Source organism: Marmota monax, unplaced genomic scaffold (genome assembly GCF_021218885.2).
Source record: "Marmota monax isolate L192 unplaced genomic scaffold, Marmota_monax_Labrador192_F-V1.1 WCK01_AAM20220418_F8-fsc00017, whole genome shotgun sequence".
Taxonomy (NCBI): domain Eukaryota; kingdom Metazoa; phylum Chordata; class Mammalia; order Rodentia; family Sciuridae; genus Marmota; species Marmota monax.
In genome coordinates this window covers 4,915,167-5,050,754 of record NW_026695241.1, presented here as the reverse complement: position 1 = coordinate 5,050,754, position 135,588 = coordinate 4,915,167, and the positions used below count along the sequence as shown (strand labels likewise).

Below are 135,588 nucleotides of genomic sequence, written 5' to 3'. Positions count from 1 at the left end.
AAAATAAAAATTTTGAAAAGTTCTTGCTTGTATGTATACAGAAAAGATATCTCCAGATATCACCTGAAAGGTGCATGAGAAACTGTTGCATGGTTTCACTCAGTTATCTCAAGTTACTATAATTATTACCACAGACTAGGTGTCTAAAGGACAAACGTATTTCTCACAGTTGTGGAAGCTGAAGTCCAAGATCAGCGTGCCAGCATGGTCTGGCTCTGGTGAGGGCCTTCTTCCAGGTTGCAGATGGCCTTCTCTGTGCCTTCACATAGTAAAAAGAGGGAAACTGGAGGGAGGAGGGGTCTTTGATCCCACTCATGAGAGCTGCACCTTCATGATGTAAGTACCTTCCAAAGGCCCCACCTGCTGATACCATCATATTGGGAGTTAGGATTTCAACAGGTTCATTCTGGAGGAATATAAAAATTCAATCTACAGCAGAGTCCTAGGAAGGAATTTGGGTAGAGAGTGGGAGAAGAGATGTGAGAGGCAAATTATCTTCATTGCTCATCTTTTGGTATAATTTGAATTTTGTACATGTACACACATTTCCTAGTCAAAATATGAGATTAACTTATTTTATGCAGATATTGTGTTTATGTAGGACTATTTGTAGAGGCAGGGAATTTTAAATCACTTGGTACCCCACAGACACTACCAACTTTCCTATAGGTTCAGGAAGTGGAGGAAATCCATATACCTGTTTTCTACATGAGCAAATGGAAGACCCCCAAATCAAAAATGTCTAGGGACCTTTCTTGGACCAGAGATTATTTCCATGTTAAAATTGTAGGGCTAGAATAAATGCATAAATGTAAAGGGCTATCATCCACGTACCAATGAAACCCAATTTCCTCACCATAACAGGGCAGAGAGACGATCAAGTGATTTTTTTTTTCAAAAAGGTTTGATATGGGAAGCTGGGTTGGGGCCTTGTAAAATTAGGCATTTAATTATATACTTTATTAATATTAAGTAGAGAGAGAATGAGGGCTGTCATAAAAGACGTTGACCTTGACCTGAGTCTTGCATTTATCACTTACCAGATGGGCACTTTGGACAGGTCAGTTCACCCCTCCACTTTGTGGTTTCCTCATCTGCAAAATGGAGATAATGTTTCTAACTCGCAGGATGACTGTGGGAAAGAAATAAAAGTTAGTTATCCTCATGATGGTTACTGTGTCCAAACTTCCACCCCTACACAACCTCCTCCAAAATATCTTTGCTAAATAGTAACTTAGCCATTTCTAAAGCCAAAAAAAAAAAAAAAAAAAAAATCAGTCTCACTATTGAACAGCTCAAATTTTAGTGCTGTCATGAGTTGAACACAAGTTGGGTTCCCTGGTTTCATTCCATCGGTCCTAATTCTCCCCTCTGCAGCCATAGGCCAAGCTCTCTTCTGCCTAACAAGCTTCCCATTCATGAACGCAGTTCATGCTATTACAAGAATCCCCCCTTATCCATTAAAAGTTGGCTGCAGTCAACCATAGTACAAAAATATTAAGTGGAAAATTCAAAAAATGATTCAGAAGTTTTAAATTGCATGCTGTTCTGAATAGTATGATGAAATCCTGCCCTGTCCCACTCCATCTGCTCAAGATGTGAAACATCCCTTTGTCCTGCTGGGTTACTCAGTTTTTCACCACTTGACAAAATACCTGAGAAAATGACCTAAAGGAAGAATGGTTGTTTTCGCTCAGGGTTTCAGTTCACATTCAGTTAACTCCATTGTTTCTGAGCCTGGTGAGACAGAATACCAGGGCAGAGGGAATGGGGGCACAGGGCTCTTAACTCCTGGTAGACGGAAAGGAGAGAGAAAGAGAAATTCAGGGGACAAGATATAGTCCCCAAGGACCCCCTCCTTTCAACTCCTACAGTTCTCCCCGCCAATAGTCCATTCAGCTACGAATCCATCAATGGATTAGGTTTTAGCCCTTGTGATCTGATCAGTTCCCAAAAGCCCCACCTCTGAACATTGCTTTATTGGGATCCCTACTTTGCAACCAAAAAAATTTTAAAAACACCTGGAAAAGGAAGTGGTGATCTCTAGGAGCCAGCAAGGGTCATTCAGCAGGTCCTGCCAAAGGACACTCTCTCTTTTTCTTTTCAAAAAGAGCCTTCAACACATGACCCTTTAGAGAATGTTTCAGATCCAAACCATAACACCAGCACACCTAGCCACATGTATACACCACCTGCCCCTTGGTTACAGAGCCACCTTGGTTGTCAGAGTCACTGTCATAGTATTACAAGTCCTTGTGGGAAAGTAGCATTATTTTACTTCAAATGTCTCCAAAGCACAAGAATAATGACAATGTCAATTTTATTATGGTATATTGTTATAAATGTTCTATTTATTATTTATTGTTGTTAATCTCTTAATGTGTCTAACGCATAGATTAAACCCTATCATAGGTAGGTATAGGAAAAAGCATTGTATCTACAGGGTTCGGTACTGCCTGTGGATCCAGGCATCTATGGGCCTTAGGATGTATCCCCTATGGATAAATGAGGGCTACTGTATTCTATTCTCCAGGTCCTGCAGTGTCCTATGACCCCTTTGGCAGGGGCATTGGCCTCGTGGTTCCCAGGGAGCCATGTGGAGTACACAGGCTGCTAGCACCACCTCCTCCATCCTGTTGGGCTGTTAATTCTTTTTAGCCAAGAACAAAGTTTTACGTGTATCCTTACTGGAGTTTTATCCATTGTTCAAGCCCTCTTTCATCATGAGTTCTATCATCTAATGTGTCACGTGTCATTTCCAGCTTTGACCACCAGGGATCTGCCAAATGTGACTTGGACTTTCTGAGTTATGCACAACACTGTTACCAAGACAGGTGCAGGAGTGGAGCGGTTCATCCAGGTTGGCACTGAGCTCTTCTCTTTCCTTAACAGTTTGGGCCACTGCTGATTGTCCAGGTCTGGGTGCCACCAACCTCTCTCACAAAACAGGCAGTCCCACTGCTAGATTGTTACAAGGGCTGCCATGAGTGGAACTGTGTGACCTGCCCCCACAGGTCCTAATCCTCCTCTCTGCAGCCACAGGCCCTACTCTCTGTTACCTAACAAACTTCCTGTCCCTGAATGGTTCCCTTGTGCAAAAGAACTTTGTGAGAGACTTTGTCACATGTCCTGCAAGCATCAAAACACACGCTACCCATCACATCTCGTGATCTAGCAGGCCTCTTTTTGAAAAGAAAAGGAGGGTCCTTTGGCAGGACCTGCTGAATGAACTTTGCTGGCTCCTGGAGATCACCACTTCCCTTTCTGTGTGTTTTTTTTTTTTGGGGGGGGGTGCAAATAGGGATCCCAATATCTGCCCTGCCTCCCTCCAACAGAATCAAATGGATGTCACAAAATGTAAATTGTTGCATAAATGTAACAGGGGTATCATCCACATACCAATGAAGCCCAATTTCCTCACCATGCCAGGGCAGGGAGAGGATCAAGTGATTTTTTTTTTTCAAAAAGGTTTGACATGGGAAGCTGGGTTGGGGCCTCGTAAAATTAGGCATTTCGTTATATACTTTATTAAGTCGTTAATTTTTTTCACTGTCCAAAAAGAATTACATCACAATGTTTTTCTAGGAGCAAATTTGAAACCCGGAAAAGGATGTTATTAAATGTCTATTATGGGGCTAGACTCCAGATTCCCACAATAGCTCTGTGAAATAGGAAATCCTCCCCTCTGCCCATGAAGAAGAGTTTAGGCTGCACAGGTAATAAACCGTCCAAAGTCCAGCCCCAACCAGGCCTACTTGGTTTTGGACCCTTACTCCTCCCAATTTATCCGATTTTGCTTTCTCTGACTTAACTATTTACATGGTTCTTTCCCTCCATTATCCCTAACTCCCCAGGAACATTCCAGAACTCCATGGGCCCTTCTGTCATTACCTTCTCTTTTTCTTAAATAACTTTCAATTTTTTATTATAATTATTCAAAAGTGGCCCTTAAAATAGCAGACAACACCCAAGTTCTGTGGGGGCAGTGGCTCCACTTCACACATGTCCCCCTCCCCCAGAGGCTCTCTCACTCCTGTCCCTGGTCAGACTTCTCAATGAAGTGTCAATGTCTCAGTGTCTCAGTGTCTCTGTCACCTCCTCACCTAGTCCCACTTCCACAGTCCAGCTAGCTCCTCATGATTTACCCAAACTGATGTCCTCTAAGAGTCCCAGTGATCTCCTCATGGCCAAGCCCATGCCCTCTTCTCCATCCCTGTGTGTTCCTGAGCCTCTGGAGCATTTGATGCTGAGGTCAACTTGAAGTCGACCTGGCAGCCCCCCCCTTCTATAAATGGGACTGCACTTTCTTCAGTCTCTTTTGTTTCTCCTTCTTCCTAAGCAAAGAGTTCCATGCAGCCTCTCTACTCTCCTGTCCTGAGAATAGTCACTGGTCCCTTAGTTTCAGCTGTCACCATGTCATAGATAACTCCTGAATAAATCACTCTCACCTTCCTTGACTTCCACCTTGCTCTGGAGACCCGAGTGTTTAACTCCTTGTGGAAAGTGATCTCCAATTCACTTCCTCTGCACACTTGGACACCAAGCCAAGGTAATTAGTTCACTCCCTGTGAGCCAATAAAAAGGTCAGAATCCTTCCACTTCAATGCTGGGTTTTGTGTGAGGTTCTTAATAGGGTTGGTTTGGGTGTTTGAATTTTTTTTTTCAAACTAGAAATAGCTCAATTGTTATATTTGATTGGGATAAAGTGATCTGTGGTCTCACATTGTGGTTCGAAGTCTAGGTGGTCTGGGGCCAGTGGGGTCAGCATAGCATGGTCCCTTGAGGGTATTTGCAGTATTGACCTTCTCCACAATGGTTCAAAATGCCTCAAACTGCCTGCCCACCTTCAGGAGGTGGGACAGAAGAGTTTGATGGCCACACCCAGCAGCAAGGGATGCTGGGAGATCTATTTTGTGTTCTGAGAGGTCAAGTGCCTTCTTACCTCAAAATCTGGTGTTCCCTTACTGTGCAAACAGAGTTTGGACATCAGAGGGCAAGCAGCAACTCTGCCAGAAATTCTAGGGGACATCAGTTGTCTCTCTCTCTCTTCTTTGCCCATAAGTATGTCTATAGTGGAGATATTACCTTTATTGTCATTTATGTTGCAATGTCTTCCTCAGTTTGTATTTTGCCTTTTAGTCTTGTTCGTGGCATTTTGGGAAATACATACACTTTACATTTTTTACTTATTTAGATGTCTTAATCCCACCTTCATGGTTTCTACCCGTCATTAATTAAAGAACACAAATGGCCTTCCACGTTCATGGTGAGCAGAAGTGACCTTTAAAAATAGACCCACAAAATCCCTTTTCCCCCAGGGTATTTCCAATAAATGGTATGCAAGGAACATCTGATCTCCCCAAAAGCCTAGTTAGTTGGTAACAAGATAAATGGTAGGATAAAAACTCATGGGCTGTATCTCAGGAGGTGGTTTTAGTCCCACAGAGAAGTCCCATGAATAAGCTGGATAATCTTCAACAAAATAGTTTCTTTTTTACCTTTAAATGTCAGCTCCTCTGGAATGTATGTTGGTATAGGACATATGGAGCGCATCTACTTAATTTTTCTCCATAGTTAATCATCTGAAATACTATCACTAATAAACGATGCCCATTTCTCTCTGAATTGAAAGGTAGATTTTATATGAACTGTGGATATACTTAGATCTCTTCCTCATTACTCTGTCAACTTGCCTGTGCCAGGTCCAGTTTTATTTACTTTTATTTTAAATTAATATGTTGACATCTGGTAGGGTACATACATATTCCCTGTTACTTACTCTTTTTAAAGAATATATTGACTTGTCTACAGTTACTTATTCTTCAAAATGAAGTTTAGAATTATTTCACCAAGTTCCAAACTAACACTATTAGAAATTGGAATCTTATTAATTTTTTAGTCTTTTGGAGAAGATTATCATTTCATTCATGTTGAAGTCTCCATCCAGGAACGTGACATATCTCTACACTTATCTGAGCTTTTGAATGTCCCACATAAAGCTTCATGAATTCTCATACATAGGCATCCATTCATTCTTCCATTCATTCAAGTATTTCAAGTGCTAAGTACAGCTACCCATGAGCATATGGGCTTTTGAAGTCAGGTCAACTTGGGTTTGATTCTCCCTAGTATTTACTACCTGTGAGACTGTAAGACAACTCTCTAATCTCATTGAGCTTCAATTTCCAGCTGTTAAATGAAACAAAAATAGATCATGCTATTCAAAAAGAGATAGTGCTTATATAGTACCTAGCAGGTGCCCATGCACAGTAGGTCTTCAGTAAAGGCTAGGTCCTTTTCTCTCTTTTTAACCACAAGACATTGATTAGTCAGTAATTCTGGTGGATCTGGGTGTGATGGCACATGCCTGTAATCCCAGTGATTGTGGAGGCTGAGGCAGGAGGATCACAAGTTTAAGGCCAGCAATTTAGTGAAACTCTGTCTCAAAGTAAAAAAAAATGATTAGGAATGTAGTTCAGTGGTAATGAGCCCCTGGTTTGATCCAGAGTACCAAAAAAAAAAGGAAGAAAGAAGAAAAAGAAAGAAAGAAAGAAAAATTGGTGCTAATGAGTATGCACACAGGCCAAGAGGGCACACAAAGGGGTGCCTCACCAGTCTTGAAAATGTTAAAAAAAATAAAAGGATATTACCTGGGGGAAAAGACTGGGTCCTGAAACCCACGTGAAAACTATGTCCCAGGGAGACAGAGGATCATACAATTAGAGGCAGAACCAGAATTAGAGCCTAGGTTTCTTAATTTTTGATCCAGGATTTTTACCCCCACCCTTACTTTTGGTCTTTAACTGTAGTTTTTATTTGTATTTATTTATTTGTCTGATGCTCGGGATAGAACCTGAAGCCTCACGTGTGCTAAGCATGTATTCTACTACTGAGTAACACCCAGCCCTTTAATTGTACTTTAATATCACCAGTTTGTTTCAGGGCACCACAATTTTCTGCACAAGCCTGCAATTTCCAGGGAATTCAGCAAATCATGAACAGACCTGAGCTTTTCTTATGGATTGTTCTACTGACTGTGGTTTTGACATATAATTGTATGTAAAAACTCAACTCAAAGTGGATCAAGGACTTAAGCATTGGACCAGAGACCCTGTGGCCACTAGAAGGAAATGTAGGCCCAGCTCTCCATCATGTCAGTTTAGGAACTGAATTCTTCAACAAGACTCCTAAAGTGCCAGAAGTAAAATCAAGAATTGACAAATGAGATGGCATCAAACTAAAAACCTTTGGGCTGGGGTTGTGGCTCAGTGGTAGAGCCCTTGCCTAGCATGTGTGAGGCCCTGGGTTCAATTCTCAACACCACATATAAATAAGTAAAATAAAGGTCCATTGACAGCTAAAAAATATTTTTAAAAATCTTTAAAAAACTAAAAAGCTTCTTCTCAGCAAAGCAAATTATCAAGAACATGAGCAGAGAGCCTACAGAATGGGAGAAAATCTTTGCCACCTGCACTTCAGATAGAGGATTAATCTCCAGGATATATAATGAACTCAAAAACTTATCTCTCTCTCTCTCTCTCTCTCTCTCTCTCTCTCTCTCTCTCTCTCTCACACACACACACACACACACACACACACACAAATACAATCAATAAATGGGCAAATGAACTGAATAGGCAGGCACTTCACAGGAGAAATATGAATGGTCAACAAATATTTCTGGTGGGACTGCAAATTGGTGCAACCACTCTGCAAAGTGGTATGGAGATTGCTTAGAAAACTTGGAATGGAACCACCATTTGACCCAGCTATCCCACTCCTGGGCATGTACCCAGAGGACTTAAAACTAGCATACTATAGTGATGCAGCCACATCAATGTTCATAGCAGCTCAATTCACAACGGCTAAGCTATGGAACCAACCTATAAAACGTGGCATATGTACAAAATGAAATGTTACTCAACCATAAAAAAAAAGAATAACTACGACTTTTGACAGTAAATGGATGGACCTAGAGACTATCATGCTGAATGAAATAAACCAATCCCTCAAAACCAAAGGTCAAATGTCTTCTCTGAAATTTGGATGCTAACACACAACAAGGGTGGGAGAATAGAAGTTCAGTGGATTAGACAAAGGGGAATGAAGGGAAGGGAGGGGTGGGAATAGGAAAGACAGTAGAATTAATCAGACATAACTTTCCTAAGCTCATATATGAATAAATGACCAGTGTAATTCCACATTATGTACAACTGCAGGAATGGGATCCTAATTAGAATAAGTCATACTTCATGTATGTATAGTATGTCAAAATACAGTCTTCTGCTATGTGTATCTAAAAAGAACAAATACATAATTTTTTAAACATAATTGTATGTAAAATATGGGATCTGTACTATAAGAATCTGCCATGGAACCCCAGAGCTGTATTCAAGGACTATCCAATGGCATTCTTCGATTTGCCATCATTTTGGTCTTGTCTGTTGTTTTCAGATGCTTAATATGGATTGAGGTTTGGAGAAAATGCATCATAGAATGTAAAATGGTGTGATGCTCAGATTGCCTCATTTTCTATTTACAATTAACATAAAGTAGACCGTAACAAGTGCCTCCTAGATTCTTGAATTTGTCAGCCCAGTAAAACCAACCCTTCCAAAACAAAACTGATCCAAAGCAATATGCTGCTTTTAATTTTGTCAAATAAAAATTAAAAATATACAGCAACTATCATATATCACATCATGGAATTTCATGAAACTGTGTGTTTGGTCTTTGGAAATATTACTGTGCTTGTCTCTTTTTGGTGGTCTGATGAAAACCCTTACAGACCTTCATGAATTGCACCCCCCCCCCCGGCCATTAGCAAATTTTGGAACAGAAGTAAACAAAAGATGAATTCTGTTCTAATATGTATCAGCTCTTCTCTATTGATAGGTTTATTTTTCTCCCAACAATCGCTGCATCAAGCCATTTCAATTGTGCATGGTATTCTCTTCCTTCCTAAGTCTGTTGGGAAGGGCTGACCATGGTTCCAAATGTCAGCATGCAACAGAATCATGTGAGATACTTATTAAAATTCAAGCCCTGAGGACTGGGGACATAGCTCAGTTGGTAGGGTGCTTGCCTAGCATTCCCAACACCATGAGTTCAATCCTCACCGACACAAACACACACACACACACACACACACACACACACACACACATCCAGAGACTTGATACTATGGTTCCAGTGGTCTAACCAAGGAATCTGTATTTTAATAAACACTCTAGTTGATTCTGCTGAGAAATTGCTCAATTCTGAGCAGCTCTGAGTGATATTTTAAGCAGCCATTAAGTTCTGCTAATACAAGCTTTTCTCCTACCAATCTTGCATAAAAGTATTGAGCCTGAATTGAGTCATGGGTAGACCAGCCATGTCCAACGGATGGCCTGCCCTAGTGGGAATAGTCTATATATCTTTACTATCCAATATCACAGCAACTACCCATGTGTGGCTACTGAGCACTTGAAATGTGGCCAGTGTTACCAAGGAACTGAATTTTGAATTTTATTGAAATTTCACTAATTTAATTTTTACATTTAAATAGCCATATGAGACTGTGGGCTTTCCTATTGCCCAGCATGGCTCTAGCTCTGACTTGACCACCAGTTAGCAAGAAATACAGAGAAGAGAAGGAAAAACCTAGAAGACAAAAGAGGAAGAGCCAAAAAGGGAGAAGATGGAAAGGAGGGAGGGGAGGGAGGGAGAGTGAGGGAGGGGGGAAGAGAGAGAAAAATATGCAAAGAAATACAGAGAGTTTGTCTGTGTGTCTCTGTTCTGTATCACTGGTCTACATGTCTATTTTGGTGTGGAGAAATAGGTGCACTCATCCGTGGCTGATAGGATTGCAAATTGGTGCCACCAATCCTGAAAGCAGTATGGAGATTCCTTAGAAAACTTGGAATGGAACCACCGTTTGACCAAGCTATCCCACTCCTCAGTTTATACCCAAAGAACTTAAAATCAGCATACTGTAGTGACACAGCCACATCAATGTTCACAGCAGCTCAATTCACAATAGCTAAACTGTAGAAGCAAACTAGATGCCCTTCAATAGATGAGTGGATATAAAAACTGTGGTACATACACAATGCAATATTACTCAGCATTAAAAGAGAATAAAATTATGGCACTTGCAGGTAAATGAATGGAGTTAGAGATTATTATGCTAAGCAAAGTAAGCCAATCCCCCCAAACCAAAGGCTGAATGTTCTCTCTGATAAGTGGATGCTGATCCATAATGGGGCCGGGGGGGTGGGAGGTTGAGGAACTTTGATTGAGCAAGGGAAAGGGAGGAGGGGGCATGGGGGCAGGAATGTTGGTGGAATGAGATGAACATCATTACCCTAGGTACATGTATGACTGCACATAGGGTGCGACTGTACATCGAGTACAACCAGAGAAATGAAAAGTTGTGCTCCATTTATGTACAATGAATCAAAATGCATTCTGCTATTATGTATAACTAATTAGAACAAAAAGGAAAAAGAGAGAGAAATACAGAGAGGAGAAAGGAGGAGAGAGAGAAAGCCTGTATCAATCAGAATCTATCTGGGAAAAGAATAATAGTCTGTACTGGTTGTTTAACAGAGGAATTTAATACAGGGAACTAGTTTCGAAAGTGTGGAAAGAGCTAGAAAGCCAAATGGAATGTCGGCAACCAGAGTTATGCTGTATCAGGGAGCCACTACCTCTCCTAGGACTTGGGGACCAAAGGAGATTATGTTACTAGAACCTAGGAGCTGGGACCACCTGTAAGAATTGGAATTATGGTGGAGGCCTCCTGGAGGGGGTCAATACCACTAAAATGAGGAGCCAGGGAGACAGCAGGAAGACGGTCCCCAGCTTTCCCGCTCCCAGCCTTCAAGCTCTCACAGGTGCTTTCCATTGGCTGAACTCAATAGGAAGCCAGTCGGCCAGGGAGACTGAGGAGCATGGCTTGCAGGACACCAGCCAAGCAAGGAGGGACATGACTACGAACAAGATCTAAGAACAAGGGCAAATGACTGGCACCAAAACAAGCAAATGCCCCATTTGTATCCTGATTTGAATCACCCAAGTGTGCAAAAAGACACGTCTTTGATACAATCAGAAAACTTGAATATGTATTGGGTGTTGGATAATAATAAGGAATGATTGATTTCCTAAGGACTGATTATTTTTAATGTATCGTCATGAGTTAGAAAGGCATACTAAAAAAAAATCTGGGGAATAAATGAAGTGATATTGGCCAAATTGCATAGTTCAGACCTCACTTAGGGGCTTACGGGAGTTCTGTGTAGCTCTTTCTACTCTTCTGTTTGTGAAAAATTGTCTAACAAAATTTAAAAATGAATTTAAAGTTTTTTTTTAACTTCTTCGTGTGTGATAACATATCACTTTTTTTCTCCCTCTCCCCTCTCCTTTGATCCATATTCCTTTTCTTCTATTGGCAATCTTCATGGGCATTGGGTGAATTTTTGTTGACTTGCTAATCTATAGATATCACCCCCACTTACCCCCCCCTGGAATTGCTCTAAGGAATATTCTATTCTCAAATGTCAAAACTAAAGCTGCGTCATAAATTGGCTTAGGATAAGAAATTATGACACCATAAGGATGGCCAAGATTTTAATATTAATTTCAAATTAGACTTTTTTGAGTCTACAAAGAGACAATAGTCTTAAAATGCAGCTGTGCTGGGAGAAAGAGTATCTAAGGTCAGAAGGTAAGGATATTTATAATATCTGGCCAGCTTTCTATGCCCAGGAAAATAAATTGGGAGCAGAAGTCAGGAAGTAGAGAGGCTCAGAATATGAAATTAGAGTAAAAAACTACCTAGTCAACCGGGGAGGTGAGGGATCAGAGTCCAGGACCATGATCAGGACTCCACTTAAGCTGAGGGAGAAGCATCAGACCCACTTCATAAACCAGCGGCACCCACCATGGTTCCAAAAGTGAGAGTGGAACTTGTGGTGGCAGGAGCCTGAGACACGGACTGCAGGACCCCACTTCTGTTCCCTGTGCTTTTGGCTCATGAGGGGTGCACAAGATCCTGCATGTTCCTGGGCAGCAGTTGACATTGCTTGATTTGGAAACTTACCTCAGCACAAAGAAGAGGCACAGTGCAGAAACGTGAGGCCCACATCACACCCACAGATAGCAGAGAATAGGGTCTGGGATTGGTCAAGACCCCCCACACCCTCTCTGGCCTTTTAATGGGTGTGACACAAAATGCCTGACATTTTGGAGGAAAGATTTAGTTTAGCTCACAGTTTAAGGTTTACAGTTGAGGTGGGGGGAATAGGGGAAAGGGGCCAAGGGACAAGATTCAGTCAGTCCACAAAGGCATACACCAACCAGTGACCTACTTCCTCCACTCATGCCCCACCTGCCTGCAGTTTCCATCCAGTAATCCTTTCAAATTTTCAATCCATCAAATGGATTAATCCACTGATGAGATAAAGTAATCATGATCCAATCTCTTCCTAAAAGACCTACCTCTGGTCATTGCTGCCTTGAGCTCAACACATGAGCTTCTGGAGGACACTCCAGATCCAGATCATAATGCCATGTAAGCTTCTCCATGGATCCAAAGCCATGCAAGTTTCAGCCATGGCATTACTGGAGAGTTCAGGAATGGGAGGAGGCACATTACTTGATCATCTATATTCTCCACAAAGAGTAACAAGATTGACTCCTGATTATTCAGCCTAATTTTAAGGTTGCTAGTGCGGATGCTGGAGAGGAGTTGGTGGAGGTAGAAGATGAAATAAGAGTTGATAAACTTGATAGTTGTTGAAGTTGGCAATGGATGTGTGGATTCAGTATGTCACTCCACTTTAATGTCTATGTTCAAAGTTTTCTTTAGTAAAATGCTTTTTAAAAGTTTCTAGACAGGTCTGGGGATATATCTCAGTTGGGAGAGTGCTTGCCTTGCGTGCACAAGGCTCTGGGTTCAATCCCCAGCACCACACACACACAAAAGTCTTTAGATGATATGGCATAATGTTACAGTTTGATAAAGCTGAGTAATGGGTATACAAGTGTATGGGATCTTATTCTGTATTCTTTGGACACGCTTTAACATTTGTATAGACAATCCCACTTTTAAGTTTTTGTGTGCCAAATTCAACATCTAGGCCCAGTTTCTTCTGTTTTTTTTTTTTTTTTTTCCTGAGTATAGGCCACATTATCTTCTTTGCATTACTCATAATTTCCTGTTGAAAACTGGACAATTTTGATTGTATTGTACCAACTATTGACTTAAGTATTTTCCTTATTAGTTTTAGTCTGATTTTAATATCTAAATGGTGCATTTCCTCTCCCCAGAGGAGAGGGTATCTGCTGCTGTTTCTGCTCAGCTTTACATCCTTATTTTTAATTTTTAGTCTGGCTTCCCAGGGTCCCTTTGACCCTAGATCAGTGGTCGGTGGGGTCTGTGCTTGTTCAGCCCCTGGACTTCCAGGCTCTGTCCACCATCAGTTTGTGCAGGTGGAACGGCTGGCTCAGTGGCCAGCTCAGGTCAGCCTCGGCTCTCCCTTGCAGCTCCTGGTCTCTCCTGCACTCCACAGTTTCCTCTTGGCCAGGGGTTTTCTACGACTCTGCTCCAGGGTCTCTACATTAAATTCCTGCTGGCTCACCACTGTACTCTGCATTTTTCCTTCTGAGTTGGCCACTTTGAATTGACAAAGTCATAAGCTTTGCATTGCCGTGACCCCTGCCCCTGGGTCTGCCCCGTCAAGCAATGACACTGCTGGTTTTCATGCGATGGCTCAGTGCTAGAGAAGCCTGGAGGCTTGGGGCTGAGGGAAGCCCCAGGTAGGAAGGCCATGGGCTCCAACAGTTCTTACCCAAAGCTCTAGAAGCTTCTCAAAAATAAATTAAATTTCTTGTCTGCCTTTGATCAATTTTCAGAGCCCCCAAATGACTGTTCTGCAATGTTAGATGTGTACCTGCTTTTAGCAGAGAAACTGGTTGACCTACTCATAATTCTAGTGCCAGGTTCCCTCCTACTATCTGTCTACTCTTTAATGTTTCCAGTGTTACACACTCACGTGTGCGTGCACACATACACACATATACACATGAAAGAATAACAATAGGGCTAAATCTCTTTTCAGCAAGTAAAACTGAGGTCTAAAGAGAAAAAGACTCAGAAAAGGGGAATTCAATTTCTCTGGGAAGTGGCAGTTCTGGGAAGAATTCATTTTTACCATCAATGATACTTTCCAACGCAGGAGCTATCCATTTGCAAAGCACAATTCCAAAGAGAAGAATAAAGGTTGAATGCATATATCTAACGCCACCCCAAGAAGCTAAGTTTGCATGTGGCCTAAAAAATACTTTAAGCAGAAAACTTTAAAACAATTAAATAATTCCAAGACTAAATATTCCATGCAGATTTTTAAAAACTAAAAAATTATTTCTTGATCCTAGAATCTGAAACATTATCACAATCATCCCTTTTGCTTAAGGACAGCACCATAAAACACCTTTGGTGGCTGTGTGCTATGGCGCATGCCTGTAATCCTAGCGGCCCGGGAGGCTGAGGCAGGAGGATCTTGAGTTCAAAGCCAACCTCAGCAATGGCAAGATGTTAAGCAATTCAGTGAGATCCTGTTTCTAAAAGAAATATAAAATAGGGTTGAGTATGGCTCAGTTTTCAAGTGCCCCTGAGTCCCCCCCCCAAAAAAAAAAACACCTTTGGTAAAGGGATTAATGTATTAACTCACAGATGATATCATGGTTTCTTCACACCTAAATAGAAGGAACTGCAGAAGAAACCTAAAGCATATTTCTATTGCTTTGTTTCTAATTCTTTAAAAGAAATTGTGTCTCCTTCCTTTACCAGCTGGGCGGTTCTGCCCCTAAGGAGGTGTAGGCCATTTAAGAACACACACCCATTTAAATGTGGATCAAAGGTTTTGAGCCTGACCTGTCACTGAGAGAGGAAAAAAAAAATAGTATGATACCTTCAACATCAACATACCTTGGATTTTTAAAAAAAGAAATAATGTATCTTAGAACTTTAAGAGAGTCCTAGGGTATCTAGATAACGGCTTCAACAAACTTAATACCAAGTTCGCAGTGAGGTATTTTCAAATCACTGACATTTATTTCTTAAGATCCAAACATAGTTCACTGAAGTCAAAGAAGATTAGACTGAAAAAAAATTACATGTCTAAAAATGTTACAGCTGAAGATTATCACAGTTAAAATATCATTATAGTGCAAATTATTAATCTCTTAACCCCAGAAGAGTTAAAGGACTGATACAGAGGAAGAGTTCATCGTAAAAGTCAAGGCAGAAAAAACAGCTAAGATTCAAACATTTGCCTTATGTGATCCATTTATTAACATTTTTTAAATTTTTCTTTCTCTCCAGGACAAATATTTTTGTAATTATAATGGGTTATTGATTTATAGAATGTACTAAATTTTGGTAATAACATGCTGTAAAACCCTCCGCTACATAATCATTCACATGACCTAAGTCCCAAGGACAGGAAGGCAAGGTTCAGGTTGATAACATTTTGTATTCCACTAAAACTGGTTTTAGGGCAAGAACCATTTGACTTTTATCTGACAGTTGCTAGCTTGCTTCCTTCAAGATGTGCTTAGCCACCACTCCCGCTTCTCCCATCTGTCTCCCCTGGCACTTGGCCTGTCCCCCCAAGTACATCTCTCACAGTTCTTCAGCAAACTGGACATGTCTCTTGACTGGATTTCTCAAGCTTCAGACCCTACTCCCTCCTTTTCAGAAGGTAGGTCCCCTCCAAACTCAGAGGCAAATTCCTACAATTTCTCTTTTCCCAAAGCCACCTATTTTCACTTCCCCGCTCTTTCATCGCCCCTATCTGATTACAGAAGTGCATCCTCTCTGAGCTCAATCTCTTCCCCTGTGCTCTGATGCTCTGTCTCTGGGCTCAGGAACTCTGTCAGCCTCCCCATCCAAATGAGAACTTTCCACAAGCGGTTCCCTCTGTCCACCGCACCGACTCCTACTAATAAGGCCCTCTGCACCCTGCTTTCTCAGCAGTTGCCTACTAACACCTTCCACTTGGTAATCACCCACTCAGCAATAGTTTTGCCCCCACCATTCTGCTCTAAGCAAAGCCAACCACCACATTCTGGTCCCTAAATCTAAGTCTTCTTAAAATTTACCTCCCCAGTCATCTCAATGGCATGACTGGTGCTTCTGATTTCTCCTTATTTTGAAGATGGCCCTTGGCTTCAGCAACTCCCCTATCCCTGACATTCTTTTTTCCTTTTTTTCCTTTTAGTTGTACTTGGACACAATATCTTTATTTATTTTTATGTGGTGCTGAGGATCGAACCGGAGGCCTCACTCGGGCTAGGCGAGCGCTCTACCACTGAGCCACAACCCAGCCCTTCCCTGACATTCTCATCCACTCATAGGCAGTAATGACCACAGCTTTGATCAACTGTATGAGGAACTATGGATTTGAGCAAACACTTCCACAAGTGGAACACTAATTCATTTAAGACAGATTATGAACAAATTTGTCATTTGATCCTTATAACCCAATGAGGCTTACCTACTAGGTGGGTATTATCTCAAAGATGAGAAAAATAAGAACCACACTCAAAATGATTTGGATAAGGTCACACATGAAGGGTCAAATCATGACTCCTGCCCAACTGTCAACTTAAAAACCCATGTTCCTTTCCAGACTATCATCATATGAAGAGTTAAAAGATATCAAGTTTCCACATCTAAGAAAAAATGAAGATATACTGATTATCTTGGAGAGAGACCAAGAGGCCAATGATGCTAATACTACCTAAGGGGAAAAAAAAAGAAAAAAAACAGCTAAAATCTCCTCTCAGGCCTATTCCCATGCTAAACTGAAGAATACTAAATTGTTCATATTTAAAATTTCCGAGGCTCAAATAGAATGCCCACAGCAGACATCCGGTGAGCTCTGGGACATTGCTTCAGTAGTTTGACTGCTACTATAAACAACATGTGTAAGCCATTCCTCTCCCTTCTAAAGAAAAAGTCAGCAGCTGTTTGCTAATTTTTTTTTTTTTTTTTTTTTGTGGATGAAGACATTGCCAAGTTACATATATCATTTTTATTTGGATTCTTTTTTCTTTGCAGTGCTCCCGAGAAATTTAAAAAATGTATTAAATTTAGCTCTATAAAACCCAAACTCATCTTCAGATTGGGTTGGAAAATTCTCCCATTTAGATATTTTCCTTAAATCAAAACAAACACAACTTAGAAATTTTAAAGCAAAATCTTAAAGACTGGCAAATTGTCAGAACATTAAAATTATCATTTTCCCCCATAGGACTAACTTATTTGATATTTACAAAGTCAAAGATAAATTTTGGTTGATGGAAGATGTTTTAAATACTTTGCTATTTGAAAAGCTTCATTAGTTTTAAAAATCAAATTCAAATGCTTTCAAGTTTGGGGCCTAATAGCACCTCCTAAATAGCTTACCCACTTCCTTGGTCCCTGAAGACACAAGCCTACTTGCCACCCCCCCCCCCCACGCTCATTAACTGGATAAGTATCTTGAAGTCTCTCTGCCCTCTGCAACTGACCATAGAAAGGTTAAAAGAAACTGAAGGCTTTATTTGAGAGGATATTTAATGTTCTAATTGAGTAGGTAGAAGAAAGCCATTCCTTCTTTCCTAGGGTTCTGTTGTTTAGTTTTGTTTTTTTCTCTTTAAAGAAACATTAGGAACTAAAACTCAAAAAACAAAAACAAACAAACAAAAACCCAACCATACGATATAGTGTTAACTAAAATCAAATTCAATGGCTGGGTATATTTTCTACTAGAGTTATGTTCAACTAACTGTAGTTGAAAACCATTGGGAATGCTGTGAAAAACTGTGGCAGCAAAGATGAAGTTCAACCACAAATTCTACTGTTTATAAAGAAATAAACAGCAAAATTACTGTAGTTAAAATGTTGCTGTAAGCATACCGTTGGAGTGTCCTCTTGCTAACATTAGAATTACATGCTTCACCACTGTCTGGTTGCTAAGCTTCCTTAAGCAGATGGTTCATCTCTGACACAACTTAGTTTCAGAAAAGTCAATGAGTTAGGTCTGGTTTAGATCAACGTACATGGTATGCAGAGCAGTCAGCTATGGTTTCAGTGTCACGGCAAAAACATTAGGTACTACAGCTTTCAGACAATGGTACATACTTAAACAGCAGTCATGTAATATCATGTTCTGTGACATTTGGATGTGCCATCACCCACAACAGTTTCCAAACTAGGTTGAACTACAGCATGAGGGAGGAACCGGGTGTTTTGGTCAAGAAAACATATAAAAATGTCAAAAAAGACATTTCAAATATGATGACATACCACTTAAATATCCACTCTGCATTTCCTTTTCAAAATAAAAGACTTCTTGAATGTTCCATTTCTTCAAAATGAAGGATTATGTATTTTTTTTAAGCTCAGAAACTAGTATTTCAGGTGCTCCACACAGGAATCAAATAGGACCCATCAGTGAAAGTATCTTAAGACGTATATACGAATCTATTGAAGATGGTCCTCAACTTAATACGGTTCAATTTCATTTGTAGACTATATGTAAAAATGCATTCGACTATAAAATATGTAAATAAATTAATTTTGAAAAAAGAACCGGGAATTTATGGACACTGTATATAGATTATATTAAAGAGCTATTATTACTTTTTAGATGTGAAAAAAAATAGTACTTGCAAGAAAACAGAATTCTGTCCTGTATCAGTATTGTTCACCATTTATTGTGTATGTGTGTGTGTGTGTGTGTGTCTTTTACTAGGAATTGAATTCAGAAGTGCTCTATCACTGAACTATATTCCCATCCCTCATTTTTTTTTTTTTTGTTTTTGAGATAGGATCTCACTCAGTTGCAGACACTTGACCTCAAAGTTGTGATCCATGTTACTTATTCTGAGTAATTTGATATAGATTCTGTATTTCCTATTAACCCATTCTTATTCTTAGTTATTCTATAATGAAACATGATTATAGCATCAGAGGTTTTTTGTTGTTCGTACTGGACTGAAAAAACATGGTTAAATATGAATTTTACCATGCTACTCTTAAAGTGCGTTACCTTAGAAAAATGAAACTACTGTTTGTAAAGCAGAAAGGGGGGCGAGAGGTCAGGAACCACGGAACAAGAATGAGCCACCAAAAGGTTTATTGTGGGGCGGGCGCTCCCTGGCGAGGTTCACGGTCCATGAAAGGGTGTGGGCCTGGGAAGTCGCGGGCGGGAAAGGCAAGAACAATGCTAATACGGGAACTGGGGGTAGGAGGGCCTCGCCATCTAAACTGCAGCTACCGACAGCAGGCTGGCGAGCAGAGTTTAGGGGTTGGTCAGGGCGACTGCTAAGCGGGCAGGAACCCAAGGTGGTTGGGGTCCTGTTGCCAGGTCAGCCTCTGATTGGCCATTTCAGGTCTCGGCAGGTGGAAAGTCCCTGCCCACAGCTGCCATGAAAGAGGAGGAGGGGGAAGGGAAGGCTGCCGACCCAACACTGTGACAAGAAACCACCACCGCCACTGCTATCAGATGGAAGCTTTATAATCCAGAAATTTTGTATGCTGCGAAACAATACTAATTTGAATTTAAGAATATACTCATTAAGAATACTCATTAAGAATAAATTTTTATTTTTGCTTGTAAAGAAATGCATATTAAAGGTTTTCATCACAAAAATGATATTAAAATAATTACTTTATTACAAAGATAATATTTGATGAACAGGATAAAACTTTCACATAAGAATTAAAGGATGGAATTAAGAATATTTAGCCAATACACACTAAGCCAATACAACAAGTGACTTTGGCAACTCCAATTTATTTTATAATTCTAGATTTGGGCATTTGGGGGGAACTGCTTTATATGAATCCAGTTCTCAAACTTTGCAAAGGCAATCTTTTTACAGTATTTCATCAAGGCATCACTTTTTAAGTTATTCTGAGTTATACACTTTAAAATAATATATATTTTAGCTATGACTTTTAAATGTCAATTTTTATTCACTACCATTGATTAGTTGTTACTAGAATTTACTCAAAACAAATTCAGTGTATTCTGCATATATTGAAATAAGTGAAGCAAAAATTTATGATATGGAAGTCTTAATTTTTCTCTTGAATTTCTTTCCAAATCTTTAATTGGATACCTGTTCCCATGAAAAGTTTACCTAATGTTGTACCATATTAGGTAATTTTTGTCTAAAATTCAGTAAGATTTCACTGGTGTACTAAATTTCTTATGTAATGTGAAAGTAATTTTGGGATAACTCTTTCAACCTTATAGGAAGATGGCTAAATAAGCCTCAGAACAATATAAATGCTTTAATTATAATTAAAAATGCTTTTATTTAAAAAAAAAAGATTTTTCAACTTTATGGTAGTTCAAAAGTAGTGCATATTCAGCAGAACTCGTACTTTAAATTTGGAATTCCACTTGTCCTGGTTAACAACATGTAGGACAACACCCTCTTGATGGGGCAGCAGCAGGGAGCAGCAGCTCCGGTCAGCCAAAGAATCATCAGGGCAAGCAGCACACTGCAGAGCATGGTGCTGGTGGGCACAAGGTGTGGTACGTGCATTTTCAATTTACAATGTTTTTAATTTATTGTGGGGTTTAGTAGAGGAGCATCTATGATGCCAACTGGGCAGAGCTCCGTAGGCAGTTGAACATTTCTCGTACGTACTGCTACGGGAACCTCCTTTACAATGTATGGAAGAATGGCAATATAAATAAGTTGGTTAAGAAGAGAAGTGACACTGTGTGAAGCAGTGCACCTGTTAATTTTTTTTTAGAAAAACAAGTTTTAACCATCAACATATAATCAAAATTTCCAGTCTCCCAATATACAGTTAATCACAGCAGAATTGACAATCAAATTTCGCTCTAGTTGGAGCCAGACCTCTTTACATATTTAACTAGTCTTATTTTCACCTTTTCTTGCTATACAAAATGTTTCTACTTCTAAGGCATTGCTACATTTACAAAATCTGCAAGAAAAAGCTCTTCAATGTACAACTTCAAAGTATAAATACGAACATCCTCATACAATTAAGCTTCAAGTCAGGATTTTCTATAATGGGCTTATAAAAATTAAAGATTCATTCTTCAGTTCTAAACAGCTGGTGCTGGTGCAAGGAAGTAATTTCACTGACCCTGGGGATGCAAGTGTGTCTCATGGCTGTGGTGGTGGTGGTCGTCACATCAACCTGTATGCATGAACCACATACCCAGAGATGTAGGGGACTGGCGACCTCTTCAGAGAAAATCTTCTTCTGAGCCTTTTTATACAAGTTCTTCTAAAGGGTCCATTTTCTGCACTATGTAAAGAAGCCACTTTCTTTTCTTTTGTGTAAATCGCTTGAGGTTTAAAAAAGATAAACCACATGTCCCTATCCTAACAAGAGCTTGAAAATCAAATAAAGAAATAAAAAGCTGAAACAGAGAAAATTAAAAGAAAGAAAAAAGAAAGAAAAAGCTGGTATATATATGTAGCTACTAGGTATTTTGTCTTCCCTTTTTTATTTTTTTAAATTAAGATAAATCAAAAGTTTCTAGCTTAAGTTAGGTAAAATCAGAGAAGAGAAAAAAGTAGATTATATAGCAAATACTTCTCTTGACACCTGTAATTTCTAAAACCACTAAGAGCATTTTAATTAGAATTAATTTTTATTAAAATTTATATTAAATTATATAATTAATTACATAATTTGATCTATATTGTATTTATTAAATTAACTTTATTAAATCATTAATTTAAATAAAATTTAATAAATTTTTAAATATAAATTATAATTTAGTATAAATTAATTTTATTAAATAAACAATGATTAAATAAATTTAAATCAAACAATATTAATTAATAAAATAAAATAAATTTAAATCAAACAATATTAATTTATATAAATTTAAATTAATATATTGAATTATTTATATTTAAAATTTATTAAATTTTATTTAAGTTAATTTTAATAAAAATGTTCTTAATGGTTTTAGAAACTACAGGTGTCACAGAAGTATGTTATATAATCTGCTTTTTCTCTTCTCTGATTTCACCTACTTAAGCTAGAAACTTTTGATTTATCTTTTATCTTAATATACAAAAATTAAAAAAAGGTTTTGTTAAGCATTTCATCTTTTAAAAATTTATATTATTTTCTTTCTTTTTTTTGATCACATGTTTTTAAAAAATGTGTTTGTAAGCATTATTGAAGAGCCCAGAAAAGCAGGTAGATAAATAGTCCAGATATTTAATGATACATTCTTACAAATTAACTTTTACATTGGAAATGGTTCATGTGATTCCACTTTTGGTTTGACTCAAAAATACTCTTCCTTCTGGACATATTTAACTTCTAGAAAACTGAATTAATGTGAAATGACTTTTCTATAGAAATGAAAATAAGTAAAATGGATAGGTGTCATACTATTTGGATTAAAAGAATCTTAGAATTTACCCACTAAACTTCATGTTCAGGCCCTCCCCACTGTAATTTTCTTTTAGTAGTTTTACAATGTTTTCTTCTATAAACTAAAGAATTCACAACTTTTGCAACATTATATTTTGTTTTCATATACTCTAAATCTGAGATATATATATATTTTTCATATGGGTCGGATTTTTCTTCTTTCCTATTATTTAAATGTATCATTTTTATCTTAATACAATTAAATTTAACAAATATAATCATAAAAAAAAAAAGAGGTTGGAGCTAATGGTTCACTAATGCTCCTCTGTACAGTTGCTCACAAAAGTACATAAGAATTGATTACTGCTGAGGATTACCTGATACATTGGAACAAAATTTTATAAACAAAAAGTGCTATAGCAAAGAAAACAAAAAAAATTTAAGTCCTATAGCAAAAAAACACACACACACAAAAGAAAAAAAAAGACAAATTACCCAGTATATATCTCGACTTTTTTTCTTTCTCTTTTTGTCTACAAATACATGACCTTGTTTTCCAAAAGGCCACTCTGTAAAAAAAGTACAAAGTGTTTATGGCTTCTTTAAAGTGCTAAATCATCTCTGGCTTGAGAATTACCTATTGCTTTAGAAGGTCCTGTAGTACAACTCTGGCGCTATTGTCCGGGGACACTGGCAATGGTGTAAAGGTGGGCATGAAATCTGCGATAGGTTTCAAAAGCAGATGCCCAGGTCCACCAGGTCCAACTCCAGCTAGGTTAACAAGTGGCACAGCTGCTGAACGTGGAGCCAAGAATGGACTCATGTCAGTTCTTCTACCAGCTCTGAATTCTGCTGCATCTAAATGATAAGATATGGGTTATTTAGTCTCTATCCATCACAAAGAGGTCAAATTGAAATAACCTTCTAAGATAAATAAGAGCATAAAGAAAGCTATCCCTATACTGTCAAGGAGATTAACATAGATACATGAGTCAATTTACCACATATAGACTTTAAAATTCTACTTCCATGGTAGTAACACTGGTGTTTAGCACAGTTTTTGGACTGTTCTTTAATTGTTTAGAAGGAGAGCACAAGTAGACGTTAATTTATAAACATTGATACTTATTTGCATTATGAAAATCTGATTAAAGTTTATTTGGTAACTTGGAACATTTTCTGGTTAAAAAACACAATGCTACATATGTGCTTTAGGTCTCCAGATCTGGCTCCATAATCATATGCTACTGGATTCTGGATCCTACAAGCAGAATCTATGAAATATATATACATGGTGAAGGAGAATAAGAAATAAAACTATTTATACGAATAACTAATGCTTTATTAAACATATTAATGCTGTTGCTTTATCCTTAATCAATAAGCTTTACTTACTAGAACAACAGGTTTCTAAATGGTGTTACCTATGTTGCAAGGCAAACTCTTACCCACCTAAAAAATAAAGGACTTGAGAATTTAAGATTTCCCAGTAATTAACAATGGTCATGAAAAATGCTGGTGCCCATATTGTAATAATAACAATTAGAATCGATACTAATTTACCAGAAGGAAAGATAATAGATGCATATATTACCTGATCATCTTTTAGATATTCAATTAAGACTATATCCTATCAAGTTGGGCTGACACAATTCATTTTCACTGAAATAGGTATTTGGCACATGGTCTAATGTATTAGTGACTAGAATTCTGCTTTTACACAAGACCACTAACAAGTTCACAGCTTGTAGTTGCCACTTCAGCAATGGAAAACTCAAATACATCGGGCCTCCTAACACAAAGAAAGTACTAAGACAAATTCATTAAATCTAGTTGTTATCAAGTACTCCTGGATCCCCGAGCTAGATTTTCCTGTGAATGACAACTTCCTAAACTGGAAGGCTTCTGATATTATCTACTAAGCTCTGACATATTTCTTAAATTTGCTTTAATTCATGCAAATACTATTATCAGTTCATCATTGGCTTGTGTCCCTGATCAACACCAAGCAAGCCGGTTCCAAAGTGATAAAAGAAAGAGGGTATAACAGGGGGAAAGGGAGAGGGAAGAAGAACAAAGTAGAGAGAGGGAGGGGAAGACCTTGCCATAAGGAATTGAGAATCTCCTTCAAGATGCTATAGTCTAGTGTAACCAAAAAAAAAAAAAAAAAGTTTTCAGTATTGTCTATACCTCTTGTAATTTTAAATGACTTTTAAATGAATTTTAAATGAATTTTAAATGACTTTTAAATGACTTTTCACTGAATTTGGTAGTCAAACCTAAACAAAAAATAACTTTTATCAATGGAAAAATTTTATATAAATTTTATTTATCTTTCTATAAAAGTTTGGAAAAAATGAGAAGAAAAAAGTTCAAAAAGTAAGAGATATTTGTTCATATTAAGCTTTTAAAATTCTATAAATAATTTTATCCAAATTTAAGTATATGGTATGTGATACAAACTAAAGAGTACATAATAACATACATCTTTAATCTACACTAAAATGTACATCTATATTAAAATATAAAAACTTCAGAAAGATCTTCCAATAAAAAATAGTTTAATGAATAATTCAATTTCAACTCAAGAAATTTTTCTACATGTCAATACTGGTAATATGAATATAAGATCCTTAGAATATAGTGAGATAGAAAATATGTACACATGTCTATAACTACCATCCATTTGCTTCCAGGTGCTTTATGAGTCAGTTTTCTGACCTGATCTTATACATATGCCAAGTGACACTTCGATTTTCAAAGGGAAAAAAAAAGCTACACATCTGACTCTGATTAGTAATAAGCACCATTAGTGAGAAAGGCAAACAGTTTAACAGGCAAAAGTTTTAACCAGTTCACCATCATTTCCAGAAGAATGATTCAAAGAGGCTTATGTAAAGAGAGAATTATTCTGAAATACAAAGGGAAAATATTTCATACTATTTAAATTAATCTAAGCCAATGAAATATCAGACTGCTACAATATATAAAGCCTTATTGGAATTTTGAAAGCAGTATTAATGTTTTTAAAAGCACTAAAAAATTAGTTAATATCACTAAAAGCAAAATCATCAGTTAGACATTCTATTTTTCACATTGAGAAAAAAATAAGTATTTGCATTTACCTTTAAGACTTCCTGGTACATTTGCACCTTGCTCTCTCCTTCCTGGTGAGTCTAGACATTTCATGGCATGAGCAGAAAGTTTTGGTGGTGGAACAGACGGATGAGATTCCGTTTCCAGAAATTTAACAAAAAGTTCTGAAAAAGACTAAGAAAAAATCTTTTGGTTACATTAGACTAGATAATAAAATTACATTTACTATAACTAAGAAAACATACCAGCTATTTTAATTAAAAATTGATCATGCTATGTCAATCTTTCTCTTTTTTTAACAAATCAGCTTTATGGACAAATGAAAATGCAGCACTTTAGATACATTGTTTTTACAGAATTTTTTATAATTCAGTAAATAATCTTTGTGACAACACCTGTTTCAAACACCTTACTGTCAGATTTAGCTAACTAAGTGCCATTAATGACACTTAGACGTCAGTCTTTTTTCTTATTTTTTTTCCCCCCTGTGGAGGTGGGGATTGAATCCAGGTGTGCTTTAACCCCCTTTTAATTTTTTTTAAATTTTGAGATAGGGCCTTGCTGAAGCTGGCCTTGAACTTGCCATTCTCCTGCCTCAGTCTCCCAAGTCACTGGGATTATAGATGTGTAACAGCAATGCCTGGCAAGACATAAAATTTTATCAATGGAAAACATTCATTAAAAATAAGTCCCCTTTTTCCAGCAGTACTGGGGACTGAACCCAGGGCCTCATGCATGCTAGGCAAGTGCTCTACCAGAACCCCCAGTCCTTAAACATGATTTCCTAAATTAAGATCCAATCAATAGGGCTGGGGATATAGCTCACTTGATAGTGTGCTTGCCTTGCATGCAACAAGGCCCTGAGTGTTCAATCCCCAGCACTAAAAAAAAAAAAAAAAAAAAAATGCAATCAATGAATAATAGCAAAAGATTAGTAACATGATCAAGTTAAAATAATATTGCAGCATATATCTTTCTTTTAGATTAAATTCTACGTCATCCAAATAAAACAGGATCTTCCTATTTTTGTGTCCTTTTTATTACAAAAATAAAAGCCCTATATTCTATAGTGCTACTTAATTCAATTAACATCCACCTAAAGTCTACTGTATACCAGGCACGAAATCTTTTCATTTTTGTTAACTGCCTGCTCCTACCAGAATGTCAGTTTGTTCAGGGCAGATACCTAGTCTATCAGCTTTGCAGATGTATCCCCAAAGCTTACAAGTTTGGTATACAACAAATATATGATATTTACAGGTGGTCAGTAAATATCACTGGCTCAAGATCTTGAAACATACATATGTGAATATAATAAAGATTCGGCATGTATGAATGTTGTTATTTCATGGCGGCAGCATGATCAAACAAAGAAATGACGGCTGGGGATTTGGCTCAGCGAGAGCGCTTGCCTAGCATGATCAAGGTCCTGGATTTGATCCCCCAACCACAAAAATACACAAAGAATGCTTTAATACTTTGAAAAATAAAAGAACTGAATAAAAAGTTAAAATGAAACCTATATGCAAAATAAAGTAGTTCAAACTGGACTATCATCCTTACAAACCTCACTGGATCTGTTTCCACAACCCCAAAATAAAAAAGAGTTGTATGAAACAACCCAAAGAATAAATCTGATTCTTTGCAAATGAGTGTGATATACAATCATTTCACCATTCATATTCCACAAGAATAAAACTGATTCTTACACTATTAAGCACAGATTGTTGATTTGGTCTCAGAGGTGTGTTGGGGACACTTTTTGATCCTCCTCCAAGCCAACTAGTCATCCACTTTGTAACACCACCGTAATCTTCATTCAACAACTGCAAGATTATTTTAAAACAAAAATATTATCAATACAAGTAAAGAAAAATATGAATTGCTTTCACATGATTTCAACAAATCATGCTTTCTAAGTTTGGTTCCAAGTAAATATTTCCTAATACTGACAGAGGCCACAAGTACAATAAAATGTCATGCCAAGCACCCATAAAGGTTTGGGGGATTGTTAGATCTTAAAATTTCAGTACAGTAATAAAAAAGTTGACTTATAAGTTAGAAAATGTTTAAACTAATACAGTGTAGGATAAATTGAGAAAATTAGTTTAAGTAAAAGTTAAATATAATAAAAGGAAACAATTTTCTACAATGGTATTCTTTTAGTTATAAATGCATTCAGAATAGCTTTTACTGTCCAGTTACCTGCTCCATTTCCTCCTTTTGAATGTCCAGGATGCTTCCCATTAACTGTAACACTTCATGACGTTTACTCTTTGGGGTATGGAAATGACCAATAAAAAGGTTTCTCATGAGGACTCTATGAAAATAAAGGCAGAAACAGCTCAAGCCATCTCCACATGGAGTGTGCCCAAACACTAGACAGATAAACATTTAATTACACTTAAATAATTATATTTAATAACAAAAGACTGAACAATAAAATACATTAAATTAGCTTTTTTAAAATTTGACAAGTTTAATTCAGAATATTTCTAACAATCCAAAATGCATGCCTTTTAAAACATCATTTATGAGTCACCCATTTTCTTTAACCCAATGATCACCCGAGGAGGTGCCTTATTAGTGACGCTCAGTGCCTGACTGGACTGGCGCTCACCTGAAGTAGACAAGTAAGTGGCAACAACTGTTCTTGTGTTTATCTATTATATTTCTCCATTCACATTTATCAAAACATTGCTAATAATAATTTTAAGAATATTAAATATTATTGCATATATTCCTAGACTTAATATGTTTGAGCAAGATATGTTCAACAAATTATACTTTTTAAGTCTGGTTCTTGTAAATATTTTCTAATATTGACAGAGATTAGAAACACAATAAAATGTCATGCCAAGCACACATAAGTTTGGGGGATTGTTAGATTTTAAAATTTCAGTAACATATACAAGGGAACTGACATTTAAAGACAATAAAGGGAGAAAAAATAGTAAAAGGAAATTTTTTTCATTTTTAAGTACTTCACATTGGGGTGATGTTTTAAATCTTCCATATGATTTTAAGAAAAAGAACGTGTTGGGGAAAATATACTTAAAAAAAAAAAAAAAAGAAGGCAAGTTATTCTATTGACCCTCATTTAAAACTACCTCACTCTTTGCCCAGGGATGGAGCCGGAAGAGGGGACGTCCTTGTGGGGGCTGCAGAAGCTGCACCCCCCTCCCCCCAGCTGGGCGTGCAGCTACTTCACAAAATAATTGATGGCTTCTGTGGTCCAGCTTATCCTCTCTACCAGGATTACCACATTGTTTGGGATTCAACAGAATGGATGAATGTTTTAGAAAATGTTACCAAAATTTTTAAAGCTCTAGTTGGTAAAAATTTATCCGATGAAGAGACACTTCAGCAATTGAATCATTTGAATTCATCTCATCAAGAAGCTATCATGAAATGCTTGAAAAGTAGGAAAGATGAAATCAAGCAAGTTCTTTTAAAGGAAATAGTTGATATTTCTTCTGCACAGTTACAGGATTTTGATTGGCAGTTAAAGCTTGCACTTTCTAGTGACAAGATTGCTACTTTACAAATGCCACTCTTAAACCTTCATCTAGATGTAAAAGAAAATGGTGAAGTAAAACCATATTTGGTTGAAATGAGTAAAGAAGAGCTGCAGAATCTAATAAACTCCTTGGAAGCAGCTAATAAGGTGGTTCTGCAGTTGAAATAACAAGAAATAATGGCTACCAATGCTATCAGATGTCACTGCAACACTTGATATGGCAGAGTGAATGCTGTGTGTTCAAGACCGCTGAGATGTATTGACTCTATACCAGGCTGAGAGGGCAGCAGAGCTGAGATTTGAAAGATAAAAGTCTACCAGCCTCCCTAAGGAACAGGAAATTACTTAGTAGATAGGAAAAAGATAAAATGAAAGATGAAAAAGATGTAGTTGCAGTTTATATTTTCATAATGATTGTTTTGTCTCATTTATTAAATATTTGAGAAATCTGTGTAGATAAAATTTTATTGAAAAGTAAAAGTAGCTTATAAAGTAATGTAAACATGCAGAAGCACAACATACTTGAATATTGTTTAAAAATGACTAGAAAAGACATGTATTATGGATATATAATTAATTTGTGATATTTAAGAATAACTTTTTAAAAGAATGTATAAACTGCATTTATAACTCAGGAGATTTCATATCTTTCTCATATTTCAAAGAAAAGATTATAAAATTTTTTATAAGATTAAAAAATTTCTTAGAGAAAAGTCTTTATCAGACGTGAAAAAACAATTCAAAATTTATGTGAATTTTTAGATTCTATGATCTAAAATCTGGAACACACAGAAATGAAAATAACATTGCTATTTCTGCATTTCCATGTCTGGTTGGGAGACTGTGTTCTGATTAGATGTCATTGTGTAGTGTATATATTGATACTGGGGTATCAGGTAAGACTGACTATATACAGGTCCGTTTTGTTATAAATTCTTTTTTTTGAATTTTTAATATTTATTTTTTAGTTTTTGGCGGACACAACATCTTTGTTTGTATGTGGTGCTGAGGATCGAACCCGGGCCGCACACATGCCAGGCGAATGCGCTATCGCTTGAGCCACATCCCCAGCCCCTGTTATAAATTCTTAATGAACTTAACACTTTTGGATGTTACAAATTACATTGGAAACCAGAAAATTTTTAACCTCAGCTAACTTTAAAAATAAGTGTTCTGAACAAATAAAAAGTGTCATGTTTCCAAAAAAAAAAAAAAAAAAACTACCTCACTCATCTCAACATATGAGAAAAAGAAAAGACTTCTTAAAAATCTAGTCATATTATAAAGATCTACATTTATAAGTTGTTTTTACCATAAAAGCAATCTCTATAAAATATACAAACGTTAAAAGGCAAAAGCTTACTTGTCTACTTTTCCTTCTGTGCTGTTTACCAAATTCGTCAATTTCTTTTGGGCATCGTCCAACATTTCTTTTCGGAGCTCATCTGGTTTAAAATATATGAATAAAGATAGCTATTAACTGATTAAAATAGTTTGGGCAGACACATAATGATACTTATAAGGTCTTTATTATGAACTTTGAAAATACACCCTATTCTAATTGGGAATATTCAATTACCTCCATCTCATCTGTGGTTTAGGAATCCAGGATCTCTAGGAAATAAGCAAGAAGCCCGGGAATGCATTATTCCATATGGTTTCCCCCAATAAAATATCTGATTCCTTAAAAAAATTTTTAAAACTCACAAAAGATTTCCATCCTCTAGAAACTTAATATCAAAGAAATTTTATCACTATTTCCTTGCACGAAACATTTCCAGAGCAACTCTTATTTAATAGGAGGAAATAGAAAGATCAATTTCATATTTTTCTATTTTCCTGGCTGGATTCTGGTTTTGGTGAGTTGAGTAAGAGTTCTGCACAACTAAGTCCTTGGCTCAAGACACAGTTGATAGAACAGGCCAAAGTATTCAAGGGTAAGGAAATCATAAAATACAATTCAGACCATTACAACAGTTTATGACTGATTTAGAAGGATGCTTGGACTATTTTTAAATTCTTATTTAAAAAGTAAGCAAAATCTGGGCTGGGGTTGTAACTCAGTGGTAAGAGTGCCTGCCTACCACACGTGAGGCACATGCTAATCATAACACAGGGCCAAGGATTCCTGGACTAAGAAATTCGCAGTTGAACATGGAGTTTATACCTGTTACTTCGAAAGTGGATCGTGTGAGCTGAAAGAGATGCTTACTAATTGTAAGGAAGATTACATGTTTTCATTTTGAAAGAAATGAAGAGGAGACCACTTTGTAACAGAGCTCTACTTCGCAAATCAGGAAACACATCCAATCACGAGTCTCTGACCTCTTTCCACAAACCTAGTCTATCGACTTATGCATTTTCCCAGCAGTAGCTGTATATAAGTTCCCTTATCAGATACATGACTTGCAAAAATTTTTTTCCTCATGTATGGGTTACTTCTCTTTGTTAATGGTATCCTTTGAACAACAAGGTTTTAATTTTGATGAAGTCCAATTTATTTATTTTGTTGCTCGTGCTAAGATAGTATTCCTTACCCAGACCATGAAGACTTACTTCTGTCTTAAAGAGTTTTACAGTTTGATTTTAAAATTTAGGTCTTTTTTTTTTTTTTTTCTGTTAAGAGGTGGTTTAACAATTCCAAACACAAAATTTCTCATCAGTTTTTAAAAGCTATTTACAAAAAGTTTCAATTCTACTACTTTTACTTTTAAATATATCAAGCACTTCTAAATATATAGAAGGACTAGATATTCCACATAAGACCCTGTCCACTATTCACACAGCACTGGTAAATAAAATTGCACGCATAGCAATGGTTAAATATGAGGTATCTTCTAATATGACCATTTTGTCCTTGAACCTCTCCCTCCTCATTTCCTTCTATTTTCAGTCCAGTGGACAAGTACAGGCATATGTAACACTTAGAGATGGTCGAACAAATCCATATCCAAAAGTCTTTTTACAGAGGACAAGCTTTCCTATGAATTTCAACAAAAAATGCACAAAATGTTCTAATTTTACTAACTACTTGGTCATACACTGGCAACCTCTTTAACATCTAGAGACTAGATGTTACAAAATTGGGACTTATTTGTCCATTATATACACTATATACACAGCAAAAACAAAATGCACAAAACATAGAAAACTGATGTCTGAAAATGTCCAAATATGAACACACTAACCTTTTGCAATTGCTTCCCTCCCACCTCCTCCACATCACTGAGCAAATACAGACAGTACTATACCGCTCACAGAGGTGGTTTAATAGTTCCATTCCCAAAAGACTATTTCATACGAATTTTAGCAAAAAGATATTTACAAAGTGATATTTTACTACCTCTATGTTTAACATACATCGGGCACTTCTAAACATCTAGACAAGACTAGATATTTCAAGTAAGGACTCAATTTGTCCACTATGTACATGACAGTCTTGAATACACTGCACACATGTAACAATAGTTCTAATTTGAAAATGTCTTCAAAATATGAGCATTCTGGCCCTTCACCGACCCAGTGGGCTATAATGCTCAAAATTTTCAGAAGACAATCTTTCCTAGGAGGACTCATTTGTCCTTTATATACACTATGTACACAGCAAAGTAAAACAAAACCCATAGACAACTCTTGGCTCTCGGTAAGCACACTGGCACGGTGCTCCCCAGGACCAGCACACAACTGTACTATTCAACAGGGGTTTGGCTATTGCACCCCCCCCCCAAAAAAAAAGAAACCATTTCATAAGAATTTTAACAAAAGAAATTTACAAAATGTGTCATATATTTTACCACTTCTACTTTTAACATATATCAGGCACTTTAGAACATCTAGAAAACCTAGATATTTAAAAAAAAATATTTAGCATTTTCAACTATATATACACTAATGAGTAATAAAATGCACACGCAAAACAATGGTTATTATATGAAAAATGTCTTTTACGTAAAACCAGTCTGACACAGGACCTCCTTCTCACGGTCAGTCTTCTCCATGTCCAACAACCCACTGAACAAACGTGGACAAGTGTCGCTCCTAGAGGTGGTCTAACAAATTCATTTCAAAGTCACTTCCAGAAAACATTTCTGATTTTTTCAAACAAATGGACATTTACAAGACGTTATTTTCTAACTCTATCATACGTCAGGCATCCTCTTTACATTTAGAATGTCCAGATGCAGCACAAGTTTTAAAAGGTTGGGGGGCAAGTTGACAGCAGCTTTTTCATATTATATACACAGGCCTTTTACAAAGGGCCAGGAAATCTCCCCAAAGGGTGGCGGGCGTTTCCAACTGGGTAGATGCGGCTTGTGACCACCGTTTCTCTCTTTGGTAGAACGAACACCAACCGCCCCAGCCGCTAACCGTTCCACCCGTCGTCATGTCATCTTCCGGGGCTTCTCTCACCTTCCAGGACGGTGGCCGAGACAAGGTGCGGTCTCCAGGAGCGGGCACTGAGCGCTCACGGAGAGCCCTGGTCTGTGCGGCTCCGCAGTCCAACGCGTGGTCGAGCTTTCAGGCGTCCATCCTCCTTCTTGGGACCTTGAAGCCCCTGTTTGCATCAGTTTGTGGTTTTTCCAAATTGCAAAATACCATCATGTAAATAGGCTAACTTTATCAAAGTGGAGGCGGTTGCCATAACTATATTATAAAAGCAAGGTTTGTGTTTGGAAAATCTACTATAAACTTCTCCTTTCCTATGTTTCCAAGGAATTTAAACTCGGATTTAAAAGGGGGAAAGGAAAAAGGGAAGAAAGTACTCTTTATTAAAGTAAACTTGCTAATCTGGGCAACATTTTATTTTAGATCCTTTATCTGTGTATGAATTCTATGAGCATGTGATTGCTTTTGGGGCCTTTTCTTGCACTACTTTTTTTTTTTTTTTAATTCTCATTGTTATTTCTGATACTGGAGCTTAAGCCCAGAGTTACTTTACCACTGAGGTGCGTTCCCCAGCCCTTTTTATTTTGAGACAGGTTCTCACTAAGTTGCTCAGGCTGGCTTGAATTTGTGATCCTCCTGCCTCACCTTCCTGTGGTGCTGGGATTACAGGCGTGTGCCATTGTGCTTGGCTCTAACACTACATTCTGAATGGGAAGAGAATTCTTGACTCTTCAGAGGAAGAAGAGCAAATAAGTAAGTTAACCTCATTACTGTTCTGACTTAACCATCCAACCCACAAGCTGCAGAAGGAGCCTGAGTGAAGATGGGCAGGGTCTTCTCATCTGTTCTCCTCTGCTCCTCCCCACCGGTAAAGAGAGGGAGCAGAGAAATAGAAGTCAAACTTCATTGCCCTGTTCTTCTCTGAAATTTCCCTTCTCCTAGCTACTTTCTCTATAACTAATAATTTTATGCCAATTATTTGTCAAAATGATAATAATTTGGGTATACTGGGTCATATTTATCAAAATTATTTAAATCTGTATATTTTTATTGATTTAATGTAGTCACTAAAGACTTAAAAATTGTGTGTGGCTCACAGTCTATTTCTATTGAACAGTATTTTATTAGATCATAACCTGAATATAAAACTACACTATTCTGTCTCTTTTTTAAGAAAAAAAAAAAAATGAACTGGGTATGGTGGTGCATGCTCACAGTGCCAGTTACTTAGAAGGCTGAGACAAGAGGATCCCTTGAACCCAGGATTTGGAAGCCAGCCTGAACAACATGGAGATGGAGAGACAGTCTCAAGCAAACAAACAAAAATGAATGACAGACATTTTCAGAGTAAAATTCATGGAACAGATTCTGATACAAAGTATCAGATTCTGAGTAGATTCTGCTGCACACAATTTTAGCAAAATAAGTTAGAAAGTCAAAATGTAATTTAAGGCCAAAATCTCAAGAATAAAATTTCTTAAACCATTATTAAAATATATGGTTAGTTCCTGAGCTAATGTGACACAGAATGCAAAAGGCTATTTCAAATTCAAGGAGTAGTTTAAATGTATTTTGATATTTGTGTCCAGAAAAAGAACAAAGTCAGAATTAAGGGAAAAGGGTTGAAAGAAATGTGTTAACTGAGAGGCTAGAAAAAGGCAACCACCCACTTCCAAGGTCTCCAGAGGCACCTCTTTTTCTCCAGGAACATTTACTCTCCTCCCATCAGAGATTCTGAATTTTCTCTTTAAAAACTGAAGACTAACTCAAACCACAATTTGAACTGCATTTACACAGGTAGGCAAATAGCACCATTTAGAAATGACTTTAAGCCAAATACAATATTCCTGTGAAATAACCTCACACGCCAAAAGGATTCTTTAGAAGTTAGAGTGGGAGATGGATCAAGGACTTAGGAATACAACCAGAGACCCTGTGTCTAATAGAAGAAAAAGTAGGCCCTAATCTCCATTATGTAGTATTAGGCGCCAACTTCCTTAATAAGACTCCTAGAGCGCAAAAATTAAAACCAAGAATCAATAAATGGGATGGACTCAAAATAAAAAGTGTCTTTTCAGCAAAAGAAACAATCTGTGAGGTGAATAAAGAGACTACATCTTGGGAGCAAAAGCAAATCTTCACCCCTCACACATCAGATAGGGCACTTATCTCTAGGGTATATAAAGAACTCAAAAAGCTAAACACCAAAAAAACACAAGTCAATAAATGGCCAAAGACATGAACAGACACTTCTCAGAAGAGGTTATTCAATCAATCAACAAATATATGAAAAAATGTCTATCATCTCCAGCAATTAGAGATGCAAATCAAAACTACTCTAAGATACCATCCCACTCCAGTCAGAATGGCAGTTATTATGAAGACAAACAACCAAAAGTGTTGGCGAGGATGCAGTGGAAAAGGCACACTCATACATTGCTGGTGGGACTGTAAATGTTGCAGCCAATATGGAAAGCAGTATGGAAATTCCTTGGAAATCTGAGAATGCAACCACCATTTGACCCAGCTATCCCTCTCCTCATTCTATACCCAAAGGACTTAGAAACAGCATACTACAGGGACACAGCCACATCAAAGTTTATAGCAGCACAATTCAAAATAGCTGAACTGTGGAACCAACCTAAATACCCTTCAGTAGATGAATGGATTAAAAAAACTGTGGCATATACACACAATGGAATATTACTCAGCAATAAGAGAGAATAAAATCATGGCATTTGCAGGTAAATGGGTGGCGTTGATGCTAAGTGAAGTTAGCCAATCCCAAAAAAACTAATGCCAACTGTTTTCTCTGATATAAGGAGGCTGACTCATAGTGGGGTAGGAAGGGGGAGCATGGGAGGAATAGATGAATTCTAGATAGGGAAGAGGGGTGGGAGGGAAAGGGAGGGGGCAGAGGATTAGCAAGGATGGTGGAATCATCCAAAGTACATGTATGTAGACACGAATTGGGTGTCAACATACTTTATATACAGAGATATGAAAAACTGTGGTATATGTGTGTAATAAGAATTGTAATGCAAAAAAACCAACAAAGTACATGTATAAAGACATAAATTGGTGTGAACATACTTTATATACAAAGATATGAAAAACTGTGCTCTACATGTGTAATAAGAATTGTAATGAATTTAGCTATCATGTACTTAAAAAAATAAAATCAAATTAAAAAAAGTGAAATAAAACTATATATAGTTATATGTGTACTATATTCATAAGTTGTTGTGAAATAAATAGCAGAAATAAATACAGCATTTAAAATATTACTTAAAGTCTATACCCATATACACACAGCATAAATATGTACATGTTTTCAATTGTGTATCAGTGTATGTTTGTGTAAATATACAGAGAAATAAGAGCACACAATAGATATCTATATATTGGTATATTCAAGAAAAGTATGAAAGAATAATACCAAACTGCTAAATGTTAATGAAGAGTCTCTGCAAGGGTGGATGGTGGTTTTAGTGTAGAATTAGCAAGACTTTAACCTATAGTTGAGTTTATGTCTATATAATTTAATGTTTATATTAAATTAGCCTTTTAAAATATTTATCAGAGAAATGTGATAAACAGCCATGAGTCTAAAATGGAATGGGTAGATACTGTCCAGAAGTTAAAAAGTTGGATTGATAACGTTGGATGCCATGCAGCAGGCCTTTGGGGATGCAGAATAATGACATAAACACCATTTTATTTATGAACAATTAATGGATTTATAATATTTAATGTAAAAATATGATTTGTATTTTTCACTAAAAGTATTTTTTGTTTAAAAAAAAAAAAGAAGTTAGAGTGGGGAAGGGGTGTGTTTAAGTTAAGCAATACGAAAGATTGACTCTAGTCTGGGGAGAGAGTGACTCTGAGCACAGGACACACTAAACTTCCACAGCGGGGTTTTCAAAACTCTATAGACAGAGCCACAGTCTTCATCACTTGATTTAAAATTAAAATCAAACACAAAGTGTAATTACAGTAAGTCAGCATATCATAACTTCACATTTTGTGATCAGTGACAGTGCGCTATAATACTGTCTTCAGACAAAATCTTGAAATTAATCACACTCCCTACAAAGTCATTTGGATATCTCATGTCTAATCTCATCCTATGGACAAGACCCACGTCAGCTCTACTGAACAGTCACTTGACTGAAAACAATACACAAAGCCCAGAACTTGAGTCCAAGACCTAAATATGAACCATCGTCCTATCATTAGGATCAGATGTTGTTACTTTTTTGAAAAATGAACATGTTTATCTCAAAGGATTTTGAGAGAATTAACTGAATAATCAAATGTGGATTTTCTAAACAGTAGAGTCCTATATAAAACATCAGTACTCATTCACCTGATTTCTTAAAATAACTAATGAGGAGTTCATCTTTCAGCAGCCCTAATCAATATCAAACGTATGTTACATTTCAGTTAATGCTAATATTTTGTGATTTTTCCCTCCATTTTTCATATTTAAAAAAAAATAATTTTTGGTTGTAGTAGGACACAATACCTCACACGTACTAGGTGAGTGCTCTACTGCTGAGCCACAACCTCAGCCCCCCATATTTTTCATCTTTAAGAACTACAACAAAGGGGTCAATAGAAGGAAGAAAAAAATATTATAAAGATAATTTCATTTATATATTTAAATGTCAGTAAACAAATTTGGTCTGGTGTCCTATTTTCAATGGCAATCTTGAAAATAAATTTAAACCTAATAAAATATTAAATCTAATATAAAGAAATTTCACTTATTCATTAAATATAACCAAAGGAAAATTAGGTAGTCTTTTTATTATAGAATTTCAATGTATACAAGACCACTATACTTCAACACCAAATAATATATTTTTTTTTTTACAAATATCCTATCTATTTATAATTTGAAGTTGAGATATATTAGCATCTGCTTTGCCTTTTAACTCAATTCTTATCAACCCTATTAGATATGTAATTTTAAGGTCTAGAGTACATGGTTACTTCTTTTTTGTCCCATAATCATAATTATTGATTTCAGAGTAAAAAGTTAACTTCCTAAAAATGAACTTGAAGAAATTTTATAAACACATTATAACCTCACTAATTTGAATTCCACTGGATTATAATCTATGATTAAAACAAAATAGTATAACAAGGTCTGTTGAATTATTTATTTGGTTAATTGGAATTACTCTATTATTAGTGTATATACTTGAAAGAGGTTTTGTTTGTTTGTTTTGGTTTGTTTTGGATACTGTGGATTGAACCCAGGGTATTTTACCAATAACCGTACATCCCCAGCCCTTCTTATTTTGAGATAGGATCTCACTAATAAATTCCTTATGGCCTCACTAAATTGTGGCCTCAAACTTGTAATCCTCCTGTCTCAGCCTCCTGGGTCATTGGGATAACAGGCATGCACCACTGTACCCTGATGAAAGATTTTACATAAAATTTTTAATATGACCAAATCTGTTTTCCCTCTCCATTTTCCTCCCTCGCCCTTTATTATGAATGCAGATAATTTGTACTATATTTTTTAAAAAATATTTTTTAACTGTTGATGGACTTTTATTTTATTCAGTTATTCATATGCAGGGCTGAGAATGGAACCCAATGCCTCATACATGCTAGGCAAGTGCTCTACCCCTAGGTAGAGCATAATTTGTACTATGTTTTCCATACTGAAACTGAAAAGCTGTTTAAGAGTGAATGAGTCAAGTTACATAGTATTTGATTTAAAAAGGTTACACAGACTAGCCAAATCCCAAAAGAAAGGATTGCAATTTTGTCAGAGAAAAGCAATATTACTGTAATATTTCCCTATTACAAATCAGCTGGATGGACTATATCCAGCTCAAAGAAGTGTTCTGGTCAGCCCACACAGGGTTTTCATGAAAATGCAAATTAGTTGTCACACTAACAAATGGGGATATTTCAAATGAACATCCAGATTTCCAATATCTCTTGAAAGATTGGAGATTTATCAACAATGGGACCATATGCTTGTGCAGAGCTAAAAATCTGCTGTACCCATAAGAAAAACTTCAACTCATCAGTCTCTATCCTCTTCCTTTGCTCTCATATTATCATTCTGGTTCAGCTGACAACTTGTGTTTGTGATCCATGCTTAAGAGTTTCATTTCTCCATGCAACAACCCATTTCTAACTCCACCTTCCCAGCCCCCACATCAAACTACATCCTGCCTCCCCACACACCTACATTCACATGTACACTGCACTTGGTTATTATTAGGCAAACATGTCTTTGGCCAGTTATTGGATTATACTAACTCATGTGAGTTTCTCCTCCTGTCTGGAATGCTTTTCAGCAACTTCTTACTACTTAATTGTACCTAGTTTTCACTCTCGTGGGGTCTTCTATACCCAACAGCCCTTCATTCCACAAACTAAGGAGAAAGGGTTACACCTACTTGACACATGTTGTCTTCCCTTTTCTGCCTGTCAATCTCTTGAAGTAGACCTTTGTCCCTGTCTTTGGTAACTCCAATGCCTACTGCAGTGTTTGGTATACAGAAGATAAAAAAATGAATATTTGATAAATACAGAATGATTTTTCTGGGGCTGGGGTTGTAGCTCAGTGGAAAATCGCTTGCCTTGCACATTTGAGGCACTGATTTCAATCCTCAGCACCACATAAAAATAAATAAATAAAATAAAGATATTGTGTCCATCTACCTAAAACAAAAAATATTTAAAAAAAAAGAATTATTTTCTCTAAAAAGGGAGAATATCTGGGAAAAAGAAAATAAAAAATTATTCATGCTCTGAATTATCCATATCTATAGAAAGAAGAGAAAGCATAAAAAATGTTAACTCAAAACGTTCTCACTAGTACATAATTTACTTTTTCCTTTATACTAATTGTTTTTGAAATACTAAAATTTCTAAAACATAGTTCATTTAAGATACTAATACTAGGCAAACATACTTAAAAATGTACTCATTAAGGCTGGATGCAGTGGTATATGCCTGTAATCCTAGCAACTCAGGAGGCAGAGGCAAGAGGATCACAAGTTCAAAGCCAGCCTCAGCTACTTAGCGAGGCCTTAAGCAACTCAGTGAGACATTGTCTCAAAAAATAAAAAAGGCTGGGAATGTGGCTCGGTGGTTAATTGTCCTTGGGTTTAATCCCCAGTAAACAGCACCCCCCACCAAAAAAAAGTAACCATTAAGGTCAGACGAGGTGGTGCACACCTGTAATTCCAGTGGCTCTGGAGGCTGAAGCAGGAGGATTCCGAGTTCAAAGCCAGCCTCAGTAATTTAGTGAGGACCTAAGCAACTTAGTGAGACTGGTCTCAAAATAAATAAAAAAGCTAGGGATATGGCTCAGTGGTTAAATATCCATGGGTTCAAACTCTGATTTAAAAAAAAAAAGAGGAAATATTAAGTTGAAAAGAGCTTAATTATTTCCCTAAATTTTATATATATATAAATTCAAATTTGGCATTGTCTAGTATACCCATATGTTTATATCATCACAAATAACTTTTTAACCATTTATGGCAATTCAGAACACTGCATCTGGTACTTCTTATATGTTTCCTCTAAAATCACCACTTCTGCCAAAAACATCTATAAAGAAATCCCTCAAAGGTTTGGGTAACAAAGCGTCTGGGAATGTATTTGGCCTATGGTCAACAAGTCATTATATGTTTTCTTGTATAAATCATGTCCTAGAAAACGGAATGTCTTTATTTAAAACAAAAACTCTATCATAAAGCTCCGCAAAGGAAGTTCCATGAAAAACATTTTAAGCTTCTTTTATATTTGTAGTTTTAAAATGGTTTTAAGCTTCATATTATAGTAAGTTTTTACTGGAACTCATTTTATACATTCTTTCAGATTTTCTTTTTAAAAAATATTCTAAGGAAATTTTCCATTCTCAACTCTGAAGAAGACTTTTTTTTAAAAGAAGTTTCTAAGCTTTCTTTTAAAGCAGGTGGCAGGGGAGGGGGCAGGACACAGTAGTTTGGAACCTTTTAAAATAGAGGTATAAAATGGCAGATAGACCCAAAACATTTTCCCAACTTAGAACTAAATTGTACTGCATATGAAAATTTGTTTTTCTTTGCATATCATAAAATTCACCACTCTTTTAAGTAACAGTTACTGAAACAAGAACTATTATTTGCTAATTATTTATCCAATCATTTTCATTTAAGCAGGAATTTATCTCAAGGATGATGGTAGAAGTGAAAAAAGAATGACAGTGAGATAACACATCTTTTAATGGTTCAGCTACAGTCTAGGTTTACACTGATGTGTATATCTCATCAATAACAATTTTATGAAAATTCTGGATCTAAATATACTCAATAATGACACCGTCCTATCTGAGTTTGAAAAAACAAATATAATGTGGTATGTGAAATAAGTCTTCTTAAACTTTTTCAAATTACAAATGAAAAAGCATGCCTTCAGATGGAATAATTCCAAAACTAAAGGATAATAGTAACCCTTCTACCAGTCAACACTATGTATTAAAATATAGTACTCATAGGACCTTAGGGTTTCCTTTTATTGTCACTCGAGAGGTATAGCGGGGAATATGTAAGTCAGTTTTCAACAGTTCTCACAGTTTTAAATAGTTCTTATTCTTTGTAAGAATCTACAGAGAAGTCGGGGGAGGGGAGGGGAGGGGTTGGGGAGATAGGAAGGATAGTAGAATGAAACAGACATTATTATTACTGTGTGTATATATGTGACTGCATGACCAATGTGATTCTGCAACCTGTATACTCAGAAAAATGAGAAATTATATCCCATCTGATTCAAATGTATGATATGTCAAGGTCATTGTACTGTCATGTGTAACTAATTAAAACAAATTTTAAAAAAAAAGAATAAGAACCTACTAGTGGTGTAAGGCTCTCCCTCAAGTTCCTTTCCTCCACATTATGCTGCCTGACCCTTAATAGGTTCTAGAGAAACTAAATGCACACTTGTCATATGATCACTGTTGTGCGCCACTGTCTTAACTCATGGTGTATCTGTGCTATATATAGTTTCCTTTGTTCCTTGTACAAAGGGATCTCTCTAATATGCTACACAGCACCTAATACAAAGTCAAGTGATTGGTTCTCATTAAGTAGCTAATGCCCAATAAAGCATCTACCTTTACATTTTTCATACAAGGCCTATAAATACCCTCAACTCATGATCCCAGTTGAATGTTCAGGGCATAATAATTATGCACTCTAAGAAGGGCTGAAATCATGAGCATGATATTGGTGTTTTGATACTGGTGTCATATGCAACCATTCTCTTTTGTTTGACTAGACTAAATCATCTCATCTCTGATAGCAGTGATAAAAATCAACCATTGTGAATAAAATACCACTTTTTAAAACAAGTTTCCTAATATTGTTTAAATGTTGAAACTGCCTATCAACTAATCATTAGTGTACAAATGCTTAGAAGTAAAACAATACTTTGCCTCTACATTGAAGTCTCTATGTACTTCATCGCAACAAAACCCAATCTGTCTTTTTCAAAATTGTTTCTCCTGGCAAAAATTTCTGCTGTCTGGCCAAGTTTAGTGTTAAAAATAAAGTACAGTATTACAACATCAATCAACATTTAAAGTACTTAATGATTTATGAAAGAAGTATACAATAATTCTTTTTGAAATAAGTAAGCCAATCAAAGATTTATTTATATTATCAGATCAATAGTACAGTTTTGAGAAAATCACATTTGTGTGTTTAGAGATATAAAAGTGGTATTAAACACTTAGGTAATATAAGAAAACAGACTTACAGGAGGCTATAAAAGGCAAGAATAATTTAAAGGGCTGGGGATATAGCTCAGCAGTAGAGCCACTTGCCTAGCATGCGAGAGTTCAATCCCCAATGCCAGGGGAAGAGAAGAAAAAATTTAAAGACAGAACCCACTGCAGCTTTACTTCCCTTCTTGTCTGTGTGACTCTGGCCCCTTGCCTGCTTTTCAAATACCATGTGTACAAGCCTCATGGCACAGTTTTTTTTTGTTGTTGTTGTTTTTTTCCCTTGTGGCTAATACTGATTCCACAAATTAAGTCCAAAGTTCTTACACTGTGATGATGAGTAAAAATTGTAATCTTTTTGAAATACAGGGGATAAAACCCAAGGGTTTTTTTTATAATCTACTGCAAATTACTCTATCATTGAGCTACATCCCTGGCCCTGTCTAAATTTCTTAGTTGATTTTGAGAGAGGGTCTTGCTAAATTGCCAAGCCTTGCCTCAAATTTGCAATCCTCCTGCCTCAGCCTTCTAGTAGCTGGGATTGTAGGTGTAGGACACAGCACCAGTGAGTTGTAATTTTTTTACATGAATAGGAAACTAGTCCACCTAAGTCCAATCAGACATGATCAAGAAAATCTGAAAAGATTCTACCACTGGGAGTTTAAATGGGAATCGAACAAGTACTAAATACTGCAAGGACTCTGGCATCCTTACCAACTACAACAAATCACAGATTTTTTAAAAAATCTTATAATCTACTGCAGATTACTCAGGTGGCTGTCTAAAAGGGAATGCATGGCCTTAGATAACATGGAAGCATGGCACAGATAATGAGTTGGTTCAGAACTCACCTTTTTAACTCCATGAGTTTGAGCCTAGCCCTAAGAGATGAATTCTTTTTTTTTTTTTTTAATATTTATTTTTTTAGTTTTTCGGCGGACACAACATCTTTGTTTGTATGTGGTGCTGAGGATCAAACCCGGGCCGCACGCATGCCAGGCGAGCGCGCTACCGCTTGAGCCACATCCCCAGCCCCAGAGATGAATTCTTTAGCTAACCCATTACATAATCAGTGTCCCCCCTCTGGACTGCCATATGTGTTCCAAATGATGCTAAACTGTAATGGCCTTCCATCTAAGTGAATTTTTCCCAAAAAATAACATCTCTTAGTAAAGCAGTCATTTCAACTGTGAGGGAACAAAATAGATGATACTACCATATCTTCCAGGAAGGTGAAGGTATCCAGAACAAAAGATAAAGTCAGACTATATATAACCATTTTCCTGACAAGAATGTAATAATGTATAAAGATCATAACTTCGGGCATGAGTAAAGAGATCAGCGTTCAAATCTCAGTTTCTTTACCTTATAAAATGGAACTAATACCCACTTACTTTAGAATTGTTATAAATGGCAAATATAATAAGAAAGGATTAGCTAACACAGGCTCTGCTGTCAAATGCCTGCAACAGAGCTTTAGAACGTATGGTTTCTTTGCTGCTTATTTCCAGGCATATCCACTAGACTTGGTTTCTAAGCTAGCCAATTCTTACAAAGTAGAGGGCTTTTAGTTGGTGGTAATCTGCCTCAAATCAAGTTATTCTGAGGAAAATTACCTCATACCTTACTGGGTGTTTTTATTTATAAAAATCCCATATTTCCTTTCTTCTGCTGGATTTAGGCCAACTTACTTAGGTTCTCCTTTGGTATCCATGCTTCAAAGGTTTTTGCCTGCTTACCCCCTTAATGTCCAAGTCACTCTTCTGTTTTGACAGTACCTCTGCTTTTCCACCTCCTTCTGTTTTGCCTGTTTTTATTTTTTTTATTCTAATTAATTTTTTTCTATATGACAGCGGAATGCATTAGATTTCTTATGACACATACAGAGTACAATTTTTCATATCTCTGATTGTATACAAAGTTTATTCACACCAATTTGTGTCTTCATAGATGTACGTTGGGTAATAATGAACATCACATTCCACCATCATTTCTAACCCCATGCCCCTTCCCCTCCCACCCCTCTGCCCTATCTAAAGTCCGTCTATTCCCCGCCATGCTTCCCCCTCCCTACCCGACTATGAATCGGCCTCTCTATATCAGAGAAAACATTCAGCATTTGGTTGAGATTGGCTAACTTCACTTAACATTATCTTCTCTATTTCTCTTTTGAATCAGATGGTATGTTTTTCTTAATTCCTTCATTGCATGCCTTATTACCACCATGCCAACAAAGACACCCAAGGATTAGGGATTTCTAGGCTCCACCATGGGACCTCTCCTATCACCTTGAATCATTACCCACTACACATAGTCTTAGAATAGCCTCAACTTCCTGGTTACCCCAAAATCAGAGATTAAATGAGGACATGTCATCATTGTCAGCTGTTAGAATCAACAAAGCATTATGAACCACTTGATAACCTGAGCCCCAACTGATAATCCTAAACACAGGGCTCACCTTAGGGAACAGATAGGACTTATGATACCTTACAAGCATGAAAAAAAAAAAAAAAAAAAGGAAGGAAGGAGGAAGGGAGGGAGGAAAGAGGGAGGAAGGAAAAAAACATGGTAAGTGTCTGCCTGTGTGTTAAGTCCAACTACTGTCATAAAAATCTAGTTATACCCAGACATTCAATTCATAAAAAGTTACTCTTTGACTTGAGAATACTGTCCTCTCCAACTGCTTGCCCCCTTAGTATCTGGATTCCTAAGATGCCTTCAGTTGGATGCACATGAACCTATCAGGGAGAAGTCATAACCATAAAAAGTTGAATTAGGGGCCTGGGGCTGTAGCTCAGTGGTAAAGTGCTTGCCTTGCATGTGTGAGGCACTAGGTTCGATCCTCAGCACCACAAAAAAATAAATAAAGATATTGTGTGTCCATCTACAACTAAAAAATATATTAATAATTTTTTTAAAAGTTGAATCAGTCAAATCAACCCCTTGGATGACAATAGGATGACAACCAACAAAACAGCATCGTTTCAACATTCAGGAGAATTAACTGGACATCCAGATCCTTCTTAATAAATCTGGTTTCTTTAGGATCAGACTCAAATAGAAGCAAAACAGTCATAGGAGATGGAGATGGAATTCACACACCAAATAAACTATTGGACTCATTCAACTGTGCAAATGCATAGTGGAAGACTACATTTGATTCAACACAAGTACTGTTGGGAAGAACAAAGGAAAAGAAAAACAAAAAAACCTACTTTGTTTTTTAAGTTCTTCAATCTGTTCTTCCTTTAGATCTAACTGTTCCGTAAGTCTGGAAGCAGAATCCAACACAGCATTTGCTTCATCCAAACGTTCCTGAGGGAGGAAAGTTTATTAAAAAGCAGTATCCAAAAATGGTTCTACAAACTATCAGTCTGGGATAGAATCAATCCTTTACACCCTGGCTGATGAAGCTGCACCTCTATGACCTCGGGCAAGTTAATGCAACTAGTAAGTATCAAAGACAGAACCTGCAGTCTTTCACATACAATACTGCCTTTATGAAAGAAACTAAATAAAAAAGAAGATGCTACAAAAAAAAGACCACATGGTGACAGAAGTAAAATAATTTAACAATAGGAAAAATAAAATTACAAAGATACAAATTCAAGAAACACAACAACAAATGTTCTCACTTTTTAAAATTTTTGCCAAGTATAACACACATAAAATGATTGTTTCATTATGATTTCATTACTTTAAATCATTTACTTAATTACTATTGCATTTGAACATTTCTATCCTGTTTACAGGACAGTTGAATCTGCTCTTTTATGAAAAACCTCTTTTCCTGTGTGCGTCTGCTGCGCTGTTTTCTTTGTTAACTTGTAAGAGTACCTTGTAGATATGAACCCTCTGTCATCTGTGCTACACAAATTTACAAGATTTGCCACTTGTCTATCGACTATTATTACCACTTGTCATTTAAGTATTTTTATAATGTATATAGTCAAACATGTCCTACTACTTTGCTTTCACAACTTAAATTTAGACTATTGGAATCTTCCTTGCCCCTAGATTAAACATGTAGTATTTTAGATTCTACTGCAAGATAATTTTGGCGGGGGGTGGGGGGGTGGGGGAATTAACCAGGGATTTAATCTAGGGGTACTTAACCACTGAGTCATAGCCCCAGCCCTTTTTATTTTGAGATAGGGTCTTGCAAAGTTGCTTAGGGTCTCACTAAATTGCTGAGACTGGCCTTGGAACTTGTGATTCTCTGCCTCAGCCTCCTGAGCTGCTGAGATTACAGGGATGTGCCCCATGCCCAGCTATTTTTTTTTTTTAATATTTAAATCATTAATACAGTGGAATACTTTTTTCCAGTGGAATACTTTTGATAATTCCTAGCTCACTGAATGTCAGAAGAACCATTTAGTCACTGTAACAATTGAAAATATCCCCATGGTGCACACCTGTAATCCCAGTAGCTCAGGAGGCTGAAGCAGGAGGACAGCAAGTTCAAAACCAGCTTCAGCAACAGCCAGGCACCAAGCAACGCTGTGAGACCCTGACTCTAAATAAAATACAAAACAGGGCTGGGGATGTGGCTCAGTGATGGAGTGCCCCTAAATTCAATCTATATATATTCCCAGATATCTAACACCACTTCCAGTTGAGACTTCTTGCTTTAATACAACTGGAATTTATTTTTGTATCTGATGTTAAGATGAAGTCTGATTTTATTTTCTTCCTTATGGATAGTTTCCAACGTTATTATTTAGATAATTTAAATAAACTTTCAATCCCCTTTTCTCAGGGGTTAGTTTTAATTTTCAAGTATATCCTGGGCTCTTTCTCTGAATTCTTTGGTTCCACTAATCTAGTCAACATTGTAATGGTTTGTGGCTCTATTTTGATATCTAATCGGCAAGTCTCTCCTCATTGTTATTCTTTTTCATAATTTTCTTGGCTATTCTGGAGAATTTACCCATCTAAATTTCAAGCCAAGTTTTCAATCTGAGTGATAGCTTTCTTGCTGTATTATCTTGGATAAGCTACAGTCTCTAGCTATTCAATCAAATATAATCTAGATGTTGCTGGAGAGGTATTTTGTAAATGCACTCAAATCCCTTAATCAGTTGAATTTAAGGAAAGCACATTATTCTGGAGAATTCTGGGTGGGCCTGACTGAAGTTCTTAAAAAGCAGGGATTTAGGCTTCCCCAAAAAAGACTAAAAAACTCCTTCTGTGGACAGCAGCTTCTTTTGTGCTCATGGAGATTTGTCCTGCTTATGACCTTCCTGACTGCCTGTGGACAGCATCTATGGCCTGTGCCTACGACTTCTGCTTGCCTTTGATGTGGTCTTCCCATCTTAACCACCATCACGGCAACCTTCAGACTTGCTTAGCCAGCCTCTACAATTATGTAGTCAACTCCTTATAATAAATCATGTTTATATCCTATATAATACACATATAAACTTATATATGCACATACATGTACACACATACACCCCACTAGTTCTGCTACTAAGGGTTGAACTCTGATACACAGAGCAACTGAAACTAAATTTTAGATCAAAATGTTTTATTCAGGGCTGAGGATATAGTTTAGTAGTAGAACACCTGTCCAGCAAGGCCTTGAGTTCAATCCCCAGTACTGCCCCCCCCAAAAAAGTAATATTCCAAGTCCAAGAAACTAAATTTAATATAAAGGAAATTTAATAAACTTTCAAATGATATTTTTAAACCTTGTATTTACATTCATGAAATTATCAAAGCTTAAAACTACACTCAAGTATTTTCAAACATCAGCATTTATGCTGTTATTCTTTCTGGGTTTTTATTTCAGTAGTTTCAGATTCTATCTTCATTAATTCCCTCATCATTTCTTCTGGTTTATTTTGTTCTTTTTTAAATGTATATTACATTTTAAAATTAAAACACACACACACACACACACACACACACACACATATACACACAACACTGGTTTAAAAAAGGGACCCGGACTTCCATGCTAGCAGTTGGACAGATGGGATACTTCAGAACCACTGGACATAACTAAAAGCATTGGATAAAATGTAGCCTGTAAAACCTATCCATGAACCTACAAGAAAGCACAAATGGTCAACAGCTACACTAAATGATGTGTGACCTCATTAGTAGTCAAGGAGATGCATACAAAAACTGTAAGAGAGTCCGTCTGATATGGTTTGAATGTGGCCCCCTAAGTTCATGTGTTAGAATCTGAGGCCCAGTGTGATAGTGTTGGGAGGCAGGTCTATTGGGAGGTGTTAGGTCATGGGCACACCACCCTAATATCATTATTTCAGGCCTGGGCTCTTTATAAAGGACAAATTCAGCCCCCTCTTGCTTTCTCTCTGGCCCTCTCTTTGCCCTTCTGCCAGGGGTTGGACACAGCAAGAAGGACCTCATCAGACACTAGTCTTGGACTTCTCAGCCCCCAGAACCATTAGCCCATAAAATTTCTTTTCACTGCAAACTATCCAGTATATGGTATTTTGTAATAGCAGCACAAAACAGACTCAAACAAATTCCCAATCACCAGTTTGATAAAAACTTAAAAAGCCTAATAATGTGAAGTGCTGACAAGAATGCAGAACAAGAACTCCTGTGCATTCTTGGTAGGAGTATATAAACACAAAAGAACAAAATCTGCCATCTGCAATCCGCCATAAACATCTATGACTCAGCAATTTCAACCAAAATGTATACCTGAAAGAAATTCATGTGTGTGTGTACCAGGAGATATAAACAACAAGGAAGTACGTAACCACATAATTTGTACAGAAGATATCTAAAATGTTCTTTTGTCAGTAAAATGGGTAAGTAAATTATAACAATAGTTTATGTATAAAGGTTAGGTTATACATGCCTTATATATAATTTTGTGTATATGAAATATGGCATAATAATAAAGAGAAAAATCTTTTTAAAGGCGGATACTTACAAAAGAAAGAGATCTAATGGGGTAATATATGTTATTTGAATCCATGTGAAATGTAATACCCAATATTATTTTGCTTAAAAGAGAAAATTATAAAGTTAAAAATGCAGATTAAATTTTCTTTAGAAATAGCTAAAATACCTATGTGTGCTAAAAAATTAAACATGCCTTCATCTACATTCTCTGGAAATCCTGACTACCTTATTCACTGTTATGACCCCAAACTGTGCTGGATATACAGCAGCCGCTCAAATAACATTTACTATATGAATGGAAGAGAAGAGAATTTCCAAGACAAGGATCTACAAGTAATCATACCATGAATAATAAGATTTACAAGAGAAAACTCTTTTGGTCTACCTGTAATGACAATACTTCTCCTTCTAATTTTTCTGCCTTTTCCTTCCATTCAGCTATAGACTGTTTTGCTTTTTCTAATTCGGCAGAATACATAGCTTTTTCTTCTAAAAGAGAAAAAGAAGTTATATTAATATTTTGCAATTGTGATAAAACTGGAATTTTAAACCACCCGTACTTTAATAATTTGACAACAGTTCAAACACCTCAACAAGAAATTTATATATCTTAATGATCAAGTGGAACTAAATAAATTAGTATTTCCCTCTGCCTAAAGCCTGATCTTGGATATTCTTCTCTCCTTTCATAACTCCATCCAATACTTCCTTTTCGGCAAAGCCTTCTCTACAGCCTCAGTGCCACACTACTCTATATGCTGTATACTCAATCACATTATATTGTAAAGTAGACCTGAGAACTCTTACAATTTAAAGTATAAAATTTCAACCATGTGAGTAAGTCTGAAAGAATACAGAGGTACAAATTTAAAGTTTTGTGTAGACAAAAAACTATAAACTCTTGTTGGTTACTTCAGTATCCTCATATCCCCTAATCCTCCTCCTGCCTGCTCCCAGTCAGTTACTTAGCAATTAATTCAGTCAGTACCTACTGAATGTATGAATAAACATATAGGTGGCTACATAAGTGAATGGAGTCAACTGGATAAATCTAAGGATGGAAGGTCAAGTGTGGAAAAGCATGTAAAGCGTATTTGGTTCTCAGGGTAAAAAAGCTTTGATCACTGTTGGTATGTCTCAAAAAAAAAAAATTTTTCACTTGGACCAGAAAATGTAATCATCTCAAAGTCCAGATGACCAGAGTAAGGAGTTAATAAATAAATACTTCAAAGGACAGTAATTACTGGTAATTACCACTCTGAAGAGGATTTAACCTCCAATCAACATCTCAAAAACCTAACTGCCTTGTTTCTATGTTCTTCTTTTTGTTCCCCTTTATCATTGGATCATCCTTATTCATGTTATCCTTATAATTCCAACTTTGATTTTAACTAGTAATAACATACTAAACACAAAGCTTTCAATAATTACTAAATACAGTTCATGTTCTTTAGTTTTAATTGTAAAAGGAGTCTAAATTAACTTTTTGATGGTTTTTTGATGTCTTTCCCCCTTAACAAGCAAGAAAATTTTCAAAGATTTCCCCATGTCTAACCTAAAGAAGTATTAACATAAGGCAAAATTACTAACAACTACAATTTCTCTTCACTGCAAGATCAACCACACAACTTACCTTGTTGGAAATGCTCTAGAACCATTTGCAGGTTGGTTAATGACAGGGCATACTGTTTTGCTTGTTCCTGGGAGAGCGAAAACTGCAGTGCGTTCTCATCCCTCTGCTTAGACACCATACTCAACTGCTCCTGCAGAGACTCTATCTGCACACTGGCTTGATGACTTCAAACAAAAGAATCAAAGTCAAACTGCTTCTACCTATTTAGACACTTCAGCAAGAAGAAACATTTTCCCAACATAAATCTTACTGCATTACATACAAGGTAGCTTTCAAAGTATTTTTTTAGACACTTAAACAAGATGAAATCTTTCATACATTTTTAAAATTGTGACAAAATATAACTTAAAATTCACCACTTAACCATCTTTTCAAGTATATGGTTCAGAGTCACTAAGTATAGTCACATTGTTGTACAATCATCACGCCATCCATCCATCTCTAGAGCTTTTCTACTTCCCAAACTGAAACTCCATTCCTATTACATAACAACTCCCCCTTCCCTTGGCATCCACCATCTACTTTCTGTCTTTAGAAATTTGAGTCTCCTTACATTTTACTGCATTAAATTCAAGTTCAAGAACTGGGAGAATTTTTCTGATCTTTGTTGTTTCTGTTAATTCAATTATCCTTCCTGTGAAGGTGACTTTCACCAAACAGCAGGCCTTTTAAAGACTGACAATTAGACTAAACAAGAAATGCTGGCAAAAGAAAAACTTATAAAGAGCCTGCAACTTTCACATTTCCAAACTAAAACTAACATATAATTTATCATAAAATGCTGAATTGTAAGGGCCCTTCAAAGTCACTGTGTCAGCATAAGGCATTTTGTCCAAGCTAAGGAGAAATGGATGTCCGTTCTATGATGTTCCCTTGTTTTTATCACTTGCAATCATGATGTATGTATAACTTTCTAAAGGCTGTCCCACTGATGAACTGCTATGATTAGTTATCTTTCATTATCATCTCTCTTATTGCCTTTATTAAATATAATACAATAAACCCTACCCCTGTTCCAAATAATAACACAGAGATTCCTAAGAGATCTATTTATATAGCACCTTTGCATGCAGGCTTATGTCATTGGTGTACTTCTTTATTGTATTATGATTACATCAAAAATACTGCTATGATCTTCATGAGTATTTAACCTCCAGTTAAATTCATACTGAAAAGCATTAAATAACTCACTTTGGAGACACTTTACCAAATAGCACCCTCTTGTGGAAAGAACTGTAAATTGATAAGACCACCTGAACTCCATTTCCCAAATCAAACTGTTGATTGTAAGGATAAGATGTGCTATGACTGCCCTCAAAAAAGTTAATAAATACCAAGTATTACTATTAAGGGCTCAACACACTATAAATTGGTTTAAAGATCTGAGTTTTTCATAAAACAAATATTGCTGAATATCTATAAACTATGTATATAACATATATGGTGGGAAGGGTACATAATGAATAGCTCATCACTTCACTTCAATGAACTTACACTGTATAGCATGGGAGACAGTGTAACATAGGTCAAGAACTACCTGTACCTTCAAGTAAAATATATCTGCCCTACCAAAGACTCAAGTATTACGCAAGTTCACAACAGGAACTATTTTTTGATAAAAAGGTGAGGGGTACTAAATAAGGCACCCTTCATGAAGAAAACAGAATTTGGAGAATAGGTGGGACTCACAGAAAAACTGGTAGGGATAGGCCCACACTTCAGGTAGAAGGATTACTATGAAAAGAAAAAGTAGAAAGAAAGGAAATCATACTCTGAGGAGCTGAATAATAGTTTGGCTGGATGTGGATGACAGTATAAAAGAAGGCTAAGGTGGAAAGTAGCCTAGGACCAATCACAGAAGTCGAGACACTTGTTTCAAAAACAGGGAGTTACAAGATCAAAGCTCATCTTAGGGAAGTTTATCCTGGAAGTTATTAGGAAGAGTAAACGACAGAGACACAGACTAGAAACTATTTTAATTAAGGAAAACAAGGGCCTAAAAACTGCAAAGATGGATTATAAGTATGCCACAGCCTAAGGATGTTTTGGCATTTCTGCCAAAGTAATGCATGTACCAATGATCATTGTTTTAATCCCTATATTAAACAAAATTTCCTTGTGAGTCAAAGGATATAATAATATACTTTTCAAAGCAGACGGAGGAACTCACTAGAAATTTGTCTCTACTGACTTTTAAACTCTTTTCAAAGAGATAACATCTACTACCTCCTTGTATCTTCATGTGTGTCATACATAGCGAAAGGAAAATAAAAGATGCAAATATCACTAATGGAAATAAATGTAGACATAATTTTTCTAGCAGATAATTTGATGATTCAATCTCAAAAATTTTTAAATGCCCCTTGATTTGAAAGTTCTCAAATTTTACACAGGAAATAATCTGTCCTCACCACAAAAAAAAAGTCTTGAGATATCATGACAGCACTCTCCATGATTTTGAAAGGTTGAAACACTCTGAATGTTCAATAATAAATGATTGGGTTAAAGAAATTATAACAAATCCAAATCCATATACTATATGCAGCCATAAAATGATAGTACAGAAATACATGGCTTACTGTATTCTCATGCTCATATTAGGTGACAGAAAAAGGTTACAAATAACAGCACTAATGATCTCATTTTTGCTTTTTGGTACTGGTACCAAAACAGGCGGGTGGACCAATGGTACAGAATAGAGGACACAGAAACCAATCCACAAAATTACAACTATCTTATATTTGATAAAGGGGCTAAAAGCATGCAATGGAGGAAGGACAGCATCTTCAAGAAATGGTGCTGGGAAAACTGGAAATCCATATGCAACAAAATGAAACTGAATCCCTTTCTCTCGCCATGCACAAAAGTTAACTCAAAATGGATCAAGGAGCTTGATATCAAATCAAAGACACGCCGTCTGATAGAAGAAAAAGTTGGCTATGATCTACATACTGTGGGGTCAGGCTCCAAATTCCTCAATAAGACACCCATAGCACAAGAGTTAATAACTAGAATCAACAAATGGGACTTACTCAAACTAAAAAGTTTTTTCTCAGCAAAAGAAACAATAAGAGAGGTAAATAGGGAGCCTACATCCTGGGAACAAATATTTACTCCTCACACTTCAGATAGAGCCCTAATATCCAGAGTATACAAAGAACTCAAAAAATTAAACAATAAGAAAACAAATAACCCAATCAACAAATGGGCCAAGGACCTGAACAGACACTTCTCAGAGGAGGACATACAATCAATTAACAAGTACATGAAAAAATGCTCACCATCTCTAGCAGTCAGAGAAATGCAAATCAAAACCACCCCCTAAGATACCATCTCACTCCAGTAAGATTGGCAGCCATTATAAAGTCAAACAACAACAAGTGCTGGCGAGGATGTGGGGAAAAGGGTACACTTGTACACTGCTGGTGGGACTGCAAATTGGTGCGGCCAATTTGGAAAGCAGTATGGAGATTTCTTGGAAAGCTGGGAATGGAACCACCATTTGACCCAGCTATTCCCCTTCTCGGTCTATTCCCTAAAGACCTAAAAAGAGCATGCTACAGGGACACTGCTACATCGATGTTCATAGCAGCACAATTCACAATAGCAAGACTGTGGAACCAACCTAGATGCCCTTCAATAGACGAATGGATAAAAAAAAAAATGTGGCATTTATACACATGGAGTATTACTCTGCATTAAAAAATGACAAAATCATGGAATTTGCAGGGAAATGGATGGCATTAGACCAGATTATGCTAAGTGAAGCCAGCCAATCCCTAAAAAACAAATGCCAAATGTCTTCTTTGATATAAGGAGAGTAACTAAGAACAGAGTAGGGAGGAAGAGCATGAGAAGAAGATTAACATTAAACAGGGATGAGAGGTGGGAGGGAAAGGGAGAGAGAAGGGAAACTGCATGGAAATGGAAGGAGACCCTCATGGTTATACAAAATTACATACAAGTAGAGGATAGGAAAGGCAGCAGAATACAACAGACACTAGTATGGCAATATGTAAATCAGTGGATGTGTAACCGATGTGATTCTGCAATATACGGGGTAAAAATGGGAGTTCATAACCCACTTGAATCAAAGTGTGAAATATGATATGTCAAGAACTATGTAATGTTTTGAACAACCAACAATAAAAATTTTTAAAAAATACATTATATGTATAAATACAAACAATACAAATATAAATACAAACAACAAAAAAAAGGTACAACAACAACAACAAAAGATTATCTTGGGTGAGTAGTGCTCTGTTCTTTTGGTTTATATGATTTTTCTAATGTGAAAAACACAATGATTTTATAATAAGAATTTAACAAAACTATTGATAGAAATAAAATTTTTAAATATATAAGCAAAGACCTGGTCACTCAAAAATAATAATAAACCAAAAGTTCATCCTTCATGGTGAACTAGACATTCACTTTGGTTCTTCCTTTATTTTCTTCCCTTCTAATATCCATCCCTAATTCAAGCTTAGATCATTTGATGAAAAAAATTAGTTTTTGGGGAGCTTCAGAGCTAATTACATCAGTCAGAATTTCACAATATTCTCCTATAATGACAAGTAAAAAAATCTAGGAAATCACACACACACACACACACACACACACACACACACACACTGTGCCTGATATTGGGAAGATTTTTAAATCTCTTTACTTTTAGTTTCTTCATCTGTACAATGGAGATGATGAATTTCATGAAAATCAGCTAACATGAAAAGTACTGAGTCTGACACTCAAGCAACGTTCAGTTAGTTGAAATTAATGCAAACAAATGAAAAAATTACCTTGCGTTAGAAGATGAAACTAGCTTTTCCTCCAATAGTGTGACTTTCTTTCTCAGTTGAATCTCTTTGTTTTCTGCAGCCACAATTTCCCGGGTGTAAGAATCTTCTGATTCTAAAAGATGGCTGCGTAGCCTTTCTAGCTCCTGGTTTAAGCGTAGTTCTTTGTCACGTAAGTGTTGAACCTAGGTAGAGGACATTTCTTTACTTTTATTCTATATAATCCTTCCTCCCCACCCTCTCACAAACCACTTTGCTATCAATCTCTTCCCATTACTGAAGTTTATTATACTAACATCGTATAGAATAAGATGTATTTATGCTAGGAAAAATTCACCTGGTATCACGCTGCATATTCATTCCAAAGCTTTAGTAAGATCTCATTTGCTGTGGTTATAATGGAAGATAGAATTATACAAAAGCAATGGCCTCTTTGTGACAGAATACTTTTTCAGTAAATGTCACTTTATTTCATTACTTTATGAGAAATTTTTCTTATATCCAAGATATGCCTTGGTTTTCACTTTTGAAAACTGAAATAAAAAGTACTCTAGGAGATCAAAATCCTACTATAGCAAATCAGAGGAGTCTAAGAAAATCAACAAAGAGATAAGTTCATTTTACTTGGTAGTCCTTCCAGTTATCTTAATAATTATTAAATTTATTATTTGATTCATTGTCCCTTTAAAATGAAAGTATACCTCATGCTGTAGGGTACTGTTTTCCATCTGTTTCTGCTTTAAGGCTACGATGACTTGGTCTCGTTCTTGCTGAAACATAATTGTCTTCTCCTGCATTGATTCAACTGCATTTAAAAGCTGATTTAACTCCCCAGCTTTTCCCTTTTAGAAAGAAATAACTTTAGCTTTGAACAAAATACACTTTTAAAAAGACATTTCTTCATTAAATAATTTGAAAGTATAGTTAACTAGGTCAAAGTCAATAAAAAACAAGAAAGTCTGAGAAACTGTCTATCTAGAGGAGCCTAAGGATATAGGACCTCTAAATATAATGTGGAATCCCAGATGGCATCCTCAAACAGGAAAAGGACATTTGGTAAAAATTAAAGAATTCAAATATATGAACTTTAGTTAATAATAATGCCTCAACACTGCCTCATTAACTGAGATAAATGTACCAGAGTAGTGTAAGATGTTAATAATAAGGGAAACTGAGTATTAATACATGAGAACACTCTTCATTATCTTTGCAACTCTTCTGTAAATCTATAATTAGTCTAACTGAAAAAGTTCACTAGACATATTTTAAAAGGAACCCAACAAGGCAAAAAAAAAAAAAAAAAATCTCTCCAAATTTATTCTATTTACATTTTACAATGTCCACAAGCCTCCAAATCACAGAAGAAATGGGATTCTTCCTGTGTGTGTGTGTGTGTGTGTACGCGTGCACATGAATTCATTCATCAGGCACCCATGATTGTTAAAGAGAAATAATGACGTCAAGTGTCTGGCAAAAGAGAGAAAGGTAAGTCTTTCATATTATGTGCAGCCTATTTTAAAAGAATACTTTCGGCAACAATTTAACAAAAGCAACTATCAAATGAAATCTTGCTAGACAGTAAATGAAAATTTATTTTTGAATGCATTCTGGACAAGTACAACATATTAATGGCAGCAGATAAAAGATAACCCTTCACTGCAAAAGTAGGGCCATGAATTTTAGCCAATAGTTGGAATTCTAAAAAGCACACAAAAATGTCAAGGCCATTTACAGTTAATCCTTTAATGTTTTAGATATGCATATGAAATGAGTATACAGTATTATTTTAAGTGTCCATGTAAACTTTTCATTTCTTTGAGAATATATAAGCCAGGAATGGTGGCATGCACCATGCACCTAGAGTCCCACTACTTTGGAAGCTGAGACAGAAAAATCAGGTGAGCCCAGGATTGTAGGCCCAGCTAGGGCAACACAGTGTGACCCCATTCTCTCTTAACAAACAAGGAAATTTAAAAAAGAAAAAGAACATAAAAATGGCAGGATAAAATCACTGAAAATGAATCATAAAACCAATACCCATCCCTGGATAGGGAGGCTAATCTTTTCCAAATAGTTTTTCAGTTAAGTTTGTTCTTCATATTACAAAGAAAGAAGAAATGCTTACAAAATTAAATAGGCCTGAAGATCTCCTGTTGAGAAACATACCTTTTCCTCTAAACAGATTGAGTATCTGTTGATTTCAGATTAGGGATGTTTAACCCGTGTAATCTAAAGATGCCCTCAAAATATATTCAGAAGATTGAAGAAATTGTTTAGTTCATGGTAATTTCCTCAATATAATATTTAAGAACTACTTAACTTAGGGAAGCTTCCTAAAAGACAAGAGAGCCTTAAAAAAATCTGCACACTTAGATATGTAAATGTCAACTAAATGAACTAAATGGTATCAAATGCTAAAACTGCAAAAGGAAAAATACAAATAGTACAACAGAAAATTTCACTGTTTTGCACTCTTCTGATAGACTCTCTCAAAACCATCCAAGCATACACCCAATATCAGTGAACAATGGGAAGCTCTACTCTCTAAGAAAGTCTTTTACACCAATTATAGACAGGTGTCATCTAAACTAAAAAGCTATCTCTGAAAGACCAAACACCTAAACACTGACAATCGTGTAGCTATTTAATCAGATAATCCAAGATTCTGAGAATTTAACTGGCAAAAGAAGTTAAATCAGTTTGCATCTTATGCCTGGGCAGTATACAAATGTTAATGCAACATCTGCTGAATATTCTACTGTTCTATCATCTCTTTTCCAAATTTCTACTACCATAAGTTTATAAAAATCACACTAAAAAGGTACTACCACCAAGATTTACATAGCAGCTCTCAGAGTTAAATGCAACAGATCACCAATAATTCTTCTTAAAATGACCATGAAAAATATTCATTACAACATGCTTATCAGGGGATAGGGTTGTGGCTCAGCGATAGAGCACTCATCTAGCACGTGCGAGGGCCTGGGTTCAATCCTCAGCACTACATAAAAATAAATAAAATAAAGGCATTGTGTCCAACTACAACTAAAAAAGTAAATATTTAAAATAAAAAACATGCTTATCAGATGAGAATGTAGAACTCTGAGTATAACAAAAGCTACCAACACTTTCTATTTTAACTACTATTATCCTCCATTTTATAGCTGAACAAACAAACCAGAGCTGGGATTAGAGTACTTAGAGAGCCTACTATGTTTAAAGTACCACTTATGCCTAATACTTTTCAAATTCCAGGTTTGTGACAAATTCGATTCATTAAAGTCAATTTATGGATCATCCAGCATTTTCTTTTTTTTTTTTTTAACAGAGTATCACATGTAGTAAGGGTGATTTCTGGTTCCTTACACTTTTTTCAGTTACACACACATACACAAACACACACACGTATCTACTGTGTCACAGCATAAAAGTATTTCTTATTGCAGATCACAGTCAAAGATGTAGACGGTTTATATTCATAGAGCTTCCCTTTCATTTAAGAATCTAAAATGTTAGCTATTACTGGCAGTTACTGAAACATATCTAAAATTTAGTTAAAGTGATTCCCTCTGATACAATATTTTCTAAAGAAAGATATTGTTATTACATCCTTTTTTTATTTTGAAGGCTATAAAATTAATCTATTAAAAATTAGTAATTGGAAGAAGAAACTTCCAGATACCTGAGGAAAATTTATTTAGATAAATCACACAGTATCTTGAAATACATATTTCTAAACGAACATATTTATAGTCCTGAAGAGTAGACTAACACCAGTACTTTAAATAAAAAGTCTACTTCACCCTCAACCTCCTCCTCCTATAATGCTCCATCCAGAACATACCTGCTCTTTTTCTTGTAACAATTGCTCAAAGGCAAGAGCTTTCTCCTTCATCGACTGACATTCAAACTCTTTTTCTCGCAGCATCACAGAGAACTTCAAGTTTGTCTCTTGTAATGCTTGATACTCCGTTTCCTTTTCTTTGGATGTTTCTATTATTTTTTCATTTTCCCCTTTTAGTTTAGAAATGTCCATTTCTAAAATTAACATTCTCTCCTTTAGGTTTGTTACGGCTTGCCTCAATAATTCATTTTCATTCACCTTGTTAGTAAAATCTTCATTTGAAGAAAGTAACTGATCACTTTTGGCTTTGATTAAGAGGTCTTTTTCTTTAAGTAAATTTTGCAAAATGTCTTGCTTTTCTTTTAGCTGTTTAATTTCTGAATCTGTTTGTTCATGTTCTTTCTTTTCAATCCCTGAAGAAGCAGCAATTGAATCAGACAACCTGTGGTTATTTTCCTGTAGTGTCTTGATTGTGGCGTCTTTTTCTTGCAGTGATTTTCTCAGTTCTTCTACCTCTGCTGACTGGGAGGTAAGTGATGAAGCAGACAAGAGCTGGGGTGAAATAATATCAAGTTTTCCTAAAAGAAGGTCTTTGGTATTACAAAGCTGCCCTATGCAATGTTGAACTTGGGCTAATTCCTGCCCAAAATTTTTGAGTTTGGTTTCATTCAGCTCATAACTTTGGATGAGACCAGTGTAGTCTACTTCTAATTTAGAACTATTATCACTGTCAACCAAAACTTGGGCTTGAAGTTGTAGAAGTTCCTCTTGAAGTTGGGCTGACTCATGATGCATATTTTGGACTGTTGTCATTACCTGTTGTTTCCATTCTTCCATTTTTTTAACTTGCTGTTTTAATGTATTGCGTTCCTGTAGGAGCTCCTCAAACTGATTACTATTAACACCTCCAACTTCATTATCAGTGCCAGAAGTTTGTAAAACTTCCAATAAAGTCTGACATTTCTGACTTAATGCATCTATTTCAATGTCTTTTTCTCTAATGATACGAGATAAATTCTGCAGAGTTTCTCTAAACATATCTTGACCGCTACTTTCAAATTTGGTGGACAATTTTTTATTTTCTTCTTGAAGTTGGATGAGGGCTGCTTCTTTGGCAGCTACTATGTCCATCATTTTGTGATGTTCTGTTTTCAACTGACTATTTTCTTTTGTCTTCTCATTCAAAACAGCAAATACTTGTTCTCTTTCCATAGTGAAGGTCTGCAGTTGCTGCTGAAGGTAAACAACATCCTGGGAGTGAACTGAAGAAATTTTAGCCTGAAGAGCTTGTATCTCCACATCTTTCTGCTGGATAATTTGAGTGAGTTTACCAACTTCATCTTTGGACAGCTGATCAATCTGTTTGGTTAAAGATATATTCTTTTCATTTAGAAGTTTAATCTCAAGTTCTCGTTCTTTGATTCCTTTCACTAACTTTTCAGTTTCAGATTTCGATAGGTCATGTTTTTCACTTTCATTTTCTATATTAAGGCTTTTAACTTTTGTTTCTTGAAAAATATCAGAATTCTCTGTTTGAGTATCGCATCTTTCTCCAGGCAACTGGGCTTTTATTTGTTCAATAGTTTTCTGCAAATTCTTAATTTCCTCATCCTTTTCTAAAAATAACTGGGTATGCGCAGCATTCATCTGCTCATATTGGTATCTGAATTCATCCATTTCCTTCTTCTGCTCCTGTATAGACTGAAGTAGTTGCATTTTACTCTTGTTTTGATCTTCAATTATCTTTTGATGGTGTTTAATTTCATCTTCCAGATGATTTTTTATTACATTCAGTTGAGATACCTCCGATTCTAGTTCTGTGATACCATCAAGGGTTTTAGGCTCAGCCACAGGTACAGCTCGATTCTGCTGTTCCCTAAGTCTTTCCAATTCTTCTTGCAAATGATTGTTCTCTTCTTTCATGGATCCAAGAATTCTGTCCTTTTCTTCTATGGTTTGCCTTAAAGTTTCGTTTTCTCTTAAGGCCTGAGAACACTCATCTAAATCCTTTTGTAGTTCTGAACTTTTTTCTTTGAGTTTTTCAATAAAAACTTCTTTCTCATTTATAAGTTGTATCAATTGCTTCTGTTCTTCTAAATGAGATGCCAAAATTTCCTTAGTTTCTTTTTGATCAGCAGTCATTTGCTCAATATTCTTTTTGAGTCCTGCTATTTCAAAGTCCTTCTCTTGATTGAGTTGAACTACACGTTCATTTTCCAGCTGTAAGGCAGAGGTATTCAAATTACGTGCATTTGAGAGTTCCCGAATAGTCTGCCTGTAATTGTTTTCTTCTTCCAACAGTCTTTTTTCTGCCTGGTGCAGTTGGGCTTCTATCTGTTCTTTGTCTCTTTTTAGAGTCTCAATAATAGTGTCTTTTTCTTGAGAAATTTGATTGTTACCAGCAATAGATTCTTCCAACTTATGTCTTACCTCTTCACATGCTAAGATCAACTTTTCATTTTCTGTTTTGAGATCAAAAGCAACTTTCTTTAAATTTTCATTGAGCTGTTCTACTTCTGAAAGATTTTGCCTTAAGTTGCTAACTTCAGCTTCCCGTTCTTTAAGCAAGTCATCCTTAAAATTAGAGTCTTCATTCAGAGAAATTCTGAATTTAGACAGCTCGTCTTCAATTTGTCTAATGTGTTTCTTAAGCTCAAGGTTTTCTTGCTGGATGTTTAAACTATTTTTTTGTGATTTTTTTAGCTGATCTACTAAATCTTCTACTTTATCTTCAAGCTTCTGTTTGGTTAAGTTCAAATCACTAAGGCTCTGTTCACTCCGAGTTAACTTTTCGTTCTGCACTTCCAACTCTTTGGATATGTTCATTTTATCATCCTCAAGTTGATGAACTCTCTTTTTTTCATCATCTAGATCTTGTTTCAATTTCTTGATTACAAGGTCTCCTTCATTTTGTTGTTTTGATAGCTCATCTTTTATCAAAATCACGTGCTGAAAGAAAAGTTGTATGGTAACTTTACAACATTTTCTCATTTTAGTGCCTCAAGAAATTCTTACAAAATTTTGTACATTTAATAAAGAAAATTCTTAGTCATTTTTAATCTTTCTTAAAAACAACTTTCTTTCTATCCCAATATCCCCTACAAAATTTACAATATCTTAGAGCAGGTCCATTTTATCACTTTAGGGATAAGAATTTAAAACAAAAGAAGGTAAATGATATAAGTTGTATATTTTCAAATTAAATAACAGAGTCAACAAAAACTACAGACCACAGGCCTGTTTTGTATATAAAATTCACATGCCATGCTCATTTGTTTATACATCACAATTGCAGAGCTGAATAGTGGCAACTGAGATGACATGGCTTGCAAAGCCAAAATTATCTTATTAACTGGCACTCTACAGAAAAAGTGTCCCAGTCTCTATGACTAGAACATCAATAAACTAAAACATTACTCAAATTATAAATTTAAATTATGCCTATTATTTTTTGCATGTTCACCCAGTGTTCAATCTACTGAGTGGAATGTGCTTCCTCAGCCCTTACTATCTGTCATGTAGCATTACCTTTGTAGCTTCCTGGTTTTGATTGTCCAGTTCTTCTAACTCAGCTATCAGCATTTTCTTTTCATTGATACTCTGATTCAGTTCTTCCTCCTTTGCCTTCAAGTTAAGTTTTAAGTCATGTAATTGTACATTCAAATTCATGTCTGTTGAAGCTGTATTTTTAATTACTTCATATTCACAGCTCAATTTTGACAGTGATATCTGAAGTTCCTCCTTAAATAATAAAAAGGTAGAAGGTGGCAACACATGGTCCATTGAAGAAGAGACATCAAAATATTATATACACAAACGAATGGAATTTGGAGACCTATTTTAAATGCTTTGCATTATAAACATTAAACAATACCTCAATAATGATAAATAAAACTCAATAAGCCAGTCTTTATTCATGTGCAATTTTACTTCTAGCTTCAAGCAAAATTCTATAACCCTAGACAAGATGTGATAACTTTATGTTTACCTTCTATAGCTCTAACTCCTTCACACAAGTCCTTTCCCAGTAGAAAGCCTTTTCTATCCACTCCCACAGCTGCTTCCCTTAACCCCTCCTCCACCATACACAGACTTAACAAAACTCCTCAAGTCTCCTGGCTCTCTTTACTTTCACTTCTTAACACTCAGTCATTTAGTCACAGAGTAAATGAAAATGACAAATCAATACTCATTCACTCTAAAGTTCTCCCTCTGAAAAGTTTTCTTCTTTCCCCCTAGAATTCATCTCATTCCTTGCTTCTGTCAGAACAGGGAAACTTTTCTTGACTCAAGAAAACACCTGCCTTTTTCTTCCTTTACCTTCTAACAAAGCATGGACTAGGTTCCCTTCTCTCAAAGCTGACATTCCTATACATGGATCTATATATACATTTTATAGTCTATTACTAGATACTTAATGTTTTCTCCAAAATCCCAGAGGAGGGACAGTTCTCTTTGTTTCAACCTTATTTTGATAATGTGATTATGATGTTTGTGATTATGTATCAGTGTAAAGCCTTCCTTCAATTATATAGATTTTTAAAGATTAAATTTCTAAGGTATCTAAAGTAAATAAAAATCTCAAATTCCTTCAAATAAAAAGCCTAATAATACCTTATTAAAGAGACCTAGAGTTGTGTACAATGGTGCATATCCGTAATCCCAGTTGGGAGACTGGGGATTGAAAGTTCAAGCCAGCCTCAGCAACTTAGCAAGGCCCTAAGCAACTTAGCTTGATCTCATCTTGAAATAAAAAATAAAAAGGGCTGGAATGTGGTTACACACTCCTGGGTATTAAAGAGAGAGAGAGACAGAGAAAGAGAGAGCATGCGTGCGTGCAAGAAAAGCTACAAAAGAACATCTGCATAACAACTCTCATTTCCTTCCAATTCAAAAATTCATTCTGAAAGAACAGAAAAATAGAAAAGTATCCTCCTAAGTCTTCTAAAGTTGCCTCTATATTTAGGAAAACCACAAACATTTTTTTTTTCCAGTTGGATCTTAAGGGCACACATACTTATAGCATTCTTAACCAGTAAGCAGACCCATGACAGACATAAGGAAGAGTTACAATGGACTACTATAAACATCAAAAGAATGGAAAAAAGCTATGAAGACTAGCTACAGAATCCAAAAGTTTCATAAAAGGTTGCAGGTCCCCATATATGTGTAGAGAAGTCTTCAAACTACAAAGTACACATAGGTCAGTTAAAGAGCAGAATACAATGAGAGTAGAAACAGAATATATATAGTATGGTAATAAAAAAAAAAAAAAAAAGATTGGGAGATGTTATTGGCATTTAGTGGTTAGAAAGGGTGGTGGCAAAGATCCCATAAAGTATAGAACAGTGCAAACAACTAAGAATTTAAGAAATACTGCCTATATACCTAATGTGTGAAGGTACTGAAAACGTTAGTTTCTATAAGAACAGCATGTTAAGTAAAGTGACATCTGTATTTATTAAAATATTTTTTTAGTTGTCAATAGACCTTTATTTTATTTATCTATATGCTGTGCTGAGAATAGAACCCAGGGCCTCACACGTGCTAGGCAAGCGCTCTACCACTGAGCCACAATCCCAACCAGATATTTGTCTTTTTAAAGCAATTTCTATGTATAATCAAATATGCCTTACTATGTTTGAAAAGATGTACTAGAAATTGGTAACAAGAACTGCTTGTGGGAAAGAAGCCAAGCAATGAAGGAAGACGCAAAAGATTACTACTCTACATGTATTATCTGAAAATTTTCAGTAGGTACTAAACATATATATCAGTAAACATGTATTACTTTTTAAAAATTAAGAATTAAATTGAATTGAAACACTGGTCTTTAACTTAATACCAGTTTTCAAATGACCCTTTATGTAAGGACCTGCCATAGACAAGGAAATTTTCCTAAGTGGTCCAAACCCAAAAAATACCTCTTCCATAACAAATACTGTATTACAGAATCCTTTTTCATCCTTGCTATCAACATATACAAAAAAGATGCCATTTCTACCACTGAAACTGTCCCTCTTTATCCCTCTTCAAAACGAAATTCCTGTCCCCCATGATGGATCCATTCAGGATATACACTCCAGATCTTCCAACTCACATATGTATGCTGCTGCAGTCAGAACTCCATCTGATAGTAAAACAGGGCCTATCTTTTCCACTCATTATCTGTGTGCCTACTGGCTTATCTCTACATGTAAACTCTGGCCAGCCACTCACACTCCGAACCTTGACCGGGTACTTCAATTTGGTCTTATAAGAATCAATGAGATCAGCTTTGTCCTCAGGACTCTATTACCAAACATTCCATTTTGATATAAACTTGTCCTTAGCTGTAAACTGTAATACATAACACCATTATAATTCTCTCCCCATTTTTCAGCACCCACCTTTTCTTGACTCAGTGATGACTTCTCTTTTTCTAAAGCTTCAACATGCATTTTAAGTTTCAGATTGTCTTCAGCAAGACTGTTATCCTACAGAAATGTTAAAGTAGTATTTTCAGAAACAGGAAATTTCCAGTTCACAAAAAAAGCAGGCTACTTATACAATTGTGTGTTTCTACTCAGTTATTTCCTTAGTGATACATAAAGTTAGAAGACTATAACACTGGACCATTCAGAGCCAATCACTCATTTCAGACATTCTTAAGGAGGATTTCTTTATTATGTTTTTTTTTAAAAAAAATTATATATATATATAACCTCTAATTAATAGAAACTCCCTGAAGTTCTCAAAGAAAGTCAAAATGCATTCCTCATTTTGGTATAGCATCGTACAATGTCTCTATATACATAATTTTCATCAAATTGTTCTGCACAGTTATACCTGAATTTTTCAATTATAAAAATTTTTAACCTAATATAAATTTATGGTGCAAATAGTTTGTTTCTGTTATAAATTGGCAAACATAAAATTACTGTGACAAAAGTTCCCAGGGTATGTTCACATGAATTTGTTAAATAACACAAAACAAACTACTCTAATAAATTAAATTACTTTTTATTAGTAAACCAATGCTAAAAGCTTTCTTCTATAACATGAGCTTACCTGGTTTAAACCATTTAGCCTCATTATTTCATTTTCAGCATCTGTAAAAACAATTAAATGAACCTGACATTACAATTATTTAGAAAGTCTTTATAATAACCTCCCATACTAAACTCAGAAAAGCAACCCCATTAAAACAAAGTGTACTTATAAGAACCATTAGCAAGCTTTAACAGTTCTGGCAAAACATTTTTCTCATTTCATACTTCTATTTTTTCATTTCATACTTCTAGAAATCATATTAAATCAGTTAATCTATATTAAAATCCAATTCTTCAGAAAAGAAAGAATAAGTGTATTCTGTATGAATCATATGTTACTGCTTTCATAAAAATACTAACAACAACTGTGTTTCCAAATGAGCTGGTTAGTTTGGGCAACCAGGAATAGTATAAGGCTTAAGACTCGGGGAAAAGAAACCTCAAAAGTAACAAATATATATTTATATTACAACAATACAATAATATCTCTATTATCTTAGGTAATTTAAATATGAATGTACTACATACAGATCCATAAATAGAAGAGATTCTGGAAGAAGAATACAGAACAGAATACCGTGAGCTCAGCTGAAGTCATTCATTTAACATTTAGTTGGAGAAATATTGAACATATATGATGAGGCCAATACCAGATAAGGCAAAAATTTAGTCCTTGCTCTTAAAGAGCTTACAATTCAGAGGAGAACAAGTAAACATGTGATTATAATACAGTGTGATACAGCAAACAAAAAGGAATCATGAAAGCAAAAAGGGCAAACATCTAGTAGAGATTAGGTAGAGAAAATGGGGCCAGAGAAAAGTCAGTGCAAGTATTGGACAATGAAAGTAATACCTGTATTAAACCACTACACTAAGAGTTAGCTCAAAGAAATGTAAGGATACTCCACACAAAGAGAATGCAGCAAACAAAACAGTGACAGAGCTCAGACAAGACTGTTGGCTTAAGCTACGATAGTTCAATATGGTTAAAGCTTAGAATGGTAGAATGGGAAGAGTAGAAACTGAAGAGTAGACAGGTATCAGATCATGAGAGGCATTACATGTACGACTACGGAAGTTTAGACTTCATCTTGAAGTTCCTGGTGAGCAATAAGGTACTTTTTAAAAAGTAGGAGAACAATCTGCTTTGTGTTTTTGAAAATTTATTCTTGCTACAAAATGAAAAAATAAAATAAATTGAAGGAGGCAGCATGGGAGCCTGAGAATTAAATTTTGTAACATTGACATGAATAATAATTGACATGGACCACCTTTTCTAAAGAGAACTCTGCAGCAAGTAACTCACAAAACAACAAACAAGGAAGATATTATTATTATTCCAACCATATACATGAGAAAACTGAGGCAGAGAGATGTTAACTAACTTACCCAAAGTCATCTAGTTAGTGACAAAAGTTGGATTCCAGCCCAGTCTTATTCTTAAACACTACGCTATTATGCTCAAGCGGGCACAGTGGTGCATGCCTGTAATTCCAGCGGCTCCGGCTCAGGAGGTTGAGACAGGAGAATAGGGAGTTCAAAGTCAGCCTCAGCAATGGCGAGGCACTAAGCAACTCAGTGAGACCCTGTCTCTAAATAGAATACAAAATAGGGCTGGGGATGTGGCTCAGTGGTCAAATGCCCCTGACTTTAAACCCCAGTACACATAAAAACTGAATAAATAAAAAGAGATCTACCATAGTTAACACGAGCAAAAGCAATTATGATTAACTGAAATGAATCATGGCAATGGAAATGGGAAAGGGGATAAGGACTAGAGCAGTAGGATTTATTTAAGCAAATGATGGATCACCTGATATAATTAAACTTATTTTATAAAACCGCGGAGTTATTCTGATTGAAACCAAATGAGAAAGAGGTCCAGGACCTTACACTTCACTGCCTTCCCTTTACCTGCATGGCAGCTCTCAGGACAGATGAACCTGTGAGAAACCCTGGAACTCCTCTGGGATATAATCCTGAAATATCACTCAGCCAGAGAAAAGAAAAGAAAACCCAAGGACTTGTCAGTGATGACTTCCAGCATTCTGATTTGAGAGACCAGTGAATACTACCAATCACCAAGGCTAGGAAAGGAGAAGTTGACAATGATTTTACTTTGAACCTAACTTTAGTTCAAAAACCCAGGTGATATATAGAGTTGGCCGACTAGATCAGCAGCTGGAGAAAAAAGGCAGCTGAGGGGTACAGATGTGGGGAGTAACAAGCACACAAGGATTGGAAACTTCCAGAGCAGTAATGAATGAGTTCATAAAGTGAGGGTTTATACTGTGAGAAAATAATGAAGTGCAAAATAAAATGCATCTTTTCAAGCTGAAAAGCTCTCATTATATGTTCCTGGAATGTATGAATACTAGTGATTTATCTATCTAATTTAATATTTTTGTACCAGTGAACACATCAACTTGAGCATGGAAAACAGTAGATGACCTAAAGTTCTTATCTTTTGGGCCTCTGCTTCAATTTAGGAAATCATTTAAAAGGATAACAATGGACTTGTAAAGATGGAATGCTGCATTACCTGAATGGAGAGTCTGGGCTGTGATAAGTTATAGAAAGTATTCAGTTCTGTGTAGACTAAAAGAAACAGTACCTCTCCACAGCAATGTGTGCACTGGATTTACTTCTCAGAAATCCACGAGGCTTCCTAAATCGCTGACTTCCTTGTAAATACATAAAAAATAAAGGAAGGCTAAGAGACACCTAGTCAATAATTGACCCATTTTGATAGAAAAGTACTTTTTGTTGCCTATTAGCTATGGCAATGAATTCACACCAAACAATTTTAATCAAATTATAGACGGTTCCACAAATACTCCATTTTCATGAAGTATTTGTCTACTAAAGTATGTGTGTCTCTAAAAACAATTCCAAAGCACTGAAACAATAATCTGAAATAAGTCCCAAGCATTCTATACCAGACAGGGCTTGTTGCAGCCTGAGCACTTCTTCCACTGTTGAACTCTGTGGAAGAATTTTTCCCTTTTCTGCCACAGTAGCACTCTGCTCCATCCCAGAAGGCTGCAATTTACTACATTCCAGTTTCAAGTTTTCACACTGTTCAATCATTTGTCGCTTTTCCACACTGAGTTGTTCCTGTTCTCTTTTCAAGGTATCTCTGTCATTTTCTGCAGAAGATAATTTTTTATTTATGTCTTTGATTTTTTCCTCAAGTTCTTCAATCTTTCTTTTAGATTCTACTTTTTCAGTTTGTAGAACCTGAATAGTCTTCTGCATCTCACAGATTTTAGGCTCATCAGTTACTATAACTCCTGAGTCACCTAGAACATAAACACAGTCAAGGACATCATGTGTTAAATACCAAGAAATAAATACTTACTATATATATAACTAAGATTCGAGTTCCGAACTTGGAAAGCTTAAAAAGAAAATTTAAATTACTATCTTAAACTAAGCACTTTAAAAATGAATAAAAAATTGGAGAAACATCAGAATCAACTACTAAAAAGCCAATGTATCTGAAAATATCTTGAATCATTTATCACCAACATATCATCACCAAACAATGCAACAAAGAAATCTACGAGTTGTAATTGTTTACCATAAAAGCAAAAAGGACCTTTCCATTTTACAGAATCTTGAAAGCTATGTCATTTTCTAAACATCTGCCAAATGAGTAAACCAATCACTTACTCATTTTTTGGAACTTAGTCCAAGTTTACAGCAGTGTCCTGGTCTTAGAGTACTAGTTTGCCATTTGTGTCATCTAATATGTGAAACTACTAAAATTAATAACCTTGTTGTAACTGATTTTCAAGTTCTTCAATTCGTTCTTCATAGTCACGTAACTCTTCTCGATGCCGGCGACTTATCTCTGCCAGTTTCTGTTGATGTGCATTCTGCAAAACTGACATTTCATGTTGATGTTCATCTATGTCTCGACTTCGGTTTTGTTCAAGTACCTTAAAAAATAAAACAAAATTAACCACATTTATGATCAATAAATTTACCTAAGCTATTTATTTCACTATCATCCAAGGTCTGTATTATTAAAATTACTTCTCTAAGCATATTAAGGCTGAAAATAATTTAACACAGTTCCAAAATTTGAACAATTTGGAAAGACTCCCCCTCCTCCATCCTGTCTTAAACCTTAAAAACAGTCATCTCTCTCCACCACCCTCTGCCCCACACGAATACTAGGAACTGAACCCAGGGCCTCTGACATGCTAGGCAAGTGCTCTACCACTAAGCTATATCCCCACCCCTTTTCATTTTTATTTTGTGACAGTCTCACTAAGTTGCCCAGGGAGGGCTCAAACTCATAATCCTCCTGCCTCAGGCTCCCCATTAGCTGCCATGACAGGCTATGTCCCACCTCACCCTATAGTTTTTCTTTTTTCTTAGTATTGGAGATTGAACTCACAGGCACTAGACCACTGAGACACATCCCCAGCCCTATTCTGTATTTTATTTAGAGACAGGGTCTCTTTGAGTTGCTTAGTGCCTCGCCGTTGCTGAAGCTGGCTTTGACATCACAATCCTCCTGCCTCAGCCTCCCAAGCTGCGGGGATTACAGGCGTGTACCACTGAGCCCAGCTAGTTTTTCTATTTTTTTTTTAAATATTTTTTTAGTTTTAGGTGGACACATATCTTTATTTTATTTTTAAGTGGTGCTGAGGATCGAACCCAGTGCCCCATACATGCTAGGAGAGTACTCTACCACTGAGCCACAACCCCAGCCTGTAGTTTTTCTATTTTTAATGAGGGAACATCAACAAGAAAATACTGAAAACAAAAGATGAACATAAACTTCTCCTTTTCCAAACAACATATTCCACCATTACCAGCATCAACCCTTTGAGAAATCTGTACCTGTTTTCCTACTACCACTATTCTCTTGCTCAGCCTTTCCTTCTCCAGGCCTACTGGAACTCCCAACTGTCAACCAAAGTGCTTTATTACCCAAGTTGAGACCAATAATGCTTTTCCAGAAACCTGGACATGGAAGCATCCTGAGAGCTGCATCCTTAAAAGTCTGTATACTGTATCTTGCTAGATTCCTGATGCTGCTCCCATTTCTGTCCTTCCTGATGCCAGAATGCTCAACTCTTCCTTCAGTCCTACAGACAGACTATTGTGGAGCCTTCCAGTAAATCCTCTTTTGTTTTATTTAGCCAGAGAAAGCTTTTACTGCTTATAACTTAAGAATCCTAATCTATACATTAGCTATTTTTTCTTGAGGTTTAAGTGTAAGCCATTCTTTAATCCTATGCACTTCTGTGCCAGCACTGGACTCAAAGCCTTATATGTAAAACTCAAAACAAACCTACACGGTAGGTAAAACAACCATATCTAGTTTACTGATAGGCAAAAGAGAAGCTTAGAAAGGTTAAGAAACCTGCCCAAAGTAGAACCGTGGGAAAATAGCATATCCAGGTCTCACTCTGGAACTTATCACATATTACTATTAGAATAACAATAAACCCCCAAAGTAAAAATTCTGTATCTGACAATAATTTCAGCACTAAAAGCAATTCACTATCACAATAAACATATAAACTATGCCTTTTCTTAAAAGAAATAATAATTGACAGAAACTAGAGAATTTCTACCACTAAAAAATAGTAGCATTTTATTTTGTCAATATCCTTCAACTCTAAAAACCTTGAAACTTCAGCAAGCTTGAAATTCTGTTAATGCAGTTTTATGAGACAGAGTACACACACATATGAAAAATAAACTACTGAAAAAATGTTCAAAACCAAATTATTTTGGAAAGAGATATTTTTATATACCTTACTTGTCATAAAGTTAATATGAACCAGTTAAAAATGTATATCATAATCTATAATCACTCTTAATTAAGACTTTTAGTGATGCTTATATTTTTACATATAGATTTTAGATGCATAAAAGTTAATGACAGGGGCTGGGGATATAGCTCTGTTGGTAGAGTGTCTGCCTTGCATGCACAAGGCCCTGGGTTCAATCCCCAATACCACACACACACACACACACACACACACACGTCAACGACAAACAACATCTGACCTACCTTGATAGTATTGTGTAGTTTGCAGATTTCATTTTGATCAGAATTATGTGTTCCCTGTGCCTTAGAAGTTCAGAAAAAGAGAATCAGAAAACAATACCAATTTTCTTATAAAACAGAAAGTCACTAACTTTATTAAAAGATACTTGTCAAAAAAGAAGAATTTCCCAGATAGATTCTAACTCAAGGATGCCAAGAACTTTGTTCAGTAGAGAGTAATACATAATAAAAGATACTAATATATAAGAATGTGTTAAATAATTGGGGAGACAACAGTTTTGCAAAATATCTAAATTTAAGATTAAAAAAAACAGTTTATTTATTTATGTAGCTTAAATATTTATTTATGTATCTTAAATATTCAATGTGAGAATAATTAAGCAGTTTTCTAAAAGGCACTTTCTGAAAGCTACCCAATATTAGTGCTAATGATGATCTAGTAAAAATCTTTTTAAAAATGATTTTATATATATATATATATATATATATATATATATAAATATATATATATATATATATATATTTTTAGTTGTAGATGAACACACAGTATCTTTATTTTTCTGTGGTGCTGAGGATCGAACCCAGTGTCTCACGCATGATGCAAGGCAAGCACTTTACCACTAATAATAGCCCCAACCCTATTATTTAGTTTGAAAAGAAAATAAAAGAACTTTGGATTTTTCTTATTCAAAGCTGTATGTTTTTCATTTACCTTTTTAAAATGTTTACTTGATACTTAATAGCTGTACATATTTATGGGGATACAAGTGATGTTTTGATTTATTTATACATTGAGAAAGTTCAAATCAGGGTAACTAGCAGTATTATCTCAAACACTTAGCATTTAGTTGTGGTGATAACATTCAAAATTCTCTCTTCTAGATATTTTGAAATATACTATACACTACTGTTATCTACAGTCACCCTAGTACCCAAAAGATCATCATAATTTATTTCTCCCATCTAACTAATTTTGTACCCACTGACCAACCTCTCCCCATCCCTCCCTCTACCCACCAATGCGCTAGGTTACCATTCATTTATCCTTATTAACACTTAACTATATATCATGTTAATGAACCAAAAAGACGGTATAATGGAAAGAATACAGTATTTGGCAGTCAAGAGATATATATTTGCTTTGTAACTTAAATCACTTTGACAATGAGGGTGTTACTTTTGGAAATAACTTTGTTTCCCTGTTTGTAAAACAGAAGTAATGAATATTTCCTGTAGCTATTAAGGATAATATACATAGACATATATGCCTCACTAGAAAATTAAGCCCCTATAAGGTCTCAAATATGCCCTTTTCACCTTCATATTCTAGAAGAGATCTATCACAAACTAGGCAAAAACCCATCTTCCCCTATGAAATCTTACCCTCAACAACATTTCTTAAAATGTATCCCCCTTGGGATTAATCAGAATCACCTGGGAGTATGTATTCATTTAAACACTGTTTCCAAGGCCCTGAAATAAATTACTAAATAAATCTCCAGAGATAAAACAGGAAATCCCTGATATTATCAAGTTCTTCGGGTTATTTTTACACATACAAAACTTAATTACTGCTTTTTAGAGATAAAATGGACAGACTGCCCTTACTACAGTTTACTTTAGGTATTGGGAATGTTTAGCAACATGGGAAGCATGCAGATCATTTTAATTAGGAAGATTTCTCCTTTACATAAACTAGATTACATTCACAAAAAGAGAACAAAAAAATCTAACTATTTACTTTGTTTTTCCCCCTACATGAATGAAGTTAAATCCAAGTTAACAATGTATCAATTTATTCTAAGTCTTGTGTCTTTTGCCAACCTCCACAGTCTATAAAATCTGATGTGTAAGACAAAAAAAAAAAAAAAAAAATGTTCCTTGGAAAAAAGTTTATATCTCCCAAATAGCAAGTATTTCATTTCTGATACATGTGAAAAAAAAAAAATCACAAAATAATTTAACATATTTTATAATACCAATGATCAGATTTTCATTTTATATATTACTAGAGCTAACAAAAATCTCAGATAAAAATCCAAGGAAATAGTGTCAAACATAGTGCTCTGGAGCCCTAGTGTTTCCATCAAAGAAGTCTCAGAGACTTCAGGGGGAAAAGAAGCTAGCTCCACTCAATTCTTCTTTCTTTTCTTTTTTCTTTCTTTCTTTTTTTTTTTTTTTTTTAGTTGAACATGGACACAATACCTTTGTTTGTCTTATTTATTTATTTTTATGCAGTTCCAAGGATCGAACCCAATGCTTCACTTTGCAGGGCAAGCACTCTGTCACTGAGCTATAACCCCAGCCCCTCAATTTTTCTTTTGATTCCTGGGCTTGTAACTTTTATTTTGAAAAATGGATCTGTTGCTCTAAAATTTTTGAAAAAAAAATTTCCAAATATTGTACAGAAGGGGAAAAGGAGGCTGAGAGAGAAACATAACCTGACCAAAACCACTGAGAGAACCACTGGCAGAATTAGAATATAGATTTTCTATTTTCTTATCCAGGATTATTTCTGATACCAAACACTTCACACACTGCTTCCTAAATAGCATCAATATTTTTACTCATTCACAGTTTTAAAAAAACTCACCCACATTTTACCTACCTCAGCAATATGCCTCCAATGGCCAACTTCAGATTCAAGTCTTGAAACTTCAATTGACAATCTGTTTATTTCTTGTTGTGATGAAATTATGTCACTAAAGTCCATGTCATCATCACGAAAGGCTGAAAAATGACTACTCATTCCGTAAACAAATGAAGACGGTGCAGTGGTTGTTGGTATACCACCAGCTCCTGACTGTACCGATTGAGCAGCTGACTGTAGTTTCAACAATTGATCTTGTAGTGCAATCTGTCTTGCTTTAAGGTGGCTGATTTCTACCTATATATTTATAATCCATGTTTTAGAGAAAGTACTTTCAAACAAATTGATCTTTTTAAACCTTCATTATATTAAAAGGTAGAATGATTTGTTTAAGACTAATCATTCACTAAGTATCTTTTAAGTGAATCCAAGTCACTTACAACATCCCAACTATAAAATTTTTATTTAAAAAAACATAATTACCATAGTTAAAGCACATATATTTTAAGTAGTATGAAGATCAAAATTTTACTCATATATTAAGTAAAACAATAAATTTCTCAGTTAAACACAAGTTTCCTATCTTCTATGAAAGGGCTAATACAGGATATTTCTTAGGGCTCTGTTGGTGATCATCAAACCTTATGATGAGAAAATGAAAAGCTGTGTCAATCTATATATTAAATTTTCTTTAGGATTTCTGCTGGAGGCCAGTAGTGGTACATGCCTTAAATCTCAGACTCAGGAGGCTGAGGAGGTTGAACTGCAAGTTCAAGGACAGCCTCAGCAACTTAGTGAAACTCAGTCTCAAAATAAAATCTAAAAATAATTTTAAAGGGCTGAGGATGTAGCTCTATGGTATAGCACCCCTATGTTCAATCCCTGGTACTTGAGAAGAAAAAGAAAAGGAAAAAGAATGAACAAACAAACATCTATTGCAAGAGTCTTATGTATCTGATTATGGCTGAATTTAGTCTTAAAATGCACCATGAATGATAATGCTTCTCTATACAACACAGCTGGAATAATGCTTTGATTTATAGATCCATTCTTTGTAGATAACACAGTAAACCCATGGTTATTAGCTCATGAGTCTCAGAAGGAAATAATGCACTCAAAGAGGCCCTGGCTTTAATACTGGCAACAAGCAGGCAGTGAAAATCTGACCCTATTGAGGAAGAGAACAGTATACAAAAGTTCTGAAACCCTGAGCAGAGTTTTGATTAAAGGCTGGCCATACTAAATCATAACCCCCCAAAATTATGAACATAGGACCTACCATAATGCCACATCCATTCTGAGTGAGAGAATACTCAAGTAAGCCATCTAGACACAACTGAAATAACCTTAAACTAGCATAAGACACTACCATAATATGGTAGTATAAGACATTACCATAACCAAGGAAAACTTGATACTGGGAAAATAGCCAGGAGGTAGCAACATTTCTACAGGTGTAAAACTAATCAATTAGTCAAACAAAAACCAAATATGTGTATACTTTATGTCATAACAAACAGATTTTTCATATTAGAGCCCCTTTCTCTAGTACAGACTTACAATAGTATATAAATTTTATTCTTTTTCCCATAAATGATATGAGATAAACCGCATCTTCAGGGAATAGAGACATCACAAAGAGTGTAGCAAACAGATTCAGAAAACAGCAGAGGTATAGTTATGTATTATCATTCATTCTACTAAAAAATACTGAAATCCATATTTTAGATATATTTTTAACACAGAAAGAGTTGTCATTATACCATAAATATTTACATCAAGTTTTAGAGCTACTCAAGTGCAAGCTTTAATAATAACAACAAATTCTAAACAGTTTAATGTGTTCTCTAATATCAATAGTTAAAAAGAAAATAAAATGCCAAAATTTTCCACACAAGTGTTTCCAACTATGGGGTGAGCATTAGAATCATATGGAAGCTTCTGAAAATTCCCAACATCAAGGTCCCTTCCCAGTACACTAATCTTCCCAGGATACTCAGAATCTTCTGAGGTGTATGAACATGTATATTTTTTAAAGGTGTCACTAATGATTCAGCTGCAAACCCCTGGGTAGGAATTACTATTTCTATCATCATGTCCATTAAGTCAGTGCTACTCAAAGTGTGATCCAGGGATTGATGCCATGTACATTTGCTACCAGTCCACAAATACAGAAATTCAAAGAGTAAAGTCTAAAGACTTTGAAAGCAGTTTAGCAATAAACTGTTATATCTGTGTTGAATCTTTAAAAAAGAGAAAAAAAAATGGGTTTGTAAAAAATCAAGCTCTAGAGCTGGGCACGGTGGCACATACCTATAATCCCAATGGGTTTCACAAAAAAATGATGTACAATATAAAAGGTCACAGAATAATAGCCTTTAAAATGCACTTTCAAATTAAAGCTACAAATGCATTTTGTATACATTTTACCCTTGCAGAAATTTGTTTTTATTATATTATGTAAAATTATAAATTGCCATCAGTTTGAAAATTAAACTCTAAAGCTAGGCACGGCGGCACACACCTGTAATCCCAATGGGTTGGGAGGCTGAGGCAGGAGGATCATGAATTCAAAGCCAGCTTCAGCAACTCAGCAAAGCATTAAGCAACTGAGTGAGACCCTGTCTCTAAATAAATTACAAAAAAAAAGGTTGGGGATGTAGCTCAGTGGTTATGTGTCCCTGGGTCCAATCCCCGGCACCAAAATAAAGAAAATTAAAGCTCCACTTTAAATGTGTATATTTACCCTCAATTTTTAACCTTAGCATGTCACTAAGGAACTAGAAACCAATTCATCTAACTTTAAAAACCCAAATAGGAAGTTACAGCAGAAATGAATTCTTAGTAAACAAAGTGAGTATTGAAATAATATGGATAATAAAATAGGAAATGGTTCAATTCAAAGTAAGTTTTTATTGGACTCCACTTATGTACTAAACATGAAAAAGAATTCAGTAACAGCATGACACATAGAAACATAGTCCATATTTTAAGGATGCACTGGTTAAATTATATAAGATCACTAATACTGCAAAGATAAGCCAATTCCAAAACAAACATTTCAATCAAACTAGAAAAAAGCAAAAACATTTATAAAACAGTAAAAATCAATTATAATATACTTAATTTTATTTTTCCATGGAAAATCACATATATTCCAACATAACAGACACTTGTATAGACAAAGCATTTTTTTAAAAAGAAATTATCACTAAAAATGACCATGTTGATTTAAAACAACTTAAGAAAATAGTTAAGAATAGTATTGAGATTATGAAATAGTTAAGAGATTTCATAAAATTAGAAATTATGAGCAACAGATGCCTGAAGATATTTTATAAAAAAAACTTTTCTTCTTTTAGAAAGTAGAAATTAATCTCTGCAAAGGTTAGTTTTTATAATATAAATAAAAGTTTACCAAGTTTTATTGAATTCAATACCCTTTCAATATTTTTATGGATCTAAAAATAATGGTGAAATAAATACAAAGTAATTGTAATAAACTTTACCTCTTTCTGCTGCAGTTGATTTCGGTAACTTGCAGACTGATGCTTTATTTGAAGCTCTGATGCTTCATGCTTTTCTTCCAGATCAGTACAATACTTTTTAAGTCTTTCATTCTAGAAGCAAAGAAAGTATTTTCAACAAAAAGAATACAAGTAAAACAGGTTAGTGATGGCTACTGCACAGCACTGTTTCACAAAAAAAATTGATGTACACTATAAAAGGTCACAGAATAATTGCCTTTAAAATGCACTTTCAAATTAAAGCTACAAATGTATTAAGCATGTTTATATAGAATATGCCTAATCCTAAATCAAATTTGGGTGTAGATTTTGCTTCTTTGATTTTATGCTACAAAGTCACTGATCACAGGTTTGGGGCTGTGGCTCAGTAGTAGAGTGCTTGTCTCGAATATGTGAGGCACTGGGTTCGATCCTCAGCACCACAAAAAAATAAAAATGAAATAAAGGCATTGTGCTCATCTACAACTAAAAAAAAATATGTAAACAAAAAAGAGTCAATACATAGTTAAATGAATTAAAGAACATTGTCTATTCTGAGTATATGTTTGTTTTGAAACAGGGTTTCACTATGTTGACAAGACTGGCCTAAAACTCCTGGGTCCAAATAATCCTTCTGTCTCAACCTTCTGAGTAGCTAGGACTACAAGTAAGTATCACCACACCCAGCTTTAGATATGTTTTCAAAAACCAGAAAAATTCAGAATAAAAACCTGGACTTTAAGTTAAACTTAAAATATTACCATTTCTAAATAAACGTTTTAAAATTATCACTTTATTCATACCTCGTGTAAATCATTTGTAAAAATGACAATATAAAAATATTAAGAGTACACTGGACGAAAGATCACAAATGTGAGGACTACTTTCTTGGCACACAGAGAATTAAGTTAGCTTAGGGTGGTTGCTTTTACTTACAACTAAATAATCTTAACTAAGTTAGGCGTGGTGGCACACACTTGTAATCCCAGCAACTCAAGAGGCTGAGGCAGAAGGATTCCAAGTTCAAAGCCAACCTCAGCAACTTAGCAAGGCACTAAGCAACTTAGTGAGAACCTGTCTCAAAATAAAAAATAAAAAAGGGCTGGGGATGTGGCTCAGTGTTTAAGTGCCCCTGGGTTCAATACCCAGTACTCAAAAAAACAACAACAACAACAACAAAAACACCCTAACTAATTCAGTCAGCTAAAACATTTAACATCTGTAAGCAAATCTAATTTGTAATGGAAAACACACTACTCTTCTATACTAAACTTTCTAAACAGACTATTCAGAAATATCATTATCTTTTTTATTTTATTTTAGTTTAACAGCAGTGAGTCCTGCATGGTGATATGTTGCATAGTTACAGAAAAGATTATGATGTCATAAGAGTTTTAATGCCACCAAGAATCACACAGTTAAAATTACCTGACAAATAAAGCCCTTTTTTCCTTTAGTATTTGAGTACCTCTGGATAAGTACCAATGAGGAAGCTAGATCACATTTGAGTTTTACCAAAAATAAACATTTCTAAACATTGAAATCATACTTGCCATAGACCCAATAGACATTCACTGAGCAGGTTAACCATATTTACTTTTCTCCCCAAATGGGTCACGGGGAATTCACCTAGGTTAATGCCACTCACACACATACTTCTGCTGTTTAATTTTTCTGGGTGAGTCTGTACCAATGAGTACTTTTTAAAGAATTTCCTATCTCAGCCATTAAGTTCATCTGTCACTACAGCACCTACTTTTCTTATTAAGTCATTACTGCTAACGTCTCTTAGTGCCACCAAATTGTCTACACACAGAAAGTTAATACAGTACAGTTCTACAGGGGTTTCGCTACTTTCAGTTCCACAAACTCACCTTGATATTCTAGACCAGAGTTCAATAATGTTTGTTAGTAGTATTTTCTTACATCTAAATCCAATGTTCTTTTTATAACTTAGTAGAAAGGAAACACACTTTCCACAGTGCTCTAACAATACCTTTTGCTGCAATTCAAGTGCTCTCTGTTATTATTCCAATGCTAACTAGTTGACTTTTATTCCTTTACAATAGCTTCTACTGTGAAATCCTTTCCTTTCAAGGCTTTCCTTTGAACCCCTACCAAGTTTCCCCATTAAGCACAATGTCTAGAACTAGTCACAACTAGACATTAATTACAAATAAAACAGCAAAATTAACTTGCTATTCCTATATTCTTAACTTCTCTGTACCCAAATATAATTCTCTCAACATTAGAATATTAAAAAGCTCTAGATTAAACAATCCCATTCTTCATATCATACTTAAATGTACTACCATGATTTAGCATTCCTTAATAACGATAAACTTTTGCCCCTATTACTTCTACTTTTGGCAGTTTTCCTACTTTCAATATGCAGAAGTACAGAGGAAAATATTAAAGAACAACAAACTGTTGTCATGAAAATAAATTCTTCATCTAAGTAAGCCTCCTAAAAGTTAAAAACAAACAAGATACACAGAGGAAAAAAAGTGGTAAGCAATGTAAACAGAGAACTGAAATCCTGAATAACTTCATGGTTTCAAAAGAGATAAAAATCTAAGTTTGAAAGTAGTCTTCAATTTTCCTTACCTCGGATCTTAGTGTAGATTCAGTACCTTCAACTTCCTTTCTCTGACAATTAGGTAAACCTGCTACAAAAGAAATTCATATATTGAATATTTGGTCAACACCATATGATGGAATAAATAGGCTTTCTGTGTGTGTGCGCTGCAGATTGAACCCAAGGCCTTGAACATGCTAGGCAAATAAATGCTCTACTACTGAGGCTCTACATTCCCAGCCCTAAGTAGGCATTTTAAGAAAAACACATTTCACCGAGTTTAAATAGAATAGTATGGGCTGGAGTTGTGGCTCAGTGGTACAGTGCTTAACTAGCATATGTGAGGCACTGAGTTCAATTCTCAGCACTGCATATAAATAAATAACATAAAGGTCCATCAACAATTAAAAAATAATAATAAACAGAAAGTAGGCTGATACAAGAGCAAATTCAGAAAATATTTATCATCTGATTTTCACCACAACTTATCATTGCCACTAATGTTCTTCATTGTCACATGGGTCATTCTCTTTGCCAATCTCCTACACCTTAGGATGTCTACCTTTAGTAGCTACTACAGCAGACAAAAAGTGCTGACTTTCTCAGTGAAAAAAACACAATGTCCATCATTTTTCAATGTTTACTACTTGCTGAGAGTATTTATCAAAATTTTGTTACAGGAAATTAGAAGTTTTTGTAAATTTCTCTTTTTGGCTTGCCATAATTTTAAATGAAACATATTCAACTGGGGCTTTAAGGCCCTATTTCTACTTCCTTTTTTTTTTTTTTTGGTACTGGAGACTGAACTCAGGAGGACACTCGACCACTGAGCCACATCCCCAGCCCGATTCTGTATTTTATTTAGAGACAGGGTCTCACTGAGTTGCTTAGTGCCTTGCCATTGCTGAGGCTGGCTTTGAACTCGCGATCCTTCTGCCTCAGCCTCCTAAGCCACTGGGATTACAGTAATGCACACCATACCTGGCTTGTATTCTATTTTTAAAGAGAAAACAAATGAAACAGGTATTAAGCAAGTCCTATTGTAATACCAAGCGAAAGGAATAAAAGCTTTGAGCAACTCAGCAGATTTCTGATCACTCACATTTTTATTGACCATCCACTGTGTACCAAGGAAGATGCCACATACTGGACATATAAGGAGAAAGAAAAAAATACCATCCCTACCCTGGGCATCAAGGAAAATGAGCAATTATAACTCAATATGGTAAGTGTTGCTAGGCAGAGATCCTCAAAGTTCTGTTAGAACACAGGCAATCAATTCAACTTGCGTAAGAGTCACAATGATTTCACCAAGTGCCTGATCTGTGAGCAGGATTGCTGGAAAACTGTTTTCCAGGCAAAGGAGGAAGTAGAGAAGAAAAGGCTTTCTGTGAAGAGGTTTGGAGTTCTGTAGGTGCCTGACAAAGTTCTGTGTGACAGAAGCTCTAGGTATTGGCACACATGCATATATAAATAGATTAGGCATGGCAATTGGCAAGGCAATTAGAAAAGGAAGGTTGAACCCATATGGACAATTGTTGGCCTTCTAAAACTAAGAAATTTAGATTTTATCTGTGATAGGTCAAGAAATTTTTAAGCAAATTTGCTTTTAGAAAGTAACTGACACTGGACACGGTGGCACATCCTTATAATCCCAGGGACTTGGCAGGCTGAAGCAGGAGGAAAACGATGAACTGTCAATAGACAGCTGCCAGCCTTAGCAACTTAGCAAGGTCCTAAGGCCCTAAACAATTTAGTGAGAACCTGTTTTTAAAAAAAAAAAAAAAAAGGCTGGGGATGTGGCTCAAAGGTTAAGCACTCTTGGGTTCAATCCCTGGTACCAAAAAAGAAAAGTAACTGGCAATACAGCAGAAAATAGAATGGAGTGCAAAAAGGATGAAAGAGCACTGAAGAAGTAGGAGTAACAAAGGAAAGTACAATTTTGACATAGGCCACAAGAATTTGGTGGCCAATGGGAAGTAGATAAAAGACAAAACATGACTTGAAGATTTCTACTTCAGAAAATTGAGTAGATAGTGAAACTGCTAAGATTGATATTATGGGAGTACCTTTAGTAGAGGAACAAAATTGAGGTCAAAGGAATAGCCAACTGCTTTCACCTATCTGAGATACAAAGTTAAACCTAGTCACTTCCATAGTTTTCAGCCTCTGTTTCTAACTGCCCTCAAGTCCAAACAACCTTTTACTAGACACATGAAGAAAATCTTTCATTACCATCTCTAAACCTAACATATCTCCCACCCAAATAGAACTGGAAGCAGTAAAATGGATTTTGATTTTGGCAGCTCCACAATCTCACTTCTTCTCAAATAGACACCACATCGAAAAACTAAATGTAAGCACTTTTTATCAAACCATTTTTCTCTATTTCAACCAAATAAATATGAAGGATTGGTTAAATAATGATAAAAACAAAACTAGGGGGCTGGGGGCTAAAAAACTCAGGGGTAGGGCAGTGCTTAGCATGAGTGTGAGCCCATGGGTTCAATCTCCAGCACCCCAAATTAAACCAGAATGCTAATTTATAAAATTATAAGAAATAAGTCTATCAAAAGAATTGCTCTCATCTGAATGAGCAGCCCATTATCTCCCATAGTCATAGGCAGACTATGATTTTAAAATTCTCTTAATCCAAACCCTACTTGCTAAAAGAAATGTCAAGAAATAAAAATGGTGATTAACTAGAGCACTCATTACCATGTCCCTTTGGGTCACTGTTCACTAACAAAATACGGTGAACTGTCAAGAGACAGTTGCTAAGGAATCCCTAAAAAAGGAGGATCTTCCCCATTCCGTTCCGTTGAAATACGGGAGAAACGGGCAATTATATAAAAAATACATTTTTAGCTGGAATGCTGTAACATGCCATCACTATGAGGAAAGGCACAAAACAATTTACCTGAAAATCATAGGCATATTTCACTAACAAATAATATACTCAAGACAGCGTAAAGAAGTCACCAGATGTTTTAATCATGAGTTATTTCCTTTGCTACAAAAATCAAAGAAAACAAAAAAGTATATGTGGTAGACCATCCTTTTAACTGTATCGAAATAAAGGATGATGATCAAAATCAGACCGCCCCCCGCCCCAAACTGAGGGCAAATTGACTGGGAGGCAAAGACAGACCCAGCAAAAAAACCTCAGCGCAGTTTCACTCCGCTTTGACAGATCCAGGGTACCCAAAGGGAGCCTCCCCAGCACCCCACCGGTTCTCATTAGAGAACTGGTAGAGAAGGAGGCAAAGGAGGAGTGCCAAAAAGGAAAAAAGGGCGGAGTGGCACTCCCCCGCGACCAGTCCCATCTGCTGACCCGCGGAGGTGGGAACCAAACGGATGCTCGCAGGGTCCCAGAAAAGCCCTCCCTCCCCGCGCCCCAGCTGTTACCTTCTGCGTTTTCTAAATCATCCAGAAGCATGTCCCTGGTGAAGCTGGAGATCTGGTCGGTGAGAGAAGCCAAGCTGCCCCCCACCTGACCCAAGGACTGGCCCAAGCCGGAGCCCAGGCCTCCTAACCAGGACGACATCGCTGCAACTTCAGTGAGCCATTGGACCCGCTCCGAAAACCGCGACCATCAACCATCCACTTCTCGCCCCCGAACGTCCTCGAGCGTTGCGGGGTCAACTACGACCGAAGCACTCAGAATTCCACGCAGTGCGGGGCTCGAGCCAACCGTCGCGTTCTGCCCATAAACGCAGAGGCCTGGCCTGGGCTTTTACAGGGGCCTCGCCGCCAGTGGCACAGTCACCCCCGCGGGGCCTCTGCTCCTTCCCTCGACTTTCCGCCGTCGGGCTTGGGTGACTTCTCCCTCTGTGTTAGTGACTTGCCCCAGCTCGGCGAGCTGCTCCTGCCACCTCGACGCCGGCCGCCATAACACCTCTCTCGGAGACCGGCAGAACCATAGAGAGGCGCCGCCGTGGCGCAGAAGGGCCCTGCAAAGCCTCCGGACGTGTCCTTGGCGCAAAGGAAAGTGGGATCGCGGAGGACCAAGCACGAGCGGGCGAGACCAACCTCCTCCCCGTAGCCCTCAGGCTGCGAAGCCAGAAGAACCGGTGGCGGTGCGACGCTCCTAACCTACCTGTGCGGCTGAGTTTCTAGCTAGAGTCGGCTTTGCGGAACGGCGTTGTGTCCTTGAAATCTGACTCCATCCTCGAGGGCGGCGGTGCGGACTTGGCGGGGTCATCACACCGCGCAAGAAGCGGCTTCTAATAACTTATCCACTTTACTCCATCACTTATCCAGTCAGTGAGGGGCCGCTCTGTGCCGGGCACTATATGTAGTCACTGTATGTAGTAGGATCCGAGGCTACAGAGCTATAAAAGACGGGTTGCAAATTCAAGTGACCAGGCAGGAATCACAGTTTTTATTGATTACTTTCTACAGTAGAAATTTTCTTTTTTTTTTTTTTTTTTTTGGGGGGGGGGCGGTACCAGGGATTGAACTCTCAGGGGCACTGGACGACTGAGCCCATCCCCAGCCCTATTTTGTATTTTATTTAGAGACAGGGTCTCACTGAGTTGCTTAGCGTCTCACTGAGTTGCTTAGCGCCTTGCCATTACTGAGGCTGGCTTTGAACTAGCGATCCTCTTGCCTCAGCCTCCCCAGCCACTGGGATTACAGGCGTGCGCCACCGCGCCCGCCTAGAAATTTTCTCTGGTTTTCCAGGTCACATTTGGAACTCTGCCTTCATTAATATACGATGAATTCTATTCATGAAGCCGACTTCACCCATGAAGTTATAGAAGACAGTCTTTTTTCAGAATTATTTTAGAGGACAGCAGGACAACTCAGAGAAAAGAATTTCTGTTCTAGCGTATAAACACTTAAAATGATGTTGGTGGCACTAGCTGTGCAAGTGCCCACCCCCCACAGCTCTCAGTTAACACATCAGAGTGTCTTGCTTGTTTGCATTCCTTCCTAAAGAAAGGACAGTCCCATGAATTTAAAGCAATTGGTGCAGTGAAACAAGGACACCAAAGCACCTGATCAGGGAGGCTACCACGTGACATACAGATAATAGCATATTATTGAAAAGGACATGCTAGGCCTGCAGTTCTTTTAAACACACTACTAAACACACTCGTGTCTTTCCCTTTGATTTTATTACCAGGCGGGGCTACCACAAATTGCCCTGTAATTGTGAATGAATAATTGGGAATGCTTCAGTATTTGGAATCTGATGGCACTGGCAATAGTAGCTCCCCCTAAAATGTGAAACCTTTTAAAAGAAAATTCGCATCTCATTCTGGAAGGGCTTATTAAATCCATGAATTTATGTGAATGAAATCATAGCACAGGGGTTGGGTGTATAGACTTCAAGGCCCAATTGCCTTGATCTGTCACGTATTAGCTGTGTGATCTTGAATAGGTTTCTTTACCTCATTGTGCACCAGTTTCTCATTTATAAAATGGAGCATAGTAACAATAGTGCTACCAGGGTTGAGATACTATTTTTAAGAGCTTGGATCAGTGCCCCATACATAATGGTTGCTATTGAAATGTTTGCAAAATTTTTAAAACGTGACATACAGATTAATGTATCTACCATTATTTGGGGCACTGGAAATAAAGCAGGGGAAAAGAACAGAGTCCTTGGTCTCATAAAGTTTGCATCCTGCTGGGAAGACACTGATAATAAGCAAAATGTAATAAGGAAGGTAGTGATCACAGGTAGGTAGGTAGTGATAACAGCTTTTTTTTGGGGGGGAGGGGAGTAGTAAAATAGGGCATGGATGATATGGGAAGAGGAGTTCTAATAATGTTATAAAGGGTGGTCAGGGAAGGCCTCCCTGATAAAGGAGCTCTTTGAACAAATACTTGAAGGAAATAAGGGTGAGACAGGACTTGGAATGTAGCTCGGTAGTGGACCTCTTGCCTATCTTGCTTAATAATGAATGAGGTCCTGGGTTCAATAGTGGACAGGGGGTGGGGGAGAGAGAACAAGACCTAAAGAATATCCAAGAAAGAGCAAGTGAAAGAAATATCCAAGTGAAAGAAAGAACTGATAAGTCTGCCCTTGAGGTAGGAGAACACCTGTCCAGTTAGAGAATTCAAAAGAAGGCAAGCAGGGCTGGGGATGTGGCTCAAGCGGTAGCGCGCTCGCCTGGCATGCGTGCGGCCCGGGTTCGATCCTCAGCACCACATACAAACAAAGATGTTGTGTCCACCGAGAACTAAAATAAATAAATAAATAAATATTTAAAAAAAAAAAAAAAAGAAGAAGGCAAGCATGGCTACAGCAGAACTGACCTGGGAAGGGTTGTAATCAGTGAGGACCCAGAAGAACCATGTGAAGGCCTGGTAGGCCATTATGAGGAGTCTGGCTTTCACTCAGTGGGATGGGAGTGACATGAACTTAGGATCTAATAGGGATCCTGCATAACAATGAAAAACTTAGCTATTGTAATCCAGTTCATATTTCCTATAGGTATAAATTCTCTGGACTTCCAGTTCCATAAATTCATGTTTTGGCAGAAAAATACTGCAATTAATAAAGAAAGCAAGCCCAAATATATGCCTTTACATCATGTACTAGTAATCAACATAAAAGTTATTTCCTAAAAGTTCCTTAAGGGTTTTTCTTTTCTGTAAGATGAATGTAACCTGAAAGACTTAAAGTATTTTCCTGAAAAATGACATGTTATGATGTCTTCTATGCACTCCAAATAATGGGGGGAAGGGTATGTGAAACAAGAATTGTCAGGAATTGATCATTATTGAAGTTGATGAGTACATGGAGGTTCATTATATTAGTCACTAACTTCTGCATGTTTGAAATGTTTTATAATAGCAAGTTAAAATACGGGTTTGATAATATTTGAGCTGAGGATAACTTTTCCTGCCCAATGTTCCTGTGTTAATACAGGTGTTCTTCGTCATCATTCATGAGTAGAAAGAACAAACCAGCACAGTTGAACACATCACATCAGACACAGCCCTCAGACCTCAGGAGCTCCAGGTGATATAGACTTCCTAGGTGAAAATTTGAACCTAGGATTTTTGAAACCTCAGTGGATAGAAATAAAAAGGAAAAAAATCAGAAAGATTTTAAATACATTAGCTACTATCTGGTCTCTGTTTCTCAGGTGTTGGAATCAAGTCTCCTCTAGTGAAAGCTCTTCCTTTGTTCTAAGACAGTCATCAAAATGGAGTTATTTATGCAAATGTAAAGCAAAAATCCATCTTTAACATGGGCTTCACATTATTAGTTTGATATCTCTTTCTGAATTTCTATTATGCTTATGATTGCCATTACCTCATTAACTTTAGACATAACCACCTTTTCATTAAGAAAAATAAAAGATTTAATCCTTATACCATGCCTCCATTCTGAGCAAAGCCTCCATCCTGAAGACAGGTCTGGAAGGGAGTATGTTCACATTTCTGCCTTCTGAGCTTCCAATACAGTAATATCATAATTATTGGCAAAGTCAGTTATCAATGTTACCTTATATGATTTTCATTGCAGCTGAGCCAGATGGTGTACTAAGATTTCATTTCCTTGATTTGCCCAATTTTCTGTTACTACAGAATCACTAAATTAACTGTTGGTGAAACTTAGCAGCAGAATTGTAAGACATGCTCCTAATTCTGTTTTCAATAAAACATCTAGAATTCTAGCAGTTGGCTTTGATGCAGTCCTCGTTACCAAGGGCTGTATTTTCCTGCTATAAAATCCTGGTTATTTTCTGGCCTGCTTTTCCTTTCTGGAAGCTTGTCTGTCAGATCTTCTCTTTATCTCGAATATTCTGAAATTAATAATGATGTGCTTTAGTGTGGGCTTTCTTTCTCTCTCTCTCTCTCTCTCTCTCTCTCTCTGCTGGGCACTGAGTGAGCCCTTTGAAAAACCATGTCTTTTAATTCTGTAAATAAGTTAAAATATTATTTATTGATAAATGCTTCCTCTCCAAGGAATCTGGTGTTTCTTCCAGTGACTTTTAACCAAACCACCCAATTTCAGTCCACGTCTCACCAAGATACTAGTTGCTTTCGTTGTCTGTGTGCCACTGGGCATATTTCTTTTTAACATTTAGTGTTGGGCTTGTTCTGCTCGTTCCTGCATCAATATTTCAATCTTTCAAAAAAAATAACATTCTCTCTTCTGTTGTCTCATATGGAAGTCACTACTAATTGTTCACCAAAGTCTGTTCTGCCCTTCTGTCGTGGTAATTGAACCCCTGCTTTTAACCTGAATGCCTGGTTTAGCAGAAGATGCAAGTGCCCCTCTCGTATCCCCTCATTTTACCATAGTCATGCATACTGGCCCTCACCTGTGTCTGATTATCAGAGGACTACCTTGGGTTGCCAGAGCCCATTCTGCCTGTGTGCCTGGAGAGCTGAAACCCTGTCTTGATCAGTCGGAGTGTGAAATAATGTAGCACCTCGAGATCTGCCTCTGAAATGTGAACATACTCCCTCCAGACCTAACTTCAGGATGGAGGCTTTGCTTAAGATCATTCCTTTACAGGCTTCCTGGTCTGCCTGTTTTTCTTCTCTACCCTTTCCATTTCTTCCTCGTGACACTTAAAAAAAATCATTTTCACAGGACTCCTCATTTCAGGATCTGCATCTAGGGTACCCAAGCTAAGGTTCATGGCTACTCAGACCCACTTTGTAGCTAGGAGTGGCCATGTAATTAAGTTCTGGCCAATGTAATATACGCGGAAGTGCTGGGTGCAGTTTCCATAGAGAAAAAAGGGCACATGGCCTTTCTCCGCTATACTTTATTTTTTAATGCTGGAATGCAGATAGAATCATGGGCACTAAGGGTCCCTGAGTTGACTGTAGCCATGGGAGTCATGTACATAAAGCAGTAATACAGAAAGAGCAGACTCCTTGACTCTGGTATTGTGTCATCCATGAACTAGCAATCACTTCTCAAAGATGAGAGAAAAAAAGGAGTGTGGTAGTCTCTGTGTAGCTGGCTTTTCCATTACCATACTGTGAGTACATCTCCTCTCCTGGTCTCTCTGTATTTTGGGGTTAATTTATTTTCTCTATGAATTTGACTACTCCGAGGACCTTGTGTAAGTGGTATTAATCCTCTACATTTAACTGTAAGTCCTTGGAGGTGATGATTCAAAGAAGCTAGATCTGCTTTGGCCTGAGAAGATAAAAGGGGGTTCAGTGTTGGAGACAGAGCTGCCCCTCTGCAGAACAGAAACAGCTTTTGAAGAACATCAATCATTTTGACAAAGCAGGAAAGCAATGGAGATGGCATAGGATCTGCTCCCTTCCTGGCATCTGGTACTGGGCTGGACCACTTCAGAGGGGTGAATCTGACAGTTATTTTTCAAGACACTCAGTAGGATTCTGGGTATAAGCGGAGTTGCCTGGGGCTCTTGTGAATAACATGGGGCTCAGGCTGAGCAAGAGTGATTCAATTCTGCTCAGCTTGAAACTTACAACCTCTCTGATGCTCCAAGAATTAGACATAATTGGGCTTGGCAGTTTTCCATCATAGTTTCTAACATGTTATAGCTACTATGTAGTGTATTACATAGAAAAGCTATTGACTTTAACAGATGAATTGATTAGCAAAATGTGGTATATGCATACAATAGAATATTACTCACCTTTAAAAAAGAAATTTTGACATGCTACAAAATGAATAAATCTTTTTTTAAAAAAAAACATTTTTATGTGGTACTGAGGATCAAACCCAGTGCCTCACATATGCTAGGCAAGTGCTCTACCACTGAGCCACAACCCCAGCCCCCGCAAATGGATAAATCTTGTGGATATTATGCTGTTTAATGAGCTCAGTACACAAAGATAAATACTGCATTATTTTTTTTTATGAGGCTCTTATAGTAGTCAAATCATAAAGACAAATAGAATGGCAGTTGTCAGGGGCTGGGGAAGGGGCAGAGGACATTATGGGGAACCTAGGGGTTAAGCTCCATAGTTACAGTGTCACGGTATAGTTTCAGTTTTACAAGATGAAGACAGTTCTGGCAGTGGGATGGGTAGTAATGGGTGCAACCAATTATGAATGTATTTATTACCACTAAAATGTACCCTCAAAATAGTTAAGATGGTACATTTTGTTATCTGTATTTTACTACAATAAAAAGGAATGAAAAATGACTGGTGTCCTTCTTTGACTGAAACATTGTTATGTGGCTCACAACTGTTACAATATTTGGATTCCAGTGTGGAGTTGCGTAAAATTAAGAAAAACAGCACACAGAAATTGTTGCTTGGGGCTACGGATGTGGCCAGTGGCACAGCATTTGCCTAGCATGCATGAGGCCCTGGGTTCAATCCCCAGCGTAAAAATAAAAATTACCAATGCCCTTTATCAAGCCTAAAGAACAATTACACAAGCATTTAAAAATCATATCTCAAATAAAAATGTGGACTTCTTAACTTCTTTTGGAAAAGATTGGAGGCACAGGTAATAATGGAACCTGTGGCAGGAATATCAGTGGGCTCCCTGGTCTGCTGCATCTGTCACTGAAGTGGGGCAAGAACACAGAGCTATGGAGCTTTCCAATGCTCAGTTCTGATTCAGGGCTGAGTGCGGCCTGAAACTGCATTTCAGAAAAGCTCTCAGGTGAAACAGATGCTACTGGCCCTCCAACCACACTTCGAATAGCAAGACTATGAACTTAAAATAAACACAGAGAAAGAAATAAAAAAGCAAACATTCTCTTTATTTAATAGTCTTTGATATTTAAAATACAACTCATCGAATATCCACATCAACAATAGAATCCTTAGCTTTCAACAGTGCTTTGGAAGCCCGGCTTGGAGGGACCAGAGGAAGGCCTGTGTGGAGTAACGGCAAACAACTCTACAAGAGAGGGGCACACACAGAGGGGCTGCAGAGCTGGGTCCTGAGCAAACAGCACTGCCATAGTGCACTTGTATCATGGCCAAAAGACAATGCCTTTTGTTTCACATGTTTTTTATACTTGAATTCCAAATATTTCATTTATACAGAACAGTAATTTTTAAAAAATGTATTCATACTAGTCCAGTGTTGTAGAAATTAGGTAACCATGTTTAAATGTTATGATTTCTTCTTTCAAAAAACAAACAAACAAACATTAAAAATATCCCAGGAAACATTCAACTTTAAACTATGCAAGAGACAACTGAAAGATGCCTAAACAAATCAGGAGTTTTCACACACATCTCACTAATACTTCCTGCTTCCCACTTTGTCTATGAATCCAGTATTAAAATGTATCAATACACTTATTAAACATACCAATTACCATAAATTTAGAAGTTACATTACTAGCATTAATAATTAAAATGCCAGACCATTTTGGAAAAAATAAAAACAGCAGAAATATTCTTAAAAGAATCAAAATTCAGGAACTAACCATGCCAATCATCTTTTTATTCATGAAAGAATAGAACAAAAGTTTTTATTATTAATAAGACTTTTAAAAAAAAAAGTCAATTCATTTCTTTAACAAAAGATGGTTATAAAGGAAGTAGGAATGAAGAAAAGGTTTTATTTTGAATAGGAAAAAGTGAAAAATTATTTACACTGCTTAAATGATAATTTTTTTTCCCCTAATTAGGGTCACATATATCCCATTCTCTATACTTGCTAGAACTCAGAGACAACAAAGAATTCACTTAGAAAATACTGGCCTGAAGCCTTTCCAATTAAAGATAAAGTGGGTTTTTTGGGGGGAGAGGGAGAGGAAAAGGAGTGACATCAGGGCTTGGAGTGTACCAGGCAAGGGCTTTACCACTGAGCTTTACTGACCTCCACAGATAGGATTTTTAATAGGTGGTCTCAATATTAATTATTAAATCCTCCTAGTAACTTTTTTTTTTTTTAAGATGGTGGGATTTAACCCAGGACCTCACACATCTTGGGCAATCACTCTACCATCGAGCCACATCCCTAGCTGGGAATCCTCCTAATAACTTAAAATAGCAAAGTTTTCCAACTTAAGATTTTTAAATTACCACATTTTGATTATGCACTGAATTGATATTTGAATTTGCACAGGTCCAATGACCAGTTTTAAGAATTTTAGTAACTCTTGGCACTAGTGTGATTTAAAAATACTATCAAACGTAGAACTGAAAATGTGATTTAGGTTCTGACTGGAATAAACTTTATTTTATTCAACTTGCTATTAGATGAATCGTAACTACTAGTAGTTTTTGCTTATAATAAAACTCAACTAGTTCTCATCTTTCTTCATTAACTTTGGCATCATGAATAAAACTTCAATTAAGAAAATCAAGTTTAAAAAAAAAAAAGCACCTCTTAAATCTTCTGTGAATTGTAAATAATTTGGCCAAAATCTTAGAATTTAGAGTTCACCTGCAGCAACCGTTTCAGACAATTTATATTCCTGAATATTTGTATGTTATTTACTATAAAAAGCATATCGATGGTTTTGGATCAGAGATTAGCTACTCTGAATACTTAAAACAGATAATCCCTTAGTAAATCCACAATACCTAAAAATATGAGTGTTATTTCCCAAAGTTTGCTTAAATTTTACTTAAAATATTAGCATCACCACTATACATATTTAATCTTGGTAATACAAATTATACATTAGAAAAATGATACCAATAGTTTAAATATTAAACATTAAGATGTTCCCAATTGATACAACAGAATGGAAATCTTTATAACTCTCTTAGCAGGACAGTTACTATGAATTTGCTTGCTCCTGACTTTCTTGCAGGTGGCTTACTGGAAGTGGCAGTTCCATAACGATTTTTTTTTTTTTTTGATGCTACTGTTATAAGCACTGGCATATTTTCACAGTGGCTCATCAATTAAGATAAATCTAATCATTCAGATAAATTTAGGTCAATCCAAATAAGATGGCAATTGACTGGTGATTCTGGCTCTGCCTGCCAAATATGACAATTTCACAAGAAACTAAACAAACACATCCAGTGTGTGCTCTGCTGTTTTAAAATGTCCCTAATAAACAAAGGTTGACATGCCATACTTTTGTAAGTGCTTTAAGGCATGTAATGCATAAACCTAATAAACTCTAAAGTTAAAACTTTGCTGGTTTTTTACTTTTAAGTAGTTCATCAATTCACTCTGAAAAGTTTAATGCAACTTTTCAAAGAGAAAAAGTAAAGGCCAAATATCCGTGAAAAATATGGCTAGAATACTGGGGGATAATTACATAAATGTTTGGTCTTAAAATGTTTAGCTTTGTGCATTTTGAGGGAGTCTTTGAGCTCTAACATCGCTTGCATTTCTGAAGTTTTATAATTCTGTAACATTTTCAATAGTTAAAACTTCAGATTTTAAAATAAAACTGTCTAATATTGTGTAAAGGAAACTTCAGAAAATAATGACTTAAAAAATCTGTCCTAAGAAAAAGCTATTTCATAATCATAAATAAAGATATTTTTTATCTCTTTTCAGTTAGCAATAATCCTAACTCAAAAAGCTTTCCCTGATAAAATGTGTGCAGCCACAAACCAGTGGTACAACATGCCATACTTTACTTTTCTAAGTTATCAGCTGAAATTTCTTCTTGAAGTTTAGCTTATGAATAATTCAACATTCAAAAGGGCTTCAAAAAGGGGTGGGGAGCAGATGACAGACACCCATTAAGAGAGACATGGTAAAGTTTTCTTTTTGTTTTGGGGCACTGGGGATTGACCCCAGGGACACTCTACCACTGAACCGCATCCTCAGCCTTTCTATTTTTTTATTCTGAGGCAGGACCTTGCTAAATTACCAAGACTGGTTTCAACTTGTGATTCTCCTGCCTCAGTCTCCCAAGTTGCTAGAATAACAGGCTTGCGCCACTGCACCAGGTGAGACGTGGTTAATTTTCACCAAAATCACACCACTATATTGATCCAGCAAGAAACTCTCTGTGCATCCCAATGTTTATCAAAACTAAGAACTTTCTTATTTACAGACTCATTAAGTACTGTGACTTCAGTAACTCTAAAGCTATTTAAACATGATGCAATGTCAAATCACAGTATAAATTTAAATATATTTTCATTAGTAAACTATTTCATGTTCCATATTACCATCTCTGGCAAGCTTACCTACCTAAAAAATGTGAAGCAGACATCTACATTCCATGATTCAATTGTAAATACAACATAAAGCTCCATCACAAAAGAAAAATTAAAATAAACTATTACTAAAATTGAAGGCCAGATTTTTCTCTATCATACATTCATAGTGGGTACATATGTTAAGCCTCATAACACAAGGAAATGTGCCTACACACTATGCTTTCGACATTTCCCAACTGGAGAAAAAGGAAATAAGGTGCAGGAGAAAGGGATTACAACAAAGCTGTAAAAGTTCTGACATAATTGAAAAGACATTCATAAAGCATCTGAGAAAGCATGTGCTCACACATTTTTTTTAATGCTCATTTATTCTCAAATACTTGTGTAGAGCTGATTTCAGAATTTAGGAATGCACCGAAGTCATAAAATAATGATCCCATCGTAGAGAGCTTAAAAAACAAAATCTCAGAAAAGATAACCATCTATCAAAAGAGTTGTAGAAAAATAATAAAATCTAGCTAGCAGGAAAATTGTGAGCCAAGAAAATAACCGGAGAAAACATCCAACTGCACAATACAATTAGGTGTGAGAGAAAGGTTTATCCTTCCAGAACTAATACCATCATTGAGGCAGACAGACATTTTCCTGAAAGGTTAATTTGGTTCATGAGAAATAAAAGCAGTTATTAGATGATGAAAGACAGCCAAATTACTTACAACCCAACAGAGAAAAGGAGAACAAAATCACATGGAACAAGTTCAGTGGCAAGAGCAAGTTAGTTTGGTCTATAAAAAGAGTCAAGAAAAATATACTAATTTTAGACATGTTAGATATTGCACACACAAAGAGAAAAAGAAACATTTAGAAAACCATTTTAAATTTTTTAATTGCTGACTAGCTTTTGGGCTAGTCTTTGGAGGATCATTATTTAGTGCTTCAACTGATGCATTTTTTCACTTTCTCCTCATTGTGTTTGCAAACCACCTAAAGGTCTTATTTCCTCTGATGAACATTGCTCTTTGACACATTACCAAAATGGACCCTATGCTGTAACCACACAGGACAAGGTTGGAAAGTGTGAATATCTAGATGATTTTTTTTAAAGGTATTATTTTTTTCCTTCTGTTTTCATATTATTTTTAACAGTTTCTAAGGACATGGTCACAGCTGCCTGAAGCGTGTCTTCTTCACTCATGGAATCACCTGTGGGAAAATAAAACATATACATTTCTTAAAAATTTCTAGGTCATCAAAAGATGAACTCTTAGGGAATGTACTTCTGTTTAAACCCTAGTTTCTCTTTTTTTTTTTTTTTTTTGTCTTTTTAATTCATATAAAGTAAAATTCACACTTAGTTTTACATTTTTTTTTTCTTGGTAGCACTGGGGATTTTTTTTTTTTTATTAAAGAATTGAATTCTTTATTTGTGATATCCATAAATGTTGCTATTCTAGATTTCTATTCAGGAAGGCAGTTTTCTCCTATTTTTTTTTTTTATAAACAACAACTTGAATTCTATCACATGAAAGGGCTACAAATATACACTTGTTAACCAAGCAGAACACAGATATTTTGACTTACTTGCACCTAAGATACCAGTACACACAGCTGATTCATTAGTTGTAGCACTGGGGATTTAACCCACAAGTGCTATACCTCTAGCCCTCGCCTTTTAAAATAATTTTTATTTTGAACACAGTCTTGCTAAATTGCTAAGGCAGACCTCAAACTTACAATCCTCTTGTCTCAGCCTCCCAAATTGCTGGGATTACAGGTGTGCACCATCAGTCCTGCAGTTTTAAATCTCTGATAGATGCATGGAGTTGTTTAATTAACACTACCAATCAAGATACACACCTGTTTCACTGCCTCTAAAAATTCCTTAGTGATTCCTCTTTGTGGTCAATCCCCAATCCCTAACCCCTAATCCCAGGCAACCACTGATATGTTCTTTGTTGTTTAACCTTGTCACTTCCTCCAAGTCATATGAATAGAAGTATACAGTAAATATGTAGCCTTTTGAATATGGCTATATTTACTGAGCATAATGCATTTAAGATTTATTCTGTGTATCAACAATTCATACTTCCTGGAAAAAATTTGATTTTGAAATAAATTGTCAATTCACAGAAAGTTGCAAAATTACATAGTTATGTACCCTTCAGCCCAACTTCACCCAAGTTACATTTTATAGAACTAAAGCTCAGCCAGACATGGTGGTGCATGCCTGTAATCCTAGGGGATTGGGAGGCTAAGACAGGAGGATCATAACTTCAAGGTCAGCCTTAGCAACTTAGTGAGAACCTGTTTCAAAATAAAAACAACAAAAAAAATTATAATAGGCTGGGATGTGGCTCACATCCCCTTGGTTCAATTCCAGTACCAAAAAAAAAAAAAAAAAAAAAAATATCCCAATCCAGATATTGACATTAGTGCACTGTGTGTAGTTCTACATGACATTACATTACACATATGAATGCATGTAACCATCACCACCATAATCAGGAAAACAGACTTGGGGGGCCCGGGGTAGCCCATGGAAGAGCATACTTGCCTAGCACGCATGAGGCCCTGAGTTTGATCCCCAGTACTGCAAAACCAAATGACCAAAAGACATGGAACCACTCCAGTACCACAAAGATTTCCTTCCTGCCAATGCTTTATAGTCACCCTTATCCCTTTTCTACCCTCTCCCTAACTGTTGGCAACCTCTAATTCGTTCTCTATGTCCATATATTTGTGCTTTTTGGAATGTTGTGCAAATGGAATCACACAGTTGGAGACCTTTGTAGATTTTTTTTTTTCCCCCACTCAGCACAATGCTCCTGAGAGATCCCTTTAAGTCCCTGCAGTTGGTTTCTTTTTGACTCTGGGATTATATTCCGTGGTATAGATACACTATGCTTAGCCATTCACCCATGTAGGACATCTTGGTTATTTCCAGTTTTTATTATTACAAAGTTGCAATGAACATTTGTGTGCAGGTTTTTGGTCATAAATTTTCATTTCTGAATTAATGCCCAGGAATGTAAATGCTGGATCATATGGTCAGTGTATATTCAGTGTTTTAAAAAATGGTCAAATTATATTCCAAAGTTGTCTGGGCCAGTTAAAAGTAAATGTAGAAAGCTCCCTTTCTCTTTCTATCCCTTGACCCTCCCTCATTTGTAACATATAATTGCCTTCAAATATTTTCTTTTTTTTTTAATTTATTTTTTTAGTTATATATGGACACAATATCTTTATTTTGTTTATTTTTATGTGGTGTTGAGGATCGAACAGGGTCTCTCACGTGCAAGGCGAGCGCTCTACCTCTGAGCCACAACCCCTGCCCCCAAATATTTTCTTTATATCACTGAAAACCAAATCAATTATTATAATTCTTGATTCAATCATTAAGCATAATTTAGAAAATACAAGAGGAGGAGAAAGTCTATTGTGTCTGCCATTCTCTATTTTTCCTTCCTGATATTTCTTTATTACTTATTTTCTGAACTTGACAGGTCTACTGGAGGCAAAAATATCTTCACTTCCCCTTTATTCCTGAAGGATATTTCACTGGCTATAGAATTTGTGTATAGTTTTTCTTTCAGTACTTGGAAGAATGTTGTCTACTTCTGGCCTCCATGATTTCCATGACACGTCGTGGTATAAATTTGGGGGTTTATCTTATGTAAAGTTCATTCAGCTTCTTCAATTTCTAGTGTTCTGTCTTTGTCAAATTTTGGAAATTTTCAACCATCATTTCTATAGAAACTTTTTCATCTTCACCCTCTTTCTCTCCCATGATACAAATGTTAGGTCTTTTGTTAGTGTGCCACAGATCTCTAATGCTCTGTCCATTTTTTCCAGTCTGTTTTCTCTGTGTTGCTCAGAATAAGTAATCTCTTCTCTTCTTTTCTGCTACTGGGAATTGAACCTAGGAGCACTTAAACGCTGAGCCACATACCCAGCCCTTTTCTTAAAATTTTGAGACAGTTTAGGGCTTGCTGAGGCTGGCTTTGAACTTCTGATCATCCTGCTTCAGCCTCCCAAATCACTGGCATTACAGGTGTGCACCACCACGCCCGTCTGAAGAGGTAATTTCTATTGTTCTGTCTGGTTAGCAGCCACTTTTGGCTATAAATAGCAGCTTCTGGGGGGCTTTTCTCTTGGTCTGTGCCTATGGCTTCTCTGCACCAAGTTCAGCATATCTGAGGCAAAACAGAAAATCCAGACCATTCATGACCATGTTACTCTCTGATCCTGAGGTCCCTAACCAACTGTCTCTTCTCTGCTTTTGAGGTTCTTGTTTGTTTTACACAAGTATCCAGGTTCTTCACACAGCAGGAGGAATGAGAAAAAGCACAAGTTCATTCCTTTTAGTCTTCAGTTGTTTGGATACATCTGTGTGAGCACCCATTCTCCACATGAAGGCCACCTGTAGGCAGCTTCCAATTTAGGGCCACAATGAATCCAGCTGCTATATACAACCACTTGTAAGTTTTGTGTAAGTTTTCTCTTTTGATTACATAGCGAGGTGTTAAGACTCCTGGGTCACATGGTTAAGTATACCATATAAGTATATAAAAAATGCCACACTGTTTTCCAAAGCATGGAAAACATCTTACATTCCCACTAATAGTCCCAGTTGCTCTGAGCCTTGCCAGTATTTAATATCATTTGCTTTATTTGTTCATAAAGTCATTCTTTCCATTCTTTTTTTTTTAATTGTAGATGGACACAATCCTTTATTTTATTTATTTTTATATGGTGCTAAGGATCAAACCCAGTGTCTCACACATGCTAGGCAAGCATTCTACCACTGAGCCACAACCCCAGCCACAAACCATTCTTACAGGTATGTCACAGTATCTCATTGTGGGGTTTTTTTGTTCTGTTTTGTTTTGTTTTTGGTACTGGGGATTGAACTCAGGCATACTCAGCCACTGAGCCACATCCCCAGCCTGATTTTGTATTTTATTTAGAGACAGGGTCTCACTGAGTTGCTTAGTGCCTCACTTTTGCTGAGGCTGGCTTTGAACTCGTGATCCTCCTGCCTCAGCCTGCCAAGCCACTGAGATTATACGCATGCACCACCACACAGCTGGCTGTGATTTTTTTTTAATACTTTTTAATTGTAGATGGACACAATACCTTTATTTTATTTACTTATTTTTATGTGGTGCTGAGGATCAAAGCCAGTGCCCGACATGTGCTAGGTGAGTCCTTTACCACTGAGTCACAACCCCAGCCCCATCACTGTTTTTTGGGTTTTTAAAAAATATATTTTAGTTGTAGATGGACACAATACTTTTATTTCATTTGTTTATTTTTATGTGGTGCCAGGGATCGAACCCAGTGCCTCATGCATGCTAGGCAAGCACTCTACCACTGAGCCAAAACCCTGGCCCGTCACTGTGGTTTTATTGTGCCTTTCTCTAGTGACTAGTGATACTGACCATTTTCATTGTGCTGCTTGTCACTGTGTTATTTGGTGAAATGTGTTTTCAAATTCTTTTTTTTTTTTTTTAATATTTTTAATTTTTTATTGTGGGTTGTTCAAAACATTACAAATTTCTTGACATATCATATTCCACACTTTGATTCAAGTGGGTTATGAACTCCCACCTTCACCCCATACACAGATTGCAGAATCACATCAGTTACACATCCATTGATGTACATATTGCCATACTAGTGTCTGTTGTGCTCCGCTGCCTTTCCCATTGTTTTCAAATTCTTCATCTATTTATTTGAGTTATTTTCTTACTGTATAGTTTTGAGAGTTCTCTGCAGGTTCACCTTACAAATCCTTTGTCAGATACAGCTTCCTTTTCATTCAACTTCTACTACCAACATTTGGCCAATGTTTAAGAACTATTAAGCCTGCTGATCTTTGGATTACACTCAAATGTTTTTTAGTTTTCTAGGTAATAAACTGTATTTATTTTCCATCTATTAATATTTACTATCTCTGAGGAGTTTTTGGAGAATATACTAATTACTGTGAAGTTGCATGTACTATGTTTATAATTTTAAAACCAAATATTCTTTGAGTACTCTACTCTGCCTACTCTATAGACCAGGGAAAGTTAGAGTACAAATTCAATTAACAGTTTTAACAGGACTAAAGAGGAAAGAGAACATATGAAGCAAAAATCACATGGAGGGCTGGGGTTGTGGCTCAGTGGTAGAGGACTTGCCTAGCACGTGTGAGGCACTGAGTTTGAATCTCAGGACCACATAAAAATAAATGAAGTTATTAACAAAATCACATGGAGTTTGTGTATCAAATACAGCATGCAAGTAACAAATGTGATGATTACTAATCAGAGATCCAAACCTCGATCACTCCCACGTGCTCCTGAACTTGTGGTTGGCCTTTCACATGGATGTGAGACCTGTCCTGGTGGATCTACTTGCTGCTGCTGCTGCTGCTTCTGCTGCTGTTGTTGCTGCTGTTGCCTGAAACATTTGAAAGTGAATATGTATTAAATAATGATCTAAAACCAAATAAACAGGAGAAAATCTTTCACATGAAAAACTGTTCCATAAATCAAAAAATAATCACTGTCATGAACACCACAAAATGCAGCAAGAATAACTGGTCTGATAATTAAGTATTCATACTAGGAAACCTATATATAAAATTTGAATTTATCAGACCAATTAAGAGATAGGTACTTCCACCACAAAATAACTTATCATACAAGATTCACTGGTAGTTATTCTTATGCAAATGAGAATTGGTTTACAGATCCTTAATATTGTTTGAAGTCACTGAAAAGGGACTCTGAGAAATCACCTTGCAATAGCATGTAAATTAACATGATCTTTTCCCTTCTTGTCCTTCAGGTCTTTCTGAGTTTAAACATCTCCACAGAAGCCTTTAAACACCCACCTGAAGTAGCCTCCTGGTGTTCTACCTCATTACTTCATTTTGTTTATTTTCATTACTTCATTTTAATCCTCAGTATAAACTTACTACCATCTGATATTCTTCTCTTTAGTTTGTTTCTTGGGGAATAAGCTAGCAAGAATACAAACCTAGTCCTGTTTATCTATTTCTCTAGTGCCTAACACTGTGTCTGTCACATAGTAAACATTTTTCAGATACTTGATGAATTAAAGACACGAAAACAACTATAAAACATATATTATCAAGCTTTCAGTAGTAGACTGTATTGCAATAAGTTCTTCGGTATTTTTTAAAGTAAAAATAATGTCATAAAATCCATATTTTTTAACATGGAAACATGCCAGTTATAGGACTGCAACTGCGTGGAGTGGCACACACCTCAGTCCCAGCTATTTGGGAAGCTGAGGCAGGAAGGAGGATCCCTTGAGGCCAGAAGTTTGAGACCAGCCTGGGCAACACTGTGAGATCCTATCTCCAACAAACAGGCAACAGGTAGTAGGAGTGTATCTTTGTATTTAGAAAATACACACTGAAGCACTGAGACACAATGAGAAATAATGCAAGTTTTTCCCAAATGGTTCAGAAAGGTCAACAGCTGGAAAATCTGGGTGCAGGGAACTGAAGGGATAAGGAGCCCTATGTACTATTTCTGCTTTTATGTATGTCTGAAATTATTTCATATGTAAAAACACATACACAGAATACTAAAAAAACATATATTTTATAAATGGCTGAGAATCTGAAGTCATATTTTAAAAGGAACCAGAATTTTAAAACTATCAGCAACACTATTAATAGAATGGCATATTTTTCCCCCGGTGTGCCTCTCAATCTTGAATTTTAAATGTGAGCAACAAAGAAAATTCCACCAATGGTAACTCGATTTCTTCCTGATGGCCTGAGATAGAATGCTGATGCAGCACAGGTGTATGACCTGCCGATGTTCATGGCTAATGGTGCATGCATGGGCAGCATGCTCCACTAGCATGTCCTGGTTCTGAGCCACGGCATGAGACAGACAGACTTCTCGGGAATTTCTGGCACATCAGATAGCTTCCATGCCTTCTCTCTTCTACTCAAGAATGAATGTCGGAATGCAAGAAAGTGATAGGACAGATAGCAACTTCAGAGGGATAACCTTTATCCTACTTCTTATTTTTAAAATAATATTAATGACATTAATAATTGCACATATTTATGGGGTTATTCTACTTTTAATTGATGAAAAATGAAAAGAAAAACAACTGCCAACTTTGAAACAATCTTGACACCTTTCAGCCTCGAAGACACGGAGATGGAACATGTTCAAACAGCACTCAGCATCCATTCCCACTGTGCATTCTAATGTGCCTTTAGTATTACAGAGGCCACCAAGCTAAAACCCGCAAGACCAACACTCCTTTACAGATAGGATCCTAGTTACAAATTAAGCCTTAGTATGAGATTATAAAGGCAGAAATGAGGTACAGCCATCTTCTTGCTACCTTGGCTGCTCTCTGCTGGTAAGCAAAGTTATGGAGATACAGTCCCTGAATCCTGTTACATGGCTGTCACTGTGGAGGCCAGACTTCATGCTCCCAGGTCCACGTAGGTGCAGCAGTGGCTTCCTGACCCTGGGATCACAGCTGTAACACTGTGTTCTTAAACTCAATATCCTGAATTGGGCCAGGCACGGTGGCGCACGCCTGTAATCCCAGCAGCTCAGGAGGCCAAGGCAGGAGGAGCATGGGTTCAAAGCCAGCCTCAGCAATTTAGCGAGGTACTAAGCAACTCAGTGAGACCCTGTCTCTAATAAAATACAAAATAGGGCTAGGGATGTAGCTCAGTGGTCAAGTGCCCCTGAGTTCAAACTGTGGTATCCTCCTCCGACAAAAATCCTGATTTGCCATCGTCCCAACAGGGCAAGAGTTGCAACTATTGCCAGAGGTGGACTGTGGTATTCTGGAGGCCTAGAATACCACACCTCCCACTTTTCCTGAGACTTTACGCCACTAATTTCTGTATTGAATACTACTCTATTTAAACACCCCTAATAGTTTCTGCTTCTTAAATTGAACACTGTCAGACAAATTATGCCATGCCACTGAAGTGATAGCTCAGAAAAGCCACCGCAGACTACCTGAAAGAGCTGCTCAGCTTCACAAATCTCATCTTCAGCCTGCATGCCTTCACTCCAGCCTCCACCATGTCCATCAGGGTGACCCAGAAGTCCTACTCAGTGTCCACCTCTGGCTCCAGGGCCTCCAGTAGCCACTTACACATACATGAGTGTACCTGGTATGCATATCAACTCTTCCAGCTTCTCCTGGGTGGGCAGCAGGAGCAGCTTCTGGGGCAGACTGTGTGCTGGCAGAGGTCTAGCCAGTGGCCATGGCAAGGTTGGTGATATGTGGGGGCATCACAAACATAACAGTGGACCACAGAGTGCTGAGGCCCCTTGAACTGGAGATGGATCCCAACATCCAGGCCATGCATATTCAGGAAGAGAAATAGATCAAAACTCCCAACAAATTTGCTGCCTTCATTGATAATGTATGGTTCCTGGAGCAGAAAATGCTGGAGACCATGTGGAGTCTCCTGCAGCAGCAGAAGATAGCTCAGAGTGACATGGACAACATGTTTAAGAGCCACACTGACAGTCTTCAATAGCAGCTGGAGTCAATGGGCCTGGAGAAGTTGAAGCTGGAGGCAGAGCTCGGCGGTGTGCAGAGAAGGTGGAAGACTTCAAGAATAAATATGAGAATAAGATCAATAAGCATGCAGAGATGGAGAACCGGTGTCCTCATCAGGAAGGATGGGGATTCTAAGAACAAGATACAGCTGGAATCTCATCTGGAAGGGCTGACTGATGAGATCAACTTCCTCAGGCAGCCATATGAAAAGAAGATCAGAACATGCATCTCTGTGGTGCTGTCCGTGAACCCCAGCACTCCCTGGACATGGACAGCAACATCGCAAGGTCCTCACTCAGAACAAGGCCACAATGAAACAGCCTGCTGATCTCTGAGATGAACTTCAACATCAGCCACCTCTGGGCAGAAAGTGAGGCCTTCAAATGTCAGAGGATATACCTGGAGGCTGCCCCTGTTGGTGCTGGACAAGGTAGGGAGACGGACAGTAAGGGTGCCAAGGCCAAGCCAGCTAGCTGGGGCCACCCTATGGCAGGCCAAGCAAGACATGACATGACAACTGTGTGAGTACAGGAGCTTATGAATGTGACACTGGTCCTGGATGCAGAACGTGAGTCTCCTTATGATGGGGCTGAGTGCCTTCCAGTCCAGCTCCACCTCTGGTAGGGGGTCCAGGTCCTTCAGCTGTACCAAAGCCATGGGTGGGGAAAAGACTGAGACCTACAATGAGAAGCTAGTGACGAAGTCCTCTGCCTTCTCAAGTCTCTTCCCAGCCTCCCCAAGTCTCTTCCCAGCCTCCCCAAGTCCCTTCCCAGCCTTCCCTCTCCTGTAGCTGTGGTGGAGCCTACAGGGGAGACACCTATATAGAGGAATACAGAGAACAAGAGACCCACCCACCTAAGGCTCAGTCCTGGTTCTCAGCTCCACCCCGGGCGGAGGTCTACTGCACCCTCTCTTGTCCATGCCCTCAATCCAAAACCAATTCATTTGTTTTTTCCAAAACAAAACCTCAACTGGCTCTGTCAACTGAGGGGAAGAAAAAATGTCACAGCAAACTATGGCCATGGAAATAATATTTGTGTCCTTCCTTGTAGGGAAACTGCCTTTAGGCAACAGAAAAAAATCTGCATTGTTGCAAACTATACCTGGAGAACACATTAGTAATAAAATACAATTTACAAAACAGTTTATAACCACTGCTTAATCTGATCCTCATAACACACAAGTTAAAGCAGATTTTATAGTGACATGGCTGATACTGTAGAATTTTGCTTGGGATTTTTTCGACAAGTAATTTAGAAATTACTGCTGGAAAAAAATGTCCTGGCTATGAAAATATTATTTAGCAAATCTTAAACTACAAATTTGTAGTAGGTAGATTTTTAACGGTATTTTTCACATAAGAAAGAAATCTTATAGTATGCTTTATGCACAAGTACTGTGGTTACTATACTAATTATGAAGCTTCAAATATTCAACGGGAAGTGGGGAACCCTATAAAACTTTATGAATAACAAGTTAGCACCAGTATCAGTTTAGGGAGATTGAGAGAGAACAGTTAGCTTAATGAGCTTTGAACAAGTGCCCTGAGCTAGAGAGATAAGGACCCATCCAGGATAAGTAATCAGGAATTTTAGTGAAAGGCAAATATTAGTTTCTCAGTTCTTAAAGTCATTTTATAAAGTTCTGAATGCTAGCCAATGTTAAAAACAAACATCAAAAAGTTCAACTCTTAAACTCAGCAACATGTGACTATGTGAAAATATTCTCTAACATTTCAAGTTCTCACTAGTATTTTCAAAGTTAAACCAGGAGGCAGAGGACAAAGGCTAAAGCTGACAACCATCTTTAATCCACAATGTACTATCCTCCAATTAGAAGGAGGCACACCAATACCTGAACGTTTTAAAAAGGGTGCAAGGTTGACCTAAATGTCCGTTTTACTAAAAAAAAAAAAAAACCTAGTTATTACTTTTGAATTTTGCTTGTTATAATTACTCAGCCATTACTAAGTTATCTTCACTACTATTAAAAGAAAAACTGATGGATAGTTTCACATTTTTAATCCAAAAAAAGTCTAAAAAAGGTGAAATGTAAATAAAAGATGGGTTTATTTTTATACTTGAAATGTTTTCGTTTTCTTAGGTGTACTGTGAATTTTGTAGTTTTTCTATAAGGTATGTCTACAAAGAACTGGGTGAGGTGTTGCTTGCCTGTAATCCCAGCAGCTTGGGAGGCTGAGGCAGGAGGAAAATGAGTTCAAAGCCACCTCAGCAACTTAGCAAGGCCCTGAGCAACTCTACAAGACCCTGTGTCTAAATAGAAAATAAACAGGTCTTGGGCGCTGGGGTCATATCTCAGTGGTAGAGCGCTTGCCTAGCCTGTGTTGAGGCACTGGGTTCAATTCTCAGTACCACATATAAAGTTAAGGTTCATCAACATCTAAAAAATATATATAAACTTTCATTTAAAAAATTATTATTATTATTATTTTAATTAGAAGGTCTGGGGAAGTAGCTCAGTGGTTAAGTGCCCTGGATTCAATCTCTGGTACCAAAAAAAAAGTATGTCTATTTGGATCATCTGATTCTGGACAAAAGAAAAAAGGTCTGAAATAAACATGGTAGAAGTATCATTTGAGAACTATTCTGAAAAACACTTTATTTAGAAATCTGTACTGAGGACGTAACCTTAAAAATGATCTCATACACTAATCCAGTATCTGACATCTGAGAATACGATGAGAAAGAAGCAGAGTCAGTACAAGGATTGTTCACTACACCCAAAGTCCTAACAGCAAAAACCAAAAGGTTTATAAATAAATTATGATATACTCATTCACTTTATGAAACATCATGCACTCTAGTATATAAAGAATATTACTGTCATGGGAAAATGTTTTAACATATAGTATGTATGTCTTTATGTGAACAGAAAACAATGTACCCAAATACTGACATTGGTTATTGAAAGACAGTGGGAATATACTTTCTTTTAATTTTGGAATTTCTTAAAATACATTTTCTAGAATATTAGTTTCATCCACTTAAGTAATTTTAGGTTATTTTTAACACTAGATATTTGATGGTATAGAATTATTGTTAATTATGTGATGATTATTTTGTGACAACAGCATTTAGCTACATATTTTTTAGAGACATTTTAAATTTATGAACCAGATAATATAAATTAAATAATATGACGACAAAATACTCCAAGCCTGGGGACAGAAGAGTAGGAAAGAACTGAGAGCTGGGAGCATAAAATAATGAGGTTGGTCATGTGCTAATATTTGTTAAATCTGAATAAATGAGTTCATTATGCTAGTTTCTCCATATATGTATAAATCTGAAGTTTATCAAAATTAAAAATTAATTTTATAATTAAAATGTGAAAAGCACTACATCACTGAATAAAGACTAGAAATATCTCACATTAACAGGATGTCAGCTGATCAGAACTTTCCTTCATATACTTCTGAGTTGTGACTTAAAAAAACAGAAAACAGAAAAAGTAAATTCACTGGTCTTTGCATTGGACCCGGATCAGAGGATCTGAATATCTATTAGAGATCTTTTAGTCCTTAAGACAGATTATATTTCTCCTTTAAAAAAGGAAAAAGGGAAGAATTGAAAATGATAATTATTGAGAAGGAAGATATTTTTATAGGGTGAAATTTTCTTTTGCGAGCACTTTATAAAGCTATGCACAAAATAAGGTTTTAGGCATTGAAGATTGAGATTTGCTGTTTGCTTCCATGTCTCTGAGGCTGACAGGCCTGCAGGCCCATCTAAAGTGGCAGTGAGCAGGACCATGAATCACCACCTCTATCTGTAAGTGCGCTCCCTGCCTCCAGTGCTGTTTTTCTTATTAACTAGTGAAGAATTCTGTACACACAGGATCAACAGGCATTGTTCTTCCCTTGCCTAATTCTATTTTCCTTTGATAAACAAAGTTTTACTATGTTTCTTTCACTTTATTTCACTTAAAATTTATTCTGTATTGTGGCAAAGTTTTTCCCTAAAACTACATTCATTTTGTATTTTATTTGCTGTAAAAATTTTTAAGTACATTTAAATATACACAAAGTTCAGGCGGTAACCAGACATTTACAAACAGACAAAATAGCCAAAGCAAATATTAAATATGCAACTTTAATTTGTACCAACTACTTTACTTTTCAAAGTAGGCTTCTCTTCTTTTCCGCAGCTCTTCTGAAGTAAGATTTGTACCTGATGTCTGGGGAATATCTTGAGATATATTTCTGGAACTACCTAAAAACAAAATAAAAGAACAAAAAGCAATTGTTTTATTCAACAATTCAAGAGATGATGTTTATTCTTATCTGAACAAGCTTTTAAGATTTTGAAAATATCAGAAGGGCAGTGAAAGTCTCATGGACTAAGGCACACTAAATCTAATTTACGCCTATCACATTCAAAGCTGACACCCAAGTGCAATGCAGCAGTTCTGAGAATAAGGTCCAAAAAGCAACCTGTTATGAGAAGTCACTAACATCACACGTGTATGCTCTCTTCAATTTATTAAAAATGAACCCACACCTTCAAGACACGGTGTTCCTCAAACCCATGTCTTGAAGGTGTAGATCATTAGGCAAATGATCCTAAGACAAATCCATTCTCGATACTCCTCTACCACAATATCTGGTATTACAACAGAGATTTTATCAACCTGTAAACTGGTAAGAGAAATGAATTATATAAATACACCTCAGATTACTAGGCTAAGCCAACAGGGCTTGACTAGTAAAAACTGGTACTGCATACCAAATGGAGTATTCAGTGGTATGCTGGGAGGCATGAGACGTTCAGGATAGAAACAATTTTTGTATAAATGGAATCGCAAGTATAGTTAGACTACTAAGGAATTCAGTTGATGAGTGATTTCATTAGAGAGTAGAAACCAATCTGTATGAGTGAAATTAAAACAAAACTACAAAAATAAACCACTTCACACTTAAGTTAGACACTTTGAGCTATGTCAGCGTTTTTCTATGCCTACATTCCTGAGGGAATAATCTTTGTTCTTCTTTGTTGATGGATTTATATCACTAAAAAAGTGGGCCCACTAAAAAGCACAATTAAGCTTAAAGTTGCATAAAAGTGTTAAATTTTTGTCAAATCAATTTATATTCTCTGTCCAGTCCTTCTGTCACATCCAATGCATACATTTATGAAGGAACTGGTTTGGATAAGGGTCATCTGACGCCTACAAAGATTACCCTAAATTTACTGTTGTTTTAGTACAGTTTAATAATCAAATCAAATAAAAAATAAATTAAAATATAATTACATTTCCTAAATGTACTAATACAGTTCTAATATAAGTTGTAAAAGTGATATACGTTACAAGAAATCTAAAAGAAAAGCTGACTGTACATAGCTGCTGCAGTAACTGTTTAAGAACTCATAGTAACAATACACTAATTTCCAGGAAAACTAAGAACAATCTGAATCAATTCTTCAAAAATAAGGTACACATTACAATATTTATACCTTGCATACTGAGCTGAATAGCCCTGCGGAGATCTGCTTCTTCATCTTCCATGTCAATTTCCTGGCGACTTAGTGCCAGAGCCCTTTGCAAATCCTCCTCATCTTCATCTAACATTCCTGATCCATCATTTGCTTCTAAAACCCGTTCCAGGTCTGTTCTAAGGACTCTGAAGAACAAAAGCAATCATAATAACTGCTGCCCTAGTCTTTAATTTTAGACATAATACAAAGGCATTTGCAAACTGAAGATTTTAATACAAATAAGTTTTCTGTCAGATAATCTCTAGTAATATGAAGATGGTATTGTAATGTGCACCTAAGTTAATACACTTAAGTAATTCAAAGAATTCGTTCAAACTGATTCAATAAACTTTGCTAAAATAGGACTGAGATATAGCTCAGTTGGTAGAGCACTTGCCTTGCATGTACAGGGCCCTGCATTCAATCCCCAGCACCACAAAAACAAAACAAAACTAGACTAAATCCTAGCCAGGTGCAATGCCACATACCTACAGTCCCAGCTACCCAGGAGGTTGAGGCAGGAGGATGGCAAATTTGAGGCCAACCTGGACAACACAATGAGACTCTGTCTCTTATAAAGAAAACATGAGGACTAGGGTGTAGCTCAGTGGTAGGACACATGCTTGGAACCTGGTTCAATCCCCAGCACAATCAATCCATCAATCAAAATTTAAAAGTAAAATGAAAACCCTAAAAAAGAGCCCCTGTAAAACACCACACATTAAATGCAAGCATGGAAGTTTAATTCTTGTAATGAAATACTATTATATCTTCTATACTATAAGCTAATTTTTACCTTTGTTCTTTTAGTTGTGCTAATTCTTCTCCAATAAGTTTTGGTCGGTGCATCTGTTGGACCCTTATCATCTGCAGAAGCTGGTCAGCTTCACAATCTGGTAGATCACCCTTAACAACAAATATAGAATAACCTAAAAAAAGGCAAAAATAAACTAAAACAACTAGAAAGAGATTCAGAACTGACTTAAAATGATAACAGAGAGGCAGCATATTATGGGGGGATGAGGGAACCAAGCTGAAGATGCAGAAAGACCTGGGATCAAATGATGATTCTTACATGTATTCATCCAGGACAAATTACTTAAAGTCTCTGAGCCTCATTTTCCCTACCTATAGCACTAAAATAGTTATCTTCCAGAGTGACTACGAGAAACAAGGGGAACAGTGTTTATTAAAGCCCTACTAATATAGCACTTGACCCAACAGACTACTCACTAAATGGGAACAGAGAAGCAGTTTAGTAAAGGAGTGGGGAAGAGCGAAGGATTTAGAATTGGACCATGTAGGGTCAATCCCAGATCTTCTACCTCCCACCTGCATGGTGTTGGTCAATCATGTTACCAATCTGTCTTGATTACTTCAATTCTTGATCAGACCATACCAGAACCTTACTCCAAACTGATGTGAAGACACAGTAAGATAATGTGTATAACAACGGGTAATGTAGGTAAAATGAGTCAGGGGTGCAAACAGCTGTTGGCCACCAAAACCCACACTCAAATACATCCCTTCTAACTGAAAACGGGAGGTAGAAAGTTAATATAAAATCTAGCCAAAATGACAAACATGTTTGGAAGGAGTTACACTCTCCAATATAATTTTTTATGAATATGAGGCAGGAGGCCAGGGCTTTTCCAGCTGGATGTTCCACACAGAAACTGAATACAGGTAGGCTAGACCTAAATCTAATTGATTTAAAGTTTTTCTACCATAAATTCTCTTAAACTTTGTTGATTATTATTGGATATCCTTTGTGAATATTAAGAATGAATCTGGAGAAAGGATAGCCTCTTCAACAAATGGTGCTGGGAAAATTGGAAATCCATATGCAACAAAATTAAATTGAATCCCTTTCTCTCACCATGCACAAAAGCTAACTCAAAATGGATAAAAGAACTAGGAATCAAACCAGAGACTCTGCATCTAATAGAAGAAAAAGTTGGCCCTAATCTCCATCTCGTGGGATCGGGCTCCAAATTCCTTAATAGGACACCTATAGCACAAGAGTTAAAATCAAAAATCAACAAATGGGACATATTCAAACTAAAAAGGTTTTTCTCAGCAAGAGAAATAATAAATGAGGTAAATAGGGACCCTACATCCTGGGAACAAATTTTTACCCCTCACACTTCAGATAAAGCTCTAATCTCCAGAGTATACAAAGAACTCAAAAAGTTAAACAACAAAAAACCAAATAACCCAATCAACAAATGGGCCAAAGATCTAAACAGACACTTCACAGAGGAAGATATACAAGCAATCAACAAGTACACAAAAAATGCTCACCATCTCTAGCTATCAGAAAAATGCAAATTAAAACCACTCTAAGATACCATCTCACTCCAGTAAGAAAGGCAGCAATTATGAAGTCAAACAATAACAAGTGCGGCGAGGATGTGGAGAAAAGGGTACACTCCTACATTGCTGATGGGACTGTAAACTGGTGCAGCCAATTTGGAGAGCAGTATGGAGAGTCCTTGGAAAGCTAGGAATGGAACCACCATTTGACCCAGCTATTCTCCTTCTCGGACTATACCCAAAAGACCTAAAAAGAGCATACTACAGGGACACAGCTACATCAACGTTCATAGCAGCACAATTCACAATAGCTAGACTGTGGAACCAACCCAGATGCCCTTCAAGAGATGAATAGATTAAAAAAAATGTGGCATTTATACACAATGGAATATTATTAAGCAGTAAAAAATAACAAAATCATAACATTTGCAGGGAAATGGATGGCACTAGAGCAAATTATGCTAAGCGAAGTTAGCCAATCCCTAAAAAGCAAATGCCGAATATCTTTGCTGATATAAGGGAGGTGACTCAAAACAGAGTAGGAAGGAAGAGCATGAGAAGAAGATTACCAAGAAATAAGGAAAAGAGGAGGAGGGAAAGGGAGGGAGAAGGGGAAATGCACGTAAAGACGGAAGGAGACCCTCACGGGTTCACAAAATACATATACGATGGTGTGAGGGAGAAGGGAAGGGAAAAAAAAAAGAGAAAGAGAGAGGTAAGTGTCACAGTAGTATGGGTAGACAATAGGGAGGGGAGGGGAGGGGGGATAGGGAGGGCAGCAGAATACAACTGACACTAGGATTGCTGTATGTATACACATGGATGTAAAACCAATGTGATCCTGCAATCTATACACGTGGAAAAATGAGAATTCATACCCTATTTGAATCAAATGTATGATATTCAAGATCATTGTATTATCTTGAACAACTAATAAAAAAATAAAAATTAAAAAAAAATGAATCAAAGATCAAAAGAATTATTCATGTAAAACTCAAACTAGTACATTTAACTTTACAAGAACAAGTATATTCACAGTTCACATGGCTTAACACATTTTCTGCCAGTAAAACTGAAATTGTTTCTAGATCCTAGAATAAATATGCCAGCTCACCTTGGTATTCCATGGAGCATGTCATTAAAAGTGGACACTCTGCCTCATTCAGGTAAAGTAGTAGAGTTCTTGGGTTTTATCCAAAATTTTAGATTTTATTCTAAGTGTGTTGGGAAGCCACTGAATGGTAAAGAGTGAGTGTGGGATATAATATGCATTATATTTTTTAAAATAACACTCCAGCGGCTTTATCAATATATAGGAAACAGAGTGTAAGAATGATTTTTCACTAAAATGGAAAACTTGAGAGACATCATGTATAGAGAGGTTAAAAAAAAAATCAGTTTTTTGTGAATTAAAATGAACTGCTTTCTGGACTTCCAAGTAAAAATGTCAAAATTAGGAGTTTGGTGTTCAGAGCAGGTATCTAGGTTAAAAAGTTTGAGAACTGTTAGAATACATATCTTAGAGTTGACAGAATCATGGAGTAGCACATAATTAAGAAGCTGTCCAAGAACTGTACCCTGGATCACTTCAACAGTTACAGATTGGAAATGAGAAGATCCATAAAAGGAATCTGAAAGAAGCAGCCTGAGGAAAACCAGAGCACGGTGGCCTGGAAGCCAGGAGTAGGGTGTTTCAAGAAGGCAAGACATGACGAGGAACCAAGGGTTTAGGCCTAAAAGACAAGATACCCAAGTATATAAAACCAAACAAGGAAAAACACTGTAATCATAAATGCAAATCGAAATGACAACAAGATGTCCAACCTAGTCATAAGAAGCATGCCCACGTGCTCAGATTGTGATCTGTAATTATCATTAATAAAAGGCTCCAGGTATCCTTGGAGAAATGAGGGCAGGAAATGCACAAATAAACCTGAAACATCCTGTTAAACAAGAAAGTGAACCTTCAAAAGACCACATTGGTCATGTCAGACACTTGGGAGTAAACTCCAAAATGTTCCCACTGGTCAATGATGGTACAATTTGAATGTTAATATGAATAATATTTACAAAGGACTAAAACATGTGAACTACATTTTAACTAATTAATTTATAATGGTGCTTTAGTTTTAAAAAATGAAAAATTAATTGGTCACCTTTGGAGGACACACAAAACCAATTTGTTTTAAAAACTGACAAAAGGACAGAGGTGTTCAGTCAGTAACAGAGCACATGCTTATTATGTGCAAAGCCACGGGTTCAATCACACACACACACAAACACACACACACACATCCAAAAGATTGAGGGAAAAAAATATTTATTCTTCCTCTTCTATATAAACTATGAAATAAATGAGGAGAGGAAGTATTTTATTTATGAAATAAATGAGATATAGAAGTATCCCAGCTAATAAATGAAGGAATGACAAGATTCTAATATCACCATTTTGCAACCTTCAGTGAAAAACGGATCCAGGCATTAATCACTAATGGTGAAGATCACAAAAGAACAACTATCAAGAGCCACATCATCTGTGAAATCTTTCTATCTCCCCCCAAAATCAACCTGAATTGGATCAAGTCTACTGATCTGAAGACCAGCAATAGAATATCCAGAGACACGAAAAAGAGAGGTTCAATGAGCAAAATCCAGAACTTGAGAAGCAGGACAAATGACTCATCCTCTACCCCGTAAAATAAATAAACTAATACAGGAAAAAATGAAGAGGAGAGGAATCCTACAGTTAGATTCAGGAAATATACGAACCCAGTACAATTCTGTTTCAAACCAGACTGAACTGTAAACACATAAGACAACCAGAGAGACTAGAGATTTGAATACTCACAGGGTATTTGATGTTTTTAAAAGCACTGTGATTAAATTTTTTAAGATGTGAATACAGTTATTTTGGCTATTTTTTTAGTTTTCATTTTTAAAAAACTTATTAAGAAAATACTTCATAGAAAAATAATAAAATACCCAGTATTTGCTCCAAAATAAACAGTAGAAAGAAGCAGACAAAGTACAAATAAAAGGCTATAATAACTGTTAAAGCTGTGTGAAGGGTACATGAGGCAGGTGTCATTTTTTGAATATTTTGTCTGATTTTTAAAAATGTTTGTTTTGTTGTGTTTATAAAAAGGTATAATCAACTACACCCTCTAATAAAAAGAAGACTGAGAATTGAATACCAGCAGTGGCAATGGAGGTCACTGGTGAGACTGAGAAAAATTTTTCAGTGACATACTGGTTTTGGCAGCAAGTCTAGAATGAGTTCAAGAATAGGAGACAACACACTAGGGATGAGTTCAAGAAGAAAATTTAAAATGGGAAGCAGCCAGAGTTCTGTGGAATTAAGAGATGCTTTTCCTTTTTAATCAATGGAGATAAAGAGCTATTTCTCCACTGATAGGAATAAAATAAAACAATTTAGAAAAAGGGGAAAGAAATAATCACCCAAGATAATGGAGAGATAAGAGCAGGGGTATCTTAAGTAGGAAGAGCTGGGATCCAATTACATGGAGGGGTTGGTCTAGTTTGGATGCAGGAGACAGCTCATCTATTTTAAGAGGCTCAAACACAAGCAGATATAAACAAGCTGGCAGATTTGCTGGTGGACAATAAAGTTCAATTTTAACTGCTTCCATGTTCTTCCATAAGCAAGGTGAAAGGAAGGAAGCTGGAAGTGGCCAAAGGTTTAAAGAGATAAGCTATGACATAATCATCTTGGAGAATGGTACATGGATTTACTAAGGAAATACAACAGGCAGTTCAAGCAGCACATCAAGGGAACATTAATAATCACAAGACCAATCAACATATTTTATGTTATTTTTTTAACCATGTTCTGTTGCTCTGGTACAGGAATGGCCAAGGCCAAAATAGGATTTATAAGTAGAGTTCAGATTTTAGTCACTAAAATTATAATGGAGGGAGAAAGGGAAAGAAATTGAAGAATGAAGAGAAGTAAAAAATATTGATGGATCATAGAAAATAAGCAGGGTAAAAAAGAAAGTAATAGTTTAAGGGGATGTCTGGGTCCCATGGTAGAATTTAAAGAATTGTTAGAATGCGAAAAACAGAGAAAACATGGCCTACAGACAGGAGGTGGTAGTCAAAGAACAGGATGCTTATAACTGGGACTTGACAATGGTTATGGTTATCAATAATGGCAAAGAGAAAGTGAAGACAATGATCTTTTAAGAAAGAAGGTGGTCAGATTGACTACTGATATAAAAAATCACTAAGAATGATATAAGAAATTGAAGGTTGGGGGATATACATGAATCCTTAAATCTCCAGTGAAAACAGAGGAGGCTCAGGGATGACTCCAAAAGGACACATATAGTCTAGTCTAGAGGCATATATTTCAAAGGAGCTCGACTTAACAGGGAGGAACACTGGCTTAGAAGGGACATGGACAAACAAGAAGAATATCCATACCTCCCCTTGGGCCTGTGGTATGTGGGACATGAAAGAAAAAACTATTACTTAGAAGGGCTGTAAAGAAGCCCCAGGCGTCAGAGAGAAATCACACTGAACAGTATCATCCAGATCCCAGCCTAAAGTTCACCACCCAAAATGTAAAGATTTTTACTGACTCTGATGGAAAAACTGTGTTACACTCACATCTGAGAACCCAGTTCTATTTAGCTACTTTGAAAGACAACATTACAAAGTTTTAAGACTTTATTTACCTTCCTGTTGTAATTGAGCCAAGAAAAGTGCAAGGTATGTATCTGATATTAATTCTGGACCCGTCAAAAGAGAATTCAAGTTAAACCACTGGGGAAAAAAAAAAGGTCAACATTTTAGTATATATTATATGAAATAAAGAAGTTTCACATGTTAATAGATATAACCCACTAGTAAGCTTGCCTAAAATAATGAAAATATGCCAAATTGAGGGGGTTTTTTTGAGACTTTTAAGAACAATATGATAAAAAAATGGCATAGAGTTATCACTATTAAATGCTTTTTTAAAGCAGAAGCTTCAGTGAGGCATGGCTACATACCTGTAGTCAAAGCTACTCAGGAGGCTGAGGCAGGATTGCAAGTTAGGCAAGCCTCAGCAACTTAGCAAGACCCTGTCTTAAAATGTGCTGGGGATGTAGCTTAGTGGTAGAATGCACCTCATTCAATCCCCAGTACAGGAAAAAACACCAAAAAAAAAAAAAAAAAACCTTCAAGCCATAAATTTAAATCCCCTCCACACAGAAACTAATGGTACTTTATAATGTCTTTGCTGACAACTATGGCTAAATCTTTTTTTAAAGCATCAGTAACTAATCATATCATACTGGAAATATGCAACTACACAAAGTTTTCCCACTACTGAAAATTTTGGTGAAAAGAATCCAATTGTAAGAAAGATGAGACATTCCACAAAGAGCACTTATAATCACTAATTCCCTTCAACATGTTTACCAAACCACCATCACATGTAATTAACAGGATTTAGTAACTCCTCTTAAGAGTACAACTTTAACCTACAGGATATAAAAAGTTTCAAAGTTGTTGTCAACATCATGAACAATTAAATACTTTTCCTAGATTTTGACATTCCTGATAATACTTTTTTCCAGTCTTCTCTTTTGTTATACAGGTACCTCAAACAGATAGAATCCATAATGAAAAAAAAATCTAAATTTTTAAAAAATATATGAATCAGAACTAAAGATAACAAACCAAAATTTGACATCTGTATTGGTCAAAGGTAAATTAGTTCAAAATGTGAAAATTCAATTTTGAAGAACTAAAATTAAAAAAAAAAAAAAATCTCAAAATAATAACATGGAAGTTTCTCTGCAGGCTGGGGATATATAGCTCAGTTGGTACAGTGCTTTCCTCACATGCACAAGGCCCTAGAGTCAATCCCCAGCACCACAAAGAAAAAAGAAAAGAAAAAACCTAGTGATTAAACAGAAAAAAAGTGAAATATCTAACTCTTGACATAATTTTCTGAAGATAGGGACTGGGATTGTAGTTCAGCAGTAAAGTGCTTGCCTAGCATACGTGAGGACCTCAGTTCAATCCCCAGTACTGCAAGGAAAAAAAAAAAAAAATCAAAAAACTCCTGAAGTTATAAATAAAATCCAGAGGTTAAATCATCTTGGCAACCTCCTGCTCGGGTCTCTCCCAGAGTGAATTCCCTCTGGGTGACCTATATACTCTGAGTCTCTACATATCTACTTCCTCTCAGCTCCTCAGGGAGGACTTTAAGAAACAATTTTTTGGTCTGGGGCTGTAGCTCAGTGGCAGGGCACTTGCCTCGCATGTGTAAGGCACTGAGTTCGATCCTCAGCATTCTGTTCATCTACAACTACAAAAATTTGAAAAAAAAAAAAAAAGAATTTTTTTAGGGGGGTGCAGGGGATTGAATCCAGAGCCTTGCCTTCATTCACTCTGCCACTGACCTGTGGCTCCAGGTAAGGTAAAGCTGCTTGAAGGTGGCTGACTTCAAAGATGACAGAAGGATATTGTTTCTGAATTATCTTTTATTGATTTAACTCAATGCACTCTTTCTTCACTTCTCTGTTTTGTTTTTCACTCATTTTATTCTTTTAAACAGCTTTATTGAGGTATGACTGATGAGCAATAAATTGCACATACTTAAAATCTACAATTTTAACATGTTTATGCCCATGAAGCCATCCAGACAAGCAAGAGAGTGAAAGCACCCACTATGGCGGGTTTCTAGCACCCTACTGCGGCCCTTGCCTCTTCCTGCTTCCCTCCTTCCTCATCCCCACACCATCACTGGTTAATATACTTTCTGTCACTATAGCTTACTTCCCATTTTTCTGGACTTTCTTATAAAAGGAGCCACACAGAAAACAGTGCTTTGTGTCTGGCTTCTTTCAGCATGGTATTCTGAAATTCATCCATGTTGTTGCATATATTAAGAGTTCATTCTTTTTTTTAATCATACAATTTGGTTTTCAATAACCCTCTATTAAAGATTCAAAATTCTGAGCTGGGGCTGTGGCTCAGTGGTAGAGAACTTGCCTAGCATGTGTGAGGCACTGGGTTCGATTCTCAGCACCGCATAATAAATAAATGAATAAAATAAAGGTCCATCAACATCTAAAAATATATATATTAAAAAAAAGTTCAAAATTCTAATAAAAAGAACTTTAAATGATTCTGTTTCTTCAAATAGCTTGTTCAAAACACAATTTTTTTTTTTTAGAAGTGACTTAATGAAGATGTGTGTATTAGAGGGCATTTTAGAATTCTTTGAATAATCTTTTTTTTTTTTTTTAAGATAGAGAGAGAGAAGAGAAAGAGAATTTTTTTAATATTTATTTTTTAGTTTTCGGTGGACACAACATCTTTGTTTTATTTTTATGTGGTGCTGAGGATAGAACCCAGCGCCCCGCACATGCCAGGCGAGTGCGTTACCGCGTGAGCCACATCCCCAGCCCATCTTTTTTTTTTTAATATTTATTTTTTAGTTGTAGTTGGACATGATACCTTTATTTAATTTACTTATTTTTATGTGGTGCTGAGAATAGAACCCAGGGCCTTGCACATGCTAAGTGAGTCCTCTACTGCTGAGCCACAATCCCAGCCCGAATAATCTTGATACATGAAAGAAAACTTGTTTGCATACTTTTATTCCTGGTTGACATGATATCAGGCTTTGGGTCAGTACTAGGCTAAATACAAATTTCTAAATGTGAAAGTCTACTGGGCAGAACACATTCATCACAAAAGACCCTACTGAAAAGTAACAACATCTGCACTGTCTTAAATATAAAATTTTTATCATGATAGTTAAATTGTATATGGTTGTCACAAAGAAACCTATAAAAGAAAATCGAATTATCTCTTAAAATAGCAAATATCCATCCATCAAAATTGGAACCACTGAATGGAGGCTGAGGATAAAGCTAAGTGGCAGAGCACTTGCCAACAGGCAAAAGGCCCTGGAGATACTGCCCAAGAGATAATAAATTTAAAAGATTGTGACTTATGGGGCTGGGGATATAGCTTAGTTGGTAGAGTGCTTGCCTTGAATGCACAAGGTCCTGGGTTCAATCCCCAGCACTGCCAAAAAAAAAACAAGAAAAACAAAACATACCAAACCCATGCCTCATCTACATTTATGGTCAGTTTCATTTTAAAGGTACTGACCCTTACATTTTAGTTTCAAATAGAGTGCAGAATGAAAAGAAAGGCAGGAAAAAAAGCAGAAATATTACCTGTTTTCCTAATTTTCTAACTGTAAACCAGTGTTCTTTATAATTGCATATAAATGATTTTTCATTTCTAGAAAAGAAAAAAATACATATTAAATTGAAATAGTAAGAGTTCATATTCATAAAAATTTGGGAAACTTAAGATGTTTACAGTTAAGTATCATTAATTTGTTAAAAAAGTCACACAACTGAATGAACAGCTTAATGATGTGGTGCCAAAGTATAGCCTTCTGCACCACTTGGGTCAGGTGAGTGCCAGTAAGGAGACTAGAGTACAGGAAACTTAAAAAGGCAGATACTCATGGACATCAAAAGATAAAATAGGGGAAGTCTAGGGAATGAAACAGGGATAACCAAAACATTCAAAATATATTTTTCTTCATTAACAAATTATAAATTTAAATATAAAATTTAGGAAAAGAGATTCAGAAAAAGCCAAAAAAAAAAAAAAGAAGGTAATCTTACATAGGATCAATCCTGAGCCTCTGATACTCTGGACTGTTGAACAGGATTAGTTCTAAACCCCAAACTTTCAAGGCATTGCTTATAACCTGTTTAAAAAAAATAATAGCAACTTTTCACGAGCTAAACCATTCAATTTCAAATTTAAGTAGCATAGTCATGTTACTTATGTAAGTAATTCCACTTCATATGTACATTTCTCTAAAAGGCTATGGTTTAAAAAAAAGTGCATCTGCATAGAGATACTACTATATCCACAAAACACACACACACACATATTTTGTGTGTGTGTGTGTGTTTTTTTTTTTTTTGCGGGGGGTGGGGGAGAAGGGACAGGGCATTTGACCATTGAGCCACATCCCCAGCCCTTTTTTGTATTTTATTTAGAGACAGGGTCTCACTGAGTTGCTTAGCACCTCGCTTTTAACTGAGGCTGGCTTTGAACTGGCAATCCTCCTGCCTCAGCCTCCCAAGCCACTGGGATTACAGGTGTGCACTACTGCACCTGGCACACATGTATTTTTAAAAAGTGCTTTTTATAACCAGGTTCCTGAGATATTCAAAAATCCAGATGTGTATTCCGTCATGTTGATGCTGTTCTTGAAACTAGTTCATGATATAGATCTGATAATCTGGCTGCTGTGGGCACTGCGTTTGAAAAGTTACATCCAACTCACCACCTGCAATGTCAGTAATCACACATCTACTAAAATAAGTTCTTCTTGGGAATTTAGACTGTGAGTTTCTTCCTGTGGTCATGAGTTTGTAATTTGTAGAACAAAAGACAAATTGATTATTTCCAGCTGTTTGAGAAACAGGGAAATCTATAAAAATTCACTCTCTGGCCTCCAAGGTGGCCAATAAAGAATCAAGTCATCCCGGTAGCAGCGCAAGCAAGCAGTGAGTGCAACGCAGTGGGCAGGTCAACAGTGAAGAAAGCAGTGCTGCTGCACAGGAAATGCCAGTGCTGGGCCACTCTTACTCTGTCCCCAGCCCAGCTGAGTGGCCCTCACCATTAACAGCGAAACGAAGAAACACTGCATGGAAAGGCTGCTGAATGAGAAGTCGAAAGAGAGTAGCACAGGGGAATGGAAACCAAGATACTTGCAGAAGTAGGTTCCTCAGAGGAGAGCCTCATACTACAGAAACAGGACACATCCACGGACAAAAGAATCTCAAATGTGCATAACAACCATAGGACTGAAAATGTAGCTTGGTAATAGAATCTGCACTTAGCATGTGAGTAAGTAAATAAATGGAGCAATAAAAAAAAAAAATAGATCAAAAGCTACAGACCATAAAGCTATAAGGCTAATTTAAAGGGAAGATAAGGCAGTGGGGGTGTGGCTCAGCGGTAGAGCACTTGCCTCCCACCTGTGAGGCACTGGATTAGATCCTCAGCACCACATAAAAGCAAATAAACAAAATAAAGATACTGTGTCCATGTATAACTAAAAAATATTTTTTAAATAAAATAAAGGAAAGATAAGAAGAAGCCAGGCGCAGTAGCACATGCTATAATCTCAGTGGCTTGAGAGGCTGAGGCAGGAGGATCGCAGGTGTTCAAAGCCGGTGCTAAGCAGCTCAGTGAGACCCTGTCTCTAAATAAAATACAAAATAGGGCTGTGGATGTGGCTCAGTGGTCGAGTGCCCCTGAGTTCAATCCCTAGTACCAAAAAAAAAAAAAAAAAGTGGGTGGGGGAGGTAAGAAGTTATTAGATTTTCTCAAATTCACCCAAGAGATAATAAATTTAAAAGATTATGACTTATGGGGCTAGGGATATAGCTTAGTTGGTAGAGTGCTTGCCTTGAATGCACAAGGTCCTGAGTTCAATCCCCAGCACCACAAAAAGAGAAGGAAAAAAAAGACTTATTAGATATAAGGTTATTATCACCCAGATACAAAGTAAATAATCTTTCTCAAAATGTGACTATTAGGGGCTGGGGATGTGGCTCAATCGGTAGCGCGCTTGCCTGGCATGCGTGCGGCCCGGGTTCGATTCTCAGCACCACATACAAAGATGTTGTGTTCGCGGAAAACTAAAAAAAATAAATAAATATTTAAAAAAAAAAAAAAAATGTGACTATTATATTGGTCTTGGGTTGTGGCTTGGTGATAGAGCGCTTGCTAGCAAGTGTGACGCACTGGGTTGGATTCTCAACACTGCATATAAATAAAGTCCACTGACAACTAAAGAAAAATTTTAAAGATAAATAATGGTACTGTATTCATCTACAACCAAAAATATATTTTTTTTAAAGTGATTATGGGCTGGGGTTGTGGCTCAGAGGTGGAGCTTGCCTAGCACATGAGAGGCCCTGGGTTCAACCTTCAGCACCACATTAAGAAAAATAAATAAATAAGTAAAATAAAAGTGTGTGTCCAACTACAACTAAAAAGTAAATATTTTTTTAAAAAGCGATTATTATGAAGGTCAAGGGTTGAATGCTTTCTTTCATGTGTGGAAGCTAGAGAGGAAAAAGGAAAAGAAAGGTGGGGTGATCTCCTAAAAATCAAAGGGAGATGAGTAGAGGAAAGAGACAAAAGGGTGAGAGGTTGGGAGGGAGGGGAAAGCATTAGGGAGCAATACTGGCCAAATTATATTGTTATATTGTTTGCATCTTTGAATATGTAACAACAAATTCCATCAATATATACAACAATAATGTGCCAACAAAAAACGTGGAAAGAAAAAAAGTGATTATTATATAATCTTTGTGTTCAAACTTATCTATATAAAAATCTAGTACTCTGTGGACAATCTACTGGAGGGATTTCTGAAGTCCTATCATTACAGTGATTATAGAAGGTGGTGAAAAGATCCTCCCTAAACCATTAACTGAGTTTAATGTGCATGGGAAGCAGATAGCACTTTGTACATGCTCACAACTACTTACCTGAATAGAAAAAAAACCACTGTCATCCATATTTCCAGAAGGCTGCTGTTCATTTTTATGGATAGTTGAAGGGGGAGGTGGGGAGAAAAAAAATTATCATTAGTGTGCATAATTTAAAATAACATGTGCATTACCATTTACAAAATCAACGGCAGAGTTATAATTAGCAAGTCAGATTGCTACAGGAAGAAAGGCTCATCCTCTTCTCAACAGTACCCACGTTTTTTAAAAATGTGACTTAAGTGAATTTAAAATCAGTACCTGTAAAAATGTGCGATAGTCTTCACTAGTAACTCCTCCTTCTGCCATTCTCATCCTTTCTTCTTCATCCAGCTGATGTGCGATGGAGGATAATTCCACAGGGCTAAAATATTCTCCTTGCAATAGATTATTCAAGCAATGTTGAGCACAAAGCGAGCCTTCTTGCTAATATTTCCAGAAGAAAAAATTCAAATGTTATTTATTAAGTATATCTGTATAGTTTCCTCTTTTTCTTCCCCTAAGTACTAGGGATTGAACACTGAGCTACATACCCAGCCCTTTTTAAAAATTTTTTAAATTTTGAAACAGGATCTTACTAAGTAGCCAAGGATGTCCTCACACTTGCAATCCTCTAGCCTCCCAAGTAGCTGGGATCACAGATGTGCACCACAATGCCAGCTAAATTTGCATAGTATCTTCTGCAAATTTTAATCATTAACTTTTAATATAGTCAAACCAAACCTCTTAAGACTTAGACAATCATAATTAATATAAATCATGTATTTGCCAACATTTATTTTACAGTTCTACTATTAATGAAACTATAATTATTTAGTTATATGATCAAAAACTAAGAGTAAATATAGTAAATAAACATAACCTATAAAATCTCATATTTTACTAAAATCTACTCTTTAAAAACACTTAAAATATTTAATTTTCAGTACCTAATATATATTTGCTTTTGGCAAATCACATGGCAAATTACAAATGCTGAAAGGGATTTGTAATCACTAGAACATTTATTCTTTAAATCTCTACTGGTCTAAACATTTGTCCTAGAATTTCAGATTTCAAGAACTGGTAAAGGTGAGAAAAATTCTGTCCCATGTTAAGCTTATAGCTTTAGAGCTGAGGTTCTCTTCAAGAAATCCTGCAGCTGATGTTATATAGAGTACCATGAGCAGAACTATCCCACACTGACCCTGAGAGTACACTCATAGACAAACCAGCAAGAGGAACAACATCCAAGCTCAAGAAAAGAATGGAGACTTATGGGTGGATAAGATCCCTCCCTGTGACACAGACCCAAGGTTTGCCTCTCCATGTGACAATGGCAGATGGGACAACATTTCCTTCTGCTAATCCAGGTCTCCTGAATTGTCCTACCCCAAGAAGGTGTACTCCTTAATTCAGGTGGTGTGACATCATGCAATTTGTTCTGAGCTATGTTACGTGGTGTTGGTGACCTCAAAGAGCACTACCTTGTAAGACACAAAATTGTCCTGATGAATGACAGAAAGCGTCTAGCTAGGCGCAGTGGCGCACACCTGGCCCAGCAACTTGGGAGGCTGAGGCAGGAGTATGCACAATTTTGCAGGAACAAAAATCAGTTGCTGAAAAAGATACAGGGTATATGTACGTAACAGAATAGAAAGGCAGCATTGAGGCAGTCTAAGTTGGGGCTGAAGTAAGTTTATCTTCATAGTTGGGTTAAGGAATAAGTGGGTTTGAGTTGAGAGGTAATTCTCCTCAAGTCACAGACACCATGGTGAGAGACTTCTTTGTATCTACCTCGTTTTCCTTCTACTGTGTATCTGTTGCCATAGAGCAAGCACCCACCCCGCCCCAAACAATGTAAAGTGGGGGAATATGCAGATGTTCTAGTTCTACTGGGAAAAAAAAAAAGACAAGCAAGCATTTCACAAGAAGATAGCCAAATAATGCAAAAAAGGGTGCTCAACTTCAGTGGTCATCAGGGAAATATATATTAAAATCACAGTGTGTTCCGACTACATACTCTCCAGAACAGCTAAAATGGTGAAAAGAATTAGAGACAAAAAAAAAAATCTGTCACATGTTGGGGGGAATGTAAATTAGCATAATCACTTTGGAAAAATCTTGCTAAAGTTGAAATATCCATACCCTATGATCAGCATTTCCAATATTAGCTACATAATACAAGCATGTGAAGACATGTATAAGAGGGTTCATAAAAGCTCTGTTGTAATGCCTCCCAAACTGAAGACTATCTGAATGGAAAACCAACATGAAAGAATAAATTGTGTTATTCCAAAGAAATACTCTATAACAATGAGAATAAATTATAACTAACTATAACAATATGGATGAATTTCTCATATAAATTAAAAAAAGAAAATAGGGCTGGGGGTATAGCTCAGTGGTACAGCACTTGCCTAGCATGTGCAAAGCCATAGGTTTGATACCCAGCACTGAAAAACCAAACCCAACCCAGATTCAGAAGAGAACATGCTGTATGACTCCACTTACAAAAGCTCAAAAAACGGCAAAACTTATCTGCTGTAATTAGAATTGGTGGGAGTGAGTGCAGGGGTGGAGGAGGAGCTCCTACCTGGAAGAGAGGCACAAGAAGCTTTCAGGATGTAGGTACATCTCCTCTGACTTGATCTAAGTGTTGTTTACATGTGTGTTCATGTTGTGAGTTCACCAAGAAGTACTCGTGACTTGTGTGTTCTTACAGGTATTAACAGAGCTACCTAATATGGTAACCAGACACTGGGTTTTCTGGAAACAGGGGTAACGCCAATTTTCTGTGCTGCTGTTAGGATTCATGCCTTTGTTTGGAGTTCACAAATTATGATCACCATACTTAATATATCATATCAAAATAGTGATATCCAGATGGTTTATAAAACACCTCTCTACCAAAACTTAGCTTTCAATTATGGAAATTTAGCACTTAAAATGAAAGATTGTCCAAGTAAAACTGTAATGCTGTAGGAAATACCAAACTCTGTATTTGTAACACAATTTAATAGAAAAGAACAAATTCTTTTTTTTTTTTCTTTTGCAGTACTGGTGCTTGAACCCAAGGCCTTCTGCATGCTCTACCACTGAGCTTCATCCCCACCCCTTTTTACTCTTTGAGACAGGGTTTCTCTAAGTTGCTGAGACTGGTCTTGAACTTGTGATCCTCCTCCCTTAGGCTCCCAAGTAGCTGGGATTACAGGTGTGTTCCACTACACCTGGCTTATTCAGTCCAAATTTAAGAATCACTTCACAAGACAGATCAAATCCTACATGGGGGAAAAAAAACTTGTATAATAAGCCAACATGAAATTACCCACTTTCCTGCTCTGCCTCCATCTTAAACTATCTGTCCCCAGTTACCTCTCTCTAATCAAGTATTTACCCAAGCAGAACGGAAACTCACTTTGTTATTTAACGTTCAGTGTATTAAAATTCTGTGACTTCAGGCCCAGATTTTATTTTGTTGGGCTCAAAGGATGAGCAAACTGCACCTCCAGGTCTACGAGATGAAATAGTTTATAAAACCATGAAAGGAAACTACTCCCAGTCTTGACCAATCTATTAGCTACCATAGAAACCAAGTATAACCCTAAGGGTGCTCTGAGAAACAGGTTAGCAGGGGACATGCAATCTCCAGTTGTAAGGGATAAATGGGTTGGAATGGGAGGGTCACTGTCCCTCAAGTCATAGCCATCACGGTGGAAGATGACTTGGCTCTACCTCTTCAACTCCCAGTGTTCTCTCACCTGTTTTTTGTTTGTTTTTTTGTTTACATTGTTTTTGTCAATGCTGGAGACTGAACCCAAGGCCTTAGGCATGGTAAGTCACTCTACGTCTGAGCTACACTCCCAGTCCTCTCTCACCCCTTAGCATGATGTCCAGAAAGCACAAGAATCTGAGTAGAAGCAATGGCTAGCACCTCTGTAGCATTGCCACACTCCAGGTACCTACAAGAACTTCTGCCTTCGAGGCAGACACTCGGTACCCTTACATTACAGAAGGGGACCGGACTGGAGCACAATAGTCAATGCCTTGTCCAGGATCATCCAGATACCACTTGGCAGAGCTGGAGTTCAAACCCAGATAGAGGTTTCAAAGTCTGTACTATTACCACTTTCTCAAGCCACTTACCTGGAATTTGGCTTTTGCTCAGTCCTAAATACCCTAAAGACAGCTAAGAGCCAGCAACCACAAAAAGGCATGATGGATGTCACAAAGTCAAAGCTCAGTATCTTTTCATGATTCTCATTCCCATTTCATATTACATTAAAAGTACCAATTTAGATAACACAGTGACTACACCAAGAGCAGTGAGCAATATAAGTGATAACAAAAATGACAGAAAGCATCTAACTAGGCGCAGTGGCACACACCTGGCCCAGCAACTTGGGAGGCTGAGGCAGGAGGATCTTGAGTACAAACCCAGCCTCAGTAACTTAGCAAGGCCCTAAGAAACTCAGTGAGACCTTGCCTCTAATAAAATATAAAAAAGGGATGGGGGTGTAGCTTGGTGGTTAAGCACCTCTGGGTTCAATCCCTGGTCCCCCCACCAAAAGACAGAAAGCAAGCACCAGAAAAAGAACCCTAAAATACCTATAAAATCAGCAGTTATTGGTCATTTAGTATTAGGGTTTAGGTTAGGGCTTGATAAATTTTAGCATTTGGGGACAAATTCAACCTGCTCCAATAGCTAAGAATAGTTTTAATATTTTTAGACAGTTGATAAAACACACACACACACACACATGTGATAGAAGCCAGGCATGGTGAAGCACACTTGTATCCCAGTGGCTCAGGAGGCTGAGGCAGGAGGATTGGAGAGTTCAAAGCCAGCCTCAGCAACATCATGAGACCTGTCTCTAAATAAAATACAAAAAAAGAGAGAGAGAGAGAGAGCTGGGGATTGTGGCTTGATGATTAAGTTCCCCTGGTTCAATTCCTGGTACCAAATAAAAGAAAATATGTGATAGAGACATATATGGCCAGCAAAACTTTAAAATAGCTACAGATAATGTTGTTTAAATAGCACTGCATACATCTTAGATGTTCAAGGAACTGTGTTTTGTTTGTTTTGCTATTTTTTGAGATGGAGCCTCACTACGTTGCCTCGGCTGGCCTCGAAGGACCCTCCTGTCTCAGCCTCAGAAGGTGGGACTACAGGGTACACATAACTGTACCCAGCTAAGGAACTCTCTCGATCCATTCAAATATTATTTTTTTTAAAGAGAGAGAGAGAGAGAGAGAGAGAGAGAGAGAGAGAGAATTTTTAATATTTATTTTTTAGTTTTCGGCGGATACAACATCTTTGTATGTGGTGCTGAGGATCAAACCCGGGCCGCACGTATGCCAGGCGAGCGCGCTACCGCTTGAGCCATATCCCCAGCCCCCGTTCAAATATTATTATCTTAGACTGCCAGAGATCTATCAATGAACAACAGCTTTTCATGCTCTAACTTAATAAGGGTACTCAAAGTGAAAAATAGGAAAACCAATGTTCCAAGATAACAGGTTGCAAGCCCTCTGCAGGCAGAGATTCCTACCTACACAGGTGGGATTTTTTTCTTGTTCTTTTTTGGAGCCAAAGTTGGTTCTGGCTCAAGGGTTAAAAATGTGTTGTGGAAGGGAAGAGAATACTCTGAAAAATGGTACATTAAGCTCAAACATTCTCAAACTGGACTGAGTACATGATTAACAATGGAACCAATGGTTACAGGTACATTCTCTTGAAATGTGCCAGAACTTTAAGAGTCTTTATACACTAGGGCCATATAAGTTGATGATAAAGATAAATGTATTCCTGAAGTGTTTTTTTGGTACCAGAGATTAAATCCAGGGAAGCTTAATCACCGAGCAACATCCCCAGCCTCTTTTATATCTTATTAAAGACAGGGTCTCACTGAGTTGCTTAGGGCCTCACTGAATTGCTGAGGCTGGATTTGAATTGGGATTATAGGCATGCACTATGATGCGCCACTAAAGTGTTTTAAGCAAATACACATGCTGAAAATTCAGAGTGACCTCTTTTGGGTATGTAGATTTTCCATCAGACAAGTGTTCAACAACTTCTTTTTTTTTTTTTTCCTGCAATGCTGGAGATGGAACTCAGGCCTCTCATTCCCACATTCTAGGTGAGCACTCTACTATAGAGCTACATTCCCAGCCCTTTTTTAAAAAATTTAATTTGAAACAGGGTCTCATTAAACTGCCTAGTTGGCCTCAAACTTCCCATTCTCCTACCTCAGCCTCTCAAGTAGCTGGGACTACAGGCATGCATGCTCATCTTTTGAATCCACGGTTCAGTCATTCCTGAAATCTATCCAGATGAAGTAACAATATTGTTAAAAATATATGAGCTGGGTGAGGTGGCACACCAGCTTGAGCCCAGCTAAACTGGAGGATGAGGCAGGCAGGAGGATTGCCAAATTGGAGGTCAGCCTCAGTATCTTAGCAAGGCCCTAAGTAATTTAGTGAGACCCTATCTTAAAAAATAAATAAATAAATAGGGTTAGGATGTAGCTAAGTGATAAAAGCGCCTCTGGGTTCAATCCTCACTGGCCCCCCCAAAAACAAACAAAAAACATATGAACCTCACCAAGCAGAAAGTGTCCAAAGTCTTCCATGCCAAAACATTTTGTTCTATGCCAAAGCCTTTGAAAATTAATTATAAAAATATATACATGCAAGAGCACCATGGCACACACACATAATCCCAGGCTAAGGCAGAAGGACTGCATGTTGCAGGTCAGCCTGGACAATTAACATTGAGACCCCTATCTCAAAAATAAACAATAAGAAAGCTCAGTGGTAGAATGCCCCTGGGCTCATTCTGTAGTATGAAAACACACACTCACACAACATGTATAGTTCTCAATCTCCTTAGTTAAACAACTAAATCTTTCTTGCCCAAAATTCATAAATCTGTCCAACCAAGTAAAAAGATTACTGCTAATTGTAGCGCTGAGTACTTCCATCCCCATACATAAAAATTGTTCTGTTCCAGTTTCAGGACATTCTGAAATGTTTTCTAAAATTTTGAAATACTTTCTAAAAAATACTGCATTTAACAATTTATTTATATTTCAGATTTATGCCATGTTTTTCTGACTTTGCTTTGACTGCGGTGCAGGTATGTGTGAGTTTTTACATGTCTTGGATGAATGATCACTCATAGGTACTTAATAAAACAAAAAAACCTTTGCTCCTACTAAATAAGTAGCCTCATTAACAGCCCTTTCCAAACATGAAACTATTATGAAACAAGATATCATATGCCAAAACTGTCCCAGGAAAGCTTCACTCACACCCAAATGGATTGATAATTGTATATGAGAAAAGACCAGTTTCTCAGGATGCCACAGACAGTATCTTCAGTTTGTGGCCACTGGAGAATTAAGGCGAGAACAAGGCTGGGCAGATCACAACAAAATTATTTCAGTTCACGCCTAATACCTAAAACCAAAGCTGGCCTCCCAATCCGGAAAGATGGAACACCAAAAGAAACCAAACCCACATCCCGTAATAAAAACTCTTGTGACGACTTCCCTACTGCACTTCCTAAGTGTCAGGCCCTACAATGGGCGAGCCAAGGTCCCCGCCCTAGTGCAGGACATGAATTAGACCCCAAAGATCTAAGTGCATGGGGGAGGATTCCATTGCAGAACCGGAGAGCCCAGGAAAGGGAAAGTTCATTCTGCCCAGGGTGGGCTGGTGGAATTGGAAAAGGTCCAGCGAGGTGTTGGAGAGGTGACTAGCCATACTCTAGTAGGAGAGGTGGGGGACAGAAGGAATCCTCCAAAAAGGCTACACGAAGTGGCGGAGAACCGCCAAAGCTATCCCGCCCAGCGCCGCCCCCGGCCCGGCCCTGGCCCTCGTTCTCTCCCGGCTCCCGGAACCGGTGCCGCAGAGGCGGAGGGTGCCTTGGGGGCGTAGGGGAAGCTCCCCACCCCGGGCCGAGCAGGCAGGCGGCACCCCTCGTCCGGCAAGGTCGGGATCGGGGCACCTCGGGCCCCACCCAGCTCCCCCGGAGACTGCGATACCGCACCCCAAGACCGCCACCGCACCGCGGACTGGTTCCCACCGAACGCGGACACTCACTTTCTCGTGGAAGATGGACTCCATGTTTATTTGTCTGGAGCCAACGGCCCCCGCGCCGAACCAGCCCCCTCCAGCTCCGCCCCCCGACCCCACCCCTCCGCCCACCCCGCCCCGCCCCGCCCCAGCCCTGGCCACGTGCCTCACGCAGACCAATCATCCCCGAGGATGTGGGTTACGTGGAGCAAACAGGTGATGAACGCCGGGCGGCAAACGCGGAGACACGTGACCTTGGCAGCTCAACCTCCTATCTCTTGCTTTCTGAGGGTGCTGCAGCGCCACCTGCAGTCTGGAGGATCTTCTGAGCCTCCCACCCATTGCTATGGCTTTGGCTTCTGGGGATGTAGATGAGGACCAACCAGCAGGATTCTATGTTCCTTTTGTTTTCTGCTTTACTTTGCACTTTCTACTTATCATATTTGCATGTAATTAATATTTTCTTCCTCCTTCCCCACTGAAATCCTTATTAAAGTATCATCACATTCCCCCAATATTTAGTACTTATGTAAAATAATGTTCATATTTCATAAGCTTACTACAAAGTAGGCATCTGACCAAGTGTTTTGCATATAACATTTAATACAGCAAGCTTTGATATGGGTGTTGTTATTATTCCTCAAACACACATGAGGAAAATGAGGCATGGAGAGGTTAAGAAGGCATAATGTCTAAGATTAAATAGTCAGTTGCCTTGCTAGGATGAAATTTAGGCATCTTGTTACTGAGAAAGTGATGTGACTCCATTTTTGAGAAACCATCTTCTACCTCAAGGCCTGTCCAGAGGGAGGGGGCATGACCCTTTTTCTTGGGAAAACCCACAGAGCACTCCAAGGCACATAGCCACCCTGCTGAGTTGTTTGTATGTAAATAATTGGAGAGATCTGCGGGGCCAGGTGTCCCTGACTCAGTTAAGCTAGGTGAGGACCCATAGCAACCCCCTAGCAACCACCAATCAGCGTGAGACAGGGAAAATATCTGAAATGCCAGGTGTCCCGCCCAGTAGTTTCGGTGATTGATAACAGAATTAGGCAACCCTGCAAGTTTAGCATATACACTCTTGCAACCCCTTGAAGCCTAAACCAATCAGTTCAAACTTATCCATCTCTTGAACTAACCAATCACCCTTACCTGACTTGTTCGCGCCAATCAATGTTAAGAGTTGTTGTTTGATTTTCCCGCGGTATAAAATGATTTGCATGTGATGTTGTGACGAATAGAGTTTCCCCCAAAAAACTATAAATCCTCACTGAACTAAGGGTCAGGACTCACTCCTCGGGTTGTGAGTCTAGGCTCGAGCTTGCAATAAAGACTTTTGTGTGATTGCAAGAATTCGGCTCCTGGAGGTTTATTGGGGTCCCACAAATCTGGCATTACATTACCTGGGTAGGTGTTCTTACTCTGAAGAGGAAGCATTAATTGGTGGAAATGTAACAGTGAATCAATTTATGCTTTGACTATACCCCTTGCTGCTCTGCAACTGTTTTTTTAAATAGACATGTTTCTTTCTTTTCCTCTCTCCATACTCCTTAATCTCAGGAAAATAGGATTACCTTTCAAGGCAGATGTATCTGTCCTTGGACATACCCCATAGGAATGAAGTAATCCAGACTTTGGGGATGGTACCAGAAGATCTCGGAAATGACTATCTCCCAAATTAACAAGCAAATTGTAACTCCAACAGAGAACACGTGGAATGTAGCTTCGAATCACCTCTTTGAAAACCCCCTGTTCCCACTGATGGGCAGAATCAGAGTCTCTGGGACAGGAGTCCCCTGTGTTTCTACCTTGCTAGCAAAACAATAAACTTTTTTCCTTTTTCTTAAAACTGTTTTCTCAGTATTGGATTGTCATTGGGGACAAGGACCGAGGTTTGGGTAACAGAAATGAAAAGTCCAGCGAAGGGTAGGGGAAAGGCAGGTGGGGGCAGCTGAGGGATAGTAGGTGCAGATCTTTCACCCTGACACCAGATTAGGGTGTTCTGTGTGTGTGTGTGTGTGTGTGTTTTCCTGGGAATTGAAACAGTGGTACCCTTTTTATTTTTTGAAACAGGATCTCCTTAAATTGCATAGAACTTGCAATCCTTTTGCTTCAGCCTCCTGGGTTTCTGGGATTATGGGCATGTGTTGTTATGCTCAGGTTCAACTGCTGGGTTTCTGCCCTAGGTAGCCACATGGAAGGAGTGGTATTCATGGAGATGACTGGAGGAAGAGCACCATCTTGGGAAAAGAAGGTAGAGATTTCAATTTGGATGTAATGAATTTAAAGATCTTTGAGACCTTCAAGTACTTTTGTTGAGTAGTAGTTAGATACCAGGTCTGCAGCTCAAGATGCTAGTTTGAGCTGTAAGATGAAGATTTGTTGATAGAAAAAGATAAGTAATGCCATAAGAGTGAATCAAATTATCCTAGACAAAGGAAGAGATTGAAAAGAGGATTTAGAGTTGAGCCCTAGGGTAGA

At 36.9% G+C, this 135,588-nt stretch overlaps 2 protein-coding genes, 1 non-coding gene and 1 pseudogene across 7 annotated transcripts; 2 read left to right on the top strand and 2 right to left on the bottom strand.

Moving 5' to 3' along the window:
• Window positions 1–19,619: 19,619 nt before the first annotated feature.
• On the bottom strand, window positions 19,620–86,005 carry Trip11 (thyroid hormone receptor interactor 11). Of its 3 annotated transcripts, none has more exons than XM_046440632.2 (21): window positions 85,491–86,005; window positions 82,112–82,173; window positions 79,508–79,618; window positions 76,017–76,295; window positions 73,412–73,471; window positions 71,150–71,315; window positions 70,311–70,673; window positions 67,391–67,431; window positions 66,730–66,816; window positions 63,869–64,081; window positions 60,341–63,289; window positions 57,198–57,338; window positions 56,500–56,681; window positions 51,695–51,858; window positions 50,447–50,550; window positions 46,389–46,488; window positions 30,400–30,481; window positions 27,722–27,836; window positions 27,226–27,342; window positions 25,546–25,690; window positions 19,620–23,278 (listed from the first exon to the last, which is right to left on the bottom strand). In XM_046440632.2, exons 1-21 carry the CDS (start codon window positions 85,627–85,629, stop codon window positions 23,058–23,060), a joined length of 5,841 nt encoding a protein of 1,946 aa, XP_046296588.1. In that variant the 5' UTR covers window positions 85,630–86,005; the 3' UTR covers window positions 19,620–23,057. The 3 variants fall into 3 exon arrangements, with proteins under 3 accessions (XP_046296588.1, XP_046296589.1, XP_058433776.1); XM_046440633.2 differs by having other exon boundaries at window positions 57,198–57,287; XM_058577793.1 differs by having other exon boundaries at window positions 82,112–82,170.
• LOC124090204 (COMM domain-containing protein 8-like) lies at window positions 28,645–29,423 on the top strand (annotated as a pseudogene).
• Window positions 86,006–92,740: 6,735 nt separating the features above from the next.
• Window positions 92,741–133,212, bottom strand: Atxn3 (ataxin 3). Of its 3 annotated transcripts, XM_046440629.1 has the most exons (11): window positions 133,135–133,212; window positions 125,308–125,472; window positions 125,047–125,091; window positions 122,152–122,237; window positions 121,690–121,756; window positions 118,180–118,267; window positions 111,960–112,092; window positions 111,143–111,309; window positions 109,804–109,900; window positions 102,421–102,542; window positions 92,741–97,298 (listed from the first exon to the last, which is right to left on the bottom strand). In XM_046440629.1, the coding sequence occupies exons 1-11, from the start codon at window positions 133,156–133,158 to the stop codon at window positions 97,204–97,206; spliced, it is 1,089 nt and encodes a 362-aa protein (XP_046296585.1). In that variant the 5' UTR covers window positions 133,159–133,212; the 3' UTR covers window positions 92,741–97,203. The 3 variants fall into 3 exon arrangements, with proteins under 3 accessions (XP_046296585.1, XP_046296586.1, XP_046296587.1); XM_046440630.1 differs by lacking the exons at window positions 121,690–121,756; window positions 122,152–122,237; XM_046440631.2 differs by lacking the exons at window positions 122,152–122,237; window positions 133,135–133,212 and having other exon boundaries at window positions 125,308–125,446.
• On the top strand, window positions 121,468–121,540 carry Trnas-uga (transfer RNA serine (anticodon UGA)). Its single transcript has one exon. It is a non-coding gene; the product is annotated as a tRNA-Ser (tRNA).
• Window positions 133,213–135,588: the final 2,376 nt, after the last annotated feature.

What these genes read in the sequence shown, in the direction of transcription:
- Trip11 (XM_046440632.2), bottom strand. Translation starts at nt 85,629, where the DNA reads ATGTCGTCCTGGTTAGGAGGCCTGGGCTCCGGCTTGGGCCAGTCCTTG. An exon ending in AACTACACAATACTATCAAG is followed by an intron (nt 71,316 to 73,411) that starts GTAGGTCAGATG and finishes TTATTTTTTAAG; the next exon opens with GTACTTGAACAAAACCGAAG. An exon ending in ACAGAAGGAAAAGTAGACAA is followed by an intron (nt 27,837 to 30,399) that starts GTAAGCTTTTGC and finishes TTATTTTCATAG; the next exon opens with AGTCCTCATGAGAAACCTTT.
- Atxn3 (XM_046440629.1), bottom strand. Translation starts at nt 133,158, where the DNA reads ATGGAGTCCATCTTCCACGAGAAA. An exon ending in AGGCTCAGGATTGATCCTAT is followed by an intron (nt 121,757 to 122,151) that starts GTAAGATTACCT and finishes TTTCTTTTCTAG; the next exon opens with AAATGAAAAATCATTTATAT. An exon ending in TATTCAGCTCAGTATGCAAG is followed by an intron (nt 109,901 to 111,142) that starts GTATAAATATTG and finishes TTTTGTTTTTAG; the next exon opens with GTAGTTCCAGAAATATATCT.